The sequence below is a fragment of the Calliphora vicina genome, chromosome 4 (genome assembly GCF_958450345.1).
Source record: "Calliphora vicina chromosome 4, idCalVici1.1, whole genome shotgun sequence".
In the NCBI taxonomy this organism is placed as follows: Eukaryota; Metazoa; Arthropoda; class Insecta; order Diptera; family Calliphoridae; genus Calliphora; species Calliphora vicina.
In genome coordinates, this window is record NC_088783.1 from 2,166,156 (window position 1) to 2,289,440 (window position 123,285).

Sequence of the window (123,285 nt, forward strand, 5' to 3'; positions counted from 1 at the left end):
TTATTTTTATAGTTTATATTTATTTATGTGTGTGTGTTTTTTGTGTGTAAGTTTTTATTTTTTTTTTGTAACATTTTTACTTTTATTGACACATCCGTTTCGTGTCAATCATATCTTGTTATTTTATGTTGCGACAAGATAAACGTAAGTATGTATGTATTTATGTTCCATCATCATACAACGAGCATACCTTTGTTAACTGGAAGTGGAAATAGCAACAAACAAAAGCAAAATACATAATAAGAATTTCAACAAAATGTGAGAAAATATCTTGTCTACTTTTCATATCCAACTCTATTGTCATTCCCATCCCCATCATCAACATCGTCCTCATAGAGTTCTTTGTTGTTGCAGGAGTATTTATTCTTTTGTTGTGTCGCTTTTACTTTTTAAATTGTTCTCAAAATTATTTTGTTGTTGTTCTTTGCATTTTTCGTTTAGTTTACACTTTACGTCGGTAATAAGGGTTTATCATTCCATATATAATCTATGTCAAATGTCGTTCGTTGGTAATTACATCAGTTGAGAACGGCCGGACCGATTTAGATAATTTTTTTTTAATTGTTGGCCATAGTCCAACTTAGGTTTTTACGGAATGAAAAATTTACCACGCCCAATTTTACGTCCACGGCTACACCGATTTGGCTAATTTTTTGTTTAAATGTTCATAGTAATCCAATTTAAGTTTTTACTGAAAGAAAAATTGACCAAGGAGATTTTTTTCCGATATATCTAAAATCGCAGGATGCCTAGACCGATTTAACTAACTTTTTTTTAATGTTCGCAATAGTCCGCAAAAGTTTTTACAGAAATAAAAATTGTCCACGTCCACTAATGCGCCACTTATTTAATACATCTGCAAAATACATCGATCTGTTTTTTTTCACTCATATTTCAGACCAAAATTCGATTACTTATATAAAAACTCACAATATCTTAAATCATTAATAATTGGCCAATAAGCGTTTAATCAAAAAAGGAGCTCGATCTGTGATTACTCATATTTCTGAACTAAAATTGATTTTTATATAAATACTCAAAATATCTAAATTCGCTAATAACTTGGCCAATAAATGTTTAATTAAAGAAAGCAGCTCGATCTGTGATCACTCATATTTCTGAACAAAAATCGATTTTTTATATAAAAACCCTAAATATCTAAAATCGCTAATAACTTGGCCAATAAGCGTTTAATCAGGAAAAGGAGCTCGATCTGTGATCACTCATATTTTTTATATAAGAACTTACAATATCTAAAATCGCTAATAACTTGGCCAATAAGTGTTTAATCAAGAAAAGGCGCTCGATCTGTGATCACTTATATTTCTGACCAAAAATTTATTTTTTATATAAAAATTGCAAATATCTAAATTCGCTAGACAGGATAACGTCTGTCGGAACAGCTAGTTTCTAAAATATTCATTTGTGACATTACAACGTATATAAATTCTGGATCTTTATAGCTATAGGAGTTTATATACTTTTATTTTAGATGATATTCGACTAAAATAAAAGTTCAGTTTGTTTTAGGAGACCATTTTTCAAAATTCTCTCTGGGCGTCATTATTGCGTGAGCTAGATAAAGGATAAAAATTTAATTTTTTGATAACATGCGAAAGGTCTTTCAATAGTATTAAAATAATGAGTTGAAATGCTATTACGTAAGTAGTGAAGAGTCATAATTAAGATTGTCATTTGTATATAAATTATTCTAATAATTAAGGAACAGTTTTCAGTTTACAATAAAAAAATATTCGATCAATAATTCATATTCTTATTCATATTCATACCCGTTTTCTGAGAAATCCATAACAAAACTGAAAATTTAAAATAAAATATAAAAGTATTGTTTTTAATTTTATAACAAAAAATGTCAGTCTGTCTGTTTAAAACACGATAGAGCACAAACGAAAGAAGCCAAAAATTTTCCTCAAATACTCTCTGTTGATAAGGTTTGTTCTGTATTGAAAATGGTCCGATTTCTCCTAGCCCCATACTGTTTGAGCAGTCATAAATATATATTGATTATGCGGCAATCCTTATAAAATTTTGCACAAAATAAGTTCTAAGTACTAGAATTTATACTCTAAAGTATTTCGGACTACCGGGCTACATTTGTCCCTAGTCCTCATACATGGTCCCCTTCAGAACATTCATAATTGTCTTATAATAATTAATATCGTGAAAAAATTTAATAAACAAGTTGTATATGAAAATTAATCTTTCTACCAACTTTTGTAAGGACCAGTCCATAATAATATAACCTCTATATCAGAAAATATTTTATTGTCAATAAATAATTTGTATATAACGATATTAACATAAATTTCGATACAAGTCATTCATTCATAAATACTGATTCAAGTCCCCATAGAAAGCCAAATCTACATATTGATGGTGGGTATACAAGATTCGCCAAAGCCGAATATAACACTCTTACTTGTTTTATATTTTGTATTATATGTATGATGAAATTTAGCTTTCTAGGGGAGCTTTCTTTGGGAGCTTCAAAAATCATCCTAAAATATTAAAAACTCTCGTAATTTTCCGGGATTTTTTAATACCGAAAAATCCCGGGATTGTTTTTCACAAATCCCGGGATTCGGGAAATCCCCATCCCGAAAAATCCCTGGATTTTCGGGATCGGGATTTCTGTATTGGCATCCCTAAATCCAAATATGTACATAGTAGCATTTTAACTAATTACTTTGTAATGAACATTTTTTTTTGGGAAAAAATAAAGGGTGTAAAAGATTCGACGCAGCCGAATATCACTCTCTAAAGTGTTTTTTTTTGTAATTTTTTTTACAGGAAATGTCATTTAGTCAAGTTTATTGCAGTTATTTATTTACATTGTCATTGTTTTGTTTTTTTGTAAATACTAGTAGTGGTATTTTTGTTTATTGTAAGAACGTTAAATTACATTGTCTTTTCTACAACTGTGAGTTTGTGAAATTTATAACATTTTGTAGAATCATACCTACATACTTCCATGCATATGTATATGCTAAGTATATATGTATGTGCGTATGTGAATATGTAAACAATACATATGTACGTATATATATTTGGTAAAATTAAAGGTCTTTGTCCTTTTCATTAATATGGAATGGAATACGTTTGCGTCACATTGATCCCATATGTATACATATGGGATGATTACATGTCAAGGGAACCAACTTTTGAAATTGATGTCTTCCGATCGCGATGAAGTTTGCACCAATGTTACAATAGGACCAATAGGACATTGGATAGTAATTCAAACACAAATTCAACAAGATCGGTGAAGATGGGTTGAACATTTTGGCATTTTGGCATAGCTATGTAAACGAATTGGGACACATTTTGCTAAGAACAATAGGTAATAAGATGAGACAAAATACCTGTTTGGCCAAAATGTCAAATTTTGACCCCCTCTAATTCAGAGAGTTCTTCACCGATCTTGTTGAATTACTGAATGTATCTGAATTACTCAAATAGGAAGACATCGATTTCTAAAGTTGGTTCACTTGACATGAAATCACCCCATCCATATACATATATACATATATGGTTAACTTAGTAAACAAACGTGCTAAGTCCCTTTTCAATAATTTTGGAGGAGACACAAAAAACGTTGTAATATCCTTTGTTTTAAATTTATATCAAATTTGATAATCAATTTAAAGCATTATTAAATAAATTAAAAAAGTCTTATATTTTAAAATAACAACTATTATATTACGCAATTAATTGCACAAATTCAACTAATAATTTTGTCTGTATACTATATGTATATAGTACACTCCTTTCGTGAAATTCTACAATTTTCATAGATCAAATTAGATTAGCTTTTAAACTTTTGAGTGTATTAAAATTTAAAAGGAAACATGGCTGGCTACACATAAGTTTTATATAAGACCTTTCCTTTTTAGGGCATTATTAAATGTGGATGATAATAAAATGAACAGATTTTCAAAAAACAGAAATGGAATAAATTAGCATCGAAACATTCAAATAATCTAGATACATATTTCAAGAATAAATTTATTAAATGTTCTGATTTCATCACCGCCACTACATACATTCTCACATTTATTTATTCATGAACACAGGCAGACACACACTCATACACACGCGGAACTGCTAATATGTACGTGTATTGGTAACGAATTATAATTTTGATAAAACAATCACGTTGGAGTAGTTTGTTTTTAAGGTGTGTGCGTGACCTTAAAAATGTGTTAAACTTTACCATACAGTATAAATTGCTTTTACTACATCATACATATCGTCATCTAAAATCCGAAATGGCCTATCAACATTTCATTTTTCAATTTTACAGGAGAGACAAAAACAATAAAATTTAAAGTGTTGTGGTTACAAATATGATTTTCTTTCTTTAATAAAGCCCTTATGATCTGTACTAATGTCCACTAAAAACTCAATTTTGAATTTTCTGGCTGTTACGCCCTTTTGCATTTCAGGTGACGATATGTTTGTATTGATGTATATACGAGTAGTTGCTGTAATTTTTGTTTTAGTATCTGATGTTGTTTGTTTTTGTTATTGTTTAAAGTGTCATTATTACAAAGATAAAGTTATTTTGGACTAGTTGTTTGTTATTGTTATGAAGATACAAGTACGACAGACATACAAACATATTTGTTTGTTTGTTTTGTAAATTATTATTTGTTTAGTATTAAGTACAATGTATTTGTGATAAAATACACCTATACACATTGAAAAGTACATAAATGTATATAAATGTGTTTGCATTTGTGTTTGAGTAGTTAAACACAGTCCTTAACACAATTAAGATGTTTTGTAGGAAAAACAACTCGACTAACACAGATACGAACAATTTTATAAGCATAATCCGGCTTAAATGAAACTTAAAACTGAATATTAGTAGTAATTATTGATTTAATGAAACTTCCCAGCTATCTTCCATTTAGCTCAGGAAACCACGTATTGGAGTTGAAACTATTTTATCTCTTCTTCATACAAATGCCTTCCAGAAATAGGGTTTTTATGTAAATGACTTAAAGAACTACAATTATTTGGTTTCAATTCATAATAATACATACCAAATGTCTTATTGTCACAATTCCTAAAAACTTTTCAAAAATTGGATTTTTTTAGTGCAGATTTTTAGCTAAAATATTTAAGAACATATTGGTGCATACTAAACAGGTTTAAATTTTTTGAAAGCAGCTATGCGATTAGAGAATGTGGCCTAAAGTTGCAACTTACATAAAAAAAATAGGTCTACTTCGGAAAGCTCTGTACCTCGTAGTACATAATAGTTCTATTGAATAGTAATTAACTAGTAATCCCACTCGCATACCGCTAAGCGACCAAATAGGTCTTCAAGGAAAAGACCTAAGCATTCTTTTGAGAGAAAAAAAGGGTCAATTTTGAAAAAAAGTTGGTTCACTTGACATGAAAAATATGTATATATTGAGGTTCCGCCCCTTGATGTTTAAAGTCCAAATTCAAAACATAAAATCAACTGCACCTTGGAAATTTTATTAAAATCGAACTATACGTTTAGAAGTTACTGATTTATTTCCACTTTTTTTCAGTCCCCCACTGTGCATGGTAATATCAATGTTCAATTTAATTTATATAGAAATTCATTCCTGATGTGATTTTTCAATATTATTTTAAATTTTTTTCTCTCATATTCTATTTTTTTTCAACCGGATTTCCACTTTGTGCATGATTTTATTAAAAAAAAATAATCACTATGACTCGTAATGAAACACATTTTTTATTTCGTTGATGATTTCATTTTGCTTTTTTTTATAAAAACAGACAAAGTGGGTGTTACAACTTTGGATTTACAAAAAAATAAATATGGATACTAAATGGTCATATCTGTTACCCTACATCTGAAAGTAAGTCATAATCAAACAAATTTGTAAATAAAACAGATACATATTTCATAAAACAGTTTTCTTCAACAATACAATAAATAAAGGTAAATACCAACTATACTAGTTTGGTGTAATTTGTAGCTGGGTCAATTAGATTTGTTTATGTTGCAAAATGATGCATAAACAAACGTGTATTACTATCAATAGTTAGGGTGTAGAGTGGGTAGCATATGAAATTGATATGGCTGATTTCAACAAATTCAAACAAATATGGTATGATGATGTTCGATGGAATCAACCAATTACTTTAATAGTGATTAAAATATAAATAAAGGCAAGTTATCTGATTATTTAAGCAGCTTTTTTACGATTATTCATCAGGTTTATAAATGATGCTCATAATTGTTTGGGTAATTGTCCCGAACTACTGATTTTACCTTATTGAGCCCAAATAGTCAGTCTAAAAGACATCTCCTAGTATTTAACACAACCAGATACCAGCTACAAAGAGACAATGTATTATTCCGTTATCAAAAGTTGATGCATTCTCTAGAAACTCACGTACATATTAATTACAAAGAAAAAGTCCAATAGATTTATTTTAAACAAATCATCCTATAACCAGAGTATGAAAACAAACAAAACATTTCGCAAACGTTTGCAAAATGTACAAAACAAATCAAAATTTTTATATTGTATTGTACATGAGCAAAAACAAAACAAAAACTTTTCAAGTGACAAAGAGAGAAAACGAAACGATTAGCTTTTCACTCATCTGCATTATTTAATTTACCGTTACAATCGTACATTTGTGTACAAAACAGATAGAGAAACGTATTTTTTATTCGTTTTGTTTTTTATTGTACTGTGTTCGGTACAAATAGTCTACGAATAAATTTAATAAGTTCATACTTTTTTTATTGTTCTCTTTAATAAGAATTACACACTGCTACAAAAAACGTTTTTAGTCAGAACATGAAAAGCGACCCTAGAAACACCCTCAAAATGTTGAGTTATTTTGAAAACAAATGTTTTAGGGTAGGTCGTAGTACTTTAGTACCTCTAACTCACACAATTTTAGACCGATTTCAAAATGTTAAACTGTTTTGGAAAGGCAAAGAATTAAAATTCCATAAAATGTATGCATGAAATGTATATTCCAAGAAATTAGGTAAGTTTTTATCAAAAGATCGCTTGTTTTATTTTTGTCATAATTTTTCAAATTCAACAATTGTTATTTCAATATGAGACATACGAGACATTACTTGTTAAAATCGGTTTAAACTGGCAAAGTTATTAAACATTTTCAAAAAACTTCTGAATTTGAGGGTGTTTCGGAAATTTGTTGACACAACTAGGTCATTTTCCAAGTTTATTTTTTCACTGTAGCGCCATATTATTATTATTCTAATAATTATAATATTAATATTATATAATCACAAAAAATTTACCTTGGGTCTTCCGATTTGTATCATATTCGGAAAACACACACTCTTTAGAGTCATTTAGACATTTACATTTTTATGTTTTTAATTGCTAATTTACTTTTTGGAAAAATTAAAAAAAAATAAGTATTGCATGTGTATTTTTAAATGTCTGAAGTCGTATTTTTTTAATTTTATTTGTAAAATAATTATGTTCTCTTTGTAATACACAAATAAAATCGTTTTTTTTTTTCGAAATTTAAAAGAATAATAATGGACAGATATAGCTAAATAAATCGACATAAAATTTTGTAAGGATCATGAATATGGATAGATGAATATTTCACAATGTTAGACACTGAGGATATAAAAATTGGATCAACAAATTCATATTTCAAAAATTACAATTTTGGTATTTTTTTCTGATTTGGTTATTGTTTTTATTTTAATTTTGTTTTAATTGCTAAATTAGTTTTTTTTTATAAAATACAAATATATTTTTAGTAATTTGCATTACATTTTGAAAATCATTTCAATGTTGTTCATTAGACAACAACACCTGCTATTAATACAATTAAATTTTTTACAGATTTATTTATTTTAAATTTTAAATTCAAATCTAACAAATTTTATAATAATTTTAAAGTAATCATAATCAATAAATTGAGACAAATAAAAAAACACAACTACATATTTTTTATTATTGCTATTATTATTGTTATTATTATTGCGTAACAAAAATTAATGTTTCGTTTTATTTACATTTTTAATAATGATCAAATTTGTGCGTAATTTCAATTATTCGACTCGTTTTCAGCAGATTTTGAAGCTGTTATGATGCCCTTGACTTTGGCCTTATCGTTGGCGTCATTGTGTTTCTTTTTAACTGCAATAATAATAATAAAAGTATTAAATAAACAACAATTGAAGTGAACTGAATGTAAAAGCTAAATTATTTAAAAACAAGTAAGAGAGTCTTATTCGATTGTACCGAATTTTATATACCCTTCGCCAAAGTAAAAAAATATTATTGGTGGAAAAAATGTTTGTGTGAAAAAAATTTCTTTGCTGAACAATATATGTATGTATATTGATGTATCAATCGTGTATGTAAGTTATTTGGATAGTTCATGATACATACGGATACCTATGTACCTATAACCATTCAGAATATACAGTCAGAGTCAAAATTTAGTATACATCAAGAATTTTCATCTATGAAGCTAAATATTTTAATTATAGAAAGAAATGTATAAGTTTGAATAAGCTTAAAATTAAATTTAGAGTTTAATCTTTTATTATTTTAAAAAAATTTGTAAATTAAAATTGATTTCGTGGACATTTTTTGAGAAAATGAGAAAATTGCCTAAAAACAACAGTAAAAATTTAGTATACAGTTGATGGATAGCGCTCTATTTAATATCACCAAAAGCCGAAAATAAAAAGTTTATATTTTGTTGGTCCCCATTTAGTTTAATTACGGCCTCTAGTTGCCTTTTCATAGAGTTTTCAAGATATTCAGTTATATCTTTAGCAATTTCAACCCTCTCTTCCGTTAAAGAGGGTTTGGAGTTCGTCCTTAGATGAAATGCTTCGTTTTCCAATATTCCGATCTAAAATTTCCAACGGGAGCTCTATTTGGTTCAGGCCTGGAGATTGCCGAGGTGAATATAACTGCTTAGGCACGTTATACAATAGTCACTCCTTAACAAATATTAGCTTCATAGATGAAAATGCGTGCTGTATACTAAATTTTTACTCTGACTGTACAACTTTTCAGGAGAGTCAAAAAACTGTTTTTTCGCGTATTACTTGAGTTATAAAAAATCGGTATTCTACAATATTTTTTTAAAGCAACTACTGAATCTCACATATAATTGTATTTTTTTTAATTTTTGCATTATTGGGGAATTAATTTATTTTGATTTCATTTATGCCATCGGTCAGTTTTTAACGTGATTTATTTAAGATAACGGCTAATAATGCAGTGTAAGATAAAAAATTAACAATAAACAATATTAAACAAAAAGTTATAGAAACAATTTTTTTTGGTGAAAGTAGACACTATTTGAAGCAAACTCCATATTTAACCATTTATTTTATGCCATGGAAATTATATTTTCCAAAAACAAAAAGGTTAATTATTTTCATGGTAATTCAATTCAGAATCGGTATTCGCTATTTTGATAAATGATTGAAAAATGTAAAATTCATGTTCAGCATGTAAAAATTAGTAAGAAAACATTAATTGCAAGAAGAAATTATTCCAAAAAATATTTGAAAATTAATTATTTGAAAAGATAGAGGGTTTTGCATTCGGAAAAAATTATTTGTATAAGATAGAGAAATAACAAAAATTAAAATAAAACAGCAAAAAAAAAATAAGTTTGTTATAAAAATCACACCATAGATGAGTGCTGTTATACTGAACATTTTACCATCAAAAAGTCATTTTCGTGAAAATAAAAAATTGTAACATTTTACATAAATTTGCTGAATACATTTTATACGTAAAATGTTCTTTAAAATAAAATTCTTAATAAATGCGAAATTGACCATAAGCTATATTTCGTTGTGTATTATTTCTGACTTTCTGGTTTGAATTTTCCGTTTTGGTGTATTCAGGGACTTATAGTAAAATTTCACGTATAATTTTTTTGCAGAACATTTTAACCCCTTAAATCCCTGTTGTAATGGTGTTTTTTGCTCATTTTTAAAATAAGGACAAAAAAGACCCATGCCTTGAGGATTTAGAGGGTTAACATATTCTACAAAAATATTCTTCGTAACATTTTACATAACTTTGTTGAACACATTTAAACTCAACTCAAATGAAATTCAGATGTAAACTTTCAAAACGCCGATACAGGTGTCTTTTTTTTTTGTTTCCTTTATCAAAATTTATTGGTCGGACCTCGTAATTTTTTTTTGGTGTTGTATAGAGTAATTTAAAAAAAAAATTTAAAATTAATGAAAATGTTTTCCATACAATTATTTTTAAACGTTTGTCATTTCATTTTACTAAATAATACTCTAAAAATTGAAATGTCTTAAAACAACAACAATATCGAAACTAAAATTTGTTTGTGATGTCCGACTTGTTTCGATTAAATTCATAGACATTACAAGATTTGTATTTACCAACTCAAATTTATTCATTCTTTTGCGTTGGTAAATATCAATAAATATTGTTTTTGAAATGCAAAAGATACATATGTATGTACATATGAACATAATAGAATTCAAGTTTGTGTAGGTCGCAAAAAGCTGCCTCGTTGTTTGTCACCCAAAATGGCATTCTGCAACGGCCAGTTGTTTGTTAAGATCTTCAACTTGCTAAAAATGCTAATGAACTTTTTTTAGTGTGAAGCTAACCAACTATTATAGATTAATTCGCATCATATTTAGAAATTTAAAAAATAAATATTTAATATTATTTCCAATAAAATTGTTAAAAATTTAATTAGAGTCTCATTTTGTAAAACGAAACGTTTTTAAGCGTTAAGAATACTGGGAATTGGTTTTCAAATTTATATTTTCTTCATAGAAATGTTTTCTAATGTTTGTGAAATACACATACATACATCTGTATGTAAATTAAAAACACACATGCATATTTTGTTTAGTTATTTTAGAATATTAATGCTTATTTATGGGGGAATTCTGCAAAAAATATAACTTTTAACTTTTGCTACTAAACATTTGTTTAGGTGACAGATGTTATATTTTTGTCAGTTTAAAAAAAGCTTAACTTTTACAGAGGTCAAAATAAAAATTTGTTACATATGTAGTATATAGGAAATTATGTTTAGGTTTTAATTCAAATAAGATGAATTTAAGAGCAAAAACCACTTTAAATTACTGTATTTAATAGTTTGTTTTACCAAATCACCATGGATGATTGATAATGCATTTAGCAACAATAACGTGTGTTTAATTTTCACCATTTTCAGCGAAAATGCCCAAACAAAACAAAATTGTCAAATTTGAAACGATATCAATCCAAATGAGAGCGTCCAAAAGTCAGTATTTGGTGTGGATTTGAAAATGGCATCGTAGGCATTACAAACGAATAAAAAGTTAGGAAGAGCTTAATGAAACACCGTTATGTGCACCGTTAGGCTTAATTTAAAAAAAAATATTCAGATTTTGTGATACATTCCAACTCTTTCTGATTTTTTACATTCTACACGAAACATAAGAAATAATTGAAGCTTTATTTCACACTTGTATAATGCATAAAAATAAACTATCTGCTTGAATAAAATGGCTCGCAAATATTTATTCTATAAATTCCCTTTAATATGTTATGGTGATATTTCATAAAAAAAGACACAATAGTATATATGACTTATGTTTCATGTCTGGTGAACAAACTTTTAAAATCGATGTCTTCCATTCTGGATGAAATTGCACAAGATCGGTCAAGAACTCTTTGATTTAGAGGCGGTGAAAATTTTACATTTTGGACAAACAGTGTTTTTTTCTCATCCATGTAACTTATTACCTGTTGTTCTTATCAAAATTTGTCCCAAATAGTTTAAATAGTTATCTTTCGAAAAAAAATGTACTTTTTTTTAGAAAAATCAAAACCTTTTTTTTAAAATGCACCCTTTTTTACTAAACGATGCAAAAACCTTCAGATAATACAAAATCGAAATTTTTAATGTGACAGTTGAAATAAATGATAGTATAACGTTTAATAACAACTTAGAAAGCAGTCATCGGGAGATGATAGCGTATAACATATATTTTCTGGAATTTTATGAAACCTTGGGATGAACCAACTATGTCAGTCTAAGTGTAATTTTGACCCCTTATTTTGTTCTTCATCAGCAGAAATTAACTATTTAAAAATTTGAGGTCAATCGGATAACTAGATACTAAATTGATTTCTTTAAAAATATTGTGTTTTAAATAATTGATTTTAAAATTTGAATTAAATCTTATCTTCTAGATAAGATTAATAAGATATAAAACATATATTGCACAGACCACATGCTAATGAATTTCTGTGTAGAAAAAATAATTATTTACACTAGAAATCAGGTATAAAATCATTTAATACAATAATATTTTTTTTCTTTTCAGATTGACTTACATATTGTAATTATTTACTACCATTATTTTATTACTTACTCGTTATTAAAGTATCAGGATCTTCGAAAATTTCACCTTCGCTGTTTTCATGCTGTACTTTTTTACGTAGTTTCTTCAAGTATGCCTCTTTGTATTCCTCGCTAGGTTTGCCACCTAGACCATAGCTGACTTCGAGTACTGTCAATGGTATGACCGTGGAAGACACAGGCACTAAATCTGAAATTAAAGTTTTAATTCAAAGAAAGTTTGGCGTCAAATAAGATTTATTTTCTGTAAACTGAAACAATTTATTATATGAAATGCTATTACTATAATTTCTTAATAAAATTAGGGCCATTATTACAACTTGCCTTTTAGTTCGAAATAGTAAGAGTTAACTTTAAGGGTACCATTTTCTATTGCTTAAAGTGAACTTTTACTATTAGGAATTTAAAGGCAAGTTGTAATAATGACCCTTAAAGTATTAAATAATCTAATCTAATTTTTCATATTTATTTTTATTTAATCTTCATTATTTAAACAGACGTTTCTGCTTTTCAACGATCTGAACTAATATTATTTTTTTAGTCCAGCCAGTGATGGAAATAAAATTTGTATCCATAAATAACTCTGCTTATACAATTGTTCATTCTTGAAGGATGTATAAAATGAGTACATATTCACATTTACTGTACATAAATTTGCATAGCTACAGACTGAAGTAGATTTGATGCTCTGAATCAATATTTAAAATGTTTTCATAATAGCACAACAAATCTGGTTAAAAAGGTAAACGAATTAGGATCAAATTTACTTGGTTCCGCCAATTATAATTATACATATTGTAAATTTTAATAATAAAATGGCGAATCAGATTTTCCCACAATTTAAAATATATTTCTGTGCTCCATATACATATCTGTGGTAGCTTGGAAAAACTAGGTAACTCCATTTTTTGAAAGCACGAGAAAAACGCATTTAAAGTTGTAGACATATTTCACAATAGCGGTATTCACTGTTAAGTGCGAATGGTATTGCATCATTGCAAATGCAAAATTGTAAATGTTTTTGTGTGTATTTTGTTATTGAATTAAAAAATGTTAAAGTTATTAAAAATTCCCTAGGCCATTAACGTGTCTCAGGCCTCTAAAACAAGAAATGTAAGAACGAAATTAACATATTTCAAGAAATATTAAAATAAAAGATCATTTTTGCTTAACGTATATCCATATTTACTTATATATGACTTTTTATCTTCGTAGAATATCGTTAACCTATTCGCAGGTATGACCAAAAAAATTTATTTTTTTAACCGCAGTTCCAAGTATCCATTTTCAAATTGCATTGCATACGCATTAAACAAAATAATGTTGAAGATTTCTGGTTCCATTGAACTCATTTTTGGACATTATAACCAAAAATCGATGTCAGTTAAAAATTGAGTTTTTTTTAATTTATTTTTTATTTTACGGAATTAAAGCAACTTTGTAATCATTTGTGGTAAAACATTGACTATTTGACTCAGTGCGTTAATTTAACCGTTTTTTTATGAAAAAATTTAGTTACCCAGTTTTTAAAAAAAAAAATTGTTCCTTTTATTCTTATATACATATCAAAAATATGTTAAAAATTTGATTGTTTTTTTTGTTCTATTTCGCTCTTTCTCTCATAGTTTACGAAACAACGTCGTTTTAAACTTCAAATTTTTCAGTTTTTTAAGAAAATATGGAGTTACCTTGTTTTTTCAAAAAATGCATGAAGTTAGCAAATTTTTACACTTTTAATGAGAAACTATATCAAAATTTCGATCTGACAGAATGATAGTAAATGAAACGTAGTTTTTATTTTTGGTGTTATCTCAATTTTCTCAAAAAGTGGAGTTACCTAGTTTTTCCAAACCACCACAGATATGGACATCGATATACAATAGTATTTTTTTTTTTTGGATAGAGGCAGATTAAAGTTTGAAGAAAAATAAAGTCTAAATACGCCTATTTGAAAGAAAAATTGATAAGTTATGTAGTTGAAATTATAGACGTGCAAGAGTGTAACTTAAAGTATTGTCAAAACAAATATACCATATACATAGCTGTTACTATGGGTATAAATATGAGAATGAGTATAACTAATGTTGTATGGTTTTGCTTTTGCACACACACTATACTCTTAAAAACAAAAACAGTTGTTTATTGTTTTGTATTGAGTATGTCATAAACTTCTTTTTTGCACACAAATAGCTGTTGTAACTACAAGTATTATAAAATATTGTAGGTGAAACAAATATACAAGTGAACTTTGGTGAGTTGATGTGTATGTGCGAAAATTTATGTTTAAAAATGAACAACACGCAGTGGTTTAGAAACGTTTATTTCTGGAAATAATTCGGTATCTCGGGAACTATTGGAGATATTAATACAAAATTTCTCATGGTTGGAGCTGAGGTATTTTCGAGTTGATTTGCAGTTGATCAGTTTCCTAGCGCTAATGGAGGCCAGTGAGTTGCCCCTCAAAGTTGGTCACCTCGGATCTCAATTTTTTTAATAAATCGGCAAAAATTCATTTATGATCCGAATGAGCTGAAATTAAAAATATAAATAGCGCTTAAGAAGATCTACAAATAAGCTTACATGTGCAGGTTATCTCCATTAGTTGAAGAGTTATTTACGTTTATTTATTTTTAATTTTTCTCGATTTTTTTATGGTTTTTTAGATATGGCGGAGGGTCGATTTTTTTCTAAAATATCACCTATGTATATTGGCAATAAAAATCTAAATAAAAAAAAAAAAAACTTGCTAACAATTAACTTGTCCCCATAAAAAGTTAAACGCATCCAACGTTGGAACATGTAAAAAGTGCCGTATTTTTGAAGTTTTTTCCCAAAAAAAACCATATATTTTTTTCTTTTGTAGAAAAAAATTTTCTTCGGGACTATATACAATTTTTATATGATCCGGAAATTTTTATATAATACAAAAGCGTGTAAAGTAAATTTTGGCTCACTTAAGCGGACACAACACCGCCAAGACCTATCCAAACTTGGCCAATTTAAATAAAAAATTAGATTTGAGTAAAAAATTCTAAAAAGGCAAAGCACCGATCCTCGAAAAAGCTTCATACTTGTATAACCGTATATGCTTCTTAAATATCTACAAAGTTTTTTTTCTATCACACGGTAAATAACATCACAGTAGGCAATTTTCTAAAAAAACTCAGTTTTTGTAACACATTTTACCCGGTTTAGGAATTTCGGTATTTAAAAATAAAAAAATTTAAAAATTATAATGTGGTTTATTTAAGGATAATTGAGTCTATATTAGTTCCAAATCTTGTTATGATATCTTTAACCGTTAAAATTTTACATTAATTCAAACTGTATATTTTTCTCCATGTAAAATCACCATATTATATTTTTTTAAGTTTTTAGGTAAATAACGTCCCAAAAAATGATTTGATTTTACTAAAATATCAATCAATCTTCAAGTCGTATGGTTTTCAACAATGTCAAATACTTATATAAAAAGGCCTTTATTTACTCCTCAAAAGTTCCAAAAACCTTGCCCCCTTTAGAAAATTTTTATGCTTTTTCATATATTTATAGTGGTTTAGGCTCCTATAATTCACAAACAAATAAAGAAACAGACATACATACTTATTTGTTGGTAAAATTTCTATAAATCATACACACGAGTTTTTATTTGCATCATACAATAAGTTACTTATTGTATTCCATCTTTATCTACTAGTATTTGCTTGTGTGAAACATAGGAAAACCAATATGTTACTCTCATTCTCTTTTTATCCACTCATACAATAACTGCTACAAATAATAACAATACCAACTTATAACAGAAACAACAAAATACTCATCAATACTCACTCACTTTAGTAAACACCCAGAAACTTGTACAAACAGTTGTAACTGTGCACGTCTTTAGTTGAAATAATAATTATTTTTTTAAATACTAAAATTGGTATTTAAATTAGAAATAATGATATTCATTTACTTAAAAAAGCTCAATGGAAATTCCTAATAAGTATTAACAAATATTACAATTACACTTTGTATGTCTAACAGTTAGACTCTAACTACAGAATTCCATCCACTCCACGCTACGTAAATATTCCACAGTGTATTGTAATGTGAATTTCGGCGATTTGTTTTCAACCTAACTAACATTCATTCCAGTCATACATATGTACTAGGGTATTCAATTAATCGGCTTTCTGGTTTAATCGGTTAATCGAGCAAATAATTAATCGAGGTTTAGATTTAATCGGTTAAAAATCGGTTAATTTGAAATTATTCGATTAACCGAATAATTTATATTTTCATTTCAAATTGAAAATACAACAACGAATTTTGTATACAAAAACATAAAAAATGGCAAATAAGGTATTTGAGATCATTTTTGTAAACATATCGCCTATTTGCTGCAACAACGTCATTACTCAAAATCCGTGTTTATTGAACTGAGTAATACAAAATATGCGCAGTTCTATAATCTTTCATATAGTTTTACCAGTTTTCAAAAAAAAAAAAATATATTTTTTTGTGAGGGTGTTTTTTTGTTGTAATCATTGTAAAAATTCATGTTTTCTCGTATATTTGATAAGTAAAAATTTGAGTTAAATACAGGTTAGAAAGATATTAAAATCTCCTATTTAAATTTCTGAAATCGCATGACTTGTTGAAAATTTATTTAAGAAATAGTAAAATGTCATAAAATATTCAAAGATGTTTTTCTCGAAACGACTTTTTTGAATTATGACGTTGTTTCAGCAAATGAGCGATGTGTGAGTTTTTATAGTTTTAGTGAGATCTTCTGAAATAATCTTTTATAAAAAGAATATAATTTAAACGATTTTTTTCTTCAGATTTTATAAAACTTTTCTTGGAAAAAAACTCTCTCGCTGATTGTATATTTTTTAATAGTTTCGTTCAGTTATGATAAAAGACTCATTTCAAAAAAAATACAAACAAAGTTTCAAATACATGTAAATTAAATATGTCAGTTGTTATACATACTCACTAAACATGTTTATTGGATGTTCAAAAAATATCTAATTTTAATTTGAAATTTGTATTTCAATTGAAATGGAAAAATAAATACAAAAAATTTAAAGTGCAAAAAAAAAGGAATTTCGGTTAATCGGTTAATCGACACAAATTAATCGGTTTATTTGTTATTTGAAAATCGGCAATTTCAAATTATTCGAACAGTTAACCGTCCAAAATTAATCGGTTAACCGATTAACGGTTAATCGATTGAATACCCTAATATGTACATACAAATGTATGTACATAATTTACATTAATTCAAACACAATTTACAAGACGAACAAAGCAACAAACAAACAAATGCATCGGCCAACGAACGAACAAACAAATGAATGAATGAACGAACCAACGTACGAGTAAGTAAGTACCTCTTTCGTATTTATCATCTGGATTACGTTTGTACAACATGGGAGTTGAGAGAACATAATTGCACATTAAAACGATGATAATGATGTTGACAATTAAATTGTTGTAAATACTTTTGATTTTAAACATGTTTGAAGGTTGTTGCTATTATAATCGTTGTTGTTGTTATTATTTCTTTGTTTATGGTTTACTGGTTTTTTTTCTTGCGTTTTTATTGCTGTAAAGTGCAAAGCGCGTTCACTTTTTAATTTAATTTATTTATGTATGTATGTATGTGTCAGTGCACGCCCGTGTGTGTGGATTATTTTTATTACAAACAAAATTACAATTACAAAATACTGTGCAAAATTGTCTTTGTTGTTTTTCTAATATTTAATTCGAGTGGTAGTATCAGCAGCTGTTTTACCGACACAATACAACCGTTTCAAATGGTATTAAAATAAAGTACGTCCAACTTGTTTAAAAGCTTTTTCTTAACTGAATTGTTTTCAGTTTCTAACAATTTTTATTTAAAGCCCACAATTTTGTTTGATCTTTGAGAGAGCTTAGCTAAACCTAAGGCTTTTTTCGGCAAGAGGTAAATGTGGGTTTGAAGATACATATGTATGTATGTATATATTACAATAATATTGCTAAAATAAAAACAAATACATATTTAGTTAAGAAATATGATTGTATACTCGTATAATGCAACAAATCTACGAAAATTCTTAATATTATTTTAGTATCTAAAACGAATTGAAACAAAATATAGAGTCAATCGAATAATAGTGGATAAACGTTGAAATTGGAAAAATATTGTTAAATAAGCAAAGTATTTTTTAAATTGTCCTTTTAACTCCCTGTGGAGCATAGGGCCTCTACAAAATTTCTCCAAGATATTCGATCATTCGCAAGTACTTTTACTTCATTCCAGCTTTTTTATGTCTTTAAGCAGCTTCTCTTCCATTTGGTATTTGGCCGACCTCTTCTTTTTCCTAAGAGTGTGCCCGATCCATTTCCACTTTCTTCTTTTAATAATAATTTGGATGGGCTCAATGTTACATTTTCTATATAGTTCGTCGTTGGTTATGACGTTTGGCCACCAGATTTTCAAAATGTAACGCAAGCAGCGGTTTGTTTACAGTTCAGTACCATTGTTGTCTGATGGAACATTTGACTTGAATATGTTTATTTTAGTATTGACTGATATAATGGTTGATTTCCAAGTATTTCGCAGTTGGAAGAACGCACTGTTTGCCTTACAAATGCTATGCTCAATGTCTGATCTTGCACTATCTGTTGATGAAACCATGCTTCCCAGGTAGCAGAATTTGTCAAATTTGTTGTTTACGGTTCTTATTTTCATCGCCTCTGTTTTCCCTGTGTTAATTTTAAGACCAACACTTGCTGAGTGGACAACGAAATCATCAAGTTATAAAGTATAAATCCTCGAGATGTCAGCTTAAGTTCTATTGAATACCACATCGACTGTATATAACAATCAGAGAGAGAGTAGTGCATACAGTAGGCATCCCTGTCTCACACCCGATTTCGGATGAAATGGTTCTGAGAGCCGGTTGCTACAATGAATGTTACCAAATTTAGCTCTTATAAGGTTAATTAGCTCATGTGTCAAGTGTCTAAAATAGAAATGGATTTCCAACACGTATTCCTAGGACTTAGCTTTGATTATGGTCCCTAATGTACACTAAAAAATTACTATTCGAGCCAATATACTTACTACAGAAATTGTATAACACCACAGCACTTGAAATAAAAAAAGTTTTTGGGACAACATTGAAAACAAAAGCCAGCAAACATTTTCGTTTTTTCTTTTCCATCGATATAATCATGAAAATGTCCTCAACTAAAATTAAAGTCTACTTTATTTTAAGGCACCATTCACAACAAGTAAACTTTTATTTTAGTTGAGAAATCCTCAACTTTGTATAAAAGTAAGTATGAAGGTATGTATGTATATACAAATGTTGGACAATTAGTCCGATTGGTGTGGATGTGCGAATTTGAGAAAATATTGTACATACGTGTATTTGTAGTAGCATGTTGGAATATTTTATATCGAATTGTATGTGGCATACATTTCTTTCAATTTGTATTAAAATCTGTGTGTTTTTTATTGTTTCAGTTACAGTTTATTTTTGGTTGTTAATTTCCATGTTAACTCCAGTTCGATATGTGATCGGAATTTTTAATAACTCTAAATAGCTTGGAATTGGCAACAATAAAGTAAGAAATAAGGGAAATAGTCATTTCTTTTGCGTTTAGTCTTTCGACAGCACATTATTTTGGTTTACGATTTTTTATGCAGGTAATTGAGAAAAACAAGTAAGAGTGCTTGTGTGGCGAATCTATGCTTATTGGCCAAGTTATTAGCCAATTTAGATATTTTGAGATTTTATATAAAAAATCGATTTTTGTTTAGAAATTTGAGTGATCACAGATCGAACTCCTTTTCTTGATAAAACGCTTATTGGCCAAGTTATTAGCGAATTTAGATATTTTGAGTTTTTATATAAAAAATCGATTTTTGGTCCGAAATATGAGTGATCACAGATCGAGCTCCTTTTCTTGATTAAACGCTTATTGGCCAAGTTATTATTGAATTTAGATATTTTGAGTTTTTATATAAAAAATCGATTTTTGTTTAGAAATATGAATGATCACAGATCGAGTTCCTTTTCTTGATTAAACGCTTATTGGCCAAGTTATTAGCGAATTTAGATATTTTGAGTTTTTATATAAAAAATCGATTTTTGCTTAGAAATATGGGTGATCACTAGGGGGCGGATTTATATGCAAATGCATGTTTTTTCTCGAACGTCCAAATACAATGTAGACTAATTATCTATCCGAATCGCACATTTTGCTGCAAAATGGCATCGATTTGTTAGTGCATATTTTTGCATATTTTATTGATAATGCATATTTTGTTATATTTTACTTCAAAATGCATATTTATATGCATATTATGCCAATTTTTAATAAAAATATAATTTTTTGTCGTTAATGGGCAATACATTGTTTCGACAAAAAAATTTGTGTCGAATTTGTTATAGAAATAGCAGTAAATGTTATCGACTAACTTCTTTCGACATCGAGAAACTGGCATTAAGTTCTTCATTTCTCTATCAGTAATTGAAAATTATCATTTCACAATATTTTTCTTCAAAAAAGTTTAGTTTTTTTTAGTATCAAAAATTCATTAAATGTATCGAAAAACATTCATATTTGTTTTCATTGCAAATTCGATTTATAAGAGATTTCGTTATCGAAAGATTTTGTAACACATAAACAGTTACCGCTCCTGGCAGTCATTTCCAAGCAGTTCTACGAGACTGTCGTAAACTAGTGATTTTGGATAACTTAGAGACAAATGCACTACACAATTAACGTTTAAAGTCCCTACACTATAGATTACATAGAGACACTTAAATGACAATTTTCTTTATGCTAGATTACATGGGATGTATAAAGTAACAAATTTTTAGGTCATATTTTGATTTTTTTGAAGCATATTTTAGGCGCATATTTTCCAATAATAAATGCATGAAAATCCGCCCCCTAGTGATCACATATCGAATTCCTTTTCTTGATTAAACGCTTATTGGCCAAGTTATTAGCGAATTTAGATATTTTGAGTTTTTATATAAAAAATCGATTTCTTGTTAGAAATATGAGTGATCACAGATCGAGCTCCTTTTCTTCAGTTTTTATATAAAAAATCGATTTTTGGCTAGAAATATGAGTGATCACAGATCGAACTCCTTTTCTTGATTAAACGCTTATTGGCCAAGTTATTAGCGAATTTAGATATTTTGAGTTTTTATATAAAAAATCGATTTTTGGCTAGAAATATAAGTGATCACAGATCGAGTTCCTTTTCTTGATTAAAAGCTTATTGGCCAAGTTATTAGCGAATTTAGATATTTTGAGATTTTATATAAAAAATAGAATTCTTGTTAGAAATATGAGTGATCACAGATCGAGCTCCTTTTCTTGATTAAACGCTTATTGGCCAAGTTATTAGCGAATTTAGATATTTTGAGTTTTTATATAAAAAATCGATTTTTGCTTAGAAATATGGGTGATCACAGATTGAGTTCCTTTTCTTGATTAAACGCTTATTGGCCAAGTTATTAGCGAATTTAGATATTTTTTGAATTTGTATATAAAAAATCGATTTGTGGTTAGAAATATGGGTGATCTCAGATCGAAATCCTTTTCTTGATTAAACGCTTATTGGCCAAGTTATTAGCGAATTTAGATAGTTTGAGTTTTTATATAAAAAATCGATTTTTGCTTAGAAATATGGGTGATCACAGATCGAGTTCCTTTTCTTGATTAAACGCTTAATGGCCAAGTTATTATTGAATTTAGATATTTTGAGTTTTTATATAAAAAATCGATTTTTGTTTAGAAATATTAGTGATCACAGATCGAGTTCCTTTTCTTGATTAAACGCTTAATGGCCAAGTTATTAGATAATTTATATTTTTTGAGTTTTTATATAAAAAATCGATTTTTGGTCAGAAATATGAGTGATCACAGATCGAGCTCCTTTTCTTGATTAAACGCTTATTGGCCAAGTTATTAGCGAATTTAAATATTTTGAGTTTTTATATAAAAAATCGATTTTTGTTTAGAAATATTAGTGATCACAGATCGAGTTCCTTTTCTTGATAAAACGCTTATTGACCAAGTTATTAGCGAATTTAGATATTTTGAGTTTTTATATAAAAAATCGATTTTTGGTCCGAAATATGAGTGATCACAGATCGAGCTCCTTTTCTTGATTAAACGCTTATTGGCCAAGTTATTAGCGAATTTAAATATTTTGAGTTTTTATATAAAAAATCGATTTTTGGTCAGAAATATAAGTGATCACAGATCGAGCTCCCTTTCTTGATTAAACGCTTATTGGCCAAGTTACTAGAGAATTTAGATATTTTGAGTTTTTATATAAAAAATCGATTTTTGCTTAGAAATATGGATGATCCCAGATCGAGTTCCTTTTCTTGATTAAACGCTTATTGGCCAAGTTATTAGCGAATTTAGATATTTTGAGTTTTTATATAAAAAATCGATTTTTGGTTAAAAATATGGGTGATCTCAGATCGAAATCCTTTTCTTGATTAAACAGCTATTGGCCAAGTTATTATTGAATTTAGATATTTTGAGTTTTTATATAAAAAATCGATTTTTGTTTAGAAATATTAGTGATCACAGATCGAGTTCCTTTTCTTGATTAAACGCTTATTGGCCAAGTTATTAGCGAATTTAGATATTTTGAGTTTTTATATAAAAAATCGATTTTTGTTTAGAAATATTAGTGATCACAGATCGAGTTCCTTTTCTTGATTAAACGCTTATTGGCCAAGTTATTAGCGAATTCAGATATTTTGAATTTTTATATAAAAAATCGATTTTTGGTCAGAAATATGAGTGATCACAGATCGAGTTCCTTTTCTTGATTAAACGCTTATTGGCCAAGTTATTAGCGAATTTAGATATTTTGAGTTTTTATATAAAAAATCGATTTTTGCTTAGAAATATGGGTGATCACAGATCAAGTTCCTTTTCTTGATTAAACGCTTATTGGCCAAGTTACTAGAGAATTTAGATATTTTGAGTTTTTATATAAAATATAAATTTTTGGCTAGAAATATGGGTGATCACAGATCGAGTTCCTTTTCTTGATTAAACGCTTATTGGCCAAGTTATTAGCGAATTTAGATATTTTGAATTTTTATGTTAAAAATCGACTTTTGGCTAGAAATATGAGTGATCACAGATCGAGCTCCCTTTCTTGATTAAACGCTTATTGGCCAAGTTACTAGAGAATTTAGATATTTTGAGTTTTTATATAAAAAATCGATTTTTGTTTAGAAATATTAGTGATCACAGATCGAGCTCCTTTTCTTGATTAAACGCTTATTGGCCAAGTTATTTGCGAATTTAGATATTTTGAATTTTTATATAAAAAATCGATTTTTGTTTAGAAATATGGGTGATCACCAGGGAAACCGGAAATATGCTCTAAAAAAGCGTTTTAAGCGCTTTAAATATGCAGTAAAAACTTTGAAATATGCTCTTAAAATTTAAAAAATATGCTCTAAAAAAACAAAATTTTACATAATTTTTTACCAAAAAATATACTTTTATTTAAAAAATCAATACAATTCATTTCTAAAAAGGTAAAATAACATAAAATAAACAAAAATAACAAGAACTAAAACAAGTATAACAAAAAATAAATACAACATAAAAACAATAGGAACTTAAGTTATGAAAAGGCCTCGAGAGCTATTTTTTGATGATATCTTTATCTTTATATATACAATTCTTCTGTAATTCTGTTAGTAACTTAACTCCTCCTTAACGGCTGAGCCGATTTCGACGAAATTTATTGTGTGTGTTTGAGTGGGTTTAGATTCACAATTGACCTATATAGGAACAATGGGCATGGCACCTCCCATACAAAGTAAAGATTTATTAATGCATATCTGGAGTACTATTATAGTGGGAGTCTTTAAACTTTGTGTGAGCTATGGCAGAACAACGTTTGCCGGGACAGCAAGTTTTATATAAATATAAAAGCAATTCTTCAATTAAGGTTATTATTGCAATAAATTATTATTAGGTTTTCCAGGCAGCCACGAAATAAGGAAGATAGAAGAGCAGCTCACATGGGTCCATCAATGGTCCTTTTGTGTTCAACATTATTAAAATAGTGCTTATTTTATATTAAAAAAAGCCATCTATTTTTCAATTTTGAATTTTAAACAAAGGAAGTAAAAACCTGTAACACTATAGCGAAAAATAAGTAAGACAAAATTTGTTTTTGATAAAGTCAAAATATGCTACTAAACAGTAAAATATGCTCTAAAATATAAAATGAATATGCTCTTAAACCAAATATATGCAAAAATATGCATTTAATGGTAAAATATGCATTAACAAATCGATGCCAAAATTCTTAAATAGTTCTGAAACGTATAAATATCTTATCCATCTGCCCATTAGACTCACCAGGAAAAACATGCATTAGCATATTTTGGTTTCCCTGGTGATCACAGATCAAGTTCCTTTTCTTGATTAAACGCTTATTGGCCAAGTTATTAGCGAATTTAGATATTTTGAGTTTTTATATAAAAAATCGATTTTTGTTTAGAAATATGGGTGATCACAGATCAAGTTCCTTTTCTTGATTAAACGCTTTTTGGCCAAGTTACTAGAGAATTTAGATAAAAAATCAATTTTTGTTTAGAAATATGGGTAATCACAGATCGAGTTCCTTTTCTTGATTAAACGCTTATTGGCCAAGTTATTAGCGAATTTAGAAATTTTGAGTTTTTATATAAAAAATCGATTTTTGCTTAGAAATATGGGTGATCACAGATCGAGTTCCTTTTCTTGATGAAACGCTTATTGGCCAAGTTATTAGAGAATTTAGATATTTTTACTTTTTATATAAAAAATCGATTTTTGGTCAGAAATATGAGTGATCACAGATCGAGTTCCTTTTCTTGATTAAACGCTTATTGGCCAAGTTACTAGAGAATTTAGATATTTTGAGTTTTTATATAAAAAATCGATTTTTGTTTAGAAATATGGGTGATCACAGATCAAGTTCCTTTTCTTGATTAAACGCTTATTGGCCAAGTTTAGATATTTAGATATTTTGAGTTTTTATATAAAAAATCAATTTTTGGCTAGAAATATGGGTGATCTCAGATCGTGTTCCTTTTCTTGATTAAACGCTTATTGGCCAAGTTATTAGCGAATTTAGATATTTTGAGTTTTTATATAAAAAATCGATTTTTGTTTAGAAATATGGGTGATCACAGATCGAGCTCCTTTTCCTGATTAAACGCTTATTGGCCAAGTTATTAGAGAATTTAGATATTTTGAATTTTTATATAAAAAATCGATTTTTGTTTAGAAATATGGGTGATCACAAATCGAGTTCCTTTTCTTGATTAAACGCTTATTGGCCAAGTTATTAGCGAATTTAGATATTTTGAGTTTTTATATAAAAAATCGATTTCTTGTTAGAAATCGATTTCTTCAGTTTTTATATAAAAAATCGATTTTTGGCTAGAAATATTTTGCAGATATATTATAATTATCAATAATTAGTGGACAATTTCTATTATTGAAAAACTTTTGCGGATATGTATTATTAAAAATTAGTTAAATCGGTCCAGGCGTCCTGCGATTTTAGATATATCGAAAAAAAAGAACAGAGAGTGGTCAATTTTTCTTTTAATAAAAACTTAAATTGGATTACTATGATTATTTAAACAAACTCGATGTAGCCGTTTTCCGATTTTAGATAAATCGAAAAAAGTGGGCGTAGAAGTGGGCATTGTCAATTTTTCATTCCGTAAAAACCTAAGTTGGGCTATGATAAACATTTAAAAAATTGTCTAAATTGGCCGTTCTCTACTGATGCAATTACCAACGAACGACATTTGATTTTTATTTATATAGATTCTTTTAATATACGTAAATAGTTTACTTACTCGATTTGAATGTAGACGTACACTTACAAAAATTTTAATTATTAAAATCAAAAGTACGTACACTTTGTAAATTCTTGTGATGTTTTTCTATAGCGAACGAGTACTTTGAGTGGAAATTTAACATGTGTTTTGTTATTGTAACAAAAACAAAATACATGTAAAACGTCCACTCAAAACGCTCATTCGCTATAGAAAAATAGCACAAATATTCAAAACAAAAAATGAGTTGAGTGCAAAGCAATGGATTACTCATTGTGTGTGACAAATAGAGTCACCCATGCGGGGCTCTAGTCATAGAGAACATAGAGCAGAAACTCGAAAAAAACTCAAACAAAAAAAGTTTTGCATTTTTGGTGCACACAAAAAAAAAATCGAGGCTATATTAACTAAGCTTGCAAGTTAATTTGTTTTTATATGAAAACTAAAAACTAAGTTTTATTATCTATGCCAATAGGGAAATTCAAACTATACACTTTACCTAAAAACTATGTTAATATAACTATTGGAATTAGTAATTTGATGATTGGTATCTTCTTCGAAGTTTTTTTGTTTATTTTATTGTCAATTGAAAATATTTTTGATGCAAAAGGGTATGTATGAAATTATCTAAAATTTTAGTTATATTAACTAAGAAACTTTGCAAATGCCATTCTACCCTTGCTCTTAGTTAAATTTATACCATATTTTTAGGAAATATAACTTATGGATTTTTTTGTGTGTGACGATATGTATGTTTGAATATAAATTTTAATAAAATAAAATTTATTAAAAATTCTTTCAGCCTAAGGTGCTATATTTTCTTTTAGATTATACATATATAAAAACAATTAAACAGCTCTAATAATTTGCATTAGCTTTTCGTTTTAACGGTACACATTTTATTTCATTCATGTTGGCTACTTCTATTTAAAATGTTTAAACTTTTATTAACGGTTTGTATTTAATATTAAATGAAATTAAGCAGTTTAAGGCTGGCAACACTACAGTTGTTATAATAATAATCACAATTACACACTATTGTGAATTATTAAAACACATGTTGAATCAGCTGTCCGAAAATTTATAAAACAACAAAGAAAAAAGAAAAGGAAAAAACTACTGACTAAATAAAATTAATATCAATTGCTAGTGAATTTAATCAGAAAATGTCGAAACTGCAATGCGAACAAACGTTGCAAGGACACAAGGGTCGCATTTGGTGTGTATCATGGCATCCCAAGGGTAATGCAATTGCTTCATGTGGCGAAGATAAGACTATACGGATTTGGTCTATGACCGGCAACAATTGGTCAACGAAAACTATTCTCTCGGACGGACATAAAAGAACAATTAGAGAAGTAGCGTGGTCAAAATGTGGACAATATCTGGCATCAGCTAGTTTCGACGCCACCACCGCAATATGGTCGAAGACATCAGGTATAATACGCCACGCACAAATTAATTTAGGAAATAATAATAGCAATTATGTATGTATCTTTTAGGAGAGTTTGAATGCAATGCCACATTGGAAGGTCATGAAAATGAGGTAAAAAGTGCAAGTTGGTCAAATTCTGGGTCATTGCTGGCAACTTGTTCACGCGACAAATCAGTTTGGATTTGGGAGGTAACAGGGGATGATGAATTTGAGTGTGCCGCAGTTTTGAATGCTCACACCCAAGATGTAAAGCGCGTTATTTGGCATCCGACGAAAGAGGTGTTAGCTTCGTGTTCTTATGACAACACCATAAAAATGTATGCAGAAAATACATTAGACAACGACTGGGATTGCACAGCTACTTTGGCTGGCCACTCAAGCACCGTATGGGCCATAGACTTTGATGGTGAAGGTGATAGGCTGGTATCGGTAAGTGATGACCGAACCATGAAAATATGGCGTGCATATGCTCCTGGAAATCCTGAAGGTGTAGCTACACCTGATAATGAAACCGTATGGAAATGTGTCTGTACCATAGCTGGAGAACATTCACGCACAATTTATGATGTGTCTTGGTGTAAATTGACTGGCTTGATTGCAACTGCTTGCGGAGATGATTCTATAAGAATTTTTAAGGAAGATTTGGAAACATCTACGAAAAATGAACCTGTATTTGTATTGGCTGCATCACAAGATAAGGCCCATTTGCAAGATGTCAATAAAGTTTCATGGAATCCAGTTCATCCACATCAATTGCTCTCATGTAGTGATGATGGCACCATTAAAATGTGGAAATATACCGAATAGAAACAATTTTATTTTTGATGATTTGAAAAATTTATATACATAAATAATAATTTTTTACAAAATAAAGATTTAGTAAGAAAAAAACTGATATCATTTTCCTACAAAAGGTTCTTGTAATGTTGTATAAAGTTTTTTGGCTTTACGGGGTCCCAAACCAATAACCTGAGATAAACGATCTTCACTTGCATTGACGAGGTTCTCTAAGTTGCCAAAGTTCTGTAACAGTGTTACAGCATCTGTTTTATTTACCGGTTTTATATTTGTTAATGCGGATACCAACTGAAAAACAATACAATATAGATACTAATATACAATTACTGTTCATAATTTATACCTTTTGATGTGGATTAGATTCTACCCTTTCCATTATCAAATCTGGTCCTCGTTTCTCAAATAGTTTATAGGTTTCAATTATTTTACCAGCCTCCTCTGCATTCCACGCCAACATTAAGGTCAAATCTGCCAGCAAACTTATTCTAGTGAGACTTTTCAGAGCATTATGTGGCTCCGGAGTATCCACCTGAACCAATAACACCCTTAATTCATATTGTTTCCCCAATTCTTTCAAACGTTGGCATATATAATCTGGATTCAAATTGTGGTATTTTAATGATAAATATAAAATACACGTAGTTCTTCCAACAACATAGTCCGGTATGATGTCATCTCGAAATTCCAAAGGTGCATTTAATACGGATTTCAAAATTGGATTGCCTCTCTGCTTTGGGTGAACTAAGATACAATGTGGATTAGCAGCGCTATTTTTTGACTTTAACTCTGGATTCTTAGCACTATCTTCCTGTGATTTGACAGCTGTATTTGAACATGATGCATTGTGTAAAATTGTATTTGAAGACTCCAAACTTTTCCTTGGTACTTTTGCAGCTGTTGGTAAATCCATTGTGGCCAGAGCCAATTCAAAAGAATCTTCATGTTCATCATTCATTTTTGTATATTTTGAATGAATTTTAGTTGTCTACAAATTAAATCTAATTACAATGCCACCAGTTTGCTTGTAATTTCCTTGTTCATTTTCAAAACAAATGTTTTTGTTTACAAAATATATTTTGTTTATCTGCACTGTAAACATTGTTGCCAGATTTGAAGATTTTTAGTGCCAAAAAAATGCGATTTTCTACACGTAAAATGCTATACTAATTAACATTTATTTCATCTACTATTTGAAATTAAATTTATTAATTTAAAGCATAAAACTTTAGAAAAATTTTTAAAGGTCCCATTAAACAAAAATTGCGATTTCCTACACGTAAAATCCTATAAAAATTAACATTTATTTTATCTACTATTTGAAATTAAATTTATTAATTTAAAGCATAAAACCTTAGAAAATTTTTTAATGGTCCCATTAAACATCTATACAAATTGTGTATTTTTAAAATTTTGTTCAAATAAAATAATATTTTCTGCCTTTCAATTTCCGCGTTGTAATAGGGAACATTGACAGAAAACTCTTCTGTCAAAGAGCTAACTCAGTTGTAAAAAACCTAAGAGGTGAGAATGTATTACTAAAAAAAATTAAGTGAAAACAAAAACAACACTCGAATGTGTGATTATTTTGAGTAATTTCATGTGTTTGAGTTTTTTTCTAGTTTGCGATCTATGTGTATTTCTCTATGGTTCAGATCATAGAGAAATATACCCTGCAGGGAATGCCAATAGTAAACTTGTAGTGATTTACTAGTGACATTGTCAGTAGCACTACTACCATATGTACCCCAGCCAATGAAATCTTCTATTGGCATTTAACATCAGCTTGTCATTGAAAATCCACCAGTAAACTGTATCACTATTGACTAGGTAGTTACTTTCTATTACCTATTGACTACACAGCATAATAAAAAAACCAAACTATTGACTCGATCGTCGACAATGTCACCAAAAATGCACTAGAACTGTTGTCTCTAATGTATTTCTACTGACGCTTAAATGAAAGTTTGTCGATATTTTAACTAATACAATTGTCTATAGAGAAGTAGTATTTATAAATACTACTTCTCTATAGACAATATGTATACATAGAGAAATATGGTCCTAGGCTGGCTACAGGGTACATACAGACGAGACACTCCGAATTGTCGAACAAAAATACAACAAATCATATGTCAGAAACAACAACAAAATACATTGACTAGCATGTATTTTGTTGTTGCAAGAGTTAGGTTTTTGACAACAGACTTAGATTTACGCCTCGTCTCTTGGTACAGCGGGACAATATTGGAACAAAAATTAAAAAAAAATTAAAAAGTAATTACAAATACTTCAACTGATGTATTAATGCTTTCCTTTCAGATAATGTAAAAAATTTATGAATTTTGTATGCTTTTAAGCTTTTTCTGTACATATTTATGTGCAGTTCTTGTGCATATTTAAACTTATGTGCTGTTTGTATATAGCGAACGAGTGATTTGAATAGAAGTTTTACATGTATTTTGTTACAATAACAAAACACATGTTAAATTTCTACTCAAAGTACTCGTTTGCTATAGAAAAACAGCACATTAACTTCATAGACAAATATAAACCATTTACGTTAAGCTGGCCACACACGGATGATTTGTGAGTCCGATTTGTTCGTGTTTGACTAGTTAATGGGGCTGTGCGCGAACAAAATCACAAGTAATTGAAAATTTTCAATCACAAATCAGGCGAACAAATCATTCCGTGTGTGGCCAGCTTTATCTATGAAAATAGTTTTAATTTTGACGATTTTGAAAAGTAATTTAGACGATTTTTCGCCAAAATTTTACGACTTTGAATTCATCTGGCAACTATGGCTGTAAATGAAAACGAATTTTCCACTAGAAGAAGTTGCGGAAAATTTCTCTATTCGTTATCAGACAGACACAGACACTTGCCAAGAGGAAAAATTAGTGATGTTGTTTAGAGCAATTTAAATAAGAAAAATATGAATGGATTAATAGTATTTAATAGTGCCAACGATGTGGTGTATCAAAAACTAAATCTTAAGTTGCGAAATCATATTTATGAAAAGGCAGTTACACAGGGACTGTTACCTGAGGATTTGCTTAAGGATGGTGCAGCATCTCAGCAGGGAAATATCGACTCCAATGTATTGCTGCAGTTATTTAGTCCTCTGATAAATTCACAGAAAATAATGCATTGTCAGTTCGATAATTGCTACGCAGCTATACAATGTGAACATGAATTGAATTTAGTGTTTGGTGAAGTACTTGGTTTTCAATTTTTAAAAATTTCACAAGACCGATTGGAATACATGCAACGACAAATGGGCGTACTTATGTCTTTAGCTAAACACCTGCATGGCCCCAATTTGTTTGCAAGCGACGTACAAGAAGAATTGTTTTCTAAATGTATGGAATGCTACGAGGATGAGATTTGGGATCAAGACTTGATTTTACAGGTAGAGGCATTGCCACGGTTATTGATTAATACTGAGCTGAGAAGAGCGGTAAAAGGAAGTTTAGACAGAGCACTGGATTGTCTAAGAGACAGTGGCCATTCGAGGTGTCATACCTTATTGTTTGTTGGTGTTAAATTTGTTTCCATCAATTCTACCAAAAATGCCATGCAATTGAGTCCTTCAGATCTGCTTTTTCTAGCTTTGTTGATACGTTCATTACAAAAGGATTCAAGAGGCCTAAATAAAACTGTAGCCATATTTCTGCAAGGCCTCAGCCAGGATCCACACTCCGGGTGTGTCCCGTGCATCGCTCATTTAAACAAATTGAATAAGGGCGTGGTTCTTATACAGATTGTTGAATACGCTCCTTTACCGGTGGCCTGTAGTTTATATGACACGCTATTTGTATTGCAGAAAATAATTTCAATTCAAATGCAAGGAGATGCAGAGTCTTTGAAGCCAACATACGAATCATTGGAGTCATTCGTCAGGCAATCGATAGATGCCCTCAAGAAAGCCAAACTTAAAGGAGACGATTTGGAAAGTTGTCTGAAAAAATTTTCTTCAAAATGGGAAAATTTAAAGAAAATGTATAATGAATTTCTCAAGACGTATGAAAGAGATTTGATTGTACGTATCGAGTCGAATATTCCATCGTTCCAAGAAGATCTCAAACAATTATTTACAATGGCCTGTTGCGATTCATCAGCCATTAATTTCCAGCAATTACCCGAAGTAGCATCAGTGGTGGAAGGCAAACTTTTGGAATTTTCCGAGTTTCTAGCGGTCAAAGCCGAAAGGAATATATCCATAGAAGCCTATTTGGAAGATTTCCCAGGTCTTATACACTTCATCTACATAAATCGTTCTTCAGGACTGATGATTTCACCTGACCTGAAGTCCACCACTCCACTTATACCGAATGAAAGACTTTCGGAGATGTTGGAATTTTCTCGCCGACATTTGAAAAAAGGACACTCATCTGTGATGTGGAAGGATAAGTCTTTTAATTACGCCTACTTCCTCTGGTTCGAAGACCAAACGACTGGCTCTTCAAAATCTGTAGATCTTCAAAAACATTTCAATGCCTCACAACATTCCGTTAATGCATTCAAACCAAATTTTGAGCCCGGTTTGCTGGCTGGCGACTACTATCATCTACTGACAGAGGTGTGTTTTCCAAAGACACCAGCAAATAAAATAAAATGTTATGAATTGTATTGCGTACATTTAGGCCTAGTTACGGCCACATGTGCCGTTGAGCATTCCAGACGTTTGGTGGCAACAATTGCCGATGTAGTTGGTGATGACATTTTTTAATATTAACAAATAGACTAGATGTAATTTATAATATTAAATAAAGTGCAATAAAGTATGAAGTGAAAAATTAAATACAAAATATGTATTATTAAGACAGTAGTCATTCCATGATATATAATTTCAAAGGTTTACCAACGAATTGATACAAAACTGAAAAATTAAATTAATTCTGTTTAATAAATTCAATTCACTGCATTCATTAATTTTGTATTTTATTACAAAAATATTTAATTTAAACAGTAGTAGTATATTAACATGTTATGCTGCTTATACAATTAAAATGTAAAAAAGGTTCTAAAACATAGGTAGGTATTTCATTTTATAGGAAACGAACTTGACACTTTAAAAGTTAAAGTTTTAAAGCAGTTGAGGTTGGAAGAGTTTAGATTTTATGTACCCAGCATAGGTATAATGTACATAGTAATATTTTCTAGCACATATTCATACAATTTATGAATATTAAGTGTTTTTTCTTTTATTATTTTTTAAGTAATTGTTACAACAGATATTTATGCTTTGGTGAGCAACACTAACCTTATGCTTAATAAAACTCTGGCTTTTTCTTTAAAACGTAGATTTGTAAAAAAGTTCTACAAAATTACTATCATTTACTTTTTCCTTTGTTTTCATTTGACGTAGTTGATCTTATTAAATCGATAACAATAATGTGATTTTTAGCTTGAGGTTGACGCCACCAGCGACCCCATTTATGCTCTTGGCCAACTGCGGCATAAAGTTTGGTTCCATTTGAATTAAAAACTAAACTATTCACAAAACCTTCTACGGGTATTTTTAAAACTAATTTCAATTTGCGGTTATTTTCCGCGCACTGCCATAGTCGAATAAATCCATCAAATGAACCTAGAAAGAAAAATGAAGGGCTTTATGTAATCAAATTACTTATTAAAATTTCAACTGAAATCATACCAGAAGCTATTAAGTCAGTATTAACAACACACGCAATAGCTGTGATCCAATTTGGTTCTCCATTAGATTGTACACCATGTGTTAGGTTTTCAGTATACAGTGGTTTTTTCTTTAACGCTGTCCACAGTCCCAATGATCTGAAAGGAAAATAAATTGTGTTATTTTATTACTATTACTTCTGTATGATAAAAATTGCGACAAAAATACACTCTAAAAGATATATAAATATATATAAATTTCGGACCAACAAAACTCACCCATCAACACCCGAAGATATAAAGTTTTCATCATTGATGAATCTAACATTTTCTATGCTGCCATGATGTCCATTGTAAATCAATTGAGACTCTTCGGTAATCTTCCAAATTCTTAGAGTACAATCAGAACCGCCTGAGGTTATAGCACGTTCACGGGATAATGCATCTATACCGGTAATACCAGCCTGGTGGCCAAACCTAAAATTAATAAAAATGTTACACAATTTTCAGGTGCCATATACAATTTCTACTTACAGTGTTTCTATGTATGCCATTTCATCTAATGACCAAATCTTAACAGATCTGTCCCGGGATGCGGAATATAGTTCATGGGAGTCTTTACGAAACACCAAAGAAGTCACAACATCTCGATGGCCTTGAAAGGTTTTCAAATGTTTCATTTCTTTGGGGCACCAAATTTGTATAGTTTTGCCACCTTCAGCTAATGCTAGGAAACGAAAATCACTTGACAGACACATAGCTATAACGTGTGATCTTCGCTTAATGTCCACATTTGCATCTTCATTGTGTGCCTGTACATCGAATGATCCCTCAATACGACTAGTTTTTAAATTCCACTTTAAAACGAATTGAGTTTTGGCTCCCGTAAATAAATATTCGCCATCTGAGGATAGAGCCAGAGAACACATAGGCAAATGTTGCTTTTTATGTTTCAATTTAACAAGATTTTCTGAATCGTAACTTTCTATGGACGCCGCAATATTTCTGCGAAGCTTGCCAACACTGTCTAAATATTCTGTTTGCAGTCTGTGTGAAACCTGATCATGAAGTTCTCTTTCTTCATCTTTGTCAGCTTCTTGTTTTTGAATTTCTTCCAGGTATTGTTTAGCTAAACGAAGTCTTTTATCTTGAGGAGTTTCTTCCTCTGCTTCATCGGAAGAAAACACTAAATTGGGTGCTCCCTCTAAACCACTTTCGTATTCATCATCACTAGCAATTTCTTCATCGTCTTTTTGGGGTCTTTTCTTAGCGGGAGGATCATTGGATTTTACTTTATTTTTACCTTTGGCGCCAGCACCTGAAGATTGTCCAACTTGAAACTAAATGTAAAAAATAGAATTAGACAACAATATGAACATTTTGTGAATGTTTCAATCAGTCACCTTTCGTTTTTTACTGTTTTTCGCTTCTTTTTTCAAAAAGAATGATGACGACATCTTTTTTTATTTAGTTAAAATATATTTTAATATTTATTTATTACACTTTTTATACAAAATTTTTGAAAAAATAATGTTATTTAAATAAAAATGCCTTCAAAAAAATATGTTGAAAGAAATTCTCCGTTAAAATACACGTGAATATATTTTGACAGTTGTTCGTTGCTCTCAAACACAGTTGTACTCTCTTCAGTGTAGTTAATGTTGTTATATTCTTGTCAAATTCAGCGATTTTTAAACCAATATAGCGGAGAAAAAGTATTTTAGATATTAATCAAGGCGAATTCATACAAGGTGGAATCAGTCAACCAGCTGATTACTTTTTGGTTTGATTCTAGCATCTGTCAAAGCTTGTTTTAATATTTCAGTATCTACATATTCTATGCTTACTAACAAAATATTTAAATTTTACATAAATAAATAAAGCTTTCACTATGTAATTATCTACTCAATATTAAGTTTAATATATGTTTTCAATTTTTCATTTCTGTTTTTTGTCTATGACATCTTGTATGAATTCGCCTTGCTACCAAGGACATAAATGCGTACCGGCGAATATTTTTTATATGTGTAGTTTGACATTATCGTGTGCTATTTCTATAATCAGCAGTGCTCCCGATTCGCTATTTTTTGGGGAAAAAAGTACTTTTATTCTTTTTAAGTTATTTAAAAAATTTCTAAGAGGATGTATAATGAATTTGTACTTTTTGAAAAGCTAACTTTACATCAAATATTTTAAATGAAAAAAAATTATAATTTTTGACACCGAAAATTCAACTTTAGAGCAAAAATTCTCAAATCTCATAGTCGATATCAAATTATAATAATCTATTTTAGATGGCCCAATATGTTCTTAATTATCTTGTAAAGGGTTCCGATAAATCCCATTTTTGGAATTTTTCAATACTTTTTTAGGAATTGCGGGATTCCTGATTACAAATTTCAAAATTTGTTTTCATAAAAAAATCGATTTAAGTGTAAAATTTCATTATAAAATATTCATAAATGAAAATTTTATTTCAATTTGAAAAATTTGTATCTATGCCAAAACTCATTAAAAAGTATTTTTTGTCATATATTTCAAAAAAGTATTCCATGAATTTGTTAATTGTCAAAAGTTATATACATTATTGGAGAGTAGACAAAATCCTCTATCCATTGATATATAACATGTATTTTTATTTTATGTTTTTTACGTGGCAAATTAATTAGGGAAAACTTAACAACTCGCAGATAATCGTGGTGGTGTCATGAGGTCCAAATTCAAAACTTAAACTCGACAACACTTCCTCTTTGCGCATGTGAAATTTCGTTTAAATTGGACTAAGAGTTTAGAAGTTTTAGATTTCCCTCTTTTTTTCTCATACCACTGTAACCTATTATTTTCAATAACCTAGCTTATTGGCCATAATCGGTTATAAATAATAATAAATTTTTAATATTCTTGAATTATTTTTTTTTTTAATTTTAAAAATTAGCCCATTTTCCAAACGTAGTCCAAACGTAATTTGTAATAAAACCATATTTGACATTGAGATAAAATACGGATTTTTTTAAATTTTTTTTAAATACAATTTTTAGATCAGGGTTGCTTTTGTATGTAAAAAAACAAAAAACGCTAACAGCTGTTAAAATTGTATTTCATATGGCTCAAGGCGAATTCATATAAAGTGTAATCAGTCAAACAAAAATTTCTTTTTTCGCTTGTTTTTTTCATGTCGATGCTGGTTTTTATAATTCAATATATACATATTCTAAGCTTATTAACAAAATATTTATTTTTTACATAAATATTTTAAACCGCCACTATTCAATTATTCACACTATTTCCTTGCAAAATACTGATGTATTTTCATTCAATTTTATCTTCGTGAAGCTTATCATCTAAACTAAGGTGTCATCGGGAGCACAGCTGATTATAGAAATAGTATGCGATATTGTCAAACTACACATACATAAACAAATTTTGAATTCGCCTGTATTTATTTGATACCTTATAAGTGAGACAATGGCCTTAATGTAAAAAGATACATACATCCTGAAAGGAGAGTCTTATTCTTAGTAATCTAAACTAAAAACCGTTTTAAATTTCTAAAATGATCTGAAAATATATTGGTAATTTTCTAATAAACAACATTGTCTCTTACTTTTGCACAGCAGTGTAAGCGAAAATCACACATGAGTGGCATCACAGATAACGCTTCCTGCTCCTCTCAATTGCATATCAACTATGTATTTCCTTTTAACAAATTTAAGTTATTTACGCATACGCATACACATACTACATACTCTCTTTTTCTTATAAAGAGCTTTTATTGCAACCACTGACGTTTTATGTCAGTGTTATTAGTTTACGCGCAATTTTCACACGGTTCGGATGTTTAGTAGAAATGACTAAGAAAATGTATTCTTTTCATAGAAATAATATACGAAATTTAAATATGTTTTCATAAAAATATAATAAAAGTGTTGCTCTGTGTATTCTGTGTTGTGTCTAAAATTGTCTTGAAAAATGGAATAGAATATAAAGAAAAGTGTGTAAAAATTTGATAGAATTGTGTTTAGGTTCGGTGCGCCGGTTTCTGTTTCCTTTTTATATGACCGTTCGTAACGCTTCTACAAAGTGTGTATGTGTTAGTATAGTGTTAAGTTAAACTGTTAACCAAGGTATATTAATATACCTTGATATTAACAAAACAAAAGAGCTGAGACAATTATGTTAAAGAAAAAATCAAGTTGTTCAAAACAAAAACAGTTTTGGTATTGTTTTTGTTGTTGTTGTAAAAAGTAGAAAAAGAGAAATAAATGAGTGTAATCTCCTAAGATATAAACGGAAATGGAAGTGATAAATAAGTAAGTACATTTTTATTGTTCTCCTTTTAGGATGAAATTAATTTTGATGTTTATTTTGTTAATTCCTTATTGAATCACTACTTGTCTTCGTCATTCAAAGTTTGTATGAACGTTCTACGGGTATCATAATTTTTTTGAAGGTTTTTGCTTAAATAAAAATAATGGCTTTTACGAAAATTTTCACTCCTTGTGGTTTACGCACCTAAAGAGTCGCATTTTGAGCTCATTTTTCTGTAGAGAAAAAATGGTTGAAATATTGCTGATTTCACCAGTCGATTCTGCAGCAAAAATGAATACAATGGTCGTTTTTTGAGCCCTTAAAAAAGTTCCAAAAACCTACAACGATTAGAAGAAATTCGCGATTTACGCGTATTATAAGTATATATTACGGATATTATAAGCCCATTTTTGATAAAAGATTTGAATTTAGGATATACATATGTATTTATTAACCACTGCATATTTAATGTTGTTAACAATTGCCAATAATTTATAGGGAAGTTATTATTAAGTTATTAAGCTAAATATTAAAAAAAATCAATTAATTTAGCTATTTTGCTAAAAAATTTAGCATTTGAGAATTATAACAGTGATTTTATTGTGAAAAATGGAAAAGAAATTACGATCATATCGCAATAATAAATCTGAATCTTCTAAATTACTGGTCCGATTGAAAATGATGTATAAATGAATCGTAGTGGATGACTTAGACTTTGTGACCACTCTGTTAAAATACAAGGTGATTGACAAATGATCAAAGTCAAAATTTGGAAATGATTGGGAAAATGGTTTGGAAATTTTTACAAAAATGGAGTTTAATGGATTTTAGTATTTGTGAAAGATTTTTTAAAAATTTTGATAAGAACTGGTTTCAAAAATTACTAATAAGAAAATTTTAAATCGATATTGACATGTACCCTAATTCTAGAAATAGTCGAAAATATTAATTTGTTTTAAAAAATCTAAGTTTATAATCACATCTAGTTTTTAATATTGTTGTACTAATTATAATATACATTAAAAAAATTCACGTCTAGTTTTTAATATTTTGTTCAAATTTTAGTGAACATATTTATTGGAATTAATATGACAGTTCCTCCTCTAAAAAACGATCTTGTTTGCCTATATCCCAATTACCAAGTCATGTACGCTTTTGAAATTCGGACCGATAATGGGTCATTTTAGGGTAACATATTTCTAATCCGATTTTTTTAAAAAGTCATGTACATAGATAATATGTGTATTTAATGAAAGAACTATCCTGCGATATACATATTGTTACGTTTTAACCTTTTCAAAACGCTGGTTTATTTCCTTTAAATAAACCGGATACTTTTGATTGCAAATAAAAGCCGTTTAGTAGTTTGAAAATTGTAACAACTCTTTATTTCTTTAAAATGTACAACAACAACAGAATTAAATAGCCACTCAATGTTTTTAATACACGTTTATAAATTCTCAGAATTACAGACACAATTTATAATGTACACGAATTTACTTGAAAAACACAACACACTTTAAGGCACTTAGATGATGTTTATTCGAAAAGCGTCTCTGATAAACTCACTCACGACTGCAACCTCTGCCACTATTTATAACACTGCATTACCATCTAGAAAGCTCTTTAACTGTCTAGACTCTAGAGGTTTCTAATACATACGCCATCTGTGGTGTACTTTCTACAATGTTCTTTAACTGAATACTCGAATTCGAATACAGCGTTGCCAACTTACGATCAAATCAACTGAAAGCTCCCATCCAATAATGCCCACAGATATGTTACAGTTTTACAGCACTGTTATTTGAAAGCATTATGCTACTTTTAAATCAGCCGTTAAATTCGTTATATTTGAATTCAAGTACAATTTCGTAACAATATATATAACGGAATAGATCAGCGTGGATCCACAATGGGAAAATTTCGTGAAGTTAATGATGGAGGATTTTATAAATTTCACCATTTTTTTTAACCCTAGAATGATAATCTTATTCATGCGTAAAATTTACGCATGCGTTTTGGAAAGCGAAATTTTGACATTTTGTTGAGTAATTTAAAATAAACTAATGTTGATTACTTTTTTCAATACAGTTGAATATGTTTATATATGGGGCATTTCATGTCAAGTGAACCAACTTTTGAAATCGATGTCTTCCGATCGGGATGAAATTTGCACCAAGGTTAGCTCTATTGGATAGTAACTCAGACACAATTTTTCAACAACATCGGTCGAGAACTCTCTGAGTTATAGGGGGTAAAATTTTGACAATTTGGTCAAACAGGGGATTTTTCTTATCCATGTAACTTATTACCTATTGTTCTTAGCAAAATGTGTCCCAAATAGTATAGATAGCTATTTCTTCGATCTTTCGAAAAAAAATATTTAAAAAAAAAAATAAAAAATTTTTAATATTTTTTTTCCGAAATCAAAAACTTTTTTGACTTTTTTTTAAAATTTTTTCTCTTTTTTTTTTTTTTTTTTTTTTTTTTTCTTAAAATAAAGTTTAGATATTTTCCTTGAACACCTACTTGGTCGCTTAGTGGGATGCGAGTGGGATATCTATCAAAATAAATATTTTGTAACTCAAAACATAAAATTTTTGACTTTTTTTGCAAAATCAAAAACTTTGTTGACTTTTTTTTTTTCAAAATGGACCCTTTTTTAATCTTTTTTTTTAGGTCAAACAAAAGCTTAGATATTATACTTGAAGACCCTTTTGGTCGCTTAGTGGGATGCGAGTGGGATATCTATCAAAATAAATATTTTTTAACTCAAGACTTACAATTTTTGACTTTTTTTTTTGCAAATACGATTTTTTTTCCAAATGGGCCCTTTTTTTAAAATTTTTTTTGTAGTCAAAAGAAAGCTTAGGTCCATTCCTTTAAGATATTTTTAGTCCCTTAGTGGGATGCGAGTGGGATATCTATCAAAATAAATATTTTGTAACGCAAGACATACAATTTTTTAATTTTTTTTTGCAAAATCAAAATTTTTTTCCAATATGGGCCCTTTTTTAATTTTTTTTTTTTGGTCAAAAGAAAGCCTAGGTCCATTCCTTTAAGATATTTTTAGTCCCTTAGTGGGATGCGAGTGGGATATCGTATTTGCAAAAAAAAAGTCAAAAATTGTAAGTCTTGAGTTAAAAAATATTTATTTTGATAGATATCCCACTCGCATCCCACTAAGCGACCAAAAGGGTCTTCAAGGATAATATCTAAGCTTTTGTTTGACCTAAAAAAAAAGATTAAAAAAGGGTCCATTTTGAAAAAAAAAAGTCAACAAAGTTTTTGATTTTGCAAAAAAAGTCAAAAATTTTATGTTTTGAGTTACAAAATATTTATTTTGATAGATATCCCACTCGCATCCCACTAAGCGACCAAGTAGGTGTTCAAGGAAAATATCTAAACTTTATTTTAAGAAAAAAAAAAAAAAAAAAAAAGAGAAAAAATTTTAAAAAAAAGTCAAAAAAGTTTTTGATTTCGGAAAAAAAATATTAAAAATTTTTTATTTTTTTTTTAAATATTTTTTTTCGAAAGATCGAAGAAATAGCTATCTATACTATTTGGGACACATTTTGCTAAGAACAATAGGTAATAAGTTACATGGATAAGAAAAAACCCCTGTTTGACCAAATTGTCAAAATTTTACCCCCTATAACTCAGAGAGTTCTCGACCGATGTTGTTGAAAAATTGTGTCTTACTATCCAATAGAGCTAACCTTGGTGCAAATTTCATCCCGATCGGAAGACATCGATTTCAAAAGTTGGTTCACTTGACATGAAATTCCCCATATATTTATTATCAGAAAAGACAAAAACAAAAACAAAAGAACAATTCAGTAATTAACAAAACTATTTTTGAAAGAGTATGCTTAAATTTTACGCAGATTATCTTTCTAGGGTTAAGGTGTCTTATTAATTTGACATTTCTGAGGGTGATATACCTAAATATTGACTTCAGCTGTCTCAAGATGGCAATCTAGATAATACTTTAGATTACCGGGACTGCGTATGATTATTAAAGGCATGTTATAAATGTAAAAGTTGTCAAACATTTACATTTTTAAAAGGTTATTCGGGAATACAAAATTAGTATTTTAGTAAAATTGTTTTATGCTAAATTCCCAATTTTTAATTTGATAAATTCACTGAAATTTATTGTTGGGGGATAAGCTAGTTCCTATGCGCATTTCACTGGTTGCTTAGGCCAGATCATCAGGAAACCCTTTCCCAAAAGGCTTTAGATTTATTTATTATTTCACAGCTGTTATTTTTATTTTGCTCATCATTTTTAGAAAGTTAAAAAAATAAAAAATGTATAAGTTTAATGAATGCGTAAGCAAAATGCAGATGATTTTCGATGAATGCTAATGCTTAAACCCATATAATGCATTTTGCATTATCCTTAATACTTAACTTTTGATTTGATTCATTCCAAAAAACGTTTAACTTTAGCTTATTTTTGCCACAACTATTTGTTGTAGTTTTATTTTTCTTTTTCTTTTAAAATATTAATATTGTATGTTATTCTGTTTTAATTAACATATTTGTAATTGATAACTTAAAATTTGAACTTTTTTAAAAATAACAATTAATTATACAATAGTATACATACATGCTTGTATTCAATTTCAAAATGCACCGATATACATACATACATAGGTACAATACATTTCGTATCTAAAAAATATCTTAATTATATATGACATAGAAAAATAAATACATACATACAAATACTCATAAAAGCTAAATACTTTTTTATTTTACATACATACATATACATACATATGTAGGTACATATGTGGACTTATTTTAAATTAAAAAAAATATCTACTCTAAATTTACATACTTATGGTGTAATTATTTACCTATAATTCACATAGAATTTAATACGTCTTTTGCTTCGTCCCCTTCATTGAAATAATAGTGTAACTTAAAAAAGTAAAAATTTTGTTGAAACCTTTGTCTGCTTTTACACACAGCAAGTTTACTTGAAGCAAGTCTCTTCGATTCCCTTTTAAACTTGCTCGACTGTTTACACACAGCAAGTCTGTGTTCAATTTTGTATATCAAAACCTAATAGACGCCATAGTGAAAATGAGAAAACAAAAGAGAATTCAAGAGACTTGCCAGTACAAGCAAGTGTGTACCCCTCTTCTTTCTTCTTGCCTCTCTCTCCTATAAACTCTAGACTTGCGCAAGAAAACTTGCCCTGTGTAAAAGCAGACTTTTATTTGATCTGCGGCAACTAAACAGGAAGCCTCGAAGTGCATTGAAGAAATAAGAAGACATTCTATAGATACAGTTGATATAGGTTTCCAACGCTAACCTTCCCTTCCTTTTATGTATCTTGTCGACTGTTTGCGTTTCTAGATTACATTTTCAAATTTGTTACAGCGAGCAATTTCTTTGTGTTAAACTTTGAGTATTATATTAAAACTTATATTGACAAGACTCAACTATCGGCTTTTATGTGTACAACAGACACTGGGACCGATGGTACATCGATTATTTCGGTATCTAAGGTAGCTCCGGATACGCTAACATCATTAGCCTCCTCACTACTTGTTATGTTGTTTTTATGATTATCAGTCGTTTGAGGTTTAGTTGTGGACTTGTTCGATGTTGCAGTTGTCTCTGAACTTGTGGGATGGGATAATTGGAACAGACTGGAATGTTTGACAATTGGAGGGAATATTAAATTACTCATCGCTTTTAGTGGACTGAACTTCTCGTGATGATGCTGTGCTCTATGGTAATGGGAGGATGGATGATGGAACGTGTAATAGTTTAGATTGTTATTGTTGTAAGAATTTGGTAGTTGATCGGAAGTAAGAGATATATTTTGATTGGAAGCTGTTAGTTGGGCACTGGAGGAGGTGCTGTTGCTTGCATTTGTTAGTGTGGAATGTACTGAAGGTTTTATATCTCTTTGGGGTGACGTTGAGGCCGACGTGTCGCTGCCACATGAACAGGAACGCGTTAAAGATTTTGAATTTAAGTTTAGCGTCTTTGTAGCTTGTGTTGATTTTCTAAATTTTGGCTTACGACCTGGTGACAGCGGATTCGATTCTGCGTCTATAATAAAAATGGAAGTATTACTTAGACAGCCATTTGAGTTGGAAATGTGTGTTGGTTTTTGGCATTCTCTAGACTTGAGTTGTTGCAGTTGTTTTGGCGTTAAAGGTGGGGTGTCGGTTTGTGTCTTAACTTTATGATTTGGTGTATGGGATTTTGAGTCCTCATTCTTTGGTATTTCGTAATCGCTATGCGAATTTGGTGTGCTGGAAGGTCGATCATCAACATCAGACCGCAATTTATCTCGCATAGCACAGGCTATTAAAGACTGATTAAGTGCATTGTGATCCACGCCTCCCTCTTGGTGACGACTAGGTAGGAAGACCTCTTCGAAATCATTGTCATCGGGACTTGGAGTATAGGTACAATTGTCATAGGAAAATGGACTTTCGCAGCTTTCTTTTTTATTCTGCGATTTACGATGTTGTCTAGGTGGAGGAGTTGGTGCAGCCGAGTCTTTATCATTTGGAAATATGTAATTAACTTCTCCCAATTCGGCTCCACTGGAAGCTTCCATGATATTCCACATTTCTCTCTCAATGTCGGTAGTAACAGAAGCCACGGCAGCTACAGTTTGATGTATATTATTTAGGCAAGGAGTTACTACACCACATTTAGGTACCATTTGCGCGTTTTTAAGGGATTGTTGTTGCTGTTGTCGCAGCCAAATAGGAGAATCTAAAAAAAAAAATAAAAAACTGGTTAGTAATAATCTATTTATGTGGGTTATTCCAGATAATTTTTACCTATATAGATTCTAGTTTGCATGGGGTTCCTCGTACCCACATCCATCGATTGCAGTCGATGTTGCGATGCCAACGAGTAGCGATGCTGAGCTTCTAAAGTTTGTTCAATTTCAACACCCATTATCTTAAGTATTAGGTTTTTCAAAGCCAATCTAAAGTCCTTCAAGTGATAGGCGTATAATACTGGATTAACTGCTGAATTGAGATGTGAGAGTATTATGCAGAACAGTGTCAACTTGGGGTGTATGGAACATGATGGACAAAATGCTTTTATACAGTTAATGGTGTAGAGCGGTATCCAACAGATCATAAAAAATAGCACAATGACCGATAGATTTTGCGTGGCTTTGACATCACGTTTCCGAGCAGCACCTAATACTCTTAACATTGTACCGCCATGACATGATCGACCTGGATGTGTTATCTGTGCTATCGATGAACGACGACTACTACTATCGCCAACAGGATTCATGGTGACGATTTGTCGTACTTGTTTTATGATCACCTTATAAATGTGAGCATAAAATGCCAACATTAGTAATGCGGGCGTAATTATGGTGGCAAAATATAAGAAAACCAAATAATTGTAGTCCATGACTTCAACAAATAGACAAGCCTGATTGTCGTCGACAGCTGCATGCCAGCCAAACAGCGGTAGAAATCCTACGACGGTACCAGCCACCCAGCACATTGAGATAATGACTATAAAAATATGGAGACATTAAGACAAATTAGTAAAATGTATGTTTTGCCTTTCATTTTCTATTAGAAATTTAAATAGTTTCAGTGTATTTTTCAATACACATATGTAATGCCTGTAATAAAACCCGTTTTTAAATAAAACTTACTGCATCATATACAGAAAACTTTCAATTGCAATTTAAAAGTATTATTAACTGTTCTCATGAGAAAATTTGTACAAGTTTTATGTAAACTAAATACTTATGAACATCCTTCACTTTAATTTAACAACAAGAATAAACAAATGCAATTTAACCAACCAACCCATATGCAATAGACCGGCCTCTGTATTCAGCAATCCCTTATACTGACGCAGAAGTGAAGGATAATAGACAATTTCGACCACCCATCAATAAAATAAGGCGATATTAATTAAATGAAGCACAAAACTACTTTTTCAGCTCTTAAGTACTCAACCATGCACATATGTATAAATAAATTAAAATTCATTACACACAAACATACACTTGGAGAAATAATATGTATGCTATTCCATTCCATTTTTACAAATTTAACATATCTATCTATCTTCTATCTTATATATAAATAAAAATCAAATATCGTTCGTTGGTAATTACATCAGTTGAGACCTTGTGAATTAACCAAATATAACATAACAGTTCAATTCGTCTAAGGCTCGGCTTAACCGACTCTTAGATGTTCGGCGCTGGTTTCTGCTGGTTGGTTACGATAACAAGAGAGCCTTCAAATATTTTGAGAATTGAACTGTTCTGTTATATTTGGTTAATTCACAAGGTCTCTTATCATGTCATATTGTCCTAATATTTCACGACTCGGCGGCTCGGCTTAACCGACTCTTAGACGTGGTTGGTTACGATAACACAATAAACATAGCATACAGAGTAGTATTATTTTAGAACATTTTTTGCTAGAAAGGCAATAACAACATTATCAAAGCATTGCAAAATATTACGACATTATGACATGATAATTAAAAAAAATTATTGTTCTATTTGTAAACTTGTGAGAAGCGGTTAAGTTTTAAACTTGAAAACTTTTAATTTTCGAAGCTATGTATATTGTGAATAAGATCACATTAATTGAATAAAATATCACAAAAAAACAAAAAGCGAGAGTGCTTCATCAAATTATACTTTAAAATAAAAATTTTAAATATTTTCTCGATTTTAAATAGCAACCGAACGGGTCAACAACAGACGGAGAGGCGGACATGGTAATATCGACTCCGCTATCTGTAATGATCCAGAATATATTTCTGGTGTCGCAAATGAAATATGTAGGAATTACAAACGGATTGACAAACATATACATACATATCTGTGGACTTTTGACAAAACAACTTAAGTGGAACTTTAAAATCTTTCATGACAGTGTAAACACTTTTGTGATCGATAATTATTTTATTATTTGTCCCTGAAGAACTTTATTATTTGCCTCAAAGAATTATACAAAGCTTTCGAAATTATTTAAGGACAAATAATAAAATTATTATCGATCAATTCAACAGTTTTTACGATCTCCTGAAAAATTTGAAAGTTTCACTTAAGTTGTTTTGTCAAAAGTCCACTAATTGTAAAGGATATAAAAATAACTTAAAATTTATTTTTCAAGGGGCAAACTTGATGAGTTAGATTGTGGAGTTAAATTCACAATGTTAAATCGCCTCAGAAAGTGATTCAGAGTCAATTGAAACATTAGCACTGATCAAACATGTTTATTAATTTTTAATTTGATTAAACATTTTATTAAATGCTATATTTTTCTCAGTGTATATACAAGTATGTATGTGCAAATGTATGTGATTATTTATTAACTGTTATATTGTTACATAAACTTTGAAGTGAATACTGCCGTCATACGAAAATGTTTCTTGTTTGAGTAAAAAGAAGAACATAGGAAAATTGTGCAAAATTAAATACGTCATAAATTAAATGCAAAAAATACACATACATAAACAGCACGATTTCAGGATTTGCTACTACTTAGATGAGTCACTAATTCTATTTTGATTATCTGACTGCGGTTATAATGAGGGCGATTGGGGATGATGTTGATGACCACTGAAGTTTCAGTTCATTTCGCTTAATTGTATTGTATGCAAGTTTGTGTAAATGAGCACTAGCACTCGTATGATTTGCTGTGAGAGCAATAACCCATTTATAATTGTTGCACAAAATGTTTAATTGTTACTAAACATGGATGTGTTTGTTTAAACATCCCAATCAAGAGGTCATTCTTTGTTGTTCTTAAATGCATTTAGTTTTGCGCAAAACAGACAAATAGAATTAAATCTAAACTGTGGTATTGAACTTTCAACTCATGCCCTTCATGAATTGTGTGGAGTTGTTTAGGTGAATATGTAGTTTTGTGTCTGACTGAGTATGCAAACAAAACCCATGCAAGTGAGTTTAAGAAGATTCCATGGCATATGTATAAATTCCCCAGCAAGAAGAGAACCCACACAGAACGTTGAACTTGGGAACTTTAACACGACGTTGGCCTAGAAGTAATTAAATTGATTCCTTTTGGAGAATCTAGGACAGGTCTCGGAACTAACTTAAACTTTGTTTTTTTTGGATACTGGTCAAAAACTAATTAAATGATAATATTTTTAACCAAAATTAAAATTCATGCAGAGAAAATATGGGTGTACATTAGAGTGGTTTAATTTATTTCGACCAAGCGGTTGTCAAAATCGTAATCTACGATGAATTCTAAGATGGTTTGCCGAAGAAACCATGAGTCTAAAATCAAAACCGAGTTTCCCGTTTTTAACATGAATCTTTTCCTTTCATATTTTTGTTTAAATTTGCACATTTTATTGAGCCTTTTAATAAACTTGACTATGATTGGGCTTGTTCGAAATGAAAGAAAGTCTGAAAAGATATACCCGAGACACCCCAATTTGGGGCCTTGAAGCTCCGCCCCACCAAAGTCCATATTCAAAACTTAAGCTCAGCAACACCTCCTCTATAGTCGTGGATTTTATTAAAATCGAATTATTGATTTAGAAGTTACAGATTTTTTTTCATTTCCCCCTTTGTGACCCAAAAGCTCGGTTTTAAGTTCTCGTATAACCACGATTTTTTAACCATCCTCAGGTGAAGTTTGTTGTTAATTTTCTCCATTTGCAAAGATTCATCTTTTCTGCCTTTCTTTCATTTCGAACAAGCCCAAACATCGTCAAGTTTCTTAAAGGTTCAATAAAATATTAGAATATTTAAAAAAAAATATAAAATACGAAAAGAAAAGTTTCGTGTTAAAAACGTGACCTTCTTAAAATTCGTCGTAGATAACGATTTTGACAACCGCTTGGTGCATTTTTTTAATGCATACAAATTGACCCACTGTAGTGTACATATTCACCATTTTCATTTAAATTTTTTTAGTTTTTTTAAACAAATTGTGATCTCTGTAATTATTTATATGATTGCCGCAAACATAATATATAAATGTTAATATTCACATGGTTGTAGCAATCATATATACAGATTGTAGTAATTAAGAATATATTTGTGGCAATCAAATATCAATTAAATATCGTATGAGTAGAATAATATCTAGTGTATTTGTATTTAAACTTACCAATAGCTGTTTTGGTGCGAACATTTCTTGAGTATGCCATAGGATAGAGGATGGCCCAGTAACGATCGACCGATACGGCGACTAGACAAAATATCGATATGGTACAGAGAACAACCAGCAAGGAAACCGTAAAGAGGCAGGCATGCAAATTCGTCGGCAAACCAATCGAAGCCAATATCGCAAACGGTACTCCCAATGAACCCACTAGAAAGTCTGCAATGGCCAACGAAACGATATAATAGTTGGTGCGTCGTCTAAGTTTGCGTTCACGCTGAAAAACTATAATGACCATTAGGTTGCCAATGATTGCACAAATGGCCACGAGTATTTCAAATACCGTATAGGGAACATTTAGTTCGTGGGATATTTCATCAGCGGTGGTTTTTTTGGTGGGTTGAAATGGTGCTATGGGCAGCTGAAAAAAACTCAGCGAACGATTGTTGTAATATTCATAATCTGTAAAAGCGAAAAAACGAAATTCTGACATTTTTAATTTGAGTTTGATCAGAATATGTCTGTTTGGTGGTTTGCTGCTGGTTTGGTTGGGCTTGTAATCCTGTGTGAATGTTTATGCAAATTTCTTTATATTTGTTTGTGTAAAAAGTTGGCCTCAAACAAAAGTGAAAGTAAAATTGTTTTACAATATATTTCACTTGATTTGCTGGTTCTTTGGTTTTAACTGAGTTTCTTTCTGCAAACACTCGTAAGCAATTAAAATGTTTATTGACCCGTTAATAAATTGTATTAATTTTATGTTTTTTTTTTCATCTAGATAGTTTTATTTTTGTTGTATTTTTGTTTTCTCTTTTCTCTTATATTTTTGGTTTCTTGTATACTAATTGCTGTTTTCTTTTTTTGTTGTTGTTGTTGTTGTTGTTGCTTTTGTGTCGCAAGGACTATGGTGACCTTCCAGGTTAATTTATTGTTGACGCTGCAGCATCTTGTTGACATGTTTGACATTAGTACATCCTTTAATATTATTTGATTGGCCATTGTTTGCATTATTTATTGTAGCTGATGTTGAGACGTGTGTCTGCTTTGAATTCTATTTCCATTTGTTCAATTTGCATGCATTCATAAGCAACTGTTGTTCTTGTTGTATATGCATTCTGGTAATTACTGTGAACGTTTTATGATTTTGTTGCCTAATTGTGGCACCTGTTTGTTGATTTATTATGAGATAATCTGAAAATTAAATTAGAGAGAGAGAGAAAGAGAAACATTAAGACACAGTAATAAATGCATATTTTAGTATGAATAAAATATAATTAACATTTAAATAAAATACTAAACATAAGACCAATAAGGAAGTTTATTTTATTACAAACGCACAATTACCAGCAACACTAATTGCGGCGGTTTTTATGATATTAGGGAATGTGAATACGAATACGAATACAATTAAAATTTTAAATTTGTAAACCAACCACTGATATAAATATTCATATTTATAGGTTTATATTGAGGATTCCTTCATTAACCCTCTAACCGGCAAGGCTGGATTTAGGCGGGTATGTTAAATGTGTGTAAGCTGCTTTATTTGGTTATTTTTCCCGTTATAACGGTAAATATGTGTATGTCACAATATACTTATTGTGATAAACAAGAACGTGAACTTGTCTTTTGTTTGTTTTTATTCCAACGTATTTCTTTTTTTTTTCAAACAATAACCTGGTATATTATTTTACCTCGAAATAAAATGGGCTGGTTAGAGGGTTAACTTTTAGTAATAAATTTTTATTTAAGCATATCGGCTCTAATGAAGAGTTAGTTTTTATTAAATTTAAAACATTTTTACGTACTGTCACATGGCAAATATTATCCTAAGTGCAACCTATTATTTAGTTCGAACTAATTCGAATCGGTAGCCAACCTTGAAAAATTCTAAATCATCCAAAAAATTGAAATTGAAGAAATTGTTAATTATAGCTTACACTGCACAGTAGGGATATAACTAATTTAGGCGAAATTTTTGGCTTACCACCACTTGATGGTCAATGTTGTATAAGTAATGAAAATCATTTTTTTAGGTCATTTGGAATCAAAAGCATCCCGCACCAACACCAATTTCTAAAACAAACCAAAAAAAATTATACAAATATTTTCATATTTTTTTCTGCAAGTGTAAGGGATACTTCCCTTATTTAAAAATTATCTTTCGAAGTATGTCCGCTGTTGTTATTAAAATAAAATATATTGTTTTTCAAAATAATTGAAAATATTGAATGAAAACTTTATTGCGTTTGGTGCGTGAACTTTTTCAACAACCGCGAAAAAATAATACCGTGGTTTTTCATATTTTTTAATGCTCTATTCGACTATGCTATGCCAATTTGGATATTTGCAAAAAATGTCAATAGTTATATGCCTATTGCACAGTGGAGCGGAATCAAAATTTTTTGGAAATACATCTGGCATTTCTAAACGGTTGATCCAATTTTTTTCCAACAATTTTTTATAAATTTTCTTAATGTTTTATTCAACAACAAGTCATTGGTTATGACTTAGTCACATTATGAAAATTTATAAAATATTTTTTGTTAGGAAAAAGTGCAATATTTTTGAAGGAAGTAGTTTTAAAGTGGCATATTTTTGTATCTAATTGAGATATTGACTTTTTGATTTGATTGATTTCTTTTGTAATGCCAAAAATTAACTTATCTTAACAAAAAATATAGTTCGGAATAAATGTAGATCAAATTGTTTCTAATAAGTATTTGCATTCCTATTCAAATGTTGATACATATGGGCAATTCCACGAGAAGCGCTACCACGACTGAAAAAATAAGAACCCTTGAAACTTTTTTTCAAGATGATTTGAATAGAAGAAAATAATAAAATGTTACTATGTGAAAGTATTTAGATTATAATACAACATTTTAAAGACAAAAATAATAATTTAAACTGATTATATTTAATTTTTTTAATCTAAAATTGCGGTTAAAACTAAGCTCCCAATTAGCATATAGTATGAAATGAATTTGACTCTGATTGTTTATTTGCTATTATAAAATTGTTTATTGTTATATGTATATTTTCTATTAATTTTTTTAGTTTTTGTATACATATATTTACAGAATATATATTGTTTTATTATAAGAGAAAAATCTGTCACGTACGGTATGTCACGTACGATATTAAATTTTATTTATTATATAATCATCCAAAGATTATTTTTATTTAAATATGATGTATTGTAAAGGAAAAATATTTGGTATATTGTAAGAAATTAAAAGAAAACATAACGCCTCAAAACATGTACCTCAAAATGAGTTCCGTTTTATGTCACGGACGATATACCCTTATTTCGCTCAATATTTTGGACAACAATATTTTTATTATTTTAAAATATAGTATCCTCTGAATGGAACATAAAGACCAAATTATTTTTCAGATACTCTTATTTTTGCAAAATCTATTCCACTCTATAGGCGTACAAATGTCAAGTACGATGATATGGAATTGCCCATATTTTAGTTTTAGAAACTCAATAAATATTAATATGTAATAAAATCTTTATTTATTAATAAAACTCAATGGCGCGTATTCATAAACGATCAGCAGGTGTTATCTTTTTACATATTTAAGTTATTCACAATTGGTTACTTTCAGCACAATTAGTTAGCACTTAATCATGGGTAACGTTGTAACTAAATGCCAACTAACTAATACATTAAAAAAACAGCTGATTGATTTAATTTTAATACATCCACACAAAAAGAAAATAAACTAGAGATGTGTTTTTTTTTTCAAATTTCATTTTACATGCCTTTATTTTAATTGATTTACATACATGATTTACTATAACTATACATTTTGTATGCACTTTAATTAATTGCAGTATATATCGATCAAAATATTATCGACATTTTGTTTTCTCTACATGTCAAAGAACTAAGGAAGTTATAAATTGTGAATAAGATCTACAACTATCTATGAACTATTTGTTCGTTTCTGTTTTACTAGTTCCGACTTTAGTTGTGATTTCTGAATATGCGCCAATGAAATTTTCAACGTTTTTTTTTTAAATGTCATTATAAATAACAAAGTGCAAATAAACGTATCAATAGGTCAAAGGGAACCCCACAATTCTTAAAAATTGGAGCGAAAATCCCAAAAATTCTATTTTTTGTACAATTTTGCCCATAGGGTCCACATTTCCTTCGGAGCTGGGAAAATACTTTGGGGATCAATGTTTCAAAAGCTGTTTTCCATTTTCTGATCTCAACTTTGGGATTTTAGAACATGTGGCCCAAAGATTCAATTTCTATAAAAAATAGTTCACATTCCAAAGGGCGTAGGGTCGACATATTTAAAAAATACATGTTTTTTTTACCAAAATGTTCTTCGTAAAGATACCTTAAAGAAAAACATAAAATTGTTATATGTTCTTAAAGAAAGTATATTTAAAAAAAAATAGTTAAGTCACCTTTTCGCCCAAAAAAAACAGCAAAAAATCTACTATTTTTTGAATACCATACCAGTATGGCAAAATTTTAAAATTTCAATTTTGAAATTCCTGTAATCGAAAATTATAAGAGATAAATAGCACACGAAAGCATGTTTTTTCAAGACCTAACTAAGCGCTTTCCAAAAAATTGCACGTGTTTAAAAATTTTACATGTCGATTACTCTATTTTGAGCCATTTAGAAATGCCAGATTTATTTCCAAAAAATTTGATTCTGCCCACTGTGCATTGCAATGTTTAAATTTATACATGTTTTCAATGTTGTCTTTATTAATTGTTGTGCAAAATTTATTTTTTTCTTCCAACATTTTCAGTTTCTTTGTCAAGTTTTATGTACATTTGTATTGATGTCAGATGTTTAAGGAAGGTATCACGTCTCTACGACATTTGTTTTAATTGCCTAAGTACAAACACGTAGTCACGTAGTTCAATTTGGTTGCCTTGTTATACGTTTCAGCAAAAACAAGAAGTTATTATTATTAGAACATTAAATGTTAGAACTACTGTAATATATTTAGCTCTCGTTGTTGACGAAGTAGATAATTTTGTATAACAATACCAAAGGCCTACTCACTCATACATGGCAAATATTTGATGAAAAATGTATTTTAATGATTATGCTTTTATGAATAAACTAATTTTACTTTTTGTTTAAAGCTTATTCCCATCACATTTGTTAGCAATGTTCAGAAACAATTAGTTGTAAAGGTATATTTTTAAATTGTAAAGAACGGATTTAATTTCAAAACATTTGCATATTTATTTACAAACAAAATATAATTTATTCAGCTAGAGTCAAGTTTTATATTTTTTTATTTTGCGTATGAGTAATATTGATACATAATAACAAGTATACGCATAAAGAATATCTTAAAAGGAAAAAAAAATAATATTTTCAAATCTTTATGTAACTGCAAACAAAATTTGATACTAATTTTTACTAAATACAAAGAATATGAGGCAGTTGCAAGTATCATTGCTAGCAACAATTATACAACTATCTAATGAAGATATGATGGGTATATGAACTATATTCAATTGAACTGAGCAAATGGTTCTAAATTTAGTTTCCCTAACCATTTTATGAACAAAATCAAACGAAAGAATCAAAAAGGCACTTTTTTACATTTGATTAAATTGTTTTAAATAAATAAAGCCAATCATCTAAGAATATATGTATTTGGGTTTTATTGTACATAAATAAAATCAGCAAAAATCAAAATAAAATAAAAGAAAATCCCAAAAACACACACACTCATACTCATACTAATAATAAAGTGTAAATCCCTTGGACTTATTTGTAAAAACCTACAATTGTTTAATGGTCAGAGTTTTAGTCACAGACAGTTTGTAGACCTTTTCTTTGTTGTTGTAGTTACTGTTTTTTTTATTTATTATTTACAGAACACAAACACATAAAAATAGCAAAATGAATACATTTTGTATTCTTGGATGATTTTTATTGTTATGAATTTGCGGTGTTTCATTTAACTTTATTTCTTCCTTTTTTTTCGTAGGAGGATTTCATTTATGTCATTCTCTTATATTTGTGTTTCATTGTTTTTTTTTGCCCTGGGCTAGTTTTTAAACAAGACATAAAATAGTGCTTTAGTGTCGGAAATTGTATTTATTAAATACACTTTTACCCCACTTTATCAATGGAGTAAAAATTCTTTTAAATAAAATTTAGTATAAGAGAGAGTATAACACCAAGAGTTTTATCAACTATCATATTTATTAAGTAAATATCTAAGGGGTTACTAACGAACAGTTAAATACAAAATCAATCTTTAGCACATTTTTTTTATTTTTACTTCAGTTTAAGAAAAGTCTTTATTTTTTTATTTATTTTATGCAGCGGAATCATCACGTATTTTGTAATTTTCCTTTTTATTCTGAAACAGTATTCTTTACACAAGAATGCTTTTCATTCTCATTACCAGACAGAAGACTTAAGAGAATTGAAAATTTAGAGAACATCGCTTTAAAACCGTGACATCCATAGACAATTTCACTTCAACGTCATAAAATAAATCAAAGTGATGGAAAATTACTCACAATACACATATGGGCAATTCCATATTATCGTACTTGACATTTGTACGCCTATAGAGTGGAATAGATTTTGCAAAAATAAGAGTATCTGAAAAATAATTTGGTCTTTATGTTCCATTCAGAGGATAGTATATTTTAAAATAATAAAAATATTGTTGTCCAAAATATTGAGCGAAATAAGGGTATACGTACGTGACATTAAACGGAACTCATTTTGAGGTACATGTTTTGAGGCGTTATGTTTTCTTTTAATTTCTTACAATAAACCAAATATTTTTCCTTTACAATACGTCATATTTAAATAAAAATAATCATTGGATGATTTTATAATAAATAAAATTTAATATCGTACGTGACATACCGTACGTGACAGTTTTTTCTCTTATAATAAAACAATATATATTCTGTAAATATATGTATGTATACAAAAACTAAAAAATTAAGGGAAATTATATATTCGGTTTCAATAAACAATTGTATAATAGCAAATAAACAATCAGAGTCAAATTCATTTCATACTATATGCTAATTGGGAGCTTAGTTTTAACCGCAATTTTAGCCTAAAACATTAAAAAATTAAATATAATCAGTTTAAACTATTATTTTTGTCTTTAAAATGTTGTATTATAATCTAAATACTTTCACATAGTAACATTTTATTATTTTCTTCTATTCAAATCATCTTGAAAAAAAGTTTCAAGGGTATTTGTTTTTTCAGTCGTAGTAGCGATTCTCTTGGAATTGCCCATATGTATGTACATAAGGGTGACCCTAATTTTGATGTTTTGAATTTTCCTTTGCACCAAGTAGTAAAATTGGTCTTCGGCATCTAAAAATCAAATTCTGAAAATTAAAAAAGTGCAATTAAGAATTGTTATTATTTACCCATAGATAAATATAAACAGTTTCAGGAAACAAAATTTTTAAAAATTAATTTTATCAAATTTTTAATTTTTTAAGTCATGGAAATATAACCATATACGGACACCAGTATGTGATAAAAGACCAAAAAAAATTTTTGCCCAAAGTCATGCACTTTTATGGACCCCCAAAGATTTGGGGCCTAGATGTAAAAGTTATCCTTTTCCCAGGCTCATATCTTGCAAACAGTTCGGAATTTTGATTTACTTTATGACGCAAAGTTGTAGCCCTTGTCATAAAGAACAAAAATTGTGAACATATAAAATCAAAAAACTTAATTTTTAATTTCCCCTGTTCAGGTCCATAGGTAGAAAACCGTTCAAAATTCAAGGAAACAATCAACTACAAAATTGTACCTAAGATCACAATAAACAACTTTCTAGAACATATGAACTTCCTAGGAATGATTCTTAACACCATTTAGGTAGATCAATATAAGTCAGTAAGAAAAAACTAAAGGAATTAAGTGTTTTGGGCTATAAACTATTAAATTATTATAAACTAAAACATACTTTTAGGCAGCTTTAAAAAAATTTATTTCTAAATTTATTTTCAACGATTTTTTGCGATTTTGATCTTGAAGATTTCTTTGATTTTATATGTTCACAATTTTTATTTTTTATGACAAGGGCTACAACTTTTCCTCAGAGAGTAAAACAAAATTCCGAACTGTTTGCAAGATATGAGCCTGATAAAATGATCACTTTTTTGCAAAAATTACTCCGAGGCCCCAAATCTTTGGGGGACCATAAAAGAAAGTGCATGACTTTGGGCTAAACTGGGAGACACGAGTCTTTTATGACGCAGTGGTGTCCGTATATGGTTATTTTTGTTCGTGTTGCACTGTGTAATGAAATACTAAAACTATTCTAAATTTATTTTTTTTTAAATATAGCTACTTTGACTCAAACAAAACTCGAAACTTCAAATATTTTTAGGTGACGGAGGACAATTTTACTATCGAGAAACCAAAAAGACTAAAATAAGGGAAACCCTTTAGATTACTAAGGAGTGAGATAGAAATAACCTTAACACACGCTTTTCCTTAAAACTTTTAACCCAACTATTATTTGATTTTTTTTTTTTATCAAATTACCTTTGAAAAGTATGTCAGTTGTTAAGTATTACATATATGTTGTACTTACATACAATAACACAATTTTCAATTGAAAATAAGAAAATTTATGATATTTTATTATTAGATGACACCACATTAAAAGTTGGTAATTTTTGTGGTTATTTTTTTCAGAATTTTTATTTATTAAATTTATTTGTTGCTTTAAATACCAATGAAAACAAAACAAAAAAAAACGCAATTAGTAAAATTGCTATTGCTGTATCAATATTTTACAACTATGAATGTGTTATAACCACTTTCGTTCAGTAGAGTTTTACTACTTTTCTTTTACCTCTTTTTCCATTGTTGGTGGGAAGTGAAAATTTTCGTTTTATTTGTGAAGAAACTGCGTGCAAATAATTGGATTGTTTGTTTTTTTTTTTGGTTTTTAGAATAAATAAATTTTGTTTTTTTATTTGGTTTCTACGAAATGACCAACAACAACTACAATGACATGCAATTTGTGTTGTTTTTTTTTTCTCAGCTTTAAAAAATTTCATATTTATTTTTCCATTTTCATGTCCTTACGACATTTTCAAGGTTGTCGTTATTCATTCACATTGAATACTGTGGCTGATTGTTATACATGGTTAAACTTTATTTTCGTTACTTTCCTTCTTATTGAAACAGTTTTTGGAGAATTTTTATTTAATTTCGTTCAACTATCAAGAACTTATGTTACAGAGTTTGATAAAATAAAAGAAAACTAAAAATGGAAAAAAAAAATCACAACTAATTTAAACTGGAAATTGATTATTTAAAAATAAAAGAAATATAAAAGGTGCTTGGTTATTTTAATATATGTAGGCAAACATATTATGTGTGTATTTACTGTAGTTCTTCTACATGGGTTACTTGCCCATGAAACTTGTCGATTTTTCTAAATAAAAATATGTGTATTACATTAACATTACGAAGTCTGTGACTTTTAGAATGAATCACATGTTTTTTGATAAAAAATCATTTTATCTTTCAACTTTTGAGTTCTATATACACTTTACCCAACGTTTTTCCAAGTTTGTATCGTTTCCAAAAAATAAGATTTATTGAGGTCATCAAAATAGCTATTTGTTTGTGAGAAGATTTCATCGTAGGTTAATATGGCGAATGAACAACTCCTGCCAAACAATCCAGCGAAGTTGTCACACGATTTCGTTGGTGGTCGGTTGTGAGCACACGCGGCACCCATGTGCCGCACTTTTCTCCCACACTTTCAATATCCGATCGAAATATGAGTGAAATTATATGATTTTTTTATTGGTTTGGTATAGGTTACCGATGTCAGAACATTTTTATATTTTTTATTTAAACATCTATGGGTAAATTAAATTACAAAAACTATTATTAATTGGATTTCTTTTTTCAATATGGAAAATATTTTTGAAACCCGAAACTTCAAAGAAAGTGTGCAATCTGATTTTTTTGCATTTAAACAAAATTTAAAATTTAATTTCTAATTCATTAATTTTGTCTGTGTTGTTCTTCGTAAATCGATAAAAAATTAAATCAAGAAAATAAAATAAATAGTTTTATTAATTCAATAAACAATTTTAACACTTTAACGCCGATAGTGGCGTCAATAAAACAACAAAATGTATTTATCGGCAATCATGTCATTTAGTATGAATAAAACGGAGAGTAAATTTGCACTTCGTGTCCGCACAGATCTCTCCCCATGATCTGCACTATTTATAAATATTTGTTTTTGACACAAAGAACAAAGTAAACAAAAGCAAACAAATTATAAACAAACAATAACAAATAAAGAATAAAGATATAATCAAAATTTTTGTAAAATTTTAATTGAATCAATTGATATGAAAAATGATTTCTGTTTATATTATATTTTTTTGGTTGTTCGTGTACGGGTAGTTTTTTTGTATTTTTAACTGACAACTGCTGCTGCTAATAAAGTGTCGTCTACTCGTGCATTTTGTTTTGCAAGCAGATCACGTTTCAATAGTAACAACGACAAAACAAACATACAGTCGAGTACAAATATACATCCATCCATACATGTACAAGTACTACAGATATGTTTAATTTGTTTTTTGCTATTCTTGATTTTGCTGGGTTGTGAGTTTCTATAAAATAGCGGCCTTCAATATCCATAAATTTAATACGATGATCAAAATTTGCTATAATTTCTGAAATATTATTTAAATATGTATGTTTATATTATAAATATCCACTGTATATACATATTTTTTTTACATATGACTACGAAATTATTTTTTAAGTAATAAGTATCTAATTCATTGATAAATATAAATTATAAAAGTTTAATGAACTTCTATCAGACATGTGTATGTATTTAGGTATTTGTATAAATATTTTGGTATTGAATTAGACCCAGCGGGATAAATATGCAGGCCTTCCTAAAGGATTTATTTTGCAGACAAAATGACAGCCAAACGCATTGTAAAATTGTGTCATCAAGGAATGGCATACTCACTTCTCGAAGAGGACTGATAGAAGGCCTGCTTAAGAAGGCATATTAGAAGGTCTTCTGTTGAAGGCCTGTAAGGAGACCTGTCTACATAGGAACATCTATTAAAAGACATGAAAATGAAAGCATAATTAAAGATATACTGAATCAGTCCTTTGAAGAGGGTTATTAGGGAACATATTCCTAATGAATTCAGCATAATACCCAAAGAATGGACTTTTAAGAATCACATGTTAAATTAAAAAAATTGTTAGAGCGAGTAACTTCCTTGTAGAACTGCTGAGAGAAGGGTGAGTGGAATTAGTATCGAATCTTATAGAAAGCCTAAAGAGTGAAGTCTTAGCAATTTTTCCCGCTGGGAACTGACACAATCGCATTACGAGTACTACAAACTAACATACATACATGTTTGCTTAAGTTTGCAGGTTTTTTGGTTTCATATTTAAATAATAATATTGACAAACCATGAATAGTAATACTATATCCTTTATATTTGTATAAGAACTAATTTCTATCTTGTTGAGTTGTTCTTCGTATAAGTCTTTAGAAAATTCAAAGATTTTCATTATTGTGCAAAAGAGGTGAAAGGCTTTAATAAAAGAAGAAAGAAGATATTGTCGTTGGATAAAAGGTTTCGGAATAAAAGATTTGCTTTAATCTCATTTAGTGTCAAATAATTATTATTTAATACTTTTGGTTGTCGGGAGACCTTAAAAAATTAAGTCATGTAAAATGTAGAAAATATTTATTAATAAAATTTAATAGGAAAGAATATTATATTCAATTGAAATAAATTCAATACAATAAAATACACGGAAACTAATTAATACTGAATAAGATGATGGATACATTTGTCTGTGAAACGGAGAAGATAGATTGTAAAGATTTAAAAATGTTTATCGCATTTTTATCAAGAATGTATTTTACAAACAATGTGACATATTACTAACTTTACAATAATGTATTTATTGACATATTTAAATCTTTAAGCAAACTTAATTCATCCATCTACATACATTTACACAAATTACGTATTTCCTTCGGCGAAAAACGATCGATTAAACTTAGTATCAATTAATATTGTCTTTCAGCTTGACGCTGTTGTTGTCGTTGTTGTTTTAGAGTTAACAAACATTTAATTACACGATGATAACAAATCACACTTGATGTTTTGCTGTTGTGGATGTTGTAAATCCTTCTTCTAACATAGTTAATGTCAGTGGTAAACCGACAAAACAAACACAAACACATAGTACCAATATACTATCAATTACCATGCAGAACATGGAACTAAAAAAAATAATTAAGAACAAAATTTTTTATTTCTTGATTAGCGGAACCTAAATTTAAACTAAAGAATTAAGTTTTTACAACGATTATCGTAAGTTTAACAACTAAACTCTTTAAAAAGTGTGTAAGTAGCAATATAGCTACACGAAGAGAAAAAATATAGTTGTGCATGTTTACTGCAACCATTTCAATATTTTTAAATGTTTTTTTTTTAACAATATTATAGTCACAGTAACTATTTATATGATTGTGTTAATTTATGGAGGTAAGCCTCCATTTACGCGGTACTTTATTTACGCGAATTCGATATAACGCGAACTCTAATTAGCAACCATTTTTTTCAAATACGCGACTTTTTTACACGATTTGTATATAACGCGGCAGAAAACAACAAGAAACGGAAAACACATATGCGAATAACAGATTTATTTTTTGAAAACTAAGTGCACTTTTTTATTATTTTGAAATTGCTTTGTTAATTTTTATGAATTTTTTGTTATGTTTTGATCTCTTTAATACATTGGAATATTTTGTTTTTTTTTAATTGAAATTTTTTCTTAATTTCCGATAAGAATTTTTTTTATTTCTGTTTTTTACTTTACTTTTGTTTTAAGTTTATAAAAGTACAAATATATTGTCACCTTAAATGCAAACGGACGTAACTACATTTTTATTGTTTTTACAGGAGAAGCAAAACACGTTATAAAATCAATAATAATAGAGTATTCTTGGCAATTTTTTTGCGTTTGAATTTCTTTAGTAAAGTTGTAATTTTTGATCGCAAATTTGCGTGAACATGTAGTTTGATAAAATGAACCATAATCAATCAAAACCTCAATTTTGAATTTTTGTGTAGTTACGTCCGATTGCATTTAAGGTGTTTTTGATTTAACGCGATTTTTAGGTCCCAATTTCTTATTTGTTATGTGACTGATATATTGTTTTACGCGAAATAAAAAGTTATTGGCCCTACAAAAGCATTTCGTTCTAAATTAGAACCTCGTTTTACGCGAATTTGATTTACACGCAATATTTTTGGGCCCAACAAACCGCGTAAATGGAGGCCTACCTGTACATACATATGTATGTACAAAGAATTATTAAAATGTTAATTTAACCTTAAACTATAAAGCACATTTTATTAGCAAATTTTGCAATTACTTTTGTTATTTAAATTTTAATATTCGAAATCCTTATTTTAGACAAGGTGCAGATCGTACAATGACATTTTAATTAATGCAGTATGACCGAAATTATCAAACAAAAGCCATTGCTGAAACATCGTTTAAGATGACTAAAATATATGAATATTTATATAAAAGAATGTTTAAATAAATGTGTGCATATAGTTAATCTTCTATTTTAAGTACGCGTTCCAAAAGCAAACATATTCAAAATTGTTTGCATTATTTACATTAAAAACATTACATTATACATTGTCACGATTTCAGCTTGAAGCATTTCATATTCGAAAAAGAGTATTTGCTTTGGTTCATCGCTTTAAAAAGATTTCTTTAATAGAATGTCAAAAATGTGTAAAATGTTTGTAACAACCAACCAACGAAACAACCATCATTGTAGGAGTGAACAAGAATTAAAATTCCAGAGATTCATATTCGTACGTATTATATACATAGATATGTATACAAATATGTATGTATGTAGAATGCTCATGGATATATTTAGATTAAGTTCATCAAATAAGTTGGTTGTTTTGTTACAAGAGTTTCTTAAGTATGTATTTTGTAGCTTTAAGGCAATTCTAAGAACAAAGTATATCTTAAATTTGCTACGATTAAATATTTTTCAATAGCCGTTTTGGGACAATCATAAACACTGACAATTATACAATACATATATATATTTGACCATGAAATGTTACAAACAGTTAAAAAGGAAGCAAAGGAAATTGTAACAGAAAATAAATAAATCATCATTATTTATGACGCTGAGGTCCTTAAACGAAATGTAACATTTGGCGTTACACTTTATTTTCGAGGAAGCTAAATTTATTGTATTTTATAGAATCTCAGGTTTTATTAAATTTAAAAGTTGCTTTTTTCTTTTAATGACCTCTTCTAGTCAGTGTGTAGATAATTACCTTTTGTAGTTAATTACATTGAAAAAAATAAAGCCCTTCAATGCCGCTCATAAACGCAAGTTTCATGTTTTAACCTTTATCATACCACACACATACACTAACATTAGGGTTGTTCTCCGTCGTCTAAAAACCAAATAAAAACAAATTAAATGTTGAAAAAACAAAACAATTGCAATTGCGTATTGCTAATTTTGAAGGATACACATCTGTCATGGACCGAAAAATACCCAGAATATGTGGCCGGACATGAAACCGTAATATTCCATAACGACAACTTTCGGCCGTATTAAGCAATACCTGTTAAAAAGTATTTAGAATGAAGTGGTTGGGAAGTTTTGCTTTACACGCTTTATAGACTAGACCCATGATAGGCGTTCATATTGTTGAGGTTACGATGATTTTCGTCAAACAACCCGAATGTGAACAAAAGAGCGAAATAGAGCGTAAAAATACACACAATTCATTCAGTTTCTTGATGTTGTTGTGGATATTTTATTTTTTACCCAAAAGAGCACACAAATTAAATGCCTCTTTTTGCGTACCACTGGACTAGACCCTGTCCCGTCCGACTACTATTAGTTTCGATCGAAGCACAACGCTCTCTCTGGAATACGCTTCACTCTGGAACAGAGTATCCGACATTGGCTTGATTCGTTGTTGGCCTCAAAAGATGAGCAGGTCTCGGAATCCATATTATATACAAACTTGTCACCATTTGTCATTTGTATCGGAATGGCTGCAATTTCCATTAGATTTTGTTGTTTCTGGTAATTCGCAAAAAATAAATATTTTATTTTTTTTTTAATTTTGAATTGCATTGTTTTGCTTATTAAATCAAAAGTTAAGTAAAGATGTTAATTAAAACTTGATGATAACCCAATAATATTAACCCTCTAATGCTTAAGCATGCCTCAAGGCACTCATCGCAAAATAAATAAATGCAAATATAACTGATATTTCATTTCGAAAACTTTTAAAAATAATTTGGTATTTTGCGATGAGTGCCTTGGGTATGCTTGGGCATTAGAGGGTTAAACAAAATTCAATTCCACGGTTATATTCCAAAAATTTTAAATTTATTACTCTTTATGAAAAAGCAAAGTACTAAAATAACTACACTTTCGATAGGATAGAATTCTGTGACAGCCGTGAACATTCATGAGTTTTTCGAATATTTTGAACAATGAACTTGCTATTGGTCTATTTGGCTTGAATATTTTTTCTTGTATGAATCTTAGAGAAAATCAAGTTCAAAAAATTCACATAAAACTAAGGAAAATAATTCCCGGGAATTCTTGCACAATTTCCCGGGATTTCGGGATTGAAAATTTTGCAGAATTCTCGCGATTTCTCGTCCCGGGAATTCCCGTGAAAAACTCTACTTGGAAGTAACCATAATCCAAAAAGGGTAAAATAAGGGCCACCCTAAAATACAACCAATACCATATACCCAGATTTACGTGGCTTTGTGTATATGAAGTAAATTTAAAAGCATCCAAGTAAAGTAAATAATTTTTGTCAATATTTTGTTTAAGACATCATACCAAGTTTGCCCCAGAAGTATGTCTTGGTTTATATAATTAAATGTTTATACATATGTATATAATAAGTAAATGTTGATTTTCTGACCTAGTTCCCTGGTAAACTATGTACTTGAATTGTACTTAAATTTTGTACATATAGACGTGTAATATAATATTCTAATGTATCATTTGCAAGTTCATATGTATGAATACTTATATTCATTTTATTTCTTGTACTTAAGTGTATGTTTGTCACTTTTTACCTTTATTTCTTAGTTATAAAAAATTACCTATATACATCATATAAAAAGTATGTATGTATATTCGTATTCACTTAAATTACATTGAGGTATCCTATTTACTAGTATTTAGTTGTAATGTATCTTTTCATGTGATCTGACTGGAATACAAAATGTGTACGAGTGCTTAAGCGTACAAACTTATTACTCTGTAGAGCGTCTATATTATCGTCTTAAATGCAGTTTTATTAATGTCTTCTCCATTTTAGTCAATGGAACTCAAGTAAATGCCTTGTTCATGAGAAGGAAAATAAATAAATTGCGTAGAAAAAGTGTTGGTGATAAAATTTAATTGTCTCATTAAATAGTAAATAAAAATAAGTATTTGCTTTTGTGAAATATTTGCCATTATAAACAACTGAGTGCTGTGGACTGATGTCGCAGCAATGATGATGACAATAGAATTTTGACAATAATAAATTTTATAATTGAGATTTTTAGCCGCATGACAAATTTAGTGAAATTAACTGATAAAACTAAGTAACTATTATAGATTTGTAATTGTCATTGGAGTGAAAGTTAGCAACAAAGAACAAGGATAAATTACAGTAATAATGATGTAATCATGATTAATTTTATATACAAATAATTTTCTTTAAATTAGTGAGAAATAAGTTTTTTTTTTTTGCAATCTTTAATTACAATATAGAATTTAAATAAAAATATTAAGAAACTAAAATTTGTTGTGTTGTATTTAAAACCATAAACTTGTCATTAGCTTTTATTTATATTAATAGTTTTTAAAGTGTTTTGTATAAATTTCATATTCGTATTTTCGTATTGACTTCCAATAAGACAAAATGAAGTGATATACTTATACTGTGATTAATTCATCATGATATTCCAGTTCAAATTAGAACAAAAGTTTTTCTTTTGTATGACTTTAGTTGCATATGGGAAATTCCACGAGAGTGACAACCACGACTGAAAAAATAAAAATCCTTGAACCTTTTTTTTTCAAGATTATTTAAGTAGAAGAAAATACTAAAATGTGAAGGTATTTTTAAATTTAATTAGTATGTTTTAGGTTAAAATAGCGGCGAAAACTAAGCTCCCAATTCTTTGATTTCATTATTTATTGTAAAATCATCCAATGATTATTTTTTTTTAAATATGACAGAGAGAGAGAGAGAGTTCTCAATATTTACCCCTACAACGTCAAACTATTGATGTTATCACTTTATATTGTTACGAAATTGTACTTGAATTCAAATATAACGATTTTAACGGCTGATTTAAAAGTAGCATAATGCTTTCAAATAACAGTGCTGTAAAACTGTAACATATCTGTGGGCATTGTTGAGTGGAAGCTTTCAGTTGATTTGATCGTAAGTTGGCAACGCTGTATTCGATTTCGAATATTCAGTTAAAGAACATTGTAGAAAGTACACCACAGATGGCGTATGTATTAGAAACCTCTAGACAGTTAAAGAGCTTTCTAGATGGTAATGCAGTGTTATAAATAGTGGCAGAGGTTGCAGTCGTGAGTGAGTTTATTAGAGACGCTTTTCGAATAAACATCATCTAAGTGCCTTAAAGTGTGTTGTGTTTTTCAAGTAAATTCGTGTACATTATAAATTGTGTCTGTAATTCTGAGAATTTATAAACGTGTATGAAAAACATTGAGTGGCTATTTAATTCTGTTGTTGTTGTACATTTTAAAGAAATAAAGAGTTGTTACAATTTTCAAACTACTAAACGGCTTTTATTTGCAATCAAAAGTATCCGGTTTATTTAAAGGAAATAAACCAGCGTTTTGAAAAGGTTAAAACGTAACAATATTTTCATTTGATTCGTGCGGGTTTTTCTTAATTTTGTTCACACTTAAACTTTTCAAAATTGATATTTTCAACAAAAGTGGAATTTAATTTATTTATTTTCTTAGACATTCCATTTTGATATTTTACATTTTCTTTTGTTTGACATTTTAGTAAAATTATAATTGAGAACATACTTTATAATAACACTATACAACACCAAAAAAAAATTACGAGGTCCGACCAATAAATTTTGATAGAGGAGACAAAAAAAAGACACGTGTATTGGTGTTTTGAAAGTTTACATCTGAATTTCATTTGAGGGGGGTTAATGTTTCCCAACTCTGGCACATTCTTATTGTTAATCGTCATAAGAAACCATGAGATCCTTACATTTTAGGTATAAAATGTGTTCAGCAAAGTTATGTAGAATGTTACGGAGAATATTTCTGTAGAATATTTTAACCCTCTAAATCCTCACGGCATGGGTCTTTTTTGTCCTTCTTTTAAAAATGAGCAAAAAACACCATTACAGCTGGGATTTAAGGGGTTAAAATGTTCCGCAAAAATGTTATCCGTGAAATTTGAATATAAGTCCCTAAATACACCAAAACGGAAAATTCAACCAGAAAGTCAGAAATAAGACATAACAAAAGAGAGCCGAGGGTTAATTTCGCATTTATTAAGAATTTTATTTGAAAGAACATTTTAGGTATAAAATGTACACAGCAGATTTATGCAAAATGTTACGGAGAACATTTTTGTAGAATATGTTACCCCTATAAATCTTCAAGGCATGCGTCTTTTTTGTCCTTCTTTTAAAAAAGAGCAAGAAACTCCATTAAAACAGGGATTTAAGGGGTTAAAATGTTCCGAAAAAATATTGTCCGTGAAATTTTACTATAAGTTCCTGAATACACCAAAACGGAAAATTCAACCAGAAAGTCAGAAATAAGACACAACAAAAGAGAGCTTAGGAAACAACTGTATTATAAAGTAGCCTCTGAACCAAATTATTTTTCAGATACTCTTATTTTTGCAAAATCTATTCCAATCTATAGACGTACAAATGTCACGTATGGTGACATGGAATTGCCCATATGTTATCGGGAAGGTTCAAACAATTAATTTTTGTGCATAAATTTTGGGTAAACAATGTAGTTAATGCCCGTAATTTGAATAAATATATATCTATAGCAGAGCTAGGGTATTCAAATTATTCGATTTTTCTCTTGTTCGAATAAAAAGAATAATTCGAATAAAATAATAAAAATAAAAGATTTCAATTTTATTCGAATAATTTAAATTTTTTTAAAAAAGGTTTTTTTTATTATTTTATTTTTAAAGAAAAACTAAAAATAGCGTTAAAGTTATCAATTGAAGTATTGATGATGTTAAAAAAACATTCGAAAACAAAGTCCGTCATTAAATTTTCATCAGAAATATTCTGATCAGATTCCCTCACAAACAATCTACAAAACAATTGACTAGAAAACTCTTTGGTTTCCGTTGTGGAGCTATGATTTAAAAAATTTTAGCTGGTTGGACATGATCCTGAATTCAAGAACAATATAAACGTATTAAGAACTTTTTTATGACGTTCATTAATTCGGGTTTTAAAGTAAGTAACTAATTCTTTAGTAAATGAATTATTCACTTTTTTTAAATTATTTATAATTTGTAAATCAACATTGCTTAATCAAGTGGTCTTAGGGAGTTACACAAATCTGTCCAGAGTTTCAAAATATTTTGATTATTAATTCTGTTCACACCACGACCGACCATTCATGTTTAGACTTTAAAATTTCTGTTTCCAAATCAATTCTAAAATCATTCAGCCTTTGTTTTACAAAATAACAAATATTTTATTCTGTACCTTTTATTTTCATTGGTTGAAGTCCTAAATTAAACATCTTGAAAGACTTGTTTTTAGAATTGTAAATTCTTGCAGTAATATTTATATATGTATTTATAGAAGGACTACTGATATACAGTGATCAAAAGACTCCCTTTATCTTTAGTTATTTGTCGAATTTCAGAAACCATACAATTTTTGTAAGTCATTATTACTTATTTAAATTTGGAATTATGAAAAATTTATTGGTTTTTTTCGATTATTCTACATAAAATTGTTCGAATTATTCGTCATTTTTAAATTTTTCGAATAAATATTCTTAAGAAATTATTCGATTAATCGAACGAACATTACTCGAATGAATACCTTACACTTGACAAATATTTATCATAACAATAAATGCCATTTTTTGTCAGAACAGAACAAAAGCACTAACAATTTTGTCATAACAAAGCAATAATACTAATAAGTATAGGCTATACCTGATAATTTTTAATCTTGAATACGATTTTGACATTTATCATGTCAAAGATTTATCAGGTATAGACATAGGGTTATTTATGGAGTAAAAATATTTGGTAATTGATTTGAAATTAATGTCAGGTTATATTTTAGAAAAGTTTTGCGGATCTTATCTGAGAGCTTCGTAAAACCTAATTCAATCAACATATACATTACATCGCTTAATCGACTTGGCTATCTACGAGAATCTGTTATACATATAGTTTGCAAAATTATATAGGAGAAATTACAAGCGGCTGGACAAACTTATATGTATATATATCCTTGGTGGGTATAAACAAATGATTAACATTTATATTCGTTAAACATAATACAAGTCCTTTATTTTATTGTTGATGTGGTTGTTAATTTTTTTTTTTTAGAAATTCATAGAATCATCGTATTACAAATAAGAAATTAGAAGCATGCAATGGCGTCATAATTAAACTGTTTGTACAAGAGAGTGTGTGCACATTTGTATGGATATTTAACCCAAATGCTATAAATATTAAAATTTTGAAATTTTAGCTTTTATACTCATTCTTATCGTAACATTTTTACACTTGGCTGGAAATGAATGTTTTTTTTTTTTTTAATGGAAACTTAAATTACTGCTACATATGGGTAAGAAGTATGTTTAATATAAATTTGGCCTTTGGCTAGACTTTATGAAGCAGTAGGATTGAAAGTAGCAGGATGTTTAAGAGGAAAATTTTATATATTTTACACATACATGAACATATTTATTATATATAACTTAGTAACAACTATTTTTAATCACAAAATTCATTGTTCATATATAAAATTTAATAAAAAAGACAACGAAATATCTTAAGCTGCTCTTTTTAAAAGGACTTGCGTAAAATCAAACATAAACGATACCCTTATAAATATTGCATAAACTATACTTATGATTGATGATTATGGTACTGATTTGTAGGTGCTCTTGACTTTAGATAGGCCACTAAGAACCCAAACAATGGCCACATTTATCTTGGCCATAAAAATACAATAAAAATATTCTTATAACTATTTTAGGACTATAAAACAACAAATGTCTATAAATATTTAATACAGATGTAATACATCAAAATGTTTTGAATCAAATAAATAAATTTTATACTTACTGATGATTGATGATTCTTTATAAGTTTATTACATTTAAATTTCAACAATAACATTTTTTACATGTTTTCCATTTTCATCGTTTCTTTCAGATACACAATGTACATTAAGATACCAATTTGTATGTAAGTACTTAAATATTTCTATCCGTATGTATTTGTTGTTATAAAACAAAGTATAACAAGTAGTCCAACTCTTTGACAACAGTACCTAACTATAAGCATGTATTAGTGAAAAAGTACCTAACTCCATACATGTGTTAGTAACAAAATTACACATGTGTTGGTAACTTTTAAATTTTCTCCAGGCAACAGAGTTCTATAAAAATGTTTTAAATTTTAATTTGTATGAATTTTCAATACCAAAAATTGGAACTCTGTCCTATAATTTAAATTCTACAATAACAAAAAATTACATGTCAGAAATTCCAAAAATATTTTTTCTTGATTTGTGCAAAATAGAAACCTTTTAACAATGAAAGTGTGCAAAAAGTGTTTTAAAAAAATAAAGAGTAATATGTGTTAGTGTAATAATGTGTAAAAAACGTTATTTTTATCAAAATTTAAAAGTTTAAATTTCAAGACATTTCATTGGTAAACATTTCTCTGAACTCACACAGTACCCGTATATGTGAGAGAGTAATTTGAAAAAATTGAGAGTCGGACTACTTGGTATACTTTGTTATAAAATATCTAAACAATTTATTTTCTTTAAAATATTTTATGACATTTGTTGTATTTGTATGTTTAACCCCATAATAGCCAAACAATATAATACTACAACTATATAAGTTGAAGATTTATAATTTTGTAAACTTTAATGTTTGAACTTTTTCAAGTATTTTTTCTGTTATGATTTCAAGCTCTTTAGCTCCCTGTTATGGTTTAAAGTTTGTTAAAGTTTAAAGTGATTTATAAAGGAGGGTTTTATTTATTTATACAGTTATTTTTTCTAGCTTGAAACTTGTTACAACTTTTGTACTTTATATGAAATTAAAAATTTCCTTAGTTATTGTGGTTTATGCGAATTTCAAAATAGAAATTTTTCTTGTAGTTGTGGACTTAAAGGATTAATTAACATGTTGAAAAACAACTACTCGTATATACAAATCCAATGAAATCATATGTATATAATGTCAGTCATATTTATGCAAATGACTTGGAAGTTTCTGTATACGAGTATGTATTTTTTAAATTTAAATAATGGATTTCTGTTTTGAAAGGAAATATTTTTATTTTGACCACATAATTTCACTCACACATACAAAATTTTATACTAGTACATATACTATATTAAAACATATTTTACATTAATATCTGGCATAAATTAAGGACAGTCACATAAAATTTTTTTACTTTTGACCAACAAGTGCTTAACAAATTTTCATTCATGTCATGAAAATTTGAATAATTTTTTTTTTAGTTATTAACTTCTGATTTTACCTATTATTTAGGGACCCTGATTACTTTATTATCTACATGACTAGTTATGTTAACACTTGCATGCCCTAGAAGTCACTCGATTAAAAATAAACTGACTGACAGCTGGTTCAAAGAAGTCAATTCATGTTTGTAGAAAATAAATAAACATTTAAAATCGACTTCACATCGGGACCCTTTACAAAATAATTAGAAACATATTGAGCGACCTATAATCGGTTAATAAATTTTTGGCCTAAAGTTTTATTTTACATAAAAAATAGGTGGTTTTTGAAAGGACCTGGTCCCATCGGTAACAACAATTTTGAAATTGGTTTTCCTTTAAAATATTTTATGAAGACTAAGCTTTCAGAAAGTAGAAATTCCTTATACATCCTCTTAGAAATTTTTTGCGATAACTTAAAAAGAAAAAAAGTTCTTTTTTCCCAAAAAAAATAGCGAGAAATTGCTTTTTAAAATTTTTTTAAATTCGAATACATATAACTTTGGACTTAGTCATTATTTTTAAACAGTTCTTTTTCCATTTGATATATACATGTGTTGTTAGTCCAATAAAGGAAAACTGGGGAGAAGCGGGAAATATTTGGATACGCTGTTATCAAAAAACTGGAGTAGGGTGGGTACAAATGTTAAAAATTCAATTTTCAAATGCGAATATCTCCTAAGCTATAATAGATAGGTTTTTTGTAGTGCTCGATGAGAAGATTCTACATGTGTAATGGTTTTGAAATCGGAACTCAAACCAAGAAATAATATCGTTTTAAAAATGTAACATACCCGAGGTGTCCTACTTTGAGGGCCCTTGGTCGCGCTCCTTGTGGGCCCATGAGATCCAACTTAAATTCGACAACACTTCTTCTTTGCACACGTGAAATTTCATTCAAACCAATCTAACTATTTACAAGTTACAGATTTATTTCCCTACTAACAATTTTAATATTCTGAGAACGCTAAAACATCAGTCGGTCCATACAATTTTAATTTCTGCAATAAAACAAAAATTTTTTCATACTATGAGAACAACATATTATGATAACATATACTTAATTACCACAATCATGTATATGGTTGCTACAATCATGTTAATCGTAAATTAAATATATTATGGTTACCACAATTATATACACACTTACAGTGACCATAATAAAAAAGTTGTAAACATGTATTCAAATTTACTATTTTTATATTTTTTCCATTTACATTGAGTGTAAACATTGAATAGTTTTTATAGATATAATTTTTCTATATTTCTTTTACAACTTATGCATTTCTCCAAAAACATTTTATGCAACTATAAAGTGACTTGTTCATTTAAGTATTTTTTTTATTTACTATTTACACAATATTTGGCACCTCTCTGAAAATACATACATAAGTGCATGAAAACTTTCATCCTTAGCAGTATAAAAATTCCATTCATTCATTCATTCATTCATTCAATATTTGCATCCTTCATTCGTATTTGTTTAATAAGTTTCAGTGAGAGAAAAATAACAAAAAATGATAATAACTTACAAACATATTTGAGTATATTTTACAGAAAATTTAAAATTTAATACTACTAATAGAACTGTGTAGTCAATTACTGTATATTTGAATGGCTACTTAGAAATATCCTTTGAGTATACACGTGCAGTATTGAAAGCACACAAATTTAAAATAAACACACACATGCCAACACTTTTCAAATTTAAAAGATAAATAAAGCTGCGAAAAAGTACTTTACTTTTTGAAATAGCAACAACGATTTTAAAGTCATTTGTCAAAATCAGCATGATTGATTTGTTTGTCAGTCTCTCAATTCGTAGAAAATAGTCTTAGGATGAAAAATTATCATAATAAAATTAAATTTTACAAAAAAAGAAAAACAAAATATGTAGATGCACACGAACTTAGGGACATGTGAATATATACATATGTAAGAAAATTACGTTGGCCCCAAAAAATATATCGATGTTCTTTACTATAATAATACAAAAAAATAAATAATTATTGTTCTATTTGCTGAAGAGCAGGATTAATATGTAAAATGATCCTTCTTCTAAAACATCTATATATTTTTTTTTATTCTATAGGGCATCAAAGAACATTCGTATAATACAAAAATTTCATGTTCATCACCCAAGACCAACAAATTTTGAGATTTTCTATATTAAAATCAAGTAATCTTTAATTTTAGTATGAAACATAAAAAAAAATTTGACTCCCAATGGGATCACCGTACTGTAGTTGTATGTTAGTGAATTATGCCTAGACAGACATTATTTTACTTGTGAATGTGTGTGTGTGTGTTTTTTTTTGCAAATTCAATCAATTTTTATCGTAAACATTTAAATCTTTGACCACACAACCAAAACTGAACAATTTTATTAACTCTGTTCGATGGAAACATTTGCTGAAGGCACGTACATCATATAAATGTTTTCATATGAGATTAAAACTCAATTTAACTTTTATGTTTTAAATTCCTAATTTTCATATTTTTACATATACACATTACAATATTTACATAATGAGAAATTTAATTTAATCATCCTGATTAATAAGTGGATATAAATACATATACATAATATTAGACATTCAGTACCTCAGTGCGTATGATTTTTATTGATATAAATTTGTATTAATCATACGACTACTGACATTTGTATGTGAAGTAGATTGTCAAAAAAACCGGAAAATTTTAAAAAACCGAAAAAGTGTGTTTTTGAAAATTATTATTGTCTTTTAAAAAAACAGATTAATGGAAATTTAGCATTTTTGAATTCTTTATGCAATTATTTTATATTTTTTATGAAATGTTGTCAAATGCTACAATTTTCTATAAAATAAATCAATATTTTTAAAAATGGTATAAAAGTTTTTCATAAATAAGATTGAATGAGTTTTAGAAAATATATTTCATTAAAACCGGTTAACTGTGATACAAAAACCGGTTTGTCAAAAAACCGAAAAATTAATAAAACCTAAACCGGTGGACCGGTTTTCGATTTCATACGGTCACGTCTGTCAAATATTTGGCGCAAAATACATAACCACTAAATAATATATATTTTTATTATTAAATTTGTTTGAAAAACTTCTTTGACTTAGAACACAGTATTAGGGGCCCTTATTTTCCGGAAATATTAAATAATCTGTACGTTTCCGAGAATTCCCGGGATATTTTTTTAATAATCCAAAAACTAGTAAAAGTGTTGATATGAATGGGAAAAATTCCATTATTACATTACTTAAATATTGAAGAGGTGTCAAGTTAAATCTAGAAAAAATCGAAATTTGTTTATATATCGAATAGAGTTGATATTCGAATAATCGAGGAAAAAAATTAATTTTTATTCGAACAAAATTTTTCAAATTCTAAATAAAATATTTTTCGATAAATAATTGTCGATTAATCGAATACTCTAATAAATTTATTAGTAGAAACTAATTAGTTTCTACATTTAGTTTTCTTAGATTTCAGATTAAGATCCCAAGATCACAACATTAACAAACATAGCTAAAACATGAAAACCGTGTAGCAGTTTTAAAGATAACATGATGAAATTTAGAGGTTCATGATTTTATACTAGAATCGAATTAATAATGTTGGCAATATCTTCTGCTTACGTTGTTAAATATGGTTAAAATTGATAATTGACCCTTGATCTCATATAAAACATTCTTCCGAAATAAGTATCGAGATAAAATACAACACGTATAAGTTTCATAGAATTAGATTAGGTAAATTTTGCTTTACTTCTTTAATTTGTAAAAAAAGTGAGGCTTATGCACATCGATTGCTCACCAAAGCTTATGGTGGATGTGTTTCATCGTTTTCAACGTGCGAGAGATGGTTTGTGCGGTTCAGAAGTGGAGATTTTGACACGGAAGACAATGATGGCCCAGGTGAGCCATTAAGATTGTTGTCAAACTCAACATGAGCTTGCAAAATCATTGGGTGCTACTCTAGCAGCAATTTCAAAACGTTTACAAGCAGCAGGATTCATCTAAAAGCAGGGAAATTGGGTATCATAAGAATTGAAGCCTACACGCAGAGAAAAAATATAATTGGGCATGGTTACTGTAACCATTTATATAGTGTTACAAGTTTTTTAACTATATTATAGTCACAGTAACCATTTACATGATTGTGGTAACCATAATATGGTTAACTTACGATTCACATGATTGTCTCAACCATATATATGGTTACAGTAAACATATATATGTTTGTGGCAACCATATTTATGATGAATAATTTTATCATAATATGTTGTTCTCAGATTATGATAAGCCTTAAGCCGAGAGCACCATAATATGATAAGTCCTTCATCATATAAATAGTTGTCACAAACATATATATGTTTAATGTAACCATATATATGGTTGCTACAATCATGTGAATCGTAAGTTAACCATATTATGGTTACCACAATCATGTAAATGGTTACTGTGACTATAATATTGTTAAAAAACTTGTAACAATATTGAAATGGTTACAGTAACCATGCCCAACTATATTTTTTCTCTGCGTGTAGAGACCTTGATAGACGATTTTGCATGACCGAAATAATGCTTGAACGCTATAAAAGAAAATTATTTTTGCACCGAATCATTACTTGCGAAGAAAAATAAATCCATTTTGATAACCCAAAGAGATGCGAAGCCCGGCCAACTAGCCGAATCGACTCCAAAGACAAATATCCATGGCGCTACAGCTCTGTATTTGGTTTGAGCAAAAGGGTCCTATCTATTATGAGCTGCTGTAATCTGACTAACAACGCACAGTGGTTTAGAAACGTTTACGAAAATTTTAATTTATTAATGCAGATGGTATTAATATTACCAAGTTTTTGCTGGGATCATGTTATCATCTAGATAATAGCTAATATATAAAAATCTCTTGTAGCAATGTTTGTGTTTGAACTCCTCCGAAACGGCTCAACCGATCTTTGTGGAATTTTGTTGGTTGGTATGAGCATAGGTCGTAAATTATATTACATACCGCTAGGTCATTAGGGTGTTGAACTGGATCCGTGTAATAGAAATTATACGTGTAGAAACAAACGTACTTGGCTAATAAATAAAAAAAATCGCGACCTTTGATGGCACTAAACAAATGCCGTGTACAAGATCATATTGCGCATTTTTTAAATTGTATACCTCTCCAATTTACTATTTGTTTATGCCTCTAAGCTAATTAACTAATTTGTAAAACACTCATTGCTCATAAATAAAAACTATAGACTTTTGTTATACACATTAGCCCATAAAAAAGTGATGCTATTAAATAAATTTAAAACTTTGAAAACAAATTCTGTTAATAAAATGTGTCAGAATATCATAAATATTTAAGTGTTTATATGTATAAGTACTTATCAAAGAAATTCCCAAACATTTCTTTAGCTCCATTTACAATATAAAAAAATCATTTTATAATTGGCTGACACTTTGTCGAAATAATTTGAATTTTACTTAAATAAATAACTATAAATGAGAATGTATAAAAAACGTGAAAATGAAATAGTTTTGTCATTTCACATCGTGACCTTGAAATTGAAATATACATAGTTTTTGCTTCAAGACTTGTAGTTTTTCCCGCCTATTTACGCCAATAGTCAAACATTGATATTTATAACAATTTAATGTTTATTATAACTTAAGAATATATCATAAATTATTTTCTTATTTCACAGACAGAAACTAAAAATAAATGAATGGCAAATGACGACGATGTCGTCGTCGGTGTCACAAACTGTTACGGGGCAATTAATTAAATTTATCGCACGCCTTTACATTGTTTGATGATTTTTTTGTGCTAAATGTTTGAAGTTCTTGTGTTTATTTATTTTTTTATGTATTTGTTTTTATAATTTTTTGTTAAATATTGAAATTGTGTGTTGGTTTTAAAGAGCAGTAATACATTTATGTTTCATTGATTTTTTTTAGAGCGTTTTCATTTGCCAGCTTTGTTTCATTATATGGTTTTCTTTTGGTTTGAGATTTTAAAAGCTTTTAAGACATTTAAGTACCTTAGTAAAAATGTCTTTATAGTAAGAATTGTATTCAATTGAAATTATAAATATTGTTATTACTTATTATTACTTTTGCCACAGAGGATGTTGTAATCAATTATGATCTCAAAAGAACCTATTCAAAGAAAATCAATGAAATTTTCAAATTGATGGGAATTAATATTGATTGACATTTAAAAGGTTTTCCAGAAAACAGTGAACACTAAATTGCATGTCGAAAGGTAAAAATTAATGTGACGCATTCATGTGAATAATATGTAATTTTTGAAATCGCTTTATTTACAACTGTTTAAAATAAGGCGCAAACATTTAGCGATGTTAATTTGTTAGAAAATATAACAGATTTCAACAAAAATAAATAAATTAAAATCCATATATGTTTATTGTAATATATGTATACATATATTTGCAGCGTACTTAAATTGTGCCAGCTGCCGCAACAAATTGTACTTTTTTGGGTATTCTACCGAATATCCGGTTTTCTAAACAGTGCCAACTTTTGGTTAACCGACAAAACCTGTTTTTAAAAAGTCGTCTGTTTCGAAACTTGTATAAACGGCATCTACATATGTATATTTTATGATACAGATTTTGTTTTTGCTGAAAAAAATACTAAACAATTTTGGTTGAAATTTTTTTTTGAGGAATAAAAATTTTAGAAAGAATTATATTGGGTTTATGACTTAAAAATGCGGGATTTTTTGGATTACAAGCCAAAAGAACTGCTCATATTTTGAAATCAATTTCGGATATTCTGTTCTGAATTGAAGCGTATCCCACAGAGAGCGTTCTGCATCGATCGAAATAAATAGTAGTCGGACGAGGAAAGGTCTGGACTATAAGGTGAGTCAAAACTTCCTAAGGGCTTTTTAACAGGAATTGCAACATTTGGCCGAGCGTTGCCATAATGGATTATTACGGTTTCATTTCTATATTCTGGACGTTTTTCGGCCAATTCTCGCTTCATACGAATCAATTGCAATCGGTACATGTGCCCTGTGGTGATCTAGTCAGATTATATCAGCTAGCCCATTTGCACCCACCAAATACATAAAACTACCTTAGCGCCATGTATATTTGCCTTTGGTGTCGATTCGGCTGGTTGGCGGGACTTCACATACGATCTCTTACTCTTCGGCTTATCGTAATGCATCCATTTTTCATCGCAAGTAATGTTTCGGTGCAAAAATAATTTTCTTTTATGGCGTTCAGGCATGATTTCGGACATATAAATTCGTCTTGCAACGTCCATCAGCTTCAATTCGTATGTAACCCAATTTCCCTGCTTTTGGATGAATCCTTCTCCTCGCAAACGTTTTGAAATTGCTGCTTGAGTAGCTCTTAATGATTTTTCAAGGTCTTGTTGAGTTTTACTACAGTCTTCATGGCGTAATGCCATGCCAAGAATTGAAGCTTGGTCTTTGAACATTTTTGGCTGTCCTGGGCGAACAAACCATCTCTCGCACGTTGATACCGATGGAATGCATTCAGCAATCGGAGTAATGACTGAAATGTACCCTTCAAAATAACATATAAATTATTAAAAACAATAACCGCGTTCATAAGATACGCCATCTATTGTTAATATCGAACTTTTAATTCATACACCCAATAAAAATAATGCTTCTCGAGCCGTGAGTTGAACTCGGACCACATGTTTAGATTTATATTTGACTTGATGAAAATGGCTACATAATAATGAAAGTCTTAATGCATTATTTTGTAGTTACATTTAAAATTGTAAGTGAAGTTTGTGTGAGTAGCTGCTTATGTGTGCATCCACAAATAAGAAAACACAGTCTAATACAAAACTCTAGAAATAGAATATACGGGGTTGTCATAGAATCCAATCATTGTCGGAATCGGTTTTAAAAACGACAAAAAAGTTACATTTGACTTATGAAAGCCAATGTAATTTTTTGTTTAATCGATAAAGAATTTAATTCTAGATGTACTTTTTCTGTCGTTTTTAAAACCGATTCCGACAATGATTGGATTCTATGACAACCCCGACAATTTGATTTAAAATAGTCAAGATATGCAGAAATATGATCTTTATGAAAAAAAAACATGCAAATCAATGCCAATTTTTAAAATGTTCTGAAACGGGGAAATATTTTATGCAAATAACACACAATTTAATTGCATTTTCCCCGGTAATAAATAAATGAAATTTTATAAATACATATTTTAAAATGCTTGTTTCAACACACTTACACTTTCAATTTAAAAAAATTATTCTGCTCACCCTTTTAATTAGAAACTGGAAGTTGAAAATTATGGACTTTGTCCTAATTTTTTTTTGCATAAAATTTGTTTATCACTTATCTAAATATTTGATTTTATTTGACATGCTCTCCTGAATTTTCTGATTAAATAGTACTGAATGACTTATGTGTTTTTATTTGATTATTTTTATATATTTTTTGGCCACTGTATCTATTCTCTGTTTAGGTATGTGAGTGAGTGAAAGTATTAATAGATTATTCAATAATATTTTGTAGCTTCATAAATTTATTTAAGACACCACAATATTTTTAAGACCTTTAAAAGCAATAGAGTATTGTTCTTTGTTTATTAGTGTATTATACGAATATTTCTTTTTTTATATTGTATATCTACTATATACATAATTAACCTTTAACCATAAAATGTATTTTTATATTTGGTTTTTCCACAAAATTATCTACTTTATGTTGTAAATGTTATTAAAGTATAATTTTGTTTTTTTTTTCTGTTCACTTCATACTCTACAGTGTATTGCTGTTATACAAGTACCTTAACTTTAGTTCTTTTATTTTGCCATCACTTTCACTACCCTGGCTCTATTTTCTTTTCTATTGCTTTTTGTATAACATATTTACAATGTTTTATTACTTATATACTTATTGTACAAGTTACTCTGAATATATGTATGTCAATTGCTTGTATATTGACAATATTGTGGATGGATAATAGCACGTTTTTTAATTATCTATGATTATAAATGATTCCCTTATTCATGTTAACTAAAATACTCATTGATAAGCTGCTTGTTTTAGTAATAATAGAATTCAGTAAATATATTCAGTGTTAATTCATAAAAATCATGATGATGTATTAAAACAAATAAGCTGTTTAATTGAATTTACTACAGCCGCTTCTAAAGAAGTCTTCATCAAAATGTAAAAAAAGTAGACAAATGTATGTTGTATAATTAAAAGAATGTTTAAATACAAGCTGCACATTTAACATAGAAAGGGTGTTAATAATAAAGACCATGGAGAAATGGAAAATCTAACTTTGTATTGTAATATAATATTATCCCATTGGTGATAAATTGCACAGTGGAGACTATCCAGCAATAAATGGTAGTAGTAGTTCCACTAAAGAACTGAGGAAAAACACAAGAAATTTTACTTCTTCTGATTTTGAACATATTTGGTAAACACATATCCCCCTTTCGAGATCCTTGGATATTTCCATTATAACTTTTTAAAATTTCAAAAAACTCGCCATTTAAATTTTTTTAAAAATCAAAATTTGAAAGATTCGTGTTTTATTCAGTTGTAATTGGATGTTATCCTCCTTCGATTCCATAATTCATGATGCAAATGCAATTTTCAGGTTTGGAAATGTTCTTCACGTAAAATTTAAATTTTAAAGAAATCTGACCAGTAGTTTAGCGGTAGTGTGGCGAACGGCCCCACTGTGCATTGTAAACACTAAACGCCGAATACCAAAATATAGCTACATGTTTACACAAAGAGATAATCTATAAATAACATAAATTGTTTAGCCAACCAGTTGTAGACTCTTTGTTTACTAAATATTTTTGTTTTTGTCAATTCATTCATGTCTATCGTTGATTGTAGTTTTAATAAAGTTATTGTTATTTGTTGTTCTTGTAGCTTTTGGCGTTATAAATATTCACAGGTAGACTAACTGACATGCCATGCGAGTACACATGTTTATTTTACACATGTTTTCTGTTGCCACAACTAGATTTCGATTTTATTTTTTGGTTTTAATCTTCAACAGTAATCACTGTTACAATTGGACATTTAACTGAGAGTTCTGATATGAATAAATTAAAAAAAGCAGACCTTAGGGTAAAATAGTGCAATTAAAGAGTTTAGTATTCATAAAAATATTTAAAAACTCATGCAAAACTATTTGCTAGTTTCACATTTTGGTTTTGCTTTTTAACATGATGATTTCCTTAGTACAATGTGTGAAATTATTTTTTAAATAGTGCAGATAGTATTGGGTGTATGACTTAAAAATGCGGGATTTACAATAAATGGCTTATCTTTATGTCTTCATATATATGTCATATCTGTCATTGATTCTCACTTAGTTATTGAACAGTAATATAAGCACAAAAGTTTATTGCTTCGAAAATGTCGAATTTTGCTTTAATTCTTTAATTTAAAAAAAGTGTCTCTGAAGCACACTGATTGCTCACCAAAGCTAATGGTGAATGTGTTTATCGATTTCAATATGCGAGAGATATTCTATTCTGTTCAGAAGTGGTGCTTTTGACACGGAAGAGAAAGATCGCCCAGGCCAGTTAAACAAGTTTTAAACCGAGAATATTGTTTTAAAACTCAACAAGAGCTTGTAAAATCATTGGAAGCTACAATTTCAAAACGTTTGCGAGCATCAGGATTTATCCAAAAATAGGAAAATTTGGTAACATACGAATTAAAGCCGAGAGACCTTGAAATACTATTTTGCATGTCTGAAATGATGCTTGAACGCCACAAATGGAAATCATTTGTGCACCGAATCATTACTTGCTATAACCCGAAGTGTAAGAGATCGTAAGTGAAACCAGCCGAATCCACATCAAAGTCAAATATCTATGTCGCTAAGGTAATTCTCTATATTTGGTGGGAGCTCTATTATGAGCTGCTGAAATCTGACCCTGTGATGGTAAGCGAGCTTTGTCCGAAAAACACTCAGAATATGCTGCCAGACATGAAACCGTAATAATCCATTATGGTAACGCTCGGCCAAATGTTGCAATACCTGTTAAACAATATTTACAATGAAGTGGTTGGGAAGTTTTGCATCACCCGCCTTTTAGTCCAGACCGTGCCCCATCCTACTACTATGTGCTTCAAATGATGCAGAACGCTCTCTCTGGGATACGCTTCACTTTGGAATACAGAATCCGATATTCGTTTTTGGCCTCAAAAGTTGAGAAGTTATTTTGACTCGATCATAGCCAATTCTTTGAATAAATTTATATTGAACAAATGTTTCAAAATAAATAAATAAAAATTTTAATCTCGCTTGTTTATGTTATATACCCAATACATTATAACAAAAAGAACAAATTAAGCAAAATGGGAATAAATTTCATTTGACAATGGTAAAACAAATAAATTTCAATTTAGCAAAAAATTGAATATTTATCAACTCGGCACGTTTTAATTAAATCTTTTTTTTTATATATAATTAAGGTAATTTCAAATTAGTTTGAAGTTTTATTTTGTTCACTCTTTGAAATTCTCAACCTATTAAAGTTGTATAATTTAGTTTAACCCAACTGTTTCTGTTAAATGTAGCTTGGAAAATACCATTATTTGAATTGTAAATTAAAGTCAGAGACAATTGTCATTTGTTTATCTGCTGGAAAAGCAATAACAACCTATAGATACTATAAAAATGTTTTTCTTTCTCGTATGTGTACAATGGCAATAAGTAAGAATGAAGTGAATTCATTCATACACAGATACATGGACTCATTCATTTACGAGTATTTCCTATAGTAGCAGTGTAGTGGCGAAAAAATGCAAATACCAACACGAGTTTAGCAAGTGAGGCAGTCAGACTAATACAATTACACAGTAATTTGAGTCATTGCTATTTTAAATGAACAGCTGGGAACCCCCCCCCCAATGGAAACTGTAGCATGATTAGATACTCTTACATTACTTGCAGTATTATTTAAAACTATCAACAGTTGAAAACTAAAATCACATGAACCGGAAAAAGAGCAAATTAAAAATACACTTTAATAAAATCAATATGTTTCTTCTACTTCTGTATTTTTTCTAGTTTCTGTTGAACTTAACTAAATATCAACTTAAATACATATAATCAAAAAGGACTAACTTGAATAAATCCATTATAAATTCTAAAAGCCGTTCAATATTTATACATACATACATACTCATTTTTGGAAAGGGAAAGCCACAAAATATATAAAAAACTTTAAAAGAATTTTATTTAAAGAAGACTGATGAAAAAGCATAATATTTACATATAAACAAACTTTTTAATCCTATAAATTCGTAGCAAATTATTGACGTTTATCCTTAATAATGAACAAAAATTCTTGTGTGCCAAAGAATAAATGGTTAAAGTGGGAATGGAATTTTGTGATGTCAACTTGTGTTTATTTGACAACAATCCCGATTCATGTGTCTGTAAAGCAAACACATACGAATAACGAATTGGCAGCGTAACGTGACATTTGTGTGCATGTTTTCGTGGGTCATTTATTTAAATGAAATAAAATTAAATATTTACTATGAAAGATCTCCTCAGGGAGCCAGTTAAGGTGTTAACATTCATATTTAACACATTCATACATAAATAAACATTAATCAAACTTAAACGGATAAAGGATAAACATACACGCAAAAAAAAATATAGTTGTGCATGGTTACTGTAACCATTTCAATATTGTTACAAGTTTTTAACAATATTATAGTCACAGTAACCATTTACATGATTGTGGTAACCATAATATGGTTAATTTACGATTCACATGATTGTATCAACCATATATGTATATGGTTACAGTAAACAAATATATGTTTGTGACAACCATTCATATGATGAAGGACTTATAATATTATGTTGCTCTCGGCTTAAGGCTTATCATAATCTGAGAACAACATATTATGATAAAATTATTCATCATAAATATGGTTGCCACAAACATATATTTGTTTACTGTAACCATATATATGGTTGATACAATCATGTGAATCGTAAATTAACCATATTATGGTTACCAGAATCATGTAATTGGTTACTGTGACTATAATATTGTTAAAAATCTTGTAACACTATTTAAATGGTTACAGTAACCATGCCCAATTATATTTTTTCTCTGCGTGTAGTTTCGAAACATGATGAGGTGTTACTGCCAGCTATACTGCGACTTACGTGCTAGTAGAATGTGTTAAATGTCAACTTGAATATGTTTTAATGTGAAAATTCATACACAAACACGCAAGGAGCAGATGGGACTTGTTAAATTATTGACACATATTATTATTATTACTATAATGTGTCGTGTCTCCTTTTAGTTATTTCTTTTTTAAAGTATTTCGGCTTTCATATGAGTTGAGTCTTTATTAGGGTTACTAATTTCCCGGACTTTTACCAATACATTTGGTCAATTCACAAGGGGTCTTGTAATGTCATAATGTCCTAATATTTCACGACTCGGCGGCTCGTCTGCTGGTTGATTACGATAACACAATAAACATAGCTATATAATAGTATAATTTTAGGACAGTTTTAGCTTGAAAGGTAATAACAGCATTTTTAAACCATTGTGAAATATTAGGACATTATGGCATGATAGCAGACCTTGTGAATTGACCAAATATCTTATAATTTTACCAGTTTTTCAAAAGAAGTATAAAATAACTATATTTGGATGTAGAATGTTGGTCCAACCTTTTTAAGACTTTCCAATTTAATCGAGATTGGTATTTGATAGATATTGTCACACTCGTTATATTAATCGGTATACAATCAATTTCGACTATATGTAAAACATGCGTAGTTTTAATTTAAGAAAAAAAAAAAACGTTGAAAATAAATAATCGTAACAATTCTATACTAATGCTTCATCTAACGGTAAATTCTAATCTAAAAACTAGAATTTCTTTTAAAAGAAATCATCATTCTTATATCTTAGTACTTATTAAAATTAAGTGTTAATTATATTAGCTCTATAAATTTATTATTCCAAATAGTACGCAGTGTGTCTGTCATTAATTGTCTTTACTATTTTGTTTGTTAATTTTAATTATAGGCAAGTAGAAGTTGACAAACATTAACCCATTAACCCATTAAACATTTAATGTTTCCTTTTAGCCTTTAAATAATTTATATATCTGCAATAAAATTGAAAATGTCTGGCATTTTTTTCAAGATTTGTAAACAGTTAAGTACGAAAACTACGTTTAACCATAATTCTTGATTTCGGCAATGTGAGAGTTTTCATAATTTGTAATATTCAATTTATAAGAATTTTCATAGGTAATTTGTAAAATTTCAATTTCAAAGACAGCCAAACAACCTGTGTGAAAAACTACATGTGTCGAGAAGTCAAGAGGATTCAAGAATCTGACCTTACTTAATTGGTTAAAGTATTGGTGATTCCCATACAAACGTATGAGTATTAGTATTTATGTATTTGTGGTAGTTTCAATATGAATGTGGGAAGTAATAACCATTTCTACTGTCAGTGTTGATATATGAATATGCATATGTATGTATCTATGTATCATACATATCATTACCTTAATATAGAAAGGTCCTAACTTTTCTTTTTTGAAAGCCCAGATTTTCGTTTATTTCGATAAATGGTCCGCACACATATAACATATTTAGCCAAAACATCTAGACTTAAAAAAACTCCAGTTAGGGCCATTCTATATTAATGTAACGATATATGAGGTTTTTGCGTGTTTTCTTTTCATATTTTCTTCTACATTTCAGTTATTTCATTTAATTTTATTCTCTTCTATTTCCTTAGGGATCGTTGGAGGTAGTTTATATTGATACAGTGTAAGTACTTCTTATGTTGGCGGCACAATTGTATGAGTGAGTCTTCGGCGTGACATGCCTTTGAGATTAGTCAATGGTTTATTATTTTCATTAGAAAGTTACCAAATAAAACTGTTACAGCTTAAAGAGGCCATAAAATGTTTTAAGTAAAAGTAAGAGCAACAATTAAATTTTAGTTTCTTAAACAAAAGCAACAATCTAAGTAACTATGGAGATAAGAATATTTGTTTCTTGCTGCATTTAGATTAAAGCTATGAAAATCCACGTTTTGTAAATTCTGTAAATGTGAAAAGTGTTGTTGTATTTTTAAAAATTATTTTTTGTGGGATAATTGTTAATATTATTTTCTTAAACATTAGCAGGTGCTGTATTTAAATGCATTCAATGTTTATAATGCTTTACATTGAATTGAATTATTACATTAAGAAATGTAAATAGAATTTGAAATCTGGCAATCTTACTAAATAAATAAAGATGTGTTCAAACCTTTTTCATCAGTACTTTAAGGTAAAATGATACATATTGTTTCTTGTTGTAATAAAATAACCTTAGATACGATGAATCCGAATTGGCCTAATACAACACTTTGTAAGCTAACTCTCAATCTATATATGTATACAGAAAAGAGTAATACAGCATACGCTAATATTGCTGAGTGACTGATTCATCATCGCTCAGCCCAAACTCTTAAATCTAGAGACATGAAAATTGGACTGTAGATTTCCATATACTCAGATCCACTAAGAATAGATTTTTGGAAATCCGAATGTTTAAATGATAAAAAGTATAAAATTTGGTAACAAAAAAAGTTTTAAGTACGTTTTCATTCCCAACTTTTCTGATATGATGTATTTCGAGATGTACTATTTTTAGGCGAGAAAACTATTTATAACTTTTAAATCAATAATCCCTGGATCACATTTTAATTCATATTCTTTATTTATAAAAAATACCAAATAAAAATGTTTGGACTTTTTGGAAATTCAATTCTTTAAGGGGTAAATTCATTTATTTGTGGTACTTTTTTCATAAAATATTTTTTTATAAAAAATGGGCGCTATGAACTAAGTCCGCATTGAACTAGATCCCCAATATGAAAATGAATAAAAGCCTTTAAAGTCGGGGACTTGATTCATTATGAATTAAAACCCCAAATGTTCTAACAGAAACCAAAAATTAATTAAGTCTTTAATTTGGACTTCTTAAATTTATTTGAATAAAACGGGAAGTTACATATTATTTGAAATTCTTAATTCAAATTTAAAACATTGGTTCTTCATTCAGGGTGTTATTTGGAATACCCTGCGAATGTGTAGATTGGGCCAAATCGAAGTTTGGTACTATTTTAAATCACATTGCTTTTTGTAGGTACATGAACATAGATTTCAATCGTTTGGGAAGTAACTGTGTCACAAAAAATTTCGAAAAAAATTGTGTATTTTTAAATTTCAAACTACTAATTTTAATATTATAAATTATTTAAGTTATTGACATACAAGTTAGCTGATATGGTTGGTATGTTTTGAACATTTAATAACAATGATCCTAGAATCATGAAATTGGACAAACATGAATGTGTTAGAATTCACAAAGGGACACTTAAGAGTTCTTTTTCTATCTTTTAATGATACTTTTTGAATTTTCTTAACTTACGATTTTTTTTACACAATAGAATAATGCATGTTTTGTATTAATCGATTTCGTAATTAATTCCGACTCTAACTAGAACTAAACAAATATTGCGGAATTAATCGTTTGAACATAAATATTAATTTCCTAAGCACTTTTGTGTATGTTTGCTTGTTTGAAGACCTAGACATTCCAAAAATACTAATCCTGATTCACATCGATCCAGAGGCGCAGGGACTCTCTGTAATGGACGGGTTGATAAAAATATTAATTTCCACCCTCCGATTTCAAACTATTTATTACTATTCAAAATAATAAACTATTCGGGGTTGTCATAGGCCACTGCTACACGTTCAATATATATTGACCGCGATCCAGTATCGCGACATTTATTGAACGTGTAGCATGCAGTATTGATGGATCGCAGAATAGCATAATATTGTGAAATCCAGATCGCGATCCAAATATCACAATATATATTGAACGTGTAGCAGTGCCCATAGAATCCAATCATTGTAGGAATCGGTACATTTAGCTTATGAAATCCAATGTATTTTTTTTTGTTTAATCCATAAAGAATTTAATTCAAGATCGAATATAAAACCGATAACTTTCGATTTACTTTTTCTGACGTTTTCAAAACCGATTCCGACAATAATTATATTCTATGACAACCCCGATTAATTTTTTTTTAAATTAATTATTTTGTAAACATTTAAAGGAAATTATGCCACTTATTGTTCGCAGAAATTTACAAGGAAATGGTTCAAGGTTCTGTTTTTTTGCTGGAAGACAAAGTTTATTATAATGTTTATAAAAACATTTCCTATTTTCAAAAAAAAAATATATAAAAATGAGCCAAAGATAAGAATATTGTAGCGAGAAACGACAAAAGCGGATATTAATGTTAATTTTTTCCTTATTTTTGTTTATTATTTATTCACAACCTAAACATTTGTGTCTGCATGCGTGTGTGTAACTTAAAAAGTGGTAAATAAATATTTCAACTCAATGCTTTTTCATATTAAATATTTTTCATTTATTTTCATATTGTTAAAATCTCAATAGTACATAGAAATAGAGATAGAGAGTACTTTAAAGTGCTAAGTGACGTAAAGTAAAATATTAATGTATTGATGAGAATTATTGATTTATTTGTTTAAACAGATTCCAAGTAACTTATTGTAACATAATTAGCGTTCAATTAGACAAATTAAACGCTAATTCAACTTTTCTGTGTGATATTTAGTCATCGTTAAATAAAAAACTCTGAATTTTTTTTATTTAGTTTTTGTTATTATTGTTTTTCATAGAATGAAGAAAATATATTTTATGGCGTAGAAATCTTGTTTAATTACTTTTAGTTTTTAGCACAAAAATATCGGTTTCAAAAGAAAATAAGTTTTTATAGACCATAAAAAAATCACGAATAAAAAAATATTGAGAAATAATTAAAAACAATGCTGGTAAAACTTTTAATATAAGAACTGAAATAAAACGCAATTAGAAGAATTCTTTTATTTTTATTTGCTCCAAATTGTTGCATTGACCAAAAATAAAACGAAAACCTTTACTAAAAAGAAGAGAAAAAAGCAAAAAAAAAAAGAAGAAAGAAAAGAGCTGTTGTGTGTGCCAAGTACGAAAACAGCAGATCGAAAGGTGTGAAAGTCTTGTTGATAAGTTAAGACAACTCTTGAAAGCTGATTTTGTAGCAGTTTTATTTTTTCTTTTTTTTTTTAATAAAGTGTAAATTAATTTTATTTGTTGTTTTCGCTAAAATATTTTACGTTTCGTTTTCATGTTGTGTTTTTTCATTATGTTGGGTGTTCGTATTTGTAAAATAAATTTGTAAACTTGTTTCATTGGAGTCTGACAGTAGTTTAGTAAAATTAAGAGGAATGAATTTTGCAACTCTGTATGTCAAGTAATATTTTAGCATAATTCGAGAAGGATTTGTTTAAATAATATTTTGGTTAATGATAAAACCATAATCAGGGAAAATACTTGTACGGGCGCTAGGTGCAATAATGGAAAAATTGTTGAAAATTGCAATGAGCTCCATTCATGGGACAAAACAAGGCAAATTTCATTAAATTACCTTCAACATTGCGACCTGTACTTTGAACACAGAGCGGCAATCTGATGATCGGAGAGACTCAGATCTTTAAAACAATTCAGAAAGAGATTCCGAGATTTCTAGTATAGTTGGAGGTGGGTGTTGGACTTTTGTTGGATGTTACAAACATCAGCACACTCCTCACATAAAAATAATGCCGGTTTATCCGATATATATGTACGATAAATCAGCATTCGGGAAAAAGCCGACACCTGTATTCTATACACTTTCTACAGATCATTTACGTGCACACATCTGTACATATATGTATATCAAAGAAATTGTGGGTGGGCCTTTTTAAAGTTTACAGCATTTATTAATGCTGAACAAAGAGAAAAACAAATTTGATCTCCCATTCAATGAAATTTACGAGTGAAGCTAATAAAAATAAAATTACTACTCAATAATTTATTGAGAGCTACAAATTAAATTGTTTTCGGCGGAATTGTGCTAATAAACGTTATAGACAAAACAATAAAAGAACAAACAAATAAATAAGGAAAAAATCATAAAAGACATGTCTGCTAAATTGAATGGAAATGATTCATATCACGAAATCTTAAAAAATTGGTGTATAGGAAATTTAACATGTTATTTACTCTTTGAAATTATAAAAAAGAGCAAAACAAAAAAATTATTAATTTAAAAAAGAAGAAAAAAAAAGAAATTCCATTTTATATGCCTTAACTGCTAAATTGTCACGTGATATGGTTTCATTATAGTTGAAAAACATTTTCAAACTATTTAATATTTAAGCAAATATCTAGTACCTAAACCCAATAACAGAAAGTAGGAAATCAAAAATTTTTAATTTCTGGCATTTCTCTTTTCTTGGTCTTCCTTAACTTTCTCACAGAAATATTAAATTTTCACAATTCTTATTTTCATTGCTTTAATACGTTTTAAATTGGAAGTACAAAGATGAAAAACAAAACACAGTACAAGAAAATCTTCTCTATTTATCTATCAATTTCTTTTTCCATCTAACATAAAATGCTAGGTTGTCTACGTTACCCCTAAACTACCGTTAGCGTTAAGCTACCGTTGCCAAAATAACGTTATCGCTAAAATATAATTGTAAAAACCGTTACCGATATTCTATAAAAAATTTTAATTTGAATACGGAAACAACTTTATTGTATGACTTAAAAATGCTGGATTTTTTTAAAATTTTTAGTTTTTTGTTATGAAACAAAAAAATGTATGCAAAGTATTGGCCATTGTTAGTTATGACCTTTTCCCATCTTTTGGCAGCATATGGATTCCGAGCCAAAAGAACTGCTTATCTTTTGAGGCCAAGAACGAATCAAAGCAAATATCGGATACTCTGTTCCAAAGTGAAGCGTTTTGCATTGATCGAAACAAATAGTAGTCGTACAGGGTAAGGTCTGGACTATATGGCAGGCGAGGCAAAACTTCCTAACCACTTCATTATAAGTACTTTTTAACAGTTTCATGTTTAGCCGCATATTCTGAGTGTTTTCCGGTCAATAATCGCTTCGAACTAATCAGTTATGTTCGGTATATGTTCCCTGTGATGGTCCGGTCAGATTTCGTCTCTCGTATGTCCTGTGAGCTTCAGCGGCACTTTTTTCAAATTAAGGAAATAAAGCAAAACTTCTCGCATATGACGCATTACAATAAAAATAATTTAATATGATTTTGTCTATGAATATTCTAGATTTATTCTGCATAATTTCCAGTTTTTTGCTTATTTTTTCGTTTTCTGTGCATATTTCAACTTGGCCTGTTTTCAAATTTTTCGAGACCAAATTTCAATTTAATTTATAGGCAATTTGGTTTGCAGGTTCCTATACAATAAAACGAATTTTGTCTTAATATTGAAAATAAAGTTTTATTTCAGATAATTTGCAACCCAAAGGTAGCTTTAGCTACACCAAGACTTTTAGTACTCTTAACTATGGCTTTATACTTTTATTATTTACATCAGATACTCTTATGTATTTGCTCTTATATGCATAAATATGTATTTTATAAGTAAAAAGAGTATAAGTAAATAACACTTCTAATTGCATTTACATTGAGTACTAGTACTAAGTAAATTTTGTATTATACGCGTACTTAGGCATGTAAATATGTAGATATGAATGTATGTAAGTGAAACCAGTGACATCTCATAGTGACATTATTCTTCAACAACAAGATTAATATTATCATTCGTTTGAAGGCACATTTTCATTCATACTCATTCATTACTCACTTATACACTTACACACTTACTGCACTCACATTTTAGTTAGTTACTTACTTAGTTACTTACATTATTTTGACAACGTATGTATCAAAGTCAATGTCAGAAACTAGAAGAATGCAAACACGCCACTTTAGAGAATATTGCCTGTCTTTATGCACTTAAAGCTCTCGCTGTGTCAGCAACATTATTTTTTAGTTTCAGCTTTATTTAGTTTAAGTTTTAGTTAGTTATATTTTCTTTCGTTATTATCATTTGACAAACAGAAGAAGCCACTGACGACTGTCACACACACAGACAGGCAGATGGACAGGCAGACAGAAAGACAGTCAGATATGATTGTGCCTTTGTGACTAAATTAATTAAATTAAAAGTTTCCTGTTAAAGCTTTAAGGCATAGCTGAAAACCTCAACACACTCGCACAAACATACTTATTTACATCCATTCAAATACAAAAGCAGAGAACACACCTCTTTCTATTGTTCGATTGTTAGTCCGCGGTCGTTGCATTTTTTGAATTCATTTTTTTTTATTTCTCTTTTTTTCGTAATTTTTTATTTTGTTTAGTATTTTAGTGAAATGTTACAATATTTCATTTTTATTTGTTGCATAGATAAATCATTCAGATTAATGACAAAAACAACACATTTGAATAACTTTGAAATTTACTGAGTAATCGTATGATAATAGTACATATTGTATTGTACTTGTATTTTAAAGACTACTACTATTTTCCATTGAAGTTCATTTCTTACAATTAAGGCATTGGCTAAGAATGTGCCAGGAAACAAGTGGAAGTCAATAAATGATTGAAATCGCTAAATCCGAGAAATTCTACAGACAACTGATTCACTGTAACAACCGTATATAATTCGATGAATTAAAAATTAAAATTTGTTCGCAAACCTTTTAATTTTGAATATGAATTTGTTCATACCTAATATCAAATTTAACAGGAATTAGTTTTTGTTTTTTTATTTCATATTTAAAAATTATAAGAAATTATGTTTCATGATTGTATCTGAAAATCACAACAAAGAAATGTCATTCAAAGAAAATGTCAGTCATTGATAAATACACATAGATTGGATACGCCCTGTCAAATACCTAACTCAATTGTCAAAAACGTAAATGGTGAGAATGTATTAGTAAAAAATAATATGTGAAATCAAAAACAACTCACGTATTTGTGTATTTCTGTATGGATTTTTTTTCAAGCCCAGATTTTCGTTTATTACCGCTCATATTTTGCCAGCGAATTTTGACTTAAAAAACAAGAGTTAGGACGGTTCTATATTAAGGCACCGAAAAGTATAAATGAAGACATAAATCATTTTCTTGGTGGAGATGACTTTTTAAAAAACATCGAAATGGTAAACACTTCTGTTATGTTTTAATAACTATTAATTATTTTGCATTAAAGTTGAACGAATTTTGAATTTTCGTGCAGTGAAGGGTTAACGATTAATTTTATAAAGTGTAACATACTAAATCTTGAATGTTTCTGAGTTAAAAATAATGCTGAAATTAATAAATATTGGCTTTGCACTTGCCTTATTTTAATTTCTAAATTGACGTCATTATGAATGTTTTCATATTGTATTAAAAAATTTGGAAATTTTTGTCGAAAATTAAAAATGTTTTTAGAATATGTTTTAGAATTAAATCCCGGTATAACGAATGATATGTTGTCAGGCCCATTAGTTAAATCGAAAAATTCGTTATATCGTGATTTAATTTTTGAATAAGTTTTAAGCTGTGTGACATTAGTTTGACTTGAGGCATTACCAAGGATTAATGAAGCCTTCATTGAAAGCCTTCGGTTCAAAAATTGATCCTACCATGAAAAATATTCATTATTTCAATGAAGAAAATTTACAACAACACTTTGTTACGAAAATAGTGGCGTTTATTTGCCTTTCAAAGAAAAGATTTATGTGCTGTTTTTCTATAGCGAACAAATCTTTGAGTGGAAATTTAACATGTGTTTTGTTATTGTAACAAAAACAAAATACATGTAAAACGTCTACTCAAATCACTCGTTCGCTTTTCATTTTCCAATAGATATCAGTTTTATTCTCTTTGAAAATAACATTAGGTGTTAGATTGTGCTCATCTGTAATTGTAGACTGATTCTTTAAGAAGTCTTACACCGTATTTTTTTAAATACAGATATTACTTGCACGAAATCCATCATTATAAAGTATTTTTGTATTTCTAGGGCTCTGGATTTTAAAGCAATTCTTTTAACTGGAATGTGTTTTTACCTCTGGTCGACTAAACATGTAAACTCCTTTTCCACAATGTAATACACATCATTCTTTATAGATCGATGATTATTTTAGCCATTCTTGATAGCTTTATATAATTGCCAATGTTAAAAATTTGATCGTTCGTTTGATTTTGTTTAATTTTTCTCAATATTCGTTATATCGAGTACAAAATTGTTGAAACATTCGTTATATAAGGTAGTTAATGTTAAAAATATAGCTGTATGTTATATCGGATTTTCGTTAAAGTGAGATTCATTATACCGGGATTTGCGTGTACAATAATAATAATTTTTTTTTGGTTTTACATCAAGTTTTTCTCAAAACTTACCGTACGATTGTTAAATTATGGACTGATTTATGTTTAGCGTAGCAGAATTATATAAAGATTATGTTTTGCACTGTTTTGCCATTTCAAAATTTTTCCAAATCCCGTTTTTCATTAATTATATAGGGGAAATTGTAATTTTTGTGTGCCTTTTTCATGCATTTTGACATTCTACATGCCCGAATATTGCAAAGTGATGTTCAGAAAAGTTGTTGAAAGCGGTATTTTTGGTTTTCCTAGAGTGGGGCTCTGGAAAATCAATTCTTCACCTTTTTTTGTAAGTTATCTAACAAAACTCAATTTAAATCCTTTTCAAACGAAATTGATTTTATCTCAGATGAGGAGCTCGAACAAAATGAAAATATTTCGATTGCACAAACGCTAAAAGATATTATTAATAAACGTAAAAAACCCAAATAACAATAACGAAACCAAGTTATAATGTAGATTTGCAACTTGCAAAAGAAATAGATCATTTTATTTCTGAAGGAACAAGACGAAAATACTTGCAGATTTGTTACAAGTATTTGCAAACGGTTTTGCCAATGTGAAAGATGTTTTTCGGCAGCAGCATATGTCGGAAACAATATTCTTTCCAGAATGGGAGACGAAACCATAGATGCAATAGTATTTTTTTTAGTGTCTAATAAAAATTAATTGCTAAATAAAAAATTTACTTTCAATTGTAAAGACATAATTATGTACGTTTCTTTCTTATAATTTTCGGGATTTTAGTTTCGGGATTTCGGGATTCTTTACCAAATCCCGATCCCCGGGATTTTCAAATATCAGTCCCAATTAGCATCTCTAGTCGGAACCAACATAAAAATTCTCAAAAACTGCAATAATACAAAGATTTCCAGTGGTAATACAATTTCTGATAAATTATTCAATTTTTATGGATTTCTAATTTATTTATATTTGTATTATATACATATTTTTCCAAATATTATAAGAGTAGTCTTTATATAGAACTTTTTCTCAAGTTAGAATTCTAATTACTCATGATTTACAAGATTAAATGTGCAGTTATTGTGATTAGAATAATGATAAATATTCTAAAGAAAAAATAATTTATTGCGGTTTCATAGTTTAGGCGTGAGTCTGGGTCAGTGTTGCCAGAACTTGGACATGGCCAAACAAAATGCTATTTTATTTAATATTAAATAAGATATATTTTTAATTGATGTAAATACATTTATCATATTAACGAAACATTTTTATTTCATGGGGTAGAAGAACCTTAACAGTCAAAGGTAATTCCTTTCGAGTAAAAACTTTTTTCAAATATGATCGTCTTATTCGATTGACAACAAATTAGAACGAATCTGTTTTATCTGTGCCGAATAAATACTGTAAATTTAAGAAGAAAATAAATTCATAAAATTTTCAGAAAACTCTCTCTATATCAATATTTGATCATTCAAGAATAATTAATTAAGGAATAATTAGAAAAAACTTTAGACGAAAAAAACAGTGTTGTTAGTATTAGTTTATTTCACATATATGGAATATTGAAGTAATAGTTTTGAATTATCGTTGCCTAGTCATAAGAATTGGCAACACTGTTCTGGGATTTCCACAGACAGATGCCAACCAATATCACAAGCGAGTATTTTGAAAGAAAAATTAACATGTGTTATATTAATATATTACTCGATTAACTCAAGTAATTTAAAAGATTTATTTAGATTATCGAATAAGTAAAAACCCAGATTTTTCGAGTATATTTAATACCCTAAGCAAATGGTATAAAAAAGATCGGTAGTACCGATCGGAACATCCTCATCTTTTTATATAAAAAAAAATTATGCCACTTAGTCATTTATTGCACTCTACAACTCCAATAGTTTTTCGATCAAAACCTTTATTTATAAAGTCTTTTACTAGGGTATTCAATTAATCGGATTTCTGGTTTAATCGAGCAAATAATTAATCGAGGTTTAGATTTATTCGGTTAATAATCGGTTAATTTAAAATTATTCGATTAACCGAATAATTTATATTTTCATTTTAAATTGAAAATACAACAACGAATTTTGTGTACAAAAATATAAAAAACTGTGTGTTTTATGAACTGAGTAATACAAAATATGCGCTGTTCTTAATTTAACACTCATTTCAAAAAAAAAGTTTCGTCTATACATGTAAATACAAACAAAGTTTCAAATACATGTAAATTAAATATGTCAGTTATTATACATACTCCCTAATCATGCTTATTGGATATTCAAAAAATATCTAATTTTAATTTGAAATTTGTATTTGAATTGAAACGGAAAAATAAATACCAAAAAAAATTTTAAAGTGCAAAAAAGAGGAATTTCGGTTAATCGGTTAATCGACACAAATTAATCGGTTTATTTGTTATTTGAAAATCGGCAATTTTAAATTATTCGAACAGTTAACCGTACAAAATTAATCGGTTAACCGATTAACGGTTAATCGATTGAATATGTTTTTGGACAAAAATTAATTTTTTTACTGAACTTTGCATTAATATGTATTAGGGTGATCGATTCTTCGACATTTTTTAGAAACCGGTTTCGGTTTCTTCGAAAAATTTAATATAAACCGGTTTCGGTTTCGGTTTTTTAATAACCGGTTAACCGGGTTTTTGGCAAAATATTAAATATTAATCGAAATAAGAAGAAAAAAGTTTTATTTATTAAAATAATAGTGATTAAAACAAAAGCAGTTCATGGAAAAGCATAACAAAACTAAAAAGAGATCATTTTATATATAAATAGGCCACACGTTTTTTTGTGGCCACCAATATTGATGAAACTATATGTTCTTTTTCTAGATCTGCACAATAAAAGTAGTAAAAAGCGTTTTAAAGAATAAAATAAAATAACAAAAAAATAAGAATTTTTAAAACGCTTAAATACTTTTTAATTCTAATTTTGATTACTTCTTTTAAAATAATCTGTTAGAAATAAAACACAGTTTAAATGTTTTGAAGTATATAGATTTTTTTCTTGTGTTTTTATAAAGCTATGCATTGAAAATGATCTTTCACTCAGGACATACATATAGTTAACAAAGCATTGAGTAAGTTTTCAAGCTGTCCAGATCGCTTGTGACATTAGTTTTAAACAAAATTTAGATTTTAATTATTTTTTAAAGTTTTTATACACTAAAATTCATAAAAAGACACTTTTAGAAAAAACCTGCTATTCGAGAACAAAAACCCGGTTTCTTCGATGTTCGAAATGTGAGCTTTTCAAACAAAAACGAAACCGACATAACCCAAAAAAAGGCTATTAAAAACCGCGCCGATCACCCTAATATGTATGTATATTAGGCACTTCGACTATAACATCATTTAATAATTTAAAGACCATTAAGCATAGGGTAACATAGAGACGAGACGTAATTGTCAAAAACCTAAGTCTGTGGTCAAAAACCTATCTCTCGCAACAACAAACTACATGCTAGTCAATATATTTTGTTGTTGTATCAAACATATTTTTTGTTGTATTTTTTGACAAATTTGACAAATCGTAGTGTCTCATCTCTATGCCATTAAGACTTGTCCGTATGTTGAAGGTAAAACTGTTCAACAAATATTTTCTATAAAATTTTTTAATTTTATAATATTTTTTTTTTTGAACATTTTATGTAGCAAACATAATTTAATTTTGAAAAGTACAATTCAATTGGAAGTTTCTGAAATACAATCGGAAATGGTGCAGAAAAAATTATTGTACTTTGTAAGAAAATTGTTCATTAGAATAAAATTAATTCAAAGCATTTCCTTCCTATGCATATTTATGCTTTTCTGCATATTTTCCAGTTTTTTTTTTAACTTCTATTTGCCTGCTAATTTTGCACTGGTTATAGTTATGAAAATCATAAAAAAATAAAAATATTTCAAAAAAAAATTTCTAACATTTTTGAACAACATAAAAATATGTATAAATAAAATTTAAATAATATTTTTCAAGCCATCTAGATTTTTTTTAAAACATAAAATATGAAATAAATCATACAATTTAAAAAATTATTTATAAGTGTTATGAATTGAAATCAAATCATAATATTTATGTTGAAATTTTTTTCTGTGAATGTTGCTAATTTAGCTGTTCCATTTGAAATTGATTGATAAGTATTTGTCTTAAATATTAAACTAAAAAATATTCAATAACGCACTTAACTACGCATGCCTAAAGTTAATAAGCTCTGCAAAAAAAGTGAAAATACCAATTTTGTATGTATGTTTGCATGAACTGGTTGGTGGTAGCATTAGAAATATAAATTATGTGAAATTATTTTTTTGTTTGAATGTTTAAAATGAATTTGTTAAATATAACCCAATAAACATCGATTTAATTGATGGTATTCAAAGAAAAAAACCAAAACTTTAGATGTGCAGAATAGAAAAACAAGTATTTGTTAGATATTTATTGTATTTTTTATGACGATTTTTTGGGTTAATATTATAGATTGACTCAGAATCAAAATCTGAGTCGATTAAACGATGTCTGTCCATGTAGAAAAGTACAGGTCGCAATTTTGAAGATATTTCGATAAAGTTTGACAAAAGCATTTCGCTCGGTCCAAGGACGAAACCTGTTGAAACTGGCTGATATCGGTCCATTATATCACCTAGCCCCCATACACATGTCCTCTCTAAATAGGACGTTATCGGTCATAAATGTTTATTTTATATAGGTATCTACCAAAATTTCGCTCCAAATAAGTTTTATATGTATGTATGTATATACGGAAGTCATGTCACCTGATTTTATAATGATCGATCCGAAATTAGTCATAGCTGCATAAAACCTACTTCCGAAAATCACTTTAACGAGCATAAATCTCTTAAAAGTGTTGGTATCCACATAGAACTCAACGGGCATACATTACACGACCTAATTTAATGGCAATTGGTCCATATAAGGCCCACATCCGAATATCACTCACGAATATAAATTACTGAAATTTGAAAAGAAAAATGTGGTTGCTCATTACTTTAGTGTTTGACTTGTCCGATCAATCTTTATTACTTGTTTGGTTTTTTTTTGTTTCCATAAATATTTTTAAATTTTCTTTTAAAAAAATGGTGTCTAACGTGTATGCATTCTTTGTCTGAAGACAAATCAGATTTTGAAAACAAAAACTGTAAAGGTAGGGTGACGAAAAAGGCGTAACCACTTTATTTGGCCACACATTTGTTTGACGTTGTTTACTCTTACAAGTGTTATGTGATATCAAACAGCATCAAATAAAATAACACTAAATATGTATTTCCTTTGAATTGTCCTAAGTAAAAGGAGTTTTTGAAATAAATAAGAGAATTAAAATATATTTTATTTAGTGGTTACATCTTTTTTGTCAAATACTTGCCATTAATTATTACCTTAAGTAAATATTACACACATTTTAGGATTAATATTTTGTTTAGCATGATGTCAAAAATTCTTAATCTAAATTACTAAGTATATACCTATTTACAGTAGTTAATAGCAGTTGAATGTGCGGCTAGTAGTCATTATTAAATTATTTAATACGAATGATAATTAAATGGTCAGTAACTTACCAGATCAAAAATTTAAAAAATAACAGCCTGACTTTGTTGTATTCAAAAATATTTACTTAATGCTGTAGAAGTAGTAGTGATGTTATGTGAATTTTAATATTTTTTTATACTCAATTGCTAATATATGAAATTTTTGAACTTTTCAACACTTGATTTTGTTTGTTGTTGTTTAAAAAAATGAACGTGTAACACGCTAACAAGTTGTATTTCGTTTTTCTCCACTTCTCAAATGATTTTAATCTATAACTGTTTTATTATTACGATACGAAAACATCATTTTAATCACTGTATGTAGTGTGTCCGCTCATAGACACAACAAATAAAACTTAACTTAGTAATTAGGCATTATTATTAATTATTTTTTGACGTTTAATTTTTTATTCTTTTGAAACTAGAGAATGCTTGGTTGGGGTTGCAACAATTTTATTTTATTTATATTTTTATACAAATGATTGTACTTGTTTTATGTTGTCACTGATTTAATCTTATTATTTAATAAATGAATTAATTAACACTTGTTGTTGTTTTTAATTTTCCTCATATTTTTGTTTGTTTGTTTGTTTGCATAAACAGGTGGTTTTATTAATTTAAATTGTAACGTTTAGTTTTTGTACTCTATTCTTATGGTTTAATCTATTACAATTTTCTCTCAACTATTTTTGTTTTTCCGTTTTAATTTCCCGTTACGCGTTTTAGCGGTGTGTGCTGGTCAATGGCAGACATCGAAATGCGAGTTGTGTATTTTTGCTAAAATAAAAATCTTCTTCATGTTCGCAATAATAAAAAAGCCGAGCAATGAAATGAAAAGAAAAACAAATACAAATCCAAAGCATTCGTTCATTTGTTCGTTAGTTTTCTCCCTACAATTCCACAACTAGTTTCATACACACAAACATGCGCACACATACAATAAACGTCATAAACAACAACATTGTCGTCACCCTTTGCCACCCTCACCTATTTTTCTCTTTTCTTTCGAACAAACACAACAACCCCTTTACAGGTTGCTGCTGTCAGAGACTTTGTGTCTCGTAAGTAGACGAATTTGTTTTGTTTAGTTTTTTACAAGTTGTGGTGAATTGTTGTCCTTTAAAATGGTTTCTGTATTCGATTATTTACACATAAATTTCGTTTTTATGCAGGAGGTGTAATTCGTCTTTTTGGCGCCTAAAATGAAATGGTTTGTGTATTTTCTTTTAGTACATATGTAGAGTATGGTGAGTATTTTCTTTTACATGAGTTATAATAGTCGTTATATAAGTCGTTGCAAAGGTCTTTGAAATATATATCATTAGATATAATTAGGGTATTCAATCGATTAACCGTTAATCGGTTAACCGATTAATTTTGGACGGTTAACTGTTCGAATAATTTGAAATTGCTGATTTTCAAATAACAAATAAACCGATTAATTTGTGTCGATTAACCGATTAACCAAAATTCCTTTTTTTTGCACTTTAAATTTTTTTTTGTATTTATTTTTCCATTTCAATTCAAATACAAATTTCAAATTAAAATTAGATATTTTTGAACATCCAATAAACATGTGTAGTGAGTATGTATAATAACTGACATATTTAATTTACATGTATTTGAAACTTTGTTTGTATTTACATGTATAGACGAAACTTTTTTTTGAAATGAGTCTTTTATCATTACTGAACGAAACTATTAAATTAATCAATATCCAAAAAGGAATATTCTTGATTTCTCCAAAATATCAATCAGCGAGAGAGTTTTTTCCAAGAAAAGTTTTATAAAATCTAAAGAAAAAAAATCGTTTAAATTATATTCTTTTTATAAAAGATTATTTCAGAAGATCTCACTAAAACTATAAAAACTCACACATCGCTCATTTGCTGCAACAACGTCATAATTCAAAAAAAGTCCTTTCGAGAAAAACATCTTTGAATATTTTATGACATTTTACTATTTCTTAAATAAATTTTCAACAAGTCACGCGATTTCAGAAATTTAAATAGGAGATTTTAATATCTTTCTAACCTGTATTTAACCCAAATTTTTACTTATCAAATATACGAGAAAACATGAATTTTTACAATGTTTACAACAAAAAAACACACTCACACAAAAAATAATTTATTTTTTTGAAAACTGATAAAACTATATGAAAGACTATAGAACAGCGCATATTTTGTATTACTCAGTTCAATAAACACTGATTTTGAGTAATGATGTTGTTGCAGCAAATAGGCGATATGTTTACAAAAATGATCTCAAATACCTTATTAGCCATTTTTTATGTTTTTGTATACAAAATTCGTTGTTGTATTTTCAATTTGAAATGAAAATATAAATTATTCGCTTAATCGAATAATTTTAAATTAACCGATTATTAACCGATTAAATCTAAACCTCGATTAATTATTTGCTCGATTAACCGATTAAACCAGAAACCCGATGAATTGAATACCCTAGATATAATATAGATATTATGTACACAGAGAAAACAGATTCGTGATAGCAACCGAATTTGTTGCCAATCGAATGATTCTATCTTAGCGACCGAATTTTTCAGTTGTGGCGACAATATTTTGGAAGGGGTAACTAAAGTTTGGTTGCCTCAACTGAAATTCTTCTTTATCAACTGACTTTCTGTTGTTCGAACTGAAAAATTCTATGTGTGCAACCGAATCATTCGGTTACTATCACGAATCTGTTTTCTCTGTGTATGTATTAATGACTTAGTATTCCAGATATATATATAAAAAAAGCGAGGTCCTGGTTCTCCATTATATTTGAGCGATTTGTGGGCTGATTTTCTCGATTTTAAATAGCAGCCGAACCGGGTCTATAGCGGATATATTGATGTATGAATCATGTATATAAGTTATTTGGGGGCTACGGAAAGTTTATTTCAACACACAGACGGGCAGACGGACATGACTATATTGAATCCGCTTTCTATATATACAAAGAGAATGACGATATTATATATACCCTTACCACTCATCGTGAAGGGTATAAAAACAATCAATTGTTTATACTTTCCCTTTGAAACACCTCATACAAATAAGTTTATAATATACAAATCAACGCTCATTATCGATGCGAGTTGAAATAATGAAGTATGACTAGATCTTCGTTAATTCTCATTTAATTGTTATTATTATTACTTAATTAACTTTTGTTAAATGTTGTTTTTAACTTAATTGTTTTGACATTTTAAATTACTTGTGATATGTTTGTCGCTTAAATCAGTGATCATAAAATGCATTAAATTCGTTTTTATCTATTAAATATTACTTTCTAATTGGAGAATTGAATTGTTAAGGTTACAGATTAAATTCATGAAATGGTAGAACAAAACTAGCCTCTTATTTTCTAAATCACTTAACTTCACTTTAAGAATTTACAAACATTTACAATGTCAAAACAACTGTGTGTGTGATCGAGTTTGTGCGTGTCACTATGTTAGTATGTCACAATCGATGTTCAATTAAATAGAAATATGTAGAATAAAAGAAAAGTTTTGAAGAGGTCTTTGACTTCAAATGACAAACGTAATTATCAAGTGCACGTTTGTCAGCATATTTGGAGGCGCCAAGCCATTTAAAGGAATTTGCCGAATAAACATACAAACTCATAATTATGTTGATTTGTTTTGTGTTGACAAAACTGTCAGAACGACCTTGCCAACGTTTGTTTTAATTTTCGATTTAATTCATATAAACATTAGCAGACAATTTAGTTTTTGTTTAGAAACAAACATTTCTAAAAATACATTAGAACGACTCACAGAGTTATTTGCCCAAAATATATTGGGCATAGAGAAAATATATATTATTTCTCTATGAAGTTACATATACGAGTGTTGTTTTTGTTTTCACATAGTTTTTTTTACTAATTTATTATCACCACTTAGGTTTTCGACAACTATCATTTTTTAGTTTCTGCGATAAAGTAATTTTGATTGTTCGAATTTTCTGCGATTTTTTAGAATCGTTAGCTATAAATAGCGTGTAAGGAAATAAAATTTGTAAAAAAAAATATAATTTCGATATTATTTTAATTTGAAATTGAAATAATCTCCCCAAGATTCATTTCTGCCATTTACCACACTTTTCTAGATACATTTTAATTCGTTTTGTTCTCTTTACACTGAAAATGAACGTCAACGTTGCGATAAGAACTTTAGAAAAATTATGTAAAAAGATGTATAAAACCAAAAATATTTTTCATCGGCTTAAGCTGTGATTCATTTATTAGTCGAGGGACTGTGTATCTGTGTACCATTTGAAGGTCTAATTGGCAAATATTTCATATTTATCGAACTCGTCTCAGTGTTGTTGCTTCGATTGTTGTTACCGGTTCGTTTTCAAAGTACTAATCATACATGCAAATAAAAATAACAAATAAATACAAACAAACAGGCAGTACATTTGTTTATTAGATTTTAATAGAAAACAAAATGTACACTCTGTATCTGACTGTATGTCGATTTTTGATTTTTGCATATTAAAAACAAATTATAACTCATAATTTAAATAGTGCTCAGCTGACTTGAGTTGTTTTGTTTTATATCGAACATTTGTTGTACCAGTAGTTGGGCACTTATTATGATTTAATATAGCAGCAATTGGATAACATATACATATGTACTACATTTATTGACAGTGTTAGATATTTTATAGCGGTACACTCAACAAATTGTTGACACTCAAAAATGTTACAAAAATAACATGTAAAGACAATTTATTTAGAAAGTCATCAGAAATTTCAAAATAAATTATAGCGCAAATCATCAAGACTAAAAACTCATAGAAATAGTATAGTGTAGTATAGTGTTTATAAAAAACGATATTTTTTAACAACAGTTTGTTAGTTAACCGAAAATTTGCATTTTTAGAAGCTCGGTTTTTCGTTTAACCGTGTTCGATAAAACTGGTTTAACCGGTTAGCCGACATTGAAGAAGTTTTACCCTGACTAGGGTATTCAATCAATTAACCGTTGATCTGTAAACCGATTTTTGGTCGGTTAACTGTTCGAATAATTTAAAATTGACGATTTTCAAATAATAAATAAACCGATTCATTTTATGTCGATTAACCGATTAACCGAAATTTCTTTATATAGAAATATAGTTTAAAACACACAAATTTTAACTCGTGAACATTTTCTTCTAGCAATAGTTTTTTGACGTATTGTACGAAAACTTAAACTAAGCAATTTGGAATTGTCCTTTTTTTCTACAATGTTTCTAAAATGAACTTTGTCCTAATGAGTCCGAGGACGACTCATTAGTCTTTTATCAGAACTTGACAAAACTAATAAAGTATTCAAAATCTAAAATAATCCAAAAAGAACTCCAATGGTATGAAGGAGGATTTTATATGCGTAGAGAAAACTAAAAAAAGAACTGAGAAATTGCATATTCTTTATCATGCCTTATTTTCAATTTTTACAATCACACTGTGGTTCAAAATCAAAATCTAGGTGGACAAAATTATTTGGCGCTCTTTTTTATATAGAATTGGTATCTCCGATTCAAGTTACAGTAGGGTCTATATAAAAATCATTAATATAAAAAAAAAAAAATGAAAATACGTTTTCATGTGTTTCTGAAACTAAATATTTAAAAAGATCTGTATTTACTATATTTCAAGTTACTGTAGGGTCAAGATATATAAAAATCAATAATAAAAAAAAATATTTCTAAAAATTAATTTTTTTTTACAAAGACATTCCCCAGAAGTTTCTTTCTTTAAATGTATGGACGGGCTCGACTGTCTTTTTTTTTGGCAATCTATATAACATTCTTAGAAAAAAAAATATCAGTATATTTGAGACCAAAGCTTAAAGGACTATAACAGGAAAATTGAGAGGCCCATAAATATAAAATATACACTTTCAATGTTGATCTATGTTTTAAAGTATGAATTTCTATATGGTAAAACAATTGAGTGAGATATATGTAATTTAGTAAAGCAGTAAAATATTTAAAAAAAATTAACGAAAACATGATTCAAAATTGTTTGAACTTCTGGCGAATTTGTTTGTAAGCTTCCGAAAAAACTTCGTTTTTCCAAATTCTGAAGATACCGATTTTCATAATTTTGTCCACCTAGATTTTGATTTGGAACCACAGTGAATCAGTGAGAGAGTTTTGTCAAGTTTTAAATATTAAAAAGTGAAAAAAATTATTTAAAGGAAAGCATTTAAATTATATTCTTTTTTTAAAATATTATTTCAGAAGATTCCCTATATATTGTTTATTGTTTATTGTTTTGTTGAATTGTTATGTTTTGTTTTTTTTTAGGTTTTTGATTTTTTTTTTAACAAAATTCTTGTTTTTCCTTTCAATATAAAATTAAAATTAAAATAAAAATTAATAATAAATATTAATTAAATAATTCAAAATTAACCGATGAAATCTAACCCCGATTAATTATTTGCTCGATTAACTGATTAGGAACCAGGAACCCGATTAATTGAATACCCTATTGACATATTAACATATTGACATATTGACATATTGACATATTGACATATTGACATATTGACATATTGACATATTGACATATTGACATATTGACATATTGACATATTGACATATTGACATATTGACATATTGACATATTGACATATTGACATATTGACATATTGACATATTGACACATTGACACATATTGACACATATTGACACATATTGACACATATTGACACATATTGACACATATTGACACATATTGACATATTGACATATTGACATATTGACATATTGACATATTGACATATTGACATATTGACATATTGACATATTGACATATTGACATATTGACATATTGACATATTGACATATTGACATATTGACATATTGACATATTGACATATTGACATATTGACATATTGACATATTGACATATTGACATATTGACATATTGACATATTGACATATTGACATATTGACATATTGACATATTGACATATTGACATATTGACATATTGACATATTGACATATTGACATATTGACATATTGACATATTGACATATTGACATATTGACATATTGACATATTGACATATTGACATATTGACATATTGATATATTGATATATTGATATATTGATATATTGATATATTGATATATTGATATATTGATATATTGATATATTGATATATTGATATATTGATATATTGATATATTGATATATTGATATATTGATATATTGATATATTGATATATTGATATATTGATATATTGATATATTGATATATTGATATATTGATATATTGATATATTGATATATTGATATATTGATATATTGATATATTGATATATTGATATATTGATATATTGATATATTGATATATTGATATATTGATATATTGATATATTGATATATTGATATATTGATATATTGATATATTGATATATTGATATATTGATATATTGATATATTGATATATTGATATATTGATATATTGATATATTGATATATTGATATATTGATATATTGATATATTGATATATTGATATATTGATATATTGATATATTGATATATTGATATATTGATATATTGATATATTGATATATTGATATATTGATATATTGATATATTGATATATTGATATATTGATATATTGATATATTGATATATTGATATATTGATATATTGATATATTGATATATTGATATATTGATATATTGATATATTGATATATTGATATATTGATATATTGATATATTGATATATTGATATATTGATATATTGATATATTGATATATTGATATATTGATATATTGATATATTGATATATTGATATATTGATATATTGATATATTGATATATTGATATATTGATATATTGATATATTGATATATTGATATATTGAAATGGTGAGGAATATTAAAATCCAAACGAATATCTAACATTTTAAATTAACCGGATCACGAAATGGCGAAGAAAAAATTCCGAAACCGGTCAAGAGATATTTTAGGTTTAGAAGCATGTTTTTTGTAAACATATTTTAGATTTAGCCAAAATAGCAAAGCTAGAAATCTTTATCACATACGGGGTGACCCATTGACCCAAGGAAAAGCTGTTATTAACTTTATGATCGATTATACCACTGTGCATTGTAAAATATGAATGAATATCAATTTTTATTGGAAAATCAATTCATAATAACGAGTAGTGTACTTCAGCAAATAAATTAAGCACATCAACGAATAAGTTAAAATAAGTTCATATTATATAAATTTAAATTAAAACAAATTTTTAATTAAATGACAGCCATAAAACATATTTTTTTAAATAGGAGTACATATAAATATTTCAATTTGTTTGTTGCTGTTCTAAGCACATGTAAGTATTGAAATAGCTGTGTGATTTTTACTTGTGTATCAATAAATTGTTGTTAAACAATAACAATTGTACAATTTTGTATGAATGTGTAAAATATTATTTATACTCGTAATGATAATTATTGTTGGGATTAACATACACATATGCATTTATATACATTTGAACGTACATACAATATTTGGCCAACTATCGTGTGTGGTTAATGGACTTTTATCAGTTAGTGTTTTTGAGAATTGATTGCCAATTAATACGTGCTGTATTTTTAAATGATTTAATTTTGAAATTTCCAAAATTAATAACGTATTGACTGGTAGAATAGACTAGAAAAAGTTGTATTGTCTAAAAGCATTTTTAAATACATTTGCAAAAGATGTGAAAGCGAATTTGTCATGCTTTTAAAAAGCTTTTTTAAACATTATTTTACTTTTGGTTGAGGTTCTGAAACAAAATAAATATTATTGTTTGCATTGAAAAGCTTTTCTAATGTTCTATTTGTTTTGTGAAAGCTTTCTAGTGTTCAATGCTGAGCATTGATGGTAGATGGCACTAATTGGCATCTATATCAGAATATAAGGTAATAAATATATAATGTACTAAGCTCTTCTATGTATGTATGTTTGCTTGCTTATTTTTGGAGCTTTTCGAAACACCTATAAGCATTTCGATTTGCCATCATAATTTTATTTCATTTATTTATTTATAAAAAAGATTCTCGTAAAAATGTTCCTTTAATTATAATTTCACAACAATATTTTATAAAATTCTTATTTGAAATTATTTAAAAATATTATGTAATATTTAAGAACACCTCTTGAAAACAATATTGTTTGAATATTATGTATTTTCATATGTTTCTGTATAGATTTAAATTGAAATGATTTAGTTATGTCTAGCGTAAATTCAGAAATAGTTATTAAATATTTAAGAACACCTCTCGAAAACAATATTGTTTGAACATAATGCATTAACCCAAACTATAATATAAATTTATTTGCTATGATATTTTCCCATCTTTCTGGATTGCGAACCAAAAGAACTGCTAATTTTTTAAGGCTGAGAACGAATCAATCCAATATCGGGTACAAAGTGAAGCGTATTTCAGGGAGATTGTTCTGCATCGATCGAAACAAATATTAGTCGGACGGGGCACGGTCTAGACTATAACGTGTGTGAGGTAACACTTCCCAACCACTTCATTCTAACAGGTATTGCAACATGTGGTCGACTGTTTTCATGAAGGAATATTACGGTTTCATGTATGGCCGAATTTTCCGGTCCAATGCTTCAAACGAATCAGTTGCGTTCGGTACAGGTTCCCTGTGATTGTTTGGTCAGATTTAGATAGGACCCCTTTGCTCCCACCAAATACCGAGAATAACCATAACGCAATGGTTATTTGACTTTGGTTGCGATTCGGTTGGCCGGGCTTCACATACGTTCTTTTACGCTTCCAGCTATCGCCAGTAATGATTTGGTGCAAAGATAAATTTCTTCAAGCTTCGGACATGCAAAATCGTATTTCGAGGTCTCTCGGATTCAATTCGTTGTTACCCCATTTCTCTGCTTTGGGATGAATACTGCTCCTCTCAAACGTTTTGAAAATGGCGCTTGAGTAGCTCCCAATGATTTAGCAAGCTCTTGTTGAGTTTTCTAACAATCTTCATGGAGTAATGCCACCAATTCTTAGTCTTCAAACTTTTATGGCTGGTCTGGGCGATCGTTGTTTTCCATGTCAAAAATTTAGGTTTTTTTGAAATTTCCGTTTTACAGAATTTTTGCTTATATTTGGGGAGGTTCATTATATTCGATGTTTTAATTACACAAATATTAGCATAAGATGACAAATACCTATTATTTCATGAAATGTTGGCCTCAAATCCAGATGTATCTTATAAAAATTATGTCCAGCTAGATTTAAATTTCGATATAGTGCGAATAAAGTTTTTTTTGATTATTAGTACTTCAGCCACTATAATTAGGCACATAATAACTCTTTGTTATAACTTTCAACTCAGAAGTAGTATCTGGAGCAAAATGCTATGGCGGCTCATGTAAATTTTGTAAACTTTTTGTAGGCCTGTCATTTTGATTCATAACACAATTTAGTAGTTTTTTTTATATAATTTCACTGGCCAAATTCACTTCACAAAGATGTACAGTTTTACATCAGTTGGTGATATCGTCGATGTTTGAGATATCATCACAATTAATTTCAGTCGATTTTGAGTGATATTAATTTCTTGGTAATTCGAAACCGATAAACAGGCCATAGATAAAGTCGATATACAGAGCTTATACATAAAGTTACACATTACATTGATTAGCTTTCGTATAAGGAATCAAACCATCTAATATTCTGCTATGATCTTACCAAAAAGAAACAAAGAAAACAATTTTCATTTTCAATTTTTATAGACATTCCTTTAAACCCAAAAAACACATAATCTCCTTTTAAAGAATTACTTTGTTTTCATAATTTCTGCAATTGTTATGTACTTTTTATGTAGATACATACAGGCCAGTTTAACGATATCTCCAATGATACCAAATAGAATAGAATGAGGAAATTAATCTTGTTTTCTTGGAACATTTTTTTAGATTTTAAAATTTTTTACCCAACTGTCATTCAAACATATAGTAAAAGGCGCACCTACATAATATATATGTACATACCATATACAGTTACACACGTGTTATTGAAGGAATTACAGAAGCAACAATACAAAAATATATAAATACACTAGGGTGGCCCTAGTTTGATTTGCGATGCTACCAAGGTCTACAATTGTTCGCTTTCGTCAAAAAACCAAATGCTGATCATTTAAGCAAAATCATAAAAATTAAAACAAAATCCCATTGAAAATAGTTTTTGTATTTTATTTATATATAGATATTTTCAAACAAATATAAACATTTTAGGACATCGAAATATTATTACAATTTAATACCAAAACAAAACCTAAAATTTCGGGCATATCTCAAATCCCAAATATTAAAATTTTAAATTTTCTTTTTAAACAAAATTTAAAAGTTTAAAATATTTTTCTCGAATCTAACTAATACTAAATGAGGTTTAACAATGAAAATGTTAAAGGTTATGTTTATTATGGGTTAGAGTGGAAACTGATTTGAAATTTTAAATTTTTTTTGTTTTTTTTTTAAATACATTTTTAAAATTAAATTTTATAGCCTACATCACCATAGTAGAGAGGGTTTATTGGATTTATGCAGATGTTTGTAATGCCCGAAAATATTAGTGTAACACCCACCTTAAAGTATACAGATCGACTCAGATTGAACGATGTCCGTCCGTCTGGCTGGCTGGCTGTCCATGTAAACCTTGTGCGCAAAGTACAGGTCGCAATTTTGAAGATATTTCTATAAAATTTATTGCAAATGGCTGAAATCGGTCCATTATTTCACTTAGCCCCCACACAAATGTCTTCCCGAAATTGGACTTTATCGGTCATAAATGTTTAATTTATATATGTATATCCACAAATTTTGCTCCAAATATGTTTTGTATATACGGAATTCATGTCATCAAATTTTATAATGATCGGTCCATAATTAGTCATAGCTCCCATATAAGACCCGCTTTCGAAAATCACTTCAATTTGCATAATTCTCCTAAAAATTCAACATTAATAACTTTCATATAGACATAAATCACATGACCTAATTTCGTGGTGATCGGTCCATAATTAGTCATCCGAAAATCACTCACGAATATAAATTATTGACATTTTAAAAGAAAACTACTTTTGCTCAATTACTCAATGTAGGGTATAATATTTTCTTACTTGTTTTCTTTTTTAAATTACACGTTAGTAATTAAAAACTTTTTGGGACTTTATTAACGCTTTTATATATGGGATGTAAATTTTCCTAGACAGCAAATTTAGAGCTCTTCAAAATATATAAAATACATGATATTATATTGTTCTGAACAATTTCTGTATTCTATTCAACCATAATTTGTTAAAAGTGTAAATATATTTTTTACAAAAACAATTTTTAATTGGTATATTTTTCAACATTTTCAGCATCGTAAATCCAAAAATGATAAAATAATGCCGCCTTAATACACACACATTCAAATAATCCGATTCCAGGCCTCGTGTATGTTTATATATATGTATGTATGTATGAGTAAATTTGCATGCATGTGTGGGTATTTGATTGTATTTATATTTTTGGTGATTTAGAAAATAAATAAAACAAAGGAATTATAATAAATTGCTATTGTGAATTTGTTTGTTTTAAATCAATTCAATTCAATACTAAAAACTAAATAACATGACTGACTGCAAATACAAAAAAAAAATATCAATGAACACATACGAGAGTATGCTGAAAAGTGTTTTAAACGTTTTACAAATGGCTCAAAAGTTTTCAAAATTATAAATATCTGTAAAAAGTAATTTCACAAATGATTGATTTAAACTTCAATTTCCATTAACCCTCTAACCCGCAAGTTTGCCTCAAGGCATGCATTACAAAACACCAATTATCTCAAAAAGTAATTATATATTTTAAATTTATAGTTACAGATTTGTTAACATTTCTCTCGAAGGTCGAAATGTATTCTGACTTTTAGTTTTTGTTCTGGCAGCTGTTTTATGAGCAGTGATGTTAACCGTACGGTAATTACCGTATTGTACGGTAATATAGTCCTCCGTACGGTAGGCAGGTAATTTCTACATTTGTACGGTAATTTTAAAAAGTTTAAATTTTTATGAATTATATCGCAAAATTTATATTTCCACAATGTGTCTACATATGATATACATACATATTTCTCATTAAAATAATAATAAAATTTTGAGGATGATGATAACCAACTACCGCAAGTCTTTCAGGTATGGATATAAATACAAACAACCCAGCAAAAACTTCGCTTACAAAGCTACTTAAGTAATGTCTTTTTTAATAACTTATTTTTTAAGTATACTGTTTTTGTTTTTTAGACTTTACTATAAAATAAACAAAGAAAACAAAAAAACTGTTACTTTTTTTCAATTTGCCCATTTTTTTATTGCATGTTAATTTTTAGAAAAACAGAAAAGAATATTGCATTACTGTGTGAAAACCATTATTTGACGCACAATAAAATAACTAAGCAGTGGTGTAGTGAGTACAACAACAGACTAGCAAACGGATGGTTGATGGTTCGACTCTTGGCTGCGACTTATTTTTTTTTTTTATTTTTTGTTTGCAAATACAAAATTCTATAAATAACTCTACTAACAAAACAACTTATTTCCGGCCAAAATATAAAGGATTACTTTTGGGACATCGCGAACAAAAATAATGACTTCTTTCAGTAGAAAAATAAGTAGTCGCGTCAAATTCCCCTTATTTTTCGGCTTATTTGTAAGTAAAGTTTTTGCTGGGAAATTAGTATTTAAAACTGTTGCAAACATTTTTTTTAATCAAATCAAATGCAATCATTGAAAACATTGACGTTATAAATCCCCAATTGTTCGATACCAATATTTCTTTAATATTAAAATATCCTTTAGTTTTGCATTTCCCAGAAAATGTTCAAATGGATGAATTTAATGAAATTGATAAGGAATTTATGCCTATAACGGCCATTTTCACAATGTACGATTATTTCATTTTAACCGGAAAATTAACTAACGGTTTGTTTAACGGGGACCATTTAACCAACGGTTACCGATTTACGTTTCACCATCATTTGATTACTTAACCAAAGCATTCAGTAGAAAGTATGGCAATAATGCATACATTTGTTTACGAAAAATAGTGTAATGAAAGATTGAAATATAAAAAATTGTCTAAAAGACGGCACACAAAATAATAGTTTGTGTTTTCTTAGTGGTATAATAAAAAAAACGTATAAAACTCAAAAATATTAAGGTACCTAACTGTAAAATTTACAGAACAAACTGAAGTCTCTATCTTTTCAAATATTTTTTTTGGAATAATTTCTTCTTGCAATTCATATGTTCTTACTAATTTTTGAATGCTGAACATGAATTTTACATTTTTCAATCATTTAAAAAAATGAATTACCATGGAAATATTTTTTTTACCTTATTGTTTTTGGAAAATATAATTTCCATGGCATAACAATTAATGGTTAAAGTTGGAGTTTGCTTAAAAAGTGTCTACTTTTAAAGTGTTTTTTATATTATGTTGTATTATTAGCCGTTATCTAAATAAATCACATTAAAAACTGACAGATGGCATAAATGAAATCAAAATAATTTAATTCTATTAAAATGCAAAATCCTCTATCTTATCACATCTTTTGAATTGAATATTTTGAGAAGAAAATATAAATAATGCAAAATTTTAAAAACAAATTATATGTGAGATTCAGTAGTTGCTTTAAAATAATAATTGTAGCATACCGAATTTTAATAACTCAAGTAATACGCGAAAAAAAATTTTTTTTCTTTCCTGAAAAGTTGTGTTTTTAAGATAGAGAGTTTTGAATATAGGCCCTTGATATATTGAATTATAAAAATAAACCTGTTTCAATAAGAAAATATTATTATTTTTGTACAAAACTTTGCATACGGTAATTTTACTTAAAAAACGGTAATTTTTTTAAATTAAAAAGTTAACATCACTGTTTATGAGTGATAATTTTAGCACGTGAAATTTTGTGTGTGTGTGTGCTTTTTTATATCAAAGCTTTTTTAAATTTTAGTCGATCGATCCAGTCGAAACAATTTTTAAACAATTAACAAAAATTGTGTTGAGAACGCAAAAACTAAAGGGGTGCTTCAAGGCACTATTGCAGTTTACTGCTAAATTTATCGGCGTGATATATTTCATAGTTTTTCACTTATTTGTTTTAATTAATTAGGAATGGCAGATAGAGACCGCAGACGGATTAAATTATCAGCCTTGACTAGGGTTCCTAATTTCCCGGACTTTTTTCATTCCCGGGAAGAAATTAAAAAATCGTTTCATTCCCGGGAATTTTTTAACACTAAATTAAACCAAAAAGCAGACAATTTTTTTTCGAATAAATTGACTTATAGTTTTACCAGGGTCCAGCCTTTATAAGGAAGGGTTTCTGATTTAATATTGACATTTGATCGGTATTTCCACAGACGTAGTTTTCATCAGTTTGAAATCAATAAATTCATTGTTTAATTAAAAAAACTTTAGAATTTCGACCATGTTAAATCTACAAAACATGCGTAGTTACAGAAATTTTTCAAATCTGATTGTAGATAAAGAAATTTGAACCACTATTATTGTTATTATTTTCTCTAAATATGAATAATGATCATTGAATATCCCTAAAATATGTAGTTAATTCGTTTAAAAGCATAAACTTTAAATTTGATTCATTCTTAATAACCAAATTTTTCTGCTGTGGCTTGAGTTGAGTGAACAAAATTCGGTTATTTCAATAGTAATACTTCTTTGCCATCTGACTATCTGTTGTTAGAACTGAAAAAATCTATCGATATAATAGAACAATTCAATTAGCAACAAATTTGGCCATCAAAACGTATCTGAATATAGTAACTTTTAGAAGAAAACTTATGAAGAAATTCCCGAAAATTCCCGACAAACATTTCCCGAAAATTAACAAAAAAATATTCCCGGGAATACCCGGGAAATTTTTCCCGAGTAGGAACCCTAGCCTTGACTCATGATCAGTTGGTACTCCATAAGAAGATCCACAGCCAGGAAGTTCAAAAGTTTGCGAAAGAGCAAAACATCCAGTTAATGACGCAAAAGAGGTGGAAATTTTATTTTCCGGGTTAGAGGTTTAAATTTAAACAAGTTTTTTATTCGGTAAATTAGGCTAAGCCTAGTAATGAAATCATTAACGATGTATAAGGTAATTTGTTGTAAGATTTATTGTTTTCATTAATAGATTTAACAAAATCAAGCCAAATCAATAAGACCAGAAATTCCTGTAATATATTTAATCTAGTAATATGTTAAACCAATTGAATAGCTGAAAAGAGAATTAAAATTGTCGAAGAAAACTTGCAGTTTCGATAAGGACTTATCTGTCTGCACCTGTAAACATGAATATATTGTTTAATAAAATAAATTTCGTTAGGTATGTATGTGTGTATGTGCGCTTATGAATTCATAACACAAAATTCATAATAGTATTTAAAAATATGTATTTATGTATGTTATAGTGTAGGCTTGTATTGATTTGGATGAGAAATGCATTTGTTGTCAATGACTAAGCAATTATTCAATTATTTTGACATTGATATAAATGACACATTCCCACAAACAATTGTACAGACACACACATATAACTGATACTACAAGAACAACAAGTCAAAAAAGTTTCGTTTTCAAACATCACTGCCAGATATTTCCCAAAAGAGTAATCAAAACATTTACACAACACAATACAAAACAAAACAACAAAATAGCATCCAACATCCATTTTAACATGAAACGAAATACATAAATACTAAACATTTAAACGATCATGTAAGTATATGTATATGTATGTACGTGTGTATCTGTATGCGTGGGCATTTGTGTGTATGTGTGTTTTGAATTTTATGTATGAGTTATTGTGTCCATCTGTACACCCATACACACATATATACATATGTATTGTATTGTATGTATGTGTGTGTGTATTACAAAAGTTTTTATTTATTTTTATTCGTTTGTTTGTTTTTATTTTCGGTTTATTTTTTTTTGGGGAATTATGATGAACTGAACTTTCGAAAAAGTTCAAAACATGAACTTCATTAAAGAATATCGAATCCGACAGCAACTTACAACAACAATAACAACAAAAAGGTTTAATTTAATTAACTTGATAACAGGAAATGAACTGTTTCTGGCGAAACAAAAACAGTTTGAATGATGTCGAATTTGGGTCAGTGAAATAAATGAGTGAATCCCATCAAAGTCAATGTGCGTCAATTTTCATTACAATTTAATTTCGGTACAACAACAAACCAAACAAAGGAACAAACAACAAAAACATTTAGCACATTATAACAAAATGTTAAACACTAACATTATGGTTCATTTAAATACACACACACACACAAACTTCCATCCATCCATACATACATACGTACAAAGTTAATGTAATTCGGAAATCCGTCTTTGTATTTCCAACCAAAAACTGTAATTTTGGCATGTTTATATTTCGGTGCCAAAGGGATTTTTGTCACAAGTACAAATTAAATAGAGAAATGTTATTTTTAAATGTTTAGCAAATACCTACTCAAATTTAAATATGCTAATCTTATTAATTTAAACGCAAGAAATTAAATTAACATTTTAATTGTTATTCACAATATTTATACCAAAAATAGTGAGATTTTCTATAAATTTTTACTTTATTTAATAACTAGCTGACCCGACAGACGTTGTCCTGTCCAAGTTAAAAAATGCTTTTGTTCGATTTGTGAATTTGTGAGAAGCGGTTTGAAATGTTAAAAATAGTTTAAAAAAAAGAAAAAACGTATTATTGAATGATAATTTTTATTCATAAGGACATAGAATAAAATATACATAGAAGCGCTACTGAGAGACAAAGAACCTAAGTTTGTTGTCAAAAACCTAAGTCTTGCAACAACAGTATACATGTAAATCAATGTACATATTTTGAGTTTTTATATAAGTAATCGAAATATGAGTGATCACAGATCGAGCTGCTTTTCTTGATTAAACGCTTATTGGCCCAGTTATTAGCGATTTTAGATATTGTGAGTTTTTATTAAAAAATCGTTATGTTGTCAGAAATAAAAGTGATCACAGATCGAGCTCCTTTTCTTGATTAAACGCTTATTGGCCAAGTTATTACCGAATTTAGATATTTTGAGGTTTTACATAAAAAAAAACGATTTTTGGTCAGAAATATGAGTGATCACAGATCGAGCTCTTTTTCTTGATTAAACGCTTATTGGCCAAGTTATTAACGAATTTAGATATTTTGTAGATTTTATATAAAAAATCGTTATGTTGTCAGAAATAAAAGTGATCACAGATCGAGCGCCTTTTCTTAATGAAACGCTTATTGGCGAATTTAGATATTTTGAGTTTTTATATAAAAAATCGATTTTTGTTAAGAAATATGAGTGATCACAGATCGAGCTGCTTTTCTTGATTAAACGCTTATTGGCCAAGTTATTAGCGATTTTAGATATTGTGAGTTTTTATTAAAAAATCGTTATGTTGTCAGAAATAAAAGTGATCACAGATCGAGCGCCTTTTCTTGATTAAACGCTTATTGGCCCAGTTATTAGCGAATTTAGATATTTTAGTTTTTATGAATTATTACAGATTAAAAATTTACTTTCAAATAATTTCTTTTTATTTAATTAAAAATGGATGTGTTTTGAGTTATTTTAACAAAAACCAAAAAAAAAAATAATGTCAGAATTGGCCTCAGAAAAACCAGTGCGTATCTTTAATACTTCTATCAAATTTGTAGTTTTAACACAGCAATTTTTAAAAATGTCATATAAGCTTTGGCGACATATTTTTCATCTACAATGATCAATCAGTGGATGATATCGTACGTGACATACCGTACGTGATGGATTTTTCTGTTATAGCAGTATTCTGTAAATATATGCATTAAAAAACTAAAAACCCATCAAAAAATATTTTGGATTTGGAAGCAATAAATATGATTACTGCATCTTCTACTGCTACATTAATTGCATCCTAAACTTATTGCCTTACAAAAATGATTTTGGAAGGCATGCATTAAGCTATTCGTATAGGTGGTAAAGAACTTAGAAAAAATCAGCGCTTCTTGTTAGGCAATCAATGGGTCTGTAAGAGTTTATTGCTTCTCGGCAGCTCTAAAATCTATGTGCACAATTGTTTGCACATATTTAATTCGATGAAATCAGGTTAATTTTAAAGCCGTGAAATATGCTTATTTCGGATTCTTTATGCAGAGCCTCTACGCGAGGAATCCCATATAAAAATCATGTAATCTTTCATTCGAAGTGGTAGCAGTATACAAGTGCTCTCTGCCTTACAAACCTTCTTCCGAGGAAGCACCATTTTTTGCTGGAAACTAAATAACAAAATATGTTTCGATTTCAGACAACAAGGTGATAATAGCAAAAAAAAAGCCATCAGAGTCAAATTCATTTCATACTAGATGCTAATTGGGCGCCTAGGACTAACAGTTTTTTGTTGAGAATAATTTTAGATCTTGGTAATATTGAAATTTTATACTGCATAAAATTAAAATCGCAAAAGTCTCCCTTATATTACTGATTATCTGCTGTATTTCTGTAAGCTATTACAAGGAATAGCTATACCAAAAGCATTGTATTGCTTTCGTACATGTCTTTTCATGTTGAAATATAAACATTTTCTAATAACCCATTACAACTTCATACAAAAAAAAGTCATACAATTTCATTCATATACATTTATTTTAATCGAAGCAAATTATAAAATTTTTTGAAATTTTTTTAAAAAAAAGTTTGAAAATGTAAAATTTGAGATTTTAAATAAAATAGAAAAACTATTTTAATTGGATCTTTGTTTCAAAGATAAAAATAAAAAAAAATTATTGAAATTAATTTTGTTTGATTTGCTTAGGAATTGAGCAAAACTGTAGCGTATAAGTCATATTTACTAACCATATCAAGTATACTCAAAAATAATATGGGTTTCTTAAAACAAATGCCCCATAATCATAGTAAAAAATTAAGAATATTTTAAGAGAATTAAACTCGACTTTACTTAAGAGTGGACTTTAGGTCTATAATAGACAAGTTAAAGTATACTTCTGACGTTGAAGTCGACTCTAAATATAAAACTAGCTGAAGCTGTTTTTAATTCGCCAAGTAAAAAAGTTCGGCAAAATGTAAAAAAAATGCTATTGGTAGAGATTTTGCAATTATTGAACAGTTATCAATAAAATTAGTACTAAAATATCCGAAATATGATATAAATCTTATCTTTTCCATTTTTCCACCACAAACAATTTTTAATTTTTAATCTTTAGTTTTTTAAATTTTCTATGTCAGCTGTTATATTGTACGAAAACATTTGCTTCATTTGAGGTGGCAACCAACCCAGTTAAAGTCGGTTCAATTTAAAATAACTTTAATTTTGACTATATGTAGTTGCAAAATAATTAAAAGCTGGTTTTTATTTTAAAGTTGTTTTTAAAAAGAACCGACTTTATTGTTTGACTATGATTATGGGCCTATATGTTTTTAAAACTTTAGTTTTACTGTGCTAAATTAAGTTTTATACGAATATTTTAGCTACCAACGCTTACTAAACCGTTTAATATAAGAGATATATGAGTGGTTCAAGGGTGCCCCGATAGACTAGACGATAGTGTACTGGACTATCAATCCAAGGGTTGCGGGTTCGATTCCTGCAAGAGACTCTGGGTGTTTCTGCAGACAAGCAAAAAGCTTCGCAGTTTGTGTTTGTTTTTTTAAAAAAAAGTAAGGAAGTACTACACTGAGTTTCAATAATTGTTTTGCTGAGTATTTTCGGTATTGGAACTTATATGGGCACTATGGCCAATTATTGAACGATCGTCGCATGATTTCTTTCTATATGAAATTTAATTGTGTTGAATTTTATGTAGATACCACCATTTTTAAAAGATTTATGAACGTAAAAGTGATTTTCGGAATTATATTGATCCGTAAAAAAAAACCACATAAATTTGATTTCATTTTATATAAATCATAGTTTTTATTTTGAAACATTTGTACAATATCAGTTTATTCAAAGTATTGGCCATTGTTAGCTATGACCTTTTCGCATATTTATGACAACATATATATTCCGAGCCGAAAGAACTGCTCATCTTTTGATGCCAAAAACGAATCAAGCCAATTTTTGATATTCTTTTCTGAAGTGAAGCGTTTCCCAGAAACAGCGTTCTGCATCCATGGAAAAGAAAGTAGTCGGACGGGGCAAGGTCTGAGTTAAAAAGTCAAAACTTCCCAATTACTTTTTTCTAAATAGTTTTTAACAGGTATTGTAACACGTTTTTCGGCAAATGATCGCTTCAAACGAATCAGTTGCTTTCGGTACAGGTTCTCTGTGACATGGTCTGGCCACATTTCACCGTCTCATTATAGATAATACTAATGCTAACACCAGAGTTACCTTAGCGCCATGGATATTGGGCTTTGGAGTCGATTCGGCTGGTTAACCGGTATTCACATACGATCCCTTACACTTCGCTTTATCGTAATGGTTATACTGCTCGGGAACATTTTGAAATTGCTTCACGTTTTTTTTGGCTGACCTGCGCGATCTTTGTCTTTCGTTTCGAAATCACCATTTCTGAAACCATTCATTCACCATAAGCTTTGGTGAGCAATCGGTGTACTTCAGCGGCAATTATTTTCAAATTAAAAAAGTAATGATAAACTTTCCGCATATGACACTTTGTTGGAAGAAATTCGAAATTTTCGAAGTAAAAATAAACTTTGTTTTTTTCTTTTGTAGCCTTTAAAATGACATATAAGTTATTACGTATTGTAAATTCCGCATATTTTTCAATTATTTTTAATAAGCTGATATT

General features: G+C 28.8%; 6 protein-coding genes across 6 annotated transcripts; 2 read left to right on the plus strand and 4 right to left on the minus strand.

The window, feature by feature from the left end:
• Positions 1-7,976: 7,976 nt before the first annotated feature.
• On the minus strand, positions 7,977-18,255 carry LOC135957761 (uncharacterized). The gene is made up of 3 exons (XM_065508559.1): positions 17,793-18,255; positions 12,425-12,601; positions 7,977-8,171 (listed from the first exon to the last, which is right to left on the minus strand). The coding sequence occupies exons 1-3, from the start codon at positions 17,917-17,919 to the stop codon at positions 8,080-8,082; spliced, it is 396 nt and encodes a 131-aa protein (XP_065364631.1). The 5' UTR covers positions 17,920-18,255; the 3' UTR covers positions 7,977-8,079.
• A 9,155-nt stretch (positions 18,256-27,410) lies between these two features.
• Ciao1 (cytosolic iron-sulfur assembly component 1) lies at positions 27,411-28,623 on the plus strand. The gene is made up of 2 exons (XM_065507892.1): positions 27,411-27,734; positions 27,800-28,623. Exons 1-2 carry the CDS (start codon positions 27,464-27,466, stop codon positions 28,537-28,539), a joined length of 1,011 nt encoding a protein of 336 aa, XP_065363964.1. The 5' UTR covers positions 27,411-27,463; the 3' UTR covers positions 28,540-28,623.
• On the minus strand, positions 28,530-29,573 carry Ercc1 (DNA excision repair protein Ercc1). Its single transcript, XM_065507893.1, has 2 exons — positions 28,874-29,573; positions 28,530-28,818 (listed from the first exon to the last, which is right to left on the minus strand). The coding sequence occupies exons 1-2, from the start codon at positions 29,483-29,485 to the stop codon at positions 28,630-28,632; spliced, it is 801 nt and encodes a 266-aa protein (XP_065363965.1). The 5' UTR covers positions 29,486-29,573; the 3' UTR covers positions 28,530-28,629.
• Positions 29,574-31,369: 1,796 nt separating this feature from the next.
• HPS1 (Hermansky-Pudlak syndrome 1 protein) lies at positions 31,370-33,341 on the plus strand. Its single transcript, XM_065508572.1, has one exon. It carries the CDS (start codon positions 31,466-31,468, stop codon positions 33,260-33,262), a length of 1,797 nt encoding a protein of 598 aa, XP_065364644.1. The 5' UTR covers positions 31,370-31,465; the 3' UTR covers positions 33,263-33,341.
• Positions 33,342-33,552: 211 nt separating this feature from the next.
• U3-55K (U3 small nuclear riboprotein factor 55K) lies at positions 33,553-35,703 on the minus strand. The gene is made up of 5 exons (XM_065507779.1): positions 35,571-35,703; positions 34,702-35,507; positions 34,447-34,644; positions 34,190-34,326; positions 33,553-34,123 (listed from the first exon to the last, which is right to left on the minus strand). The coding sequence occupies exons 1-5, from the start codon at positions 35,622-35,624 to the stop codon at positions 33,867-33,869; spliced, it is 1,452 nt and encodes a 483-aa protein (XP_065363851.1). The 5' UTR covers positions 35,625-35,703; the 3' UTR covers positions 33,553-33,866.
• A 7,582-nt stretch (positions 35,704-43,285) lies between these two features.
• On the minus strand, positions 43,286-102,126 carry AdoR (Adenosine receptor). Its single transcript, XM_065509058.1, has 4 exons — positions 101,435-102,126; positions 49,608-50,792; positions 45,300-46,001; positions 43,286-45,231 (listed from the first exon to the last, which is right to left on the minus strand). Exons 2-4 carry the CDS (start codon positions 50,092-50,094, stop codon positions 43,931-43,933), a joined length of 2,490 nt encoding a protein of 829 aa, XP_065365130.1. The 5' UTR covers positions 50,095-50,792; positions 101,435-102,126; the 3' UTR covers positions 43,286-43,930.
• Between the last annotated feature and the right edge of the window lie 21,159 nt (positions 102,127-123,285).

Coding starts and splice junctions, on each gene's coding strand:
- LOC135957761 (XM_065508559.1), bottom strand. CDS start 17,919: ATGTTTAAAATCAAAAGTATTTACAACAATTTAATTGTCAACATCATT. Junction 12,602..17,792: donor AGATGATAAATACGAAAGAG/GTACTTACTTAC, acceptor CTTTAATTTCAG/ATTTAGTGCCTGTGTCTTCC. Junction 8,172..12,424: donor TCCTGATACTTTAATAACGA/GTAAGTAATAAA, acceptor TTATTATTGCAG/TTAAAAAGAAACACAATGAC.
- Ciao1 (XM_065507892.1), top strand. CDS start 27,464: ATGTCGAAACTGCAATGCGAACAAACGTTGCAAGGACACAAGGGTCGC. Junction 27,735..27,799: donor AATATGGTCGAAGACATCAG/GTATAATACGCC, acceptor TGTATCTTTTAG/GAGAGTTTGAATGCAATGCC.
- Ercc1 (XM_065507893.1), bottom strand. CDS start 29,485: ATGAATGATGAACATGAAGATTCTTTTGAATTGGCTCTGGCCACAATG. Junction 28,819..28,873: donor AATCTAATCCACATCAAAAG/GTATAAATTATG, acceptor ATTGTTTTTCAG/TTGGTATCCGCATTAACAAA.
- HPS1 (XM_065508572.1), top strand. CDS start 31,466: ATGAATGGATTAATAGTATTTAATAGTGCCAACGATGTGGTGTATCAA.
- U3-55K (XM_065507779.1), bottom strand. CDS start 35,624: ATGTCGTCATCATTCTTTTTGAAAAAAGAAGCGAAAAACAGTAAAAAA. Junction 35,508..35,570: donor AAAACAGTAAAAAACGAAAG/GTGACTGATTGA, acceptor TTTTACATTTAG/TTTCAAGTTGGACAATCTTC. Junction 34,124..34,189: donor TACTGACTTAATAGCTTCTG/GTATGATTTCAG, acceptor TTTTCTTTCTAG/GTTCATTTGATGGATTTATT.
- AdoR (XM_065509058.1), bottom strand. CDS start 50,094: ATGTCAGAATTTCGTTTTTTCGCTTTTACAGATTATGAATATTACAAC. Junction 46,002..49,607: donor TCGCACCAAAACAGCTATTG/GTAAGTTTAAAT, acceptor ATATTTTTATAG/TCATTATCTCAATGTGCTGG. Junction 45,232..45,299: donor GCAAACTAGAATCTATATAG/GTAAAAATTATC, acceptor TTTTTTTTTTAG/ATTCTCCTATTTGGCTGCGA.